The 144,179-nt window shown below is 41.5% G+C and overlaps 1 protein-coding gene and 1 long non-coding RNA gene across 8 annotated transcripts; one reads left to right on the top strand and one right to left on the bottom strand.

The window, feature by feature from the left end:
* Positions 1–26,855: 26,855 nt before the first annotated feature.
* On the bottom strand, positions 26,856–28,453 carry LOC142050002 (uncharacterized). Its single transcript, XR_012657879.1, has 3 exons — positions 28,319–28,453; positions 27,710–27,848; positions 26,856–27,417 (listed from the first exon to the last, which is right to left on the bottom strand). It is a non-coding gene; the product is annotated as an uncharacterized LOC142050002 (long non-coding RNA).
* On the top strand, positions 28,311–86,302 carry PCGF3 (polycomb group ring finger 3). 7 transcript variants are annotated; one of them, XM_075078296.1, is made up of 13 exons: positions 28,399–28,448; positions 36,031–36,086; positions 60,994–61,036; positions 63,866–63,956; positions 64,065–64,149; positions 68,004–68,121; positions 74,299–74,395; positions 78,865–78,920; positions 79,881–79,991; positions 80,452–80,540; positions 81,792–81,929; positions 83,671–83,751; positions 85,597–86,302. In XM_075078296.1, the coding sequence occupies exons 6-13, from the start codon at positions 68,013–68,015 to the stop codon at positions 85,642–85,644; spliced, it is 729 nt and encodes a 242-aa protein (XP_074934397.1). In that variant the 5' UTR covers positions 28,399–28,448; positions 36,031–36,086; positions 60,994–61,036; positions 63,866–63,956; positions 64,065–64,149; positions 68,004–68,012; the 3' UTR covers positions 85,645–86,302. The 7 variants fall into 7 exon arrangements, with proteins under 7 accessions (XP_074934395.1, XP_074934396.1, XP_074934399.1 ...); XM_075078297.1 differs by having other exon boundaries at positions 64,036–64,149; XM_075078294.1 differs by lacking the exons at positions 63,866–63,956; positions 64,065–64,149 and having other exon boundaries at positions 28,311–28,448.
* Positions 86,303–144,179: the final 57,877 nt, after the last annotated feature.

Raw genomic sequence — 144,179 nt, 5'->3', positions numbered from 1 at the left:
AAGTGCCTTAAGTAGTACATTTGTGTCCCAAGTGTCCTGTTTGGTCCCCTCTCTGCACAACAGGGGTCCCAGTGGTGCACTCTGGTAGACTATCACTAAATGGCCGCTCAGGAGTTACTCATATAGATTGCAGATTTTTCCCTTGGCAAAGGGTAGGGTCTTCTAGGAAACTAAGCACAGCACTAAGGAAACTGTGCTTCTTTCCTAAATATTTGCTAGCTCACATTTTCAGTGGAATTAAATATATGCATGACAAGTATAGTCACTGTGCCATTTCTCATCCTTTTAGGCTAGTTTAGGGCCCAGCTGGTTCCTTTTATGCTTAGTAGTCATTTCTGGTCAACAGCTATTTCCGAAACAGAAGAAGAACTGAGACCACTCTTAAACAGTATCATTACTTCTGCACTTCTCTGAAGTTTTCACATGACACTTCCTGCAGCTACTATGTAATAAAAATATTGAATTGCTCATTTGCAATTACACAAACTGACAGCAGAAGGCCAGGAGTAAAGTAAACATGCATGCCTCCATGTGTTGCAGGGTGTGGGTGTGTGAACATACTGTGTGTCCCTGCGGAGAGATTAAGAAGTCCCATGCTGGGGATTTCTGGTAATGCAGAGATAGAGGCAAAATAGAAGAGAGGGAAATGTGCTTGTAGTCCTTTGCACAGACTTGTCTAAAACCCTCTGTCAGCCTATATTTTTCTCATCCAGCCTGTATATTGTAGATGCTCTCTACATCTGTGAAGCAGTATAAGCAGAAGGAATACGATAGTAAAGCTGACTAATGAAAGGCAAAAAAAAGGGGGAGTTGAGAACTTTTCTGTAGTTATTGGCAATCACAAATAGCAACATTCTCTTTGGTGTTTTAAATAATATTTAGGAAGGGAATTCCATTGCATTGTAAATGTTCAGCTGAAAGAGTATGAACGAGTATGCACTCAACCACATGTTAAATCGCACTGAAGAGAAATTGCAGTGACCACAAAACAAGCCTTCCAACCACCAGAAATTGAACTAAGATGACCAGACATGCAGGAGAGGCACAGATAAATCATCCAACCTTGTTTTGTCTTGCAGAAAGAAAGAAAGAAAGGGGAAGTGGAAGCGGAGTGGCGGGAGAGAGAGAGAGAAAGGTAGAATAGGGAGCCACACAGGCATCACCGCTTTCTGGGAATACGAACAATGAAGTATTGTGATATGTACTAATTGTGATCATGTGGTCCTTGCACAGCATCCCTGCAAAGCAGATTTCACAAAGTCCCTTGTGTGCTCTACCTGGACACAAGGTCTATCTCTATCTCGTCTCATCTTCAACTTGGGTGCAGTGTCCCTGGATTTACAGCAGTTGCTTTCTGGGACCATCACGCATCCAATCTTGTTTACAATATGTGAATCTTTACTCCATTCTTTAGCTCCCATATAACACATTTCTTTGTGCAGAGAACAAAGGATAAATCTGGGAGTGTTTTTGAGAAAAAGACTGTCTTTGCTTGTGTCATTAGCACTGTGCCTGCAATACAGCAGCAGCTGCTTGGGTGTTGAGGACAACTCTGATGACTTTGGAATGGGACACCACCATTGTACTGGGGATCAAGCAAAGATGACTCAATGTTGTATTAGTTAGATATCGCTGTGCACCAGCATAGCAAGGAAGAATTAGCAAGAACTGTGAAGATATGGTAATGCTAAAGACCTGACTGCTAATGTTTAAGAGGAAAATGTTTAAAAGCTTACAGTAGGGAAAAAAAAAAAAGAAAAACATAGAAAAAGAAGAAGAAAGGAGGAAGCTAGAAAATCTTTGTGGTTAGAATGACCCAACAACAGAGATTTGGAGCAAAGCCAGGGCAGGGAAGAAGCATGCTGCACCAGCACCTGTTGCTGTCTGTGTCATACCGGTCTCATGCCTTCTTGCTCACTAAAACATCTCTGTAGGTTGCCGCTACAGTAAAACAGATGGCGGTAGGCGAAACTCATCATGCTGCCAGTGTCTCCCTCTGCCTGGCGCTGGCTGGGGGCTCTGCTGGGCATACCTGCAGGAGGCAACCACCTCCACCACAGGCTCAGCGGCTGCAGCAGGCAGAGCAGTGCGGAGGGGTAAGCAACTGCCCTTGGGACATATCTGCGCTTTTCCTTCTCCAGAAGGGAGAGCTGCTCTGCAGGGAGATCTGGATAGGCTGGAAGAGTGGGCCAGCAAGAACCCTAAGAAGTTCAACAAGGACAAGTGTGAGGTCTTGCAGCTGGGAAAACATAATCCAGGAGTGCAGCACAGACTGGGATGCACCTGGCTGGAGAGCAGCTCTGTGGAGAGGGACCTGGGGGTCCTGGTGGACAGGAAGCTCAACATGAGTGAACAGTGTGCTGCTGAGGCCAAGAAGGCCAACAGGATGCTGGGTTGCATCAAAAAGGGCATCGCCAGCAGAGAGAAAGAAGTCATTATCCCACTCTACTCAGCGCTTGTCAGGCCACACCTGGAGTCCTGTGTACAGTTCTGGTCCCTGCTATACAAAAAGGATGTGGACAGGCTGGAAGGGGTCCAGAAAAGGGCCACCAAGATGATCAAAGGACTGGGAAGCTGCCATACAAGGACAGGGTGGGAGAACTGGGTTTGTTCAGCCTTGATAAAAGGGAGGCTTAGAGGGGTCTCATCACCATGTACCAGTGCTTAAGGGGTAGCTACAAAGAAGATGGAGGCTCCTTTTTTACAAGGACAAATGGGAATGGATACAAGTTGCTCTTGGGGAGATTCCGATTGGCCACGAGAGGGAAGTTTTTCACAGTGAGGAGAGTCAACCATTGGAATAATCTCCCCAGGGAAGTGGTTGACTTGGCCGTATCGGACACTTTCAAGATTCAGCTGGACAGGGTGCTGGGCCATCTTGTCTAGACTTCGCTTTTCCTAGAAAGTTTGGACTAGATGATCCCTGAGGTCCCTTCCAACCTGTGATTCTGTAATAATAGGCTAGTCTCTCACTGGTGTTCAGGGTGACAGAGGTGGCTGTTAGCTCCCTGCACTTCTTTCAGCCACTTGCAGTTCTGTTAGGGTAGATGTTGGTTTTCCAGGCTCACATCTGCCAGAGATGACAAGAGGAACCATTTTCCATCTGTCTGTGCAGACACTGGAAACTAAGGTCTCTAGCCCACTACAGGGTTATTGGTGCTGCATCCCCTCTGCAGAGCATGCTGAAAGGTTTGGCTTGTATTTAAAACATGAGCAAAAGCACATTTCAAAATAATGAACCTTTTTGTACAGCAAAGTACCTATCTCCACGAAATTCTCCTTAAAGAGGCTTCTAAAAGATAAGTTACAGGCCTGGCAGCTGAGCAAGCAAGAAATGGAAAGTGGAAAAATGCCTACTGTAAAAATCAGCTCTGTCCTGAGCAAACTGGGAAAAGAGAAACTTTTAGACAATAACACATCTGGTATGACAACATGGTTCATGAAGTCCTTTTTCAGAAAATGCAACAATAGCAAAACATGATCAGGGCTTTGGCCTAGTTGTCAGGCCTACATTTGCCTGACCTAAACATTCACTAATCAAAACCAGCTAATCCCTACTCTGCCCCATTTTCCCCAGTGCTACTCAGATGGGAAATCACTCATTTAAGAGAAATAAAATGTGAATTTTGTCATTGCTTCCTGGTCTCCAAGCTTTTAGGATTCATTTGATTGCCATATTCTTTTCAGAAGACTGGAATTTTACTCCTGTATTTTCAAGGGGTCTTTTTAGTGAAAATTTGACATTCATATACAGTCGTTCAGTACCATGAGAACTAGATCTCATTGCAGGGAGACCTGGGCTGCAATAGAGTATGGAAACCCCAGTCCTCATTTGCAGCAGTCTCTGCATTGTCCAGTATGTTTTCCCTTGTGGGAAAACATACTTATGTTTTCTACCCAGACTCATGCTTAGCATAAAACTAGGCAATATACTGTTGCCCTACCCACATCTCTAAATCACTCTGTGTTCAGAAATTCTGCCTCTTGCTTCTATTAAATCTGAGTCAGTAGCTGAATTATGTTTGTTCAATTTATGTCCAGCAAGAATGTCTTGTTAGGCTAATATTTTTTCAAGTGTCCATTTGAACAGGATTTGCATAAAGGGCAGAATGACAACAAGTTCTTTTTGTTGCAAGAACATTAAAGAACATAATAAATTCTATCAGCTATGTTCAGGTCATTTCTGCATATAATCTGTAATACTGGTCTTTAAAATAACTTTAGAGCAGGAATGTATTTATTCACATTACCAATGTCCTAAAGGGCAATGGAAAATTAACTGAGACTCATGTCAGCTCCTTCTATGCCAAACTGAATGTTCTGCCTCTGAAGTGCAGCTTAATGACATGCCTAAACCTGTCACTTTTTTCCTCTTATGAAGCCAAAGTAAATCAGAGTGAACTTCAGGTATGAGACAGTGGAAAGGAACCCATCCACTCCAGCATCCCTTGAGGACAATTTTAAACAGTGCCGGTGCAGTGTTAAGGAACTACTCTATACACCTTCTTCTGTGTCATTCACACTTTGCTGACTCCTGGAAAAATTAATGTCTTGTGTGCACCAACTTCTGACCCAAGAATTCCCCTCTCAAACCCAGGGGAGAACCAAGGCCACTGCTTTGGATTACCCCAATAGACTCAACTGCCTAAACTTGCGTCTGTGCCACCTCATCCCAATCCTAGGGATCCTCCCCCTTGCATCAGCACCACTGAGCCTGACTGCATCTGCTGACCTGTGTCCAGTCTGGGCTCCCCAGAGCAGGGCAACCATTGACTCCATGGAAAAAGCTCAGCATATGCCACAGACATGAGGATGGTGCTGGAGCACAGCATATCTGGAAAGAGGTGGAGAGAAAGGCCTTTGTTCAACTTTGAGGCAAGAAGGGAAAGGAGGACTCTTTGCGAAGTCTTCAACTTCCTTTGGGTGGGGGAACAGAAATGAAAGAGCCCCCTCGCAGCTCTTGTGCACCCGGCAGAGCACGGGAAGCTGAAAAAGTCCTTGACTAGTGTAAGCACTACTTAGCAACAACTAAAAGATCTGTGCATTATCAACACTGTTTTTAACACAAATCCAAAACATAGCCCCATACTAGCTACTGAGTTAGTAAGTTACTAAGACTAGGACAAAAATTGACTATTCCAGCCGAAACCAGCACAGGCTTCTTTGCCCTGAAGCTGTAGTATTGTTGACACCTGCCCTGACCTCAGGTCACCAAATATATTTCTACTGCTTGTTCTTCATCAAACTATTATCCCTGAGTTTATGCTGATTTCAGAAGTTAGTTGTGTTTTAAAGTGACTTTTAATGTTTTATGTTACAGCCAGGCAAATAAGGTGGGATTCATCCAGGTATAAAGCTTTAAGAAAGCCTTACAGGAGGAAAGGGAATCTGGGGCCTCTATAAGTAAACCTAGATGATGCCGTGGCTACTGGAGAGGCATAAGAAAAGCCGATGGCAGAAACTGTAGCAGCAGCACCAGGTACAAGCAGGTAGAAATGGCTAATAGTCTACTCCAGGGTGGAAAGTAGCACAAGAAGATGTTTGTGAAGGTGTTACTTGAGAAAAAACAACAGCAAGGAAAGGGACAGAGCTGAAATCTAACATGGGTATATGCTTTCATTTTGCCAAAAAAGGGGAATACTATCAGCCTGGCTGGCTTAGAACGTGAAGGTTCTTCAGAGGAAACCAGCACAGAGCTAAAGGATAATATGTTTCCCTTTACAGACAGCTTTTCTACAAAATACTGTGTGGTTTATATCTAGGTATGGACTTTGGAATTATTTTCTATTTCCTGGGTCTTAGTCGTGTCTCCCATGATTCCCCTTGGCTTCCTTATAAACAAAACCTCAATGTGCATGCTGAAAAAAATTAGCTGTGATATCTTCCTAATAAGAAGCTGAAAATACATCCTTTGTATTCCTCTGGTATCCAGCTTCACAAGTGTGCCCATTGTTTCTCCTTGTTTTCTGCTTGTTGCACTAGAAATACTGAAAAAACAGTGTTGTAGTCACAGAGCTGTACTTGGGAATCCAAGAGCCTACGTACCGCAGCTCCAAACTTCTACGTGGCTGGGACAGTCTTTCTGTCTGTATTTTTGTTTTGTTATCTGTTTGAAATATCTTCTTGCTCCTTTTAAAGTGTACTCAGCTTCCCTAAAGATCTGCCTTTCTTCAGGAGTCCTGACTTTGCCATTAACATCTCTTATCACTATAGTCTAAATAAGATGCTGCACTGTTCACCACAGAACTACCCTGAGAGTCTTTCATGCATTTCTCATTATACAGAAACATTTCTCTTTTTTTTTTTTTTTTAAGTCTGAACTGCAGTAACCTAACCCACAAATGTCTTGACATGATCCATTATTAACCACTGCCATTTCTTTGTAGGAGCCTGGCATCTCAGTTTATCCTGTGTTTGCAGTTTGCTCCTTGATACTGAGGCTAACCTGGGAGGAAGGAAGAGAGAAAGGTGGGACAGCACCTTCCTTGCACTCAAGTTCTTGCGCACCCAGGGCTGCAAAAGCCTGTGGAAGTCTTATGCCACTGAAATAATTCTGCAGCCTGCAGATCCTCCCCCATGTGCTTGGAAATGCAGCACAGATGGAGCTGTGCTGTCAGTGGGGATTACATACTGGGGGAGAGTGGCTACGTACAAGAACCCTGTCTGTTTAAACCCACTCACTGGAGGCTCATGGGGTGCGTGGGAGGAAGAGAACATGGGGAAGAGCTGTGACATCCCAGCTCTGGGCGGGGTCTTGTCCCACACAGGGAAGCACAGCTTGAGAGGCTGTCTTCTGACGATGGACAGAGGAGTACCTCTGGAAACCTACAGTGGAACTGGATTTCTTAGAACCTCTAGAAAGGCCATAAGTGGGTCTGAAAAGAAGATTTTTAATGAAGGAAAGACAGTCAGGAAAAGAAGTCAAACCATGCCTGCACAGAGTGAGTTACAGCCCAGGGACCCAAAAAGATCAGATCGGGTCAAATGGAAGTAACTTCTGTCTTTCTGTACTGTTCCCTGCAGAGCTGTTCCTTCACAGCTCCTATTTTCAGGGCACAGTAACTCCTACATGCTGCACCACTTGAAGGCTACACATGCTACCAAATCAGGATGTGCCGAAAATCTTAAGAGAATTTCTTCTCCTCAACAGAGAATCATGCAGTATTTTGTATTCAGGAAATTTTCAGTTTTCAGTGTCTTTCTGGTGTTATACATGGGGCTAATGAGGAGGAAGTACTTCTGAGACCACTTACTCAAGTGTAGGTCTTTTAGCTTTTGCAGAGATTTTATTGCTATACTTTCTTAACTATAGATGAGCATTACCTGTTTTTTCAGATAATATGGTAACTGAGCTGGTATTATTGGCCAAACAGGCTATTTTAATGAACTGCTGGATGTCTGCTCAGTATGCAAATGCTATAATGACACTGAACTCTTGAAAGAGAAAAGCACTCATAGCATGCAACAAATCTTTGAATTACCTAGTGTTACGCATGCCATACTGAATCTTTAAATAAATGGGTGTAGATTAACTATTAGAGATTTATCTTCAGCAATCAAATCAATTTTAACCTGCAGCACTCAACAGGATTCTCTTTGGGCTCCACAGTAGGACCTGTTCCCATCCTCACCCACATCCTACCAAAGTGAAACATCCTCCCGTAGGACCCTGCTGTGGACCCATCTCTAAATGAGGAGGCTAGAACAGCTGTAGTCCTGCGCTGGGATGGTCCCAACACTGTCTCAGTCAATGCAACAATGCATTGAGCAGACTGCCCAATTCCGCAGACTGGAGGTAAATGGGAAGATTTGACTCTCTCTTTCTATATAATGGAAAATTCATTTAAATGTCTTAAGCATAGATTTAAGTACAAAGCTTTGTGTTCAGAAACCTGTTTGGACTGACATTGGTGGCTGAACCTGATTTTACAGAGTGATGGCTAAAGGAGCCATATAATTGATGTTAGCCCTGTTAACTGCTCACCTTCTCCAAAGTCCTTTACTGTCAGCCTGTTTTTCCCCAAGGTTAACAGTGAGGACCAACTCTCCAAAAAGATCAAAACGGTGCTAATAAGCTAGATTTTGAGGTATAAAGAAGGCAGAAAAATGCTAGGGAAAAATTCAGGGTTTCAAAGCAGGTTAGTACAAGGGTTGGTACTTCAGAACTGCTTGCAGTTTTATTCAAGTGACCTAAGCAATTGTCTTTCTTCTCAGAGAAACATGGCACTCTTTCATTCAAGCCAAAAACTTCAGGGAACCTAAAATGGGGTTTCAGAATGGAAGTAGGTTGCTAAGTTAATTTTCCTTCTTATAAAAAAACATTAAAGACTAAAATATTTCAAAATGGATCAAAGGTATCAATTTGAGAAACAAAAACCAGATGCCTGACTTTCAGAGTGAGCATGCAATACTTCTGTACTGCACCTTTTCAAAACACCCCAAATCATCAGTCACTGGTGAATAACTTCATCTTCAGAGTTCACAGAAGGGATAAATATGTTCCTGTCCATGACTGGGGACCTCAGCAGACTAAGATTCATTAATGAGCATGGCGTCTTCCTCAAGGAAAATGACAGGACTTCTGAATTTTATCTGTAGTTTTCATAATATGTGGGTGATTTAGCTGACTCATTAACCCTGAGAGGAGATTGTTAATCAGTGAATGAATGCTATGTATGCCGCAAAGCCATGATTCAGCTTTGCTCCTTTATGGGAATGCCTGATTGAAATAAATTGCATGTCTTACATTAAGCTGTAGTCTTCTTATTTTGATCCTTGTTTTCCTAAGAAACATGGCTTATGTAAACAGTCCCTGTCCTTTTTCTGCCTTCCCTAAATCTCTGATTTCCTTTGTCAATCTCCAAAAAATTAATCAATGAAGTAGTGACCTCAGCCTCTATTTGTCACAAGATTTGTGACGGCAGGTGGTTGGGTCAAGAGATACCACATTACTGTAGCCCTCTTGAGAGAAAGAGTTGCAGTCCTTACTAAACCTGGGTGGAAGAAGGAGTGTGGAAGCCAGGGCTTCACTTCCCATGTTACACCCAGTGAGTGCATGACAGCAGGAGGCAGGTTGTCCTCCTGCACACCTTCATGGCCAGTACAGAAGAGTTTCTAGTTATGCAATTACAGATCTCCAGAGGAATTGCTTGTATTTTTTCCACTCAGACAGCTGATTTATTTCTATTTTCTGTTTTGATGTAAAGAGTTCTTCTACATCTCAGTGTGCAGTTACAGAACAGGACAGATGTTGCAGGTGTGGAGGGAACTAAGAGGAGGCAATTAGAGACTTTACCCAAGTCTTAGGATTCTCCACTATAAACTACTGTTAAAAAGTTATCCTATTCATAAGCCTGGAAGTGTTGCAGGGCTTTGTACACAGAGCTGGACAAAAGCTAGCTGAGTGCCCCAACTTGGCAATTCTTTAACTAAAGCTGTTTAAAAGAAATCTGGAAAAGCTCAACCCAGAAACCCCTGGGCTTTATAGTGACTGGCTTTTAGAAGGCCCACATGCTGAAATGTCCTATCAAAATTGGATGTAAATTCACAGCTTCAGCTGTACCATAGTCCAGTGTACCTTGGTTGGAAAGTAAAAGAGAAAGCAATGCACTAGTTTCAGTTTGGAAATACAACCCAAATCCGACAGCCCAGTGGCTTTAGGTCATGGCACAAAACCTTGAGCCACTGCCACATAACCTCCCAGGCTCAGTCACAGGTGATGTGCCAAACAGAAGGGGGACCATCCTTTACATTTTGCCTACCAATGTTTTCAAGCTGCATGCAAGAAAGAAGTGTGTTTGCAGTACGGATACCTGAAAGCAATAAATAAGGAATCAGCTTTTATGTATAGGTACTACATTTTCTGAAGAACTTAAGAAAAAAACAAATCCAGACCTCATATGCTATCTTCTCCACTCTCTCTTCGTCCCCTTGCTCCCTTCCTATAGACTTTCACAACAGTTTGTATTAACTCTTTCCTCTGCAATATTCTTCTCCTTTAGTGTCAATTTGAGTTTTTTTCCTGCTTAGCTTGCCTAGTGGATCTCAATGTGTACATCTCCCATCCTCCCTTTGCTCTTCTCACACAGCCCATTGCTTTGCTCATGACCATTCCTCCTCACCCCCTGCAGCCATGGGCCCATTAATTTGCTACTCCTCCATGTGTCTGCCTCCTTGCAGTCCATATCATTTGCTCCTTCCTTAGTCTTCTGTGGTTTTGTCCACTTCTTTTCTTCTGACTTGTTCCCCATCAGTGGCTGAGGCTCCCATGCACTCGTGACCTCTCTCCAGCTTTCCTCTCTTCTTTCTAGTTAGCAAGTGCTCTTTATCTCCCCACAGAGCAACCCAGACCCAACCTACATTGTTTTTCAGTTGTATTTGGTTTATGTTACAAGTTTCATAATGGAGGGGCTGTAGGGGTGCCTTTGTGAGGAGAGGCCATGCCTGCTTTGTGCCAGACCCACCACAGAGCACAGCTGAGCCTCTCAGCCAAGGTGGTGGCATCTTGGGGAGGAAGTACTTAAGAAAGGGAAAAAATGCCACAAAGGCAAAGAAGGAAAGGAAAAAAAAAAGTGTGAGAAACAGCCCTGCAGACACCAAGGTCAGTGAAGGAGCAGGGCAAGTTCTTCAGGCACTGGACCAGAGATTCCCCTGCAGCCCATGGAGAAGACCATGGTGGAGCAGGTTGTCCCCTGGCAGCCCAAGGAGGACCCCACGTCGCAGCAGGTGGAGATGCCCTGAAGGAAGCTGCTGCAGCCAATGGAGAGTCCATGCCAGAGTAGGCTCCTGGCTGGAGCTGTGGCCCGTGGAGAGGACCCCATGCAGGAGCAGGTTTTCTAGCAGAAGTTGCAGTCCATGGGGGACCTACACTGGAGCAGTCTGTTCCTGAAGAACTGTACCCTGTGGAGAAGACCCACACTGGAGCAGTTCAGGAAGGACTTTATCCCATGGGAGGAACCCCATGCTAGAGCAGGGGAACAGCGTGTGGAGGGAGGAGTGGCAGAGAGGAACCATTACAGACTGACCACAAACCCCATTCCCCATTCCCCCATGTGTCTGGGGTGAAAGGAGGTAGAGGAGTTGGGAGTGAAAGGAGTAAAGCTGAGCCTGAGAAGAAGGGGTAGGGTGAGGGGAAGGTGTTTTACCTTTGTCTTTGTGTCTCACCATCCTACTCCATTTCTAAATGGCAATAAATTTATATACTTTTCATGAAGTTGAGTCTGTTCCACCTGTGAAAGTAACTACCAAGCAAATTCCCCACCCTTATCTCAACCCACAAGCTTTTCCATCTTCTCACCCTGTCCTGTTAGTTAGGGGGAGTAAGAGAGCAGCTGGGTGGGAGCCTGGCAGCCAGCTGAGGTCAAACCCACACATCACTCTTCACTGGGCATCTTCCCTTGCCCTTTAACTGGACAGTCAGCCCTCTGAAATCCTGGTTTTTTTCTTCATGACAGCTGTCCTCCACACTTACCTCAGCACTCTTCTCTCTTCTCCCCAGCACCTCTGGTACTTCACTCCTTGACTGCTGATTTCCCTGTTGGCTGTGGGACCCCATCACTGTCCCATTCTGACATGGCACTGCAACACTAACCATGTGGGTATGTCCATGCTCAGCCTCTCTCTCAGTGTTAGTCCTCTGCCTTAGCACATCCAGGAACCAGCTGCCTTCTGAAATCTGGTTTGAACTTTACCTTGGTGCCCACTCTCCCTTCTTTGATGTAACAAAATTCCCCTACACTATCCCCACTCACTATAATCCCATGCTCACACATATTGTTTAGATTCCTCCTGCTCCTCTGGGTAGTGGCTGCCTTATTGTGCCCTTAAACACTAACAGCCAAGCACAGAGGAAAAGACATCACAGCAGCTCCTCCTGGCCACTACAGGAAGTGACATCTATTGGCAATCCTGCTTGATGCTTACTGCTCTGTCTGGAGAAAGCAATTATGGGCAAGCTGACACTATTCTGTGAAGACAATCTCATTCTGGTCATGACTGGGCTGGATTACCCCTAGGGAAATGGATGAAAGTGTTAACCACCCTCTGCCTTTCCCACATATGCATTCAGAAGTTGTTTAGCATCGTGAAGGAAAAGGCCTAGATTTACTTCAGCCTCCCAGGCAAAGAGCGATCATAGCATATCCACATTGGAAATAAGGGCAGTAATTCTCCTAGGCAAAATAAAACTTGATTTGCTCATCCCTGAAAATGTGCTTGCTGCTTTGAACTCCTGTCTAGTGAGTACTGCTGTCATCATTTAACTGCAGGCAGAAACTAAGCACCACACAGCCACTCATCCACTCCCCTGCTGGTGGGACAGGGCAGAGAATCAGAAGAGTAAAAGTGAGAAAACTCATGGGTTGAGATAAAACCAGTTTAATAGGTAAAGGAAAAGCCACACATGTAAGCAAAGCAAAACAAGGAATTTATTCACTGCTTCCCATGGGCAGGCAGGTGTTCAGCCATCTCCAGGAGAGCAGGGCTCCATCACAGGTTACAGTTACTTGGGAAGACAAACACCATCACTCCCACTTCCTGCTTCTGGACATGAGCCAACAATGTGTGTGTGCAGCCAGAAGGCCAACCATATCCTGGGCTGCATCAAAAGAAGCGTGGCCAGCAGGTAGCGGGAGGTGACTCTGTCCCTCTACTCTGCTCAGGTGAGACCCCACCTGGAGTGCTGAGTCTAGCTCTGGAGCCCTCAGCACAGGAAGGACATGAACCTGTTGGAGCGGGTCCAGAGGAGGGCCACAAAAATGATCCGAGGGCTGGAGCACCTCTCCTACAAGGACAGGCTGAGAGAGTTGGGGTTGCTCAGCCTGGAGAAGAGAAGGCTTTGGGGAGACCTTATTGCGGCCTTCCAGTACTTAAAGGGGACTATAGGAAAGATGGGGGTACTCTCTTTAGTAAGGCCTGTTGTGAAAGGACAAGGGGTAATGGTTTTAAACAAAAGGAGGGTGGATTTAGACTGGATATAAGGAAAAAAATATTTACTATGAGGGTGGTGAAACACTGGCATAGGTTGCCCAGAGAGGTGGTAGATGCCCCATCCCTGGAAACGTTCCAGGTCAGGCTGGATGGGGCTCTGAGCAACGTGATCTAGCTGAAGATGTCCCTGCTCACTGCAGGGGGGTTGGAGTAGATGACCTCTAAAGGTCCCTTCCAACCTAAACCATTCTATGATTCTATGTTTCTATGATTCTTCTTTCCCCAGCTTTATATGGTGAGCATGATGTCATACAGTATGGAATGTCCCTTTGGTCAGTTGGGATCAGATGTCCTGGCTGTGCCCCCTCCCAGTTTCTTGTGTACCTGGCAGAGCACGGGAAGCTGAAAAAGTCCTTGACTAATGCAAGCACTACTTAGCAACAACTAAAAGATCTGTGCATTAGCAACACTCTTTTTAGCAAAAATCCAAAACATAGCCCCATACTAGCTACTATGAAGAAAATTAACTCTATCCCAGTTGAAACTAGGACAACTACAAACACGTTAGCTTGGCTAGTCCTTTCAGGCTAATGCAGGACTTAAATAAGGCAATGCACCAAGATTGATCTATGCTGGAACGAAACAGTCCGTAAACTAGCTTGCCCTGCTGGCAGGAGGGAGGACTCCTCATAGCACCTTTCCAGGCAAAATGGTGTTGACACCAGAAAAAGTGGCAACTGAGACTCTGTTTTGGAGGAGAGAGGGAAGGCTGATGCGTGATTGGGAAATTGCATCTTATTTGGCAAAGACATCACTGGGAGACCTCTCCTAGTCCATAGGCAATGAAAAGTTTCTGCCACAATCCTCTGTATTTTATTTGGCAGTTTCCAAGCCCTTGATATGTAATAACCTGTGAGCCTTTTCCAAATCTCTGGGCCATATGACTATCTTCCACCTTATTAATCAGACTGAATGTCTGTTCTTAGGCTGAAGTGTCTATGTATGCTTCCAGAACTCCATTTTTCAGATCTGTCACCAGAGACATGGGCCTGTCAGCAGAGCCTGCCAGTGGCTCAGAACTCATTTTACGACATGGTTTCTATTCCCTCCCAACCTTCTTGCTTTGCTAGCAGCTGGTTCTGTTAGAAATCAACCTTCCCCCATGGCTTCTAGCAAAGTCTGTCCCTTTGTGGTCTTATTGATTTGTTATTTTCCCAGAGAAGTCCTCCCAGTGTCAATGGAAACACTGATGCTTGTCTCCATACTCAGTAATAAATTGTCAGGAAGTCTCATGGTTGTGGCAGCTTGTCCAGGTTGCCTATGATGTGCAGTGGATGGTTCTGGCTAAATTTCCTCAGCATCTTGAAGGTTTGGGGAGACATGCATTAGCAGCACCTCTTGCTGATCAGCCCTGGGTCTCTGTACCATTTGAAGAGGCATTTTTTGTTCTCATACATTATCTAAAATCTCACTCGGAGTTTAGGCCTTACATATTATACCCTAGGAAACTAAGGGAAGCCCACCTACAGCCTCCAAAGATAATCCTTTTCTCCTCAAACCCTCTTCTATCTGTGGAACTATGAAGCCTGATCTGGGGTCTTGGAGCACTTAAACTTACAAAAGCAGACCTGTTCTTTCAACCTGAAATGCGTTCATTGAAACACAGCTGTTCTCAAAAGACAATGAGGCTGAAAAACTTCAGCTTGTATTCTGGCCAAGAATATTTCAAAAGCATTTTATATTGAAGCAGATAACTTACCTAGCATCTGACCTGTGAGCTAACATGTCCACTGACAATTGTGGTCCCGTTCAAAAAGACCAGCAAGTACCGACTGCACAACCGCTTTTGAGGCTGAAGCATCCTGAGGAACTGTTGGATACACTACATATTTGTGCAGTGGCAAGCAGAACTTACTGAAGCTCTGGCTGCAACCACAGTATTAGATAAGCCTAAATTTTCCTTGGTTTCAAGTCATTGTGTATGTTATGATGAAAACATAGAGTGGTGTGCAAACCTCCTCCAAAGCAGAATTTAAGCATGAGGAAAATAGGGAAGAGCCAGGAAGAAAGGAAGAGAGAAATGTTTGAAATAAGCTTCTAGAGGAAGAGTGAGTGTGGTGTTGATTTTGAGGTGTGTATTATTTAACAAGGTACTTGGCCTGTTTTATAGTATTGTCTATTTGAGTGTCTATTTGAGGAGTGGATTGTAAGAATACTGTCCATGACTTGGGTGTGAGACCTTATTTTTCCAGTGATGCAGACAGAAAATGTACAACTACTTAATAACTTAAATACAAAACCCACAATGATTTTTTTTGCCTTGGGTAATATATCTCCCTCCAGGGCTGACATGGGCAAGCAGAGAGCATAGATGATTCTGCCTACGGCAAGATTCTGCAAGGGGTGGCAAATATTGAGACATCTGGTTATGGGTGTATGCAGATTAAATGGTGGCCACCCCTGCCTTCCAGCTGTCAAGCCTGCTTCTGCACCAGAGGTGATATCCCCCTTACCAGAGACAGCAAATTTACATGCCCATTTGCTTCTAGTCTTCAGTTCCTAACTACATTGACCTAAACTAGGAAGCTGTTCAGAAAGTGGGCAATGTGTCCTGTTCCCATAGACTGTGAGTATCAAAGTTTAGAACAATTAAAGCGCTTTGTTAGGAGAACAATAATTTTCAAAAACTTTTATATGGTTATGCATAACCTTGAGACAACCTTGTCTCCTAGATACAGACAGAATTTTTTTTTAATGTATTTAAATGTCTGAAGGCAAATAAAAAGTTGGGTACATATAAAAAGTAGGTAAAATGGTACCAGCTTGAAAATCAGACTACTGTACTAAACTGTATTTAATACTTTCAAAATCAACTCTTACTCTCTTTTCATCCTTCACTTTTGTTTAGTTTTCTTGGTGGATTAGGTGGTAGATAACACGGTCAATATATAGTATTTCCTTGTGGCAGTCAGATCTTTTCAGTTTTCCCCTCATAGACAAAGCATTTTCTGACTCACAAAAAAATCGGGAGCCACTTTCTTGTATGTGAAATGTTAAGCTGGTGTGATTTCTACCTCTTGCCTGAGGTCAGAAGGAAAACAATTTCTGATGCTCTGGCCAACCATTCTTCCTCTTAGAAGGGACAATTATTCACTGCAATGTTTTGAAGGCATTGCTGGAATCCTGACTCCTGCTTACCTGCCCACCAACTCTGCAAAATTCCAAAGATGGTCTGACTCTGTAGCCCATATTCTTTTAATCTTGCTTGGTCCTAAAAACTGAAGTACTTTCAAAATGTTGTCTATGATAAAAATGGCATGCTAGAGAGGGATGCTGATTTGACTGGTAGGGTTCAAGGTGAAGGCAACTTATTTGTTCATTTAGTTGTTAGACATAAGAATCCAGAATCCCTCCCTCCCTCTTTCTATAGTTCAGGGGTTCCCAAATTATGTTATACGTCCTGCAGTAATATTGTGCACCAACAGACTGCAGCCTTCTCCCTCATGTTGGCTTAGTAGTACCTCAGAAAAGCTTGGAAACCTTTGATCAGACCAATGAGGTCTCTTCAGACATGCTAAATGAAAGATCAGTCACTCTTCCTCCTCCTCATCTAGCTGAGAGGTGGAGGCACAGAAGAAGTAGTAAAGCCTAATGATAGAGATCTGTGGAAACACTGAGATTTAAATTTGGATGTGTCTCTATTGCTGATCAACTGTTTCTTTCCTTGGAAAAGATTGTCCTTTCCCTGTTGCGTATATGGCAGCAGGGCTCTACTTGACTCAGCAACCAGAGAACCTTAAATACAGGCTCCCAAGCATGACAGCTGTGTCGACTCTGCAAAAAAACAGTGCAGATTTCTCCCTGCTTGTGCTGGGAGAGAAGATTTCCTCTTGTTCCCTTGCCTTCCCTGCCAAGTCACTGGAGCTCAAAAGGTTCTGCCAAGGCTCAAACTCTGCAGGACTTTATGTTGGAAATATGTTCATGGGACCTTGTCCCTCATTACATCTCATTTGGCCCTCTGTTTTCACATATTTTTCTTAAAGAAAAAGGAGGAATACTACACAGTAGCAGATGACGGGGAGGTGGGGGAATGAAGATTTATGACCAGGTTCTGTGGTAATAGAGAGTAGTGCAATTCAAATACTTCCAGTGTTAATATCTACAAGAGATTTGCCTTGACCTGAGTTGTCTAAGACCGCCTTTGGACAATTACCCCACAAATATATTGGCTTCAAGATATCAATATCCCATCCCAAAGAAATAGCTACTTTGGGGACTTACACTAACCATTAAATATTTTTCTTTGTCTCCAGGCTACATCTCTTCCTTCTTCCTGGGTAAAGTAGTATGTATGAACTATTCCATGTAAACACCATAAAAGCAGGGCACTTTGGTTCCCCTGTGAGAAAGGATCACAAAGATCAGCAAGAAATTGACTTACTGAAGCACCTTGTCTTCACTGGGGGAAGGTGGAGTTATTTTTCACTGGGCCACACTAATAAACTGGATGCTAAATTATAAAAAGTGCTTCCTAGGTGTAGGTACAGCTCTTGATAAGTCCAGGTCACTATCAAACTGTTTTAAGATGTCCTGTTTCCCCTTCACATATAAACACCTGAATAATTTCCAGTACTGAGAGTCTCTGCCTAAGGCCGAGTGTTTCATGTACTCCTGAGGAGCTTTGTGGTGGTGTAAGTAGTTCCTGCTCTGAGAAAGGCTGTGAGAATCACCTGTGTGATGCAGACCCAGCTACTGCATGGGATGGCTCAGACTGTATCCTGTGTGTCACTTAGCATGGAAGGTCTCATGCAGAATCCCTGTACCCCTTTGGACACAGTGACAATGGGAAGTCACAGTCCACCCTTTCTAGAGCTGCTCCATTACAGGACACAGTTCCCCATTCCTGCAAGAGCAGCCTATTCTTGCTACAGAGGTCCAGCCATCTGATGTAGCTTATCATAACAGCTCTTTTCATAATGGACTATGAGTATTTCTTCAGAGCGAGGTGGCTGTTTGTTGTGCAGTAGAAATATGCCAGTCTTACAGATAGGTATGATTACAAATCAAACATATTAATTCCTGCGGTCTTGATGGTAGTAAATGAGTCTTCTTGAGCTTTCTTTTCTCCCTCTGTCTTTCCTGATTCCTAGATCAACAGCATGCTTCACCTCAAAGGCTGCAACAGCATCTTGAAGCATTTACCTTCTAGTACATCAGCAGAAACTTCTCTGCTATTGACATTGATCTGACATGCTTTAGCACATTGATCCGACAAGCTTTAGCATATCACCAGGATGTCCCCATATTTTTTTTGCCATAAGAAAGCTGATCCTAAATTTATAAACCTTGTAGTGGTCTTTCCTGACTATGTGCCCAACTCCATGTGGACGAGTTACCAGGTGAGTACACTTACCAGGGAGAATGGTTTCTGACAGTATACTGGACATCGTCCAGATACTTCCAAGACAATTTATAAACCTTTTGTCATACCATTGTGCAAAATGCTATAGGGGAACGTCGCAGAGAAATGGAAAGTTTAGGGGGGAAAGTCCAAAAAGGCTCAGGAAAAGCCTAAAAATTAGTCTTTTAAAGGCCACAGGAATCCCCAGTCATGCTGGAGACCAAAGTATGGGCTCTATGTGTCTTCATATGGAAGGAAGGATGTGCCACTTCAGCTCACAAGAAAACAGGTGATACAGATCTCTAGTTACTGTAGAGAATATTAATTGAAACTTTGGGATAAAGCTCCTGTATTAGTGAGACTATTATAGTAAGCCGCAAAAATGGTTTGTGCTGATTGTTCCAATGTAAGGAAAGAAAATCAGCTGTTTTGATTTTAAAGTTGTGTTTTAAGACTCTACTAAGAAACTTGAAGCAAGTTTGTCTTTAGAAATGGAGAATCACCTAGCACATTAAAAAATGTAACAAGAAGATATAACTGGAATTATATAATCAGAGGATTTCAGAAGGAGAGAAACAAAAAATGTAGATGAAAAGTAGAGGGGCATGTTACACATTTAACAGTGCAGTGATTCACCCTACGGCAAGGGAAATTCCATTGAGACCTGATCACAGGAAATGTGAAGCTAAAATTAGATGCTTGCAAAAGCAAATAGGGAAGCAAGAATCAAACACAGCTACTGTATATGCAGGAAGAGATGGAAAAACTTGACTGGGAGCTGTCATAGACGATCTCTGTGGACTAACAGGTTTGAATTGTTCACTGAAATTACTTTAATCCCAGACGTGAGGGCTATTGTCACCCTACAAAATATAGTTCTATATGATTGCTAAACTGTTCCTGTCTTGAAAATCTGCACAGAAGTGACTGGTGATTATATGAAGTTCACTAAAGGAGAGGTCCTGATGAAGGCCCCTTTTGAAACAGGGCAGTTTCCTGGAGGATGCGCTGGAAGCTAGATTCCCAGAAGCAAAAAATATGGCCCCGACCCCAAGGTAAGATCAAGTGGATTTACAGACATGCTTGTTGTCAGCCTGGCAGATGCTTGTTTGGCCTCCTAGGATAGAGACTACACACCTTCCCTGCATCATCACAGTTGGATGCTGGAAAAATATTCACCCAAATACCTCAAAACTTTCAGCTATCTTTGATGTGTCTTCCTCAAATGCATTTAGACTAAACCCATGCTCCCCTAGTCTTTCCTCTTAGGTCATATTTTCCACACCTGTTTATCCACATCTACTTTCTCTCATTTCTTTCTTTCAGTACGATACTTGACCAGTAGTACCAACAATGCAGAAAAACTACCACTGACTTACACGTCATACCCTTTTTACACCCTGTGAAGTTCATTTTACTTTTATTTTGCATCAGCATAACATGGTATCTCCACCACCAGGACAAAACACTTACCTGTAGCTGTAGTCCTTTCTGTAGCTGAGTGTCCCTTTCCTGGGTCCTGTAAGACCCTGCCATTGACCCACTGCATCAGCTCCACTTATAGGACTATGGGCTCTTCTCACTGGCTAAGGTACTTGACTGGTACTTACTTCCTTTACTGCATGCAGCCAAGGCATTCATTTGCTTTACAGACAGTTCCAGAGACTCATCAGGGCTCCTAAGGGGAGGCCCAGCCTGAAATGCAAACAGGCAGGATCAACAGTCCCATATTAGTCACTTGTGTGGACCTGTTCTCCCTCTCTCCTTCCCTCCTTCCCCCCCTCTTTTGGTGTCTGATGTAATCAAAGGAACTTTGTTGACCGAAAAAATATGTGTTCAGTCACTCAAGAGATTCCCAGATGGCATTATGGCTGATGTTCTGCCTGCTCCTTTATTTGTAGCTGTTAATTACAGCTCAAGAGTGCTGTCTGTGGTGTCCTTTCATCTGTGTGACGCTAGTGAAACATATTATACGACAATCACGTGGCTGTTTGCACTCCACCTGCTCTCTCAGGGGAGACCTGATCAGGATTCCTGGTATTTCATTCCATGAAATGAGTGTTTTAAAGGGGGAAAGTAGATATCTGAATATTCCTCTTATATCTTAACTCATACCCTTCTTAGATAATAAACTCTTGACACCTGACATTTCAGTCAGGTTCCATAGAAATGTTAGTGATCAGTGAACAAGAAGTGACTGGTACTGTACCTGACTGCATAAATATAGAGTGTATATGGCACAGTTTGTGTAGAGGAATATTTGCCTATCACAATATGTATATGGTGGAAACAAATCCAAATCTTAAATCTATATAAAGGTGATATGCTTGAGTTAGAAGAGAAATGGACCTCCTTCTTTTCCTGGATAATCTGAACAAATAAAATCAGTCTGACAGATTTTACCCCAGGAAAAAAAAATGCAAATACTGTAAGTCAGCGAGGCCCTATCATAGGCTGTTTATGGTCAGCAGTGGATGGCCAACATCCAAGTCAGAATGGCTACTTTCTCCCTGTTTGGAGGAACCAGAGCCCGAACTGATCATATAGAGAAAACTACTTGGAGCAGCAGGTGGATCATGAATTACATACTGTCCTATAACTGTGACTTGCAAAACATGTGGAAGGTTGAAGATATGTAAGGGACAGCACAGGAGTAGATAAATGTGAGCGGGGTGGATACATACAGCTGCATCCACTTGGTTAACACAGCTTCTAAGCCTACCAGGTTTAGGCACTGGTCTCGCAGCAACATGTTGGAAAAAGAAGTCAGGAACCTGAAGAGATGTGAGCCAAGTATGCCTTGTGCAAGTGTGCCTTGGCTCATCACATTCTGCGAAGTTTCATTGTGGTATCACTGCCTCTTGCACCTCAGATTCATACTGAAGCTGCAACTCAGACTAAAAGAAAAGAATTCCCAAGGGAAAAAACACCATGTACTACATTCTAATAGCCTGGAGCCTATCAGCTTAAAAAGTCCTTACCCCTGCAATTGAGAAGCAGCACATGCTGGTAGTTTAAGAAGAAATTGTTTGAGCCCTTTTTCCAAGTGTCCGTCACTTCCTGCAGCCTGCTCCTCTTCCCAGTATTTACTTCTGATTTTCCATCTCTGTTTTTGATTTTGTACAGGTTGTCTAGGAGTGTATCTGAAACTGAATTGCTGGAATTTAAGTGGTTATGTTAGTGGTTTCTACATGTGCAGGCAATCAAAAATCTCCCAGTGTTCTGTATATATGTAGTCTGGTATGTTAGCAGCCAAATGATAACTGACGTCATAAAGAACTGCACCAGTCAGGAAGGTAACTTCCTCCTCAGCTTTAATGCAGTAAGTTCAGCTGACAGTCAAAGGGACAACACATCGACTTGCACAATTCACTAGGTTGCTGCTAGCTTCCCTCTTACTGGAGCAAGCTCCAAGTTCTGAGAATGGAGCATCCCAGATGCAGAACTCCTGGGAACTGAGCACGTGGTTTTGTTTTGCTTCTTCCTGATGCCCCTTGCCCCCAGTGTAATTCTCATCACTTAACAGTAAGGATATGGCTGATGCCTTTTGTGTTTAAAGAACAAACCCTTGAAGGGATCTAAGCTGTGTTTATGTAAGTAGTTAGTGGTAACAAATACAAACTTATTTCCTGAGTCACTAAATCCCTCTCTATTTCCACATTTATATCCAATTTCACCTCTGAAGCAGTAAGAGGTCTTCTGGTGAGGAAGAATACATTACCAGAAGTTTCTAATTGCTAGTTAACAGTTGCTGACATGCTCTGCCAAAAACCTTAATCTTTCACTTACCAGTGGGATATCTGTAAGCTTAGAGTTACATTAAGTGGCTGGTATTTGCTAAAACAGCATGTTTCATCTTTTCCAAATGATTGCTGAATCAGTTTGTCTTGTACAGTTGAGTGGATTTGGCTAGAGGGCTTAATGAACCTGATTTATTTGAGTTTGACACTAGAGAGAAGACCAGGGATTTTTTTGCCATGGGAAATGAAGGAATTTGAAAACGAAGCAACAGTGAGGATTGAAGAGCTTGGGTGGGTTGGAATGACTGAGGGTATAGTTAAATACTGGTCTGTTGGGTTTAAATCTCTGAGTTTTACAGTAACATAAAAAATGCTGCAGAACAGAATAGGGATAAAACTGTTTGGCTAGAGGCTGAGACAGCATGCCTTGTCAATTCTATAGCAGGGACAACTGGGAGAAAGATATCAACTCCCCAAAACCCAAAGATTAAAGATTATTGAAAGAAATAGAAGTGTCTTACTGCTTTACAGATGAAGAGGTTGCATAACAGTTACAGAGTTAAAAATTGTTACGGATTATGCTTAAACTAAAGTAAATCTAAGACAAGATGTTAATACTTCAGAATGTGTCTGAATTTGTGGGGCAGTGAACCTCCAAGTAGCCTCTGATTTACAGCTCCCCAGCATAGGATTTGTATTACAGATTATACTTCCCCTGAAACTAGTGTTTCTGGGAGCATGTGGCATCCGAGTCAGAGCTGCATCAACAAACTGCATTTCTGGGTTTGTACATATTAGAGCAAAGCATCTGGATAGTGAAAGCAGATATTGTTAAAGGCATTTTCCTGAGGGAAGACAATGTGTCTGTCTGTCTTGGAAAGAAATGGGAGGTCTATTGGGAGGAAGATAACTGGGAAAGTTGCGGCAAAGAAAGAAAAAAGTCTGCAAGCCCAAATCCTAGGATGCAAAATGAGGGGAAAAGTGGTCACTTAGTCAGAAGACTTACTGGAGGTTATGTCAGTTATGTCACAAGTATTTGCAAAGACAAAGGGGATGGACTGCTTTGTCTACTAAAATCATAGCAAGAAGAGCAAGGTTAGAAACTGGGAAATACTTTCTAACAATCAGAGCAACAAAGCAAGGCTAGGTTGTCAAACCTATTCAAATAGGTTTGACATTCAAATGCCTCAGAGGACAGATATTGTATGTCTTCATGACTCACCTGTCAGAAGCTTACACAGTACAGATACCGTTGATTGTATCCCTTGGTAGATCAGATGACCTTTCTTGGTCCTACCTCATCCTCCTAGCAAATGGTTGAGCAGAGAGGGAGGAAGTGAGCTTCTAAGGCTAGCATTGCTGGCAAAGCACATGAAGGGGACTTAATGGTAGTACCAGAAAGGCTACTTAGCAAACAGTTCTTCATGCTGAGCCATCTGGAGCTGCATGACATGGTGTGGACTGACTACATCAAACATAACTTTCATCTGCTTCAGCGTGATACAGCTGAAGCAACAGATGTTCTTTAATCAGCTTCTCCAGCTGATTGGCCTGTCACCTATAAAGCTGTTTCCACAGGGTATCCTAATTTATGTCTCCTCCTGTAAAGGACCTCTAGGTCTTTGTTCTTAAATGAGAGGATTAATAGACTACATCTCTGAAGCCAAATTTACTTGTGGTAAAAGAGACATTCAGAAGATTCGTTCCCAGTGGTTCCTGAGCAAGAATGAAGTTATCATTCAATCAGTAGGACGTTCATGCAGAACCTACAATGTAAGAATGGCAGTGTTTGATCTTGTCATAGAGGAAGCAAGACAGCCTGCTCCACCTGACCCTCCTTTGAGCAGGGAGGCTGTCCTGGGCAATCCCCAAAGGTCCCTTCCAACCTCATCCATTCTGCAATACTATCATAAAATGCTGTGCACCATCTCTTTGTTGTTAAGAGACTTCTCTGTTTATTAGCAGAAGAATGGAGGCTTATGTGGCTGGAAACACAACAAAGTCAGAAATGCCAGTGGTGTCTTCCCAAGATTTTAAAAATCATTATTCCATTCTACAAATATCATGAATGACTTAATGCTAGAGCAGCACTTGTATATAATTCTGTTATTAAAACACTTGAAGCATAGTCTCATTCTCTAAGCATTTCTCTAAACCCACATGATCTACAAATTTGTGAAATAAATCTGGATATTCTTGCATTATCAGGAACTTGCACCTTGCAACGTTAACTGAAACTTTGAATTAAATGCATATTAATTTTGCAAAAGTTGGTGATGAGGAATGTTTTATACTCTTGATGTAAAGGTTCAGTGTCGGCTAATGCAATACAATGCAGGCCTGTAAAATACATGCATTTGAGGGGAATGTGGTACATGTGTGTGTGCAGATATCCACAAAAGAAGCCTGATAGCTTAAAAGGAAAATGTGTAAAAAGGAGATGTCAAAATATAGGATTTTACAGATATATCTCTAGCTATGTATATGTATACTTATATAAATATATGTATAGTGTGTGGGTTCTGAAGTGATCACTTTGTGCTGCTAATGCCCAAATCTTGTAGATACTTCCCATAAGAACAGTACAGAACAATAAGAACAGAAAGAATAGGTGAAGAATGTAAATTCCAGTGCTGACTGAAGATTTATGACTGGGAAAGACTGAGTGTGAAAGGTTGTGAATAGAAACGCTCCAAATTTTCAGTTGCAACGGGTAAGTATCTGTACTCAGAGTGGCAGTAATTGGTGAGGGACTGTTGGGAGCAAAGAGCAGCCAAGGTGAAAGATGAAGCATGGAAAAAGCAGCCAATAGTTCACTGACACAGTTTAGTCACCTAGATTAGCCTATTCACACATCGTCTAAAAGGCAATGTTGTTTTGAGCAGTTTGAGAAAGTTGCTCTGCTTTCCCATAATGATTCAGCCATTTTAGATACTCTTCTGTTAATCTAAATTTTCCTGGGCAATTTTTACTTCTGTGCTTGACAGTTAATCCCAGAATTACAGAAACATTTAGATGGGAAGGGATATCCAGAGGTCTCTAGTACAACCTCTTCCTTAAAACAGGGCTTTTTCCAGCTTGGCCTTGAAAACCTCCAAAGATGCACAATGCACAGCCTCTCTGGGAAACTTCTTCCAAAGTTTAACTACCTTCATAGTTATCTTCTTTTTTCCTATCACAATCCGCCCTGATTCACCTTATGACCACTGTCTTTCATTCTCCTGCCATTTGCCTCATTACAGAGTCTGGCTCTGCTCGTGGTAGCAGACCCCCTTTTAAGTGTTGAAGGTTGCTATCAGGTCCCCCTGAAGCCATCTCTTCTCTGGGCTGAACTATTCCAGTTCCCTCAGTTTCTCCTTGCAGGACATGTTTTCCAGGCCCTCTGCCATTCTGATGGCCTCTGCTGGACTTGATAAAGTTTACCAGTATCTTTCTCATACTGGTCCACCCAAAACTGGATGCACTATTCCAGATTTGTTCTAACAAGTACAATATAAAAAAGAAAATCACGTCCCCCAATGTACTGGCCGTTTAATACATCCCAAGATGCTATTAATTCTCTTCAGTGCCAGGGTACACTGGTGACTCATGTTTAGCCTATTGTCCCCAAGAATTCACAAAGCATTTTCAACAGACCCACTTTCCAGCTAGTTGGTTACACCCTGGCCTCTATTGCTGCAGGAAGTTAAGTCTGTTCTAGGTGCAGGACTTTGTATTTGTTGAATTTTATTCCCACAGCCTGTTTAGGTCGCTCCTAATGATGGTCCTGTGCATCACATAGACTGCACTCCCAATTTGGTGTTGTACACAGACTTATTTCTGCATGTCCAAGTCACTGACAACTATGTTAAACGTGTCCCAGGGAAAACTGCTGAAGAACTTCATGCTGTCACCACCCTTCAGATAGAATGTGACCCATTAACCAGTACTCTTTCAGACCAACAATCCAGCCAGTATTTCACGCATCCAGTAGTTCATCTATCCAGGACATAATGTCCCAACATGGGGTAAGAATGTTGTGCGAGACTGTATCAAAAGCCTTGCTAAGTCTAAGTACGTAACATGCACCACACTCCTCATAGTCATTACATCATAGAAGACAATCAGGTTCATCCACCCTGATTTACCTTCGGTAAGACGTGTTATTCTCCTTCATGTGTTCAGAAATGGCATGGGTGGACTTGCTCCATGATTGTCTCAGGGATTCTCCTGTCAAAAGGTCTCATATAGAGTTTCTTCCATTAATTGTTTTAGTTAGGAAATACATGCTTCCAGAAGCTAGAGCTTCAACTTACCTGTGCTCATGCTATGCTTTCGTTTGTGTGAGAACTGTGAGGACTAACTCACATAAAGCTGATAGAAATAATCCTTCAAATGCTATTTCTAGTTCTCCCCAAGTCATTCTCTGAACTTCTGTAGTTTGACTGCAGCTCACTGACTGCAATGCTAACAAAAGGTTTCACTTCTCCCCTATTACTGAGTGCTACAGTTCAGACAAGGCACCCGTATCTACTCAGTTATGATCTTAGACGCTCTAGTCACTGGTTAAATTTATAATCCAGAAATATCCATTATAGGCTAACACACTCGGCATTGCCAAAGGCATGAGAACTGATATTAGGATAATGAGTTTGAAAACAGAGCAACCATTGCCTTGGCTCTCTGAGGGTCACAATAATCTTGTCACAAGGGATATATTAAAGTAGATTAATTGAGTAGGCATGGCCATATCATCTTGCTTCAGCTACCATCTTCTAAAAAGTATCTGTAGTAAGAGAAAACCAAAACTCATTGACTCTGGCTTTAATGGTTTTCCCAGTCTACAGTGTTTGGCTCCGGAAACACTAGGAACAAAAAAAGTAAAAATAAAAATAAACAAATTAATTAAATTTTAAAAAGCAGGCATCCAGTTTATCATTTCATGCACATTCTTATAGTTTGTTACTTTTGCTTCTGGCTACTTGAACTCCAATTCCATAAATTGGGCAGGAGGCGCCATTACTTTCTAGAATATATCTCTGTAAGCAAAGGCCCATATAAAATCATTTGTGGTTAAACTGAAAACAGAATTTATATTTATGACAGACAAGGTGCATCCAGTTAACCACACAACCCTTGAAGTTAAATAGAGCAAATCAACAGTGCTGGTATATTTTCTATTAACACAGGCTTAGCTTCTGGATTAACTAGCTCCTAGAGTCAAGCACAGACCCTGAAGTCTTGGTACACAGTGAAGTCTCAGTAGTTTGTTGGATAAAGAAGAAAACATCTTCTAGGGCTGTGGCATGACAGACCGTCCATTTCCAGTTGCATTCCTAGGTAAGGTGGAAGACTGCCTCGTGGCTCATTCTTGGTTGGCAGGGAGGAAAGAAAGATGACAATACACAGGTATGTTAAAGCATTACATTCAAAATATATGCATAATTGGGAACATAAAGCTTGCTCTGGTGTCTTACAGTTTGGACAGGTGAATTTTATAAGCACTTGTCTTTGCAACCTTGCCATTCAACCACTTGGAGTGAAGTTGAACTATCCATGGGCTTTCCAAGCTTTATTCATGGTCCTTGACCTAAGACCTCACACCTTTCAACTTCCAGGAAGCCAAAAATCTTAATTTCAGCAGCTGGAGTGTTTGAGTTACCTGCAGCTTGCCATTAAGTTGTGTGTCTTGCCACCAGAACTCCCAGCTCCTACTGCATTCATCGATTAAAAAGACACCTATATGGTTTTGAAGAAAACCTTGAGACATGAGACAGCTTGGAGCAACGAAGGGCCATACCCTGCCGAAAAGTAAATCACCTTCATTAACCTCGCCCTGTTCACAAGTTCAACTGAATTTTCAAAGCTGGGCACCCCGGGGACCCGGATATCCTCCCTCTGCTCCTCAGGCCAGGCTCCCGGGACGGCCGGAGGCTGCCGCCGAGCGGCACAGGGAACCCCGCGGCCGGACCCCACCCGCTCCCGGCACGCGCCCGCGGCGGGAGAGGAGGGGAGCGCGCGTGGGCCAGCCCCGCTTCTCGGGGGAAGGGGCGGCCGGAGCCGTGCCCGGGTGAGCGCCCCGCGCGCATGCGCCCTGAGCGCGCGGCGCCCCCGCTCGGCTTCGCTCGGGCCGCACTCGGCTATTTCCGCCTCTTTGTTTTAAACTCCGGGCCGAGCCTTTTAATTTTATCCCCCCTCCCCCCCCTTTCTTTTTTAATTTTTTGGCAGGGTCAGGGGAAGAGGGCTGGTGTTTCCCTCTGTCTCGCGTTACCTCGCTCGCATCCTGGGCTTTCTCTCTGTGGTGGCGCCCGGGGAAGGACGGGCCGGGGCGCAGAGGATCGGTGGCGGGGAGGAAAACCCCCCGCCGGCCCCGAGAGGTGGCGGCGCCCCTCCCTCGTCAGGTCAGTCCGGGGCTGTGGCGTGGCGTGGGAGACCCCACCGGTGGTGGGGCCGGGGTCCCGACCTTTCCCCGCCCCGTTGTGGGGGCCGCAGGCCGTGTGAGGCCAGGCGAGGATCTTGGGGGCGGGGCGGGCCTGCAACCGCCCCCCCCGCCTCCGCCGAGGTGTTTGCGGTGGGGGGCTGCGGGGGGCCTCCCGGCACAGCCTGCGCGTGAGGTGGGAGAGGGTGCGGGGCGAGGGTCTTCTCCGCCTCAGGGGGGTGGGGGCCTGCGCAGGAACGGGGCATGTGCCCCCCAGGTGTCCGGCGTTTGCGGGGTGGGGGAACCGTGCTTGAACTTGCCGTGCTGCGGCAAGCACGCTGTATTCTCGCGGGGCGGGGTGGTGGTGTTATTAGGAGAGGCTGGGTTTTGTGTGGGGTTTTCCTCCCCAGACACCCCTCCCGGAGCAGGGACTCTTCTGTGGGCCATGGACCGTCCGTCCTTGTCCTTCTGTCTGGACAGCTCCCCCAGCTCGAGGGGAAGGTGGCTCTTGTCTTCTGGAAAAAGGAAACCCTGACACCCCCCACTCTATCCTTCCTACCCCCGAGCAGAGTTGCCTGTTGCGTGGAAGGGCCTGGGGCAGCTCAGCTGCGGGCGAGGTGGTGCTACCTGTGGGAAGCCGGGGTGGATGGAGCTGTCCCGAGTTGTCCCTGAATGCTTCCTCTCCTTCGGGGGCGGGGCGGGGCGCGTTGCAGGGCTTCAAAACCTCATGGCTTTTGGAGAAAGGGTCGCTTTGGGGGTGGGGTGGCAGTTAGTAGTGGTGGCAACACATTGCCAGTAAGCTAGAGAATAGAGGAGACATGTCCCTTGCATGTATGACCTTAGCTGTGCACGTGAGTGGCTTCAGTGCTGTGTGTCTAAGTGGCATATGGGATTTTAAGTCTTCTGAGAAATAGGAAATGAAGTGGTACTTGTAGATAAAATATAGAACACTTGTGGTTTGAGTTGTTTTAAGTTCTAGGGATATATGCATACACATACATATGTATGTATATATTTGGTATTACAAAATTCTCATTGTTTTCTCAATGGTTTAGTGAGTTGTGCTGTCAAATTTGGTCTTTTAAGTTGGCCTCTCTTAGTCTGAAAGTGTCAGGTGTTCAGAGTGTCCTGTGTGGAAAGTTTAGCATGTCCTGAAGTTAATAAGACTCACAGGAGGTTTGATTATTATTATCGTTTATTAAATACTGGGACATTCTTTTGTTACTTCATGTGTTTGGGTTGTTTTTCTAATTGTTACAAAACTATCACTCGATGCATGCTTTGTGTCAAATCAGATTAGCTGTTTCCTACCTTCTATATGAAATATGTGCCTCTAAGGAGCCAGTTCAAGAAGTTCTGTTCTATTCTCTCTATATGCTCTGGAACGTTCATCTGGAAATATATTGTTAGGTATTTTTCAAAATAATCCTACATATTTGTTTTCCAGAGTTTCACAGAGGAATTAAATTTGTGGATGAAAAGGTTTGAATTAAAAAAAAAATGGAGTTGAAACGTTATGTTTAAGGAGCATCTCATGGATGTATCTTCCATTGTAAATTGGTTTCCTTTATACAGCATGAACAATTAGGCGCGTGTTAAATATGTTTTAACAAGTCTTTTTAGCACTAGATAGTGTGCTTTTAAAAATTATTACTGATTATTGCTGGGTAGGATACTTGTGAATTTTATGTTTGTTCTTTTAGTGGCAGGTCAGATGAGAATCTGAACTATGATACTTATTGTGTCTCATACAGGTGCTCTACAATTCATAAAATTCTTTGGTTGGTGACAAGGTGGATAGAAATAGAAACCTTGTACCCTTCTGGTAGCTTTATTTCTCAATTTAAGTTGTGTTTACGGATATCCTATAATGTGTTTTAAGAGAATACAGAACCTGTGCAGAACTGAAGGTACTTGGTGAGATCATGTAGGAGGTATTAGAAAAGGATCAGGAATTTTTTTTTTTCTCTTCAGAAAACCTCTAGAGTTGCATAGAGGTGCTGCAAGAGAAAACTAAGAAATAAATTTTCAAGCATTTTGTAAATCACTTCTTGAGGAAAATATTTCATTTCTTTATGTGGGCTATGTAGTCAGCCTGATCTTGTCACTCTGTTGTCACCATAGAAAATCAAGACTGAACATTTGTAAATGTTTTATTAAAGTCGACTTAGAGGTTGTAACTATGCTAGCCAAATCCTAATGCCGAGAATGCCAGAAATTAATTACCATGCTATGAAAGACTTCTGCTACTAAGAGACTGCAGCTTCTGGTTGCTGCAGTTGCTCAGCGTAGACTTACTTCTCCTGACTACTTACATGCTTTAGAGGAGGTAATCTCTAAGCTTTATATAGGTATAAATAGGAGATATAGGTAAGCTTTCTTGCCAAGAACCATTCTACATTTGCTTTAATAGCTTCCATTCCCATATGATTGTTTAATCTAGGTGGCCTTTTTAGCTTCTGTCAGGTAGTGATCTCCCAGGACTGAAATAATTCCAGATTGAATTCCTGAACTCTCTGGGAAACTTGTAAGAAGTAGTAGAAATACTTCCACTGAAGTTTTACGCTAGATGCAGCCTACAAAGTATATGTGGACATGATGTTTTGAGAAGCATGCGTGTTCGTAGTGTTTCACTTTTTAGCTACTGTGTTAAGAGATGATACCAGCTTACAAGAAAGTGCAGTGAAATTCTGTATGCTATAAAATAAACATTTTCTCTGTTTTGTTTTGGAACTATTGTCCATTGGTACACATGTGGGAGTAGAATTATTAAATGGAAGCTTGTATTGATGGTGCTTGGAGATGCAATGGATTTAAGACTGTCTGCATCCCTGAGAATTTAGTAGCTTAAACTCTGTTCTCTTTTTGTCATTGCTAGTAAAGATGTTTAATGATGGTTGAAACTACTCCAATTTGCTCAGTTAGGTATACTGTCATGTTTAAAGGAAATGTAGAGAAAATCTGCTCAGGGCAGTTTGACTGGAGTACGTTAAAAGCCAGGCAGAAGCTGTCCATGTCTTTTAGGTTATACAACACTTGTTTTGAAGCTCAATCTTGAAGTGAACTTGTAGTTCTGTATTCCTTGAACCCCCCTTTTAAAAATAAAAGTGTGCTGTATTAGACTGTAAGTTTAGCTAATATGTGGAAGTCATAAATACAACAAAAGGAAAGAGAGAAAGGGGTTATTCTGCATTAAAAACAATCTTTGCTATTGTAGTATGTAACAGTTCCATTGCTAACTGAAGGCACACTGTAAACAGTGGTTTGTTCTGTAATTGCTCTAAAGAGTCAAAAAACTTGCTGCTCTTATCTGAATTAAATTTTCCCAAGTTAATTTTACTGAATAAGTGCATCTATATTTAAATCAACAGACTATGAAAATTAAATATTCATTTTGGTGAGAACTAGTGAGATTGAAAACCTTATTTGCTATTGAAAGTTTGACTGAAGTTTGCTACTGCAGAGGTCTGAAGCCTGGCAATCATATTGCAGAGCCAGCATTGTAGGGAGGAATAAACCAGCAGTGAATTAATCAATTATACTATTTCCCCTTGTTTTCATTGTGTGTGTTTTTTTATCAGAAAAAGTACTTTATACAAGCAACTTCACACTACATGTGAGAAGTTAAGTGTCTTTTTATTCCTTTGTCAAACACAGCACATACTATTCTAAAGTAGGGTTAGTACAATTCATTCAAAAGTAGGGGTAATGGCAAAGTGTGGTGTGCTCAAGTTACTTGTTCTTTGTGCCGAAAGATGACTGCTTTCACAGTTATGACTGCCTCTTTTTCAAATAACAATTATAAGTTGATGGAACCAGTGGGGGAAATTGTTGAGGGGGTCAAGGAGAGAACCAGAGATAATCGGGGGTGGGGGTGGGGGGGGTGGATGTTGGCAGTGCTACAATGCAGTGTAAGATTGTAAGGAAGAAATATGCACGTGTGAAGAAAACCAGGATTTTTGTAGTTTTCCTACTAGTGGAATGACTTATTTAAACTAGCTCTACCATTATTTTCTACCTCCATGCAAGGTGGCAAGAAGGAGATATATTTTCCCTACAGATGTATAATTAGGTTGACGTTAACAAGATAACTACTTTGTATTCTGACCTTGTACTGGCAATCATAGAATCATAAAGCTTGGAAAAGACCTCTAAGATCACCATATCCAACCATCAGCCCAACACTACCATTCCTTCTAAACCATTGTCCCATAGTGCCACATCTACAGGTTTTTTGAACACCTCCAGGAATGGTGACTCCACCACCTTTCTGGGCAGCCTGTTCCAATGCCTGATCACTCTTTCAGTAAAAAAATTTTTCCTAATATCCAATCTAAACCTCCCCTGATGCAACTTGAGGCCATTTCCTCTTGTCCTATTGCTAGTAACTTGGGAGAAGAGACCAACATCCACCTTTCTACAATCTCCTTTCAGGTAGTTGTAGAGAGCAAGGAGGTCTCCCCTCAGCCTTCTCCTCTCCAGGCTACATAACCTCAGCCCCCTCAGCCGCTCCTCATAAGACTTGTTCTCCAGAACCTTCACCAGCTTCATTGCCTTTCTCTGGACATGCTCCAGCAACTGAATGCCCTTCTGTAACGAGGGTCCCAAAACTGCAGAGAGTATTCAAGGTGTGGCCTCACCAGTGCTGAGTACAGGGTACTATCACTGGCCTACTCCTGCTCACCACGCTATTCCTGATAGAAGCCAGGATGCTGTTGGCCTTCTCTGCCACCTGGGCATGCTGCTCGCTCATGTTCAGCCAGCCGTCAACCAGCACCCCCAGGTCCGTTTCTGCTGGGCAGCTTTCCAGCCACCGTTCTCCAAGTGTGGAGCGTTGCATGGGGTTGTTGTGACCAAAGTGCAGGACCCAGCACTTGGCCTTGCTGAACCGCAATACAACTGACCTCGGCCCATCATTCTAGCCTGTCCAGTCCCTCTGTAGACCCTTCCTACCCTCAAGCAGATCAACATTCCCACCCAACTTGGTGTCATCTGTAAACTTACTGTGGGCACATTCAATCCCCTCATCCAGATCATTGATAAAGAGATTAAACAAGACTGGACCCAAAACTGAGCCCTGGGGAGCCCTGCTCATGACCAGCTGCCAATTGGATTTAGCTCTGTTCACCACAACTCTCTGGGCTCGGCCATCCAGCCAGTATTTTACCCAACAAAGAATACACCTGTCTAAGGCATGAGCTGCCAGCTTCTCTAGGAGGATGCTGTGGGAGACGGTGTCAAAGGCTTTACTGAAATCCAGGTAGACAACATCCACAGCCTTTCCCTCAACCACCAGGCAGGTCACCTGGTCATAGAAGGAGGTCAGGTTGGGCAGGCAGGACCTGCCTTTCATGAAGCCGTGCTGGCTGGGCCTGATCCCCTGGTTGTCCTGCACATGCCTGGTGAGCTCACTCAAGATGAACCACTCCATAACCTTCCTTGGTACCGAGGTCAGGCTGATGGGCCTGTAGTTCCCTGGATCCTCCTTCTGGCCCTTCTTGTAGATGGGCATCACACTGGCAATCCTCCAGCCACCTGGGATCTCCCCTGTGTAACCAGGACTGCTGATAAATGATGGAGAGTGGCTTGGTGAGGTCCTCTGCCAGCTCCCTTAGTACTCCCAGGCAGATCTTATCCGGCTCATAGGCTTGTGAGTGTCCAGGAGGCTCAGCAGGTCGTAAAACTGCTTCATCCTGTCTTACAGGGGGTTTATTCTGTGATTCGTCCCTGCCTGCCATCTCCAGGGCCTGAATACCCTGGGGATAACTGGTCTGAGTATTGAAGACTGAGGCAAAGAAGGCATTAAGTACCTCAGCCTTCTCCTCATCCTTGGTGGGAATGTTCCCCCCTCATCCAATAGAATATGGAGATTTTCCATGGCTCTTTTTTTGTTGTTAATGTATTTGTAAAAATGTTTTTTGTTATCCCTTTTAGCAGTGGCCAGATTGAGTTCTAGCTGGGTTTTTGCCTTTCTAATTTTTTCCCTGCATGACCTAACAAGATCCCTGTACTCTTCTTGAGTTCCCTGACCCTTCTTCTAAAAGTGGTAAACTCTTTTTTTCCCAAGTCCTAGCAAAATCTCCCTGTTCAGCCAGGCAGCTCATCTCCCCTGCCGGTTCATCTTACAGCACATGGGAACAGCCTGATCTTGTGCTTTTAGACTTCCCTGAAGAAAGCCCAGCCTTCCTGGACCCCTTTGCCCTTTAGGACTGTCTCCCAAGGGAACCTCCCAACCAGTGCCCTGAACAGGCCAAAGTCTGCCCTCTGGAAGTCCATGGTAGTGGTTTTGCTGAGCCCCCTCCTCACTTTGCCAAGAATTGACTACTCAATCATATCGTGATCACTCAGCCCAAGATAGCCTCCCACCACCCAACCTCCCACCAGTCCTTCTCTGTGAACAACAGGTCAAATGAGGCACCTTCCTTGTGGGTCACTGACCAGCTGTGTCAGGAAGTTATCTTCCACACACTCCAGGAACCTTCTAGACTGTTTCCTCTCTGCAGTGTTGTATTTCCAGCAGATGTCTGGTAGGTTGAAGTCCCCCATGAGAACAAGGGCTAGCTATTGGGAGACTTCTGCTAGCTGCTTGTAGAGTTGAATAACTTAGAACTTCGACTACATTTAAAGGGCTCCTGTTTTGGCAGCAATAAGGATCCTTGATGTTTGAAACTGAGGCCATCCTTATTGTTGGAAACTGAGGATAAAATTGCTTTGTGAAAAGCATAACTTCATTTCGATTTAAGATAGGAGCTTTCTCTATCTGTAGTTTGTGGGTGAGAATGTGCTTTGCAGTATTTGCTTAATTAAGAGAGGCAATTTGTTTTTTGAGGTTGCCAGAATGAGTATCATGCTGTTTGCTGGCTTGCAAATGGCCCTCTTATCAAGTTTTTCAGTTTTAGTCACGGACTTTCTTTTCACTCTCTGCATAACCAGATAGTCAGTGTGTTACTATCTTTAGTCAATTATTATGTAATCATTATGATGTTACTGGATACAATACAAATCTTGTGTGAATTATGTGTGATATTATGCAGGAACGGGTCATCTCTGCTATTGTCTCTTGCAGTGTGCATGCAAACGTTAATATAATGTTTGTGACCATAAATGTCACTTGTTAATGAAAACACGTAAACATTGCCAGTGCAGTGTTTGCTGATTTTTCAGGTAATGTGTTGTGCTTGACGGCTTTTTCTAGTTTGCCATCTGACAGAACAAGCTGAAAGGTACAATACCTGTGGCTAACATGTATTCTTTATTTATAATTGCCTCTAACGTTTCTCCTGTATCTGAATTATTAGTTTGAATACACAGATTGGCATAATCTGTTTGGGTGTTGGTTTTTTGGTTGGGTTTTTTTTTTTCATTAGTGGCATGCTTTGTTCATTCAGAGTGACTTTTCCCCAAATGATTTTGGGCATAGAGACATTTGGAAGTTAGAGTTGTGTCTTGGGGCTAAGGTCAGAATAGACTGGGTTCTTAACTGCTGTGTTTCAGGTGATTGTATTTCATACCATTCCATTGTGATAACTGGCTTTTGTTTATATTTTTTTTCCTAAAATATGAAGTATGTTCTAGACATAAGGACTCCGATCTTGATTTGAAGATTCAAAATAGGCGAGAGGTAAGGGAATTTTTTATGTCCTTGTTTAAGTACTTAATCATGCAAACTACTGAAAATATGTATGCCCCTGTTCTAAATCAAATTATTTATATTTTAAACTCCAACTTTTGTTAAACCTGTATCTGTTAAAGATACTTCTAATATTATTTTCTCACTTTGAGAGTGCTGACACACTGCGATCAAATCAGTCCTCTTAATGCTTGAAATGCTTTTTTTTCCATCTTTGAATTATTCCTTTCTTCGAAGGTGTGAACCCCAAGCCTGTGTACAGTGTTTGTCTGATCAGTTCTGTCTGCACTTATGAAAGCCCCCCAGCTGCAGTGCTGCAGCAAGTGATTCCCTTAGTCTTTTGTGCTTTACCATTATACTAGTTGGACTGTTTTTCAAGCTTTACTGAATATTTTCCAGGTTAAAGCAAGCATAATACCACCCCTTGTTAAATGCTTACTTAGAACTTATTATCCATAAGTGCAAGTTGCTCTTGCTCTGTGCAAAAGTCTGCACTTGCTGAAAGGTTCTTTTGTGTTGATGTGGAAACAGTGTAGTAAAAAAACATGCTCTGTAAGTGAAATCCATGAGGTTTAGGGATAAACATTTACCTTTTTTAGGAATAGTTGCATGGTTTTATTTCATTTGTTGAATGAAATAAGTAACTAACTGACTTTTCCTGTAGCAGTTTCCTAAGATTGATGGTGAACTAGGCTTGCATCTTAAATCAATTTATGCTTTAAGATCATGCTTCTTGTATTGTGTTGCCATAAGTTGCTAATTAATTCGCAGGTTAAAATCTTGGACAAGAAAGTACTTTGATCTATGCTCATTCTGTTCTCAGACAAATTGCGAAGAGATGCCCAATATTTTTGTATTTTTTTTCCTGGAAAATCCATATATGTGTTTCCCTCCCCAACCCTCTTTTCCCAATGTGTTTGGATTTGATAAATTGGCATTACCTTACTCTGAATCTGTACTTTTAAATTCTGAAGTTCAGTGCCACAGTCTACTTCTGTTCCTGCGGTGAAATATCAAATCTAGTCTATTTGAAATACTGTGGTAGTACCTTATTTTACCAAAAATTCAAAAATCAAATTTTCAATCTAACTGTACTGAGCAGGAACAGTTTAATTGAAAGGTGTTTTTGAATAACATTTGTCCTTGTTAATAGTAGCAATATGCTTGGTAGCACCGGAGCAAGTAGTTTATTTGCATAGCAATTTATTAATCTTGGGTTTCTAATCTTGTTCTTCTAATTCTTGACAGGCTAGAATCAGGTGGAAATTCCTCCCAAGGTCAGGTCATTCTGTAACAATTTCAGAAGACACTTGTGTTTATATTCATAAAATGCTTCATTCAAACTTCTTATTTCAGCCACTGTCCACAAGAAAACTAGCCTAGATTTGTATAGGCTTATATCAGAGGTAGCATAAATGGCATCAGGCCAGATAAAAAGGCTTTTGGGTAGCTATTGGAGCTAATTTTCTTCAGTTTACCTTCTTGTATCTCAGATTCTTTCAAGATTTGACAGAAGTTACCAGAAGTAGTCTGCATATATTGATCCCCATGGTATTAAGTGAATCTTGGCACTTGAATGTTTCATTTTATGAATATCTTCAAAATATGTGGGTGTAAAAAGTACTGTATTAGTTGCAGTCATTTTTAATGCAACTTTTTAGGCATAATCTTAGCTGCTACCACCAGAAATTTTTTATCAGGAATGTGTTTGCTCTAATCAATAACAGTTACTCAAATTACGTAAGGTTATCATGCCCAGATTATAATAGCTCATGGGTTCTGTGATTATGATTTTATGACTAAAAATGGCTTCAATTTGGACTAAGTGCTACAGATAAGGAAGAACACTTTTTTTTTTTTGGACCAAAAGGTATTTTACCCTGGCCTTTTCTTGGTTTTGGTTTTTGTTTTTTTTAACTGAATTTACAATGCAATGGGACACAAATAAGTGTAGGACTAACTCCGTATATGAGCTATTCTGGCATCAAATATGTAAATGGATTATAGCCTTCAAATGAGGTATTTCTGGTGCTTTTCTTTGGGAGGGGAAAGCGTGTTCTGTCCAAGTTTCAATTCCTCCCTCTGATGCCCCACCATATGGGTCAAATTACTTGCCTAGTGGAACGTGAGGTAGACTTCCAAAGTCACTGCTCTGTCAGGGCATTTATTCTCCATTCACAAGCATGAGTCAACACTGAATTGAATTTCTGGAGGTGATTAGAAAGTGTTGTGGACATTCGTTTTCTCTTTAGAATGTGGAAATACGGAGTATAAGGGTAAGTGATTCCAGATTCCCCTTCTGTGGCCTCCATTTTTAGGCCTGGCATTACTGTAAGTTATATTCACTGGAGGAATGAAGACAAGGGAAAAATGAACTGCTTTTACTTCTCCCCCAGATTCCTTAGCCACTTACGGCTTCCCATAATAAGTAACCTTTTTTCAAGTTAGTCATCCATTTTCACCATCTGCAGACATTGACAATTTTAGCATGCAAACGGAAAAAAAAAAATTCAGCTCTCTCTCCTTCCAGCTTTAAGCCAAAAACAAAGGAATGAACTTTTTTCCCCTGAAATCACGTTTCCAAATGTTCATAATGTATGAAGACCTTGTACATCCTGAGGCAAAAAGTCTTTCAGATGCCCAGGATTTGCAATGTGGAGATCACCGGCAGGGTTGTTTCTGTCCTTGTCAGCCAAACTTTAATGATACACATTTCTTGTGAGGTATTTTATTAAGTTGTTTTCTAAACAACGGAGGCAGAGTGTCAGTGAAGATGTAATCTATTTAAACAACTACTACATTTTTATTAGTGTTTCTAAGTTATTTTGATTGTCCTTTATGGCATAGTTCAATCTCCAAAAGCAGTTCTTGGTGAACTGCAGAGAGGAACCAAATTCAGTCCTATAGGTAAGTGCCACCAGGCTGTAGTAGTTTAACACCTTGCACGGAAAGACTGTTTCTTCCCTTTTTACTGTACATGTGACACATCCATGTAGCATTTGAAATTTATTGTAGGAAGCAATAAGGGTCTATGAAGGTGGTCTTGCTTTTAAAAGTCATAACACAATCACATAGCAAATGTAGTGTTCATTTATTTACTTTTTTATTCATTGCATGGACCATCAGACCCTGTTTAGGCTGAGCTTTTTCAGAGAATATTTTCTTCCTATAGTCTTTTGAATAATTGTATTAATGTGCAGCTGAAGAGTTTTGTCAGTAACAGACGTATCTCTGCTAATTATCGATTCTGTGATAAATCTGTAAGTTCAGTGGTGTTTTTAATGGTAGATACCTTTTCATGTAGAATGAATAAAAGATTGATATAAAAAGCTTTAGCTTATAGATGACTTACCACTGCTTTCTTTGTAATTTACTGCTTTCTGATCTGCTGCTGTGGATTGGAAAGGTTCTGTGGTATGTCATAGAATCATAGAATCATTATGTCCCTGTGAAATGCTGTTGTGAATGCCTGGCTCCTCACAGCACAAAAGCCATTTAGTGGTTATTTGTCTGCTTTTCTGCTTTCATACTAGTTTTTCACATAGATGTCTCTTTTACACACCAAAATTGATCCATTCTTCTACTGGTTTTATCTTTTGGTAAGTCTATTACTTTGTTTCATATGGATTTTAGTGCTGTCTTTTAATACTTGAAGTTGGAAAGAGCTAACTGCTTAGCTATTGTTTTCTGCTTCAACTTCCTTATTTTCACCAACAGTCTTCCCTTACACATAAAAGCTGATATCCTTGCCTTGTTTGAAGGGATTCTGAGGAGTTTTGTACAAAGGTCTAAATGCAGAGCATGTCTTCAACTCATTTATGGGCTAAAACTGAACTATCCCAGAGGCTGTAGAGTACCGTTACCATGACTGGATAAGGAAGAGAAATTTAACTTTTGTACTGTTCAAAGATGTGTTTTCTAAACTTCTGACTCAGAGTCAGAGGCAGACTTGAGCACATGACAAAATGACTATGTAGGGCTGGAAAGGGAAACTTCTGTTCAGGAAGTAGTTACTTTCTCTTGCTAGCAGGTGCTGAGTAAATTGTAGCAAAGAAAACTGGTAATTGCTTACTTTCTCTGAGATTTGGTTAAGATGTTGGTATTTGGCAGTTAGAGAATATTTTCGTGGCTACTACTTATTAAGGTGTAAATTTTACTGAACTTAAGGGAAATACAGACTATCATTTTGGGATACCTTACTAATGTATGCTGTAAGAGCAGCACTTGAGAATTATGGCTGACAGGCAACTTGGTGGATCTAGCTCTCATTCCACCTGCCTTTTCCTGAACAGTTTACATTTGCTCTTCTGCTACATTGAGCCTATGCTGCATAAAGCTGCCTTCATCAATGGCTTGTGCTAATACTGTTAAAATAAGCACCTGATGTGTAAGGAATTTTTGGTTCAAGGTGGAATGGCCAGTTACAGCCAGTAATTTCTAAAACTGCAGAAACAAGGCAGTCAAAGCCCTTACACAAGTGAAACTAGTCTCATGGTAAGATTATTTTGTTGTGTTAATAATTTAGACCTTTCAGCTCCTGCCTACTGCTGAGCAAATTTTCTCTGTTTTATTTAAAGCAGCAAAAGTCAGGTCACAGGTCACAGCAGTGATCATGTCACAGCAAAGAATTCAGTTTTATAAGTGCTGAATCCTCTCATGCTATTGTTTTCCACTGGATTTTTCTGTCAGGAGTTCTTGTCCCTTAAACTGGTGCCATGCTGCAGCACTAGAAAAGATTGTGATGTTGTAATTGTGTTGCTCTGCTTTTTGTCAGACTTTGATGCAGAGTTTAGAATGATTGAATGATATTCCATATGTCCTATGAGGTTTTCTTGAACTGTGACACATTATTAGATTATGCAGTGAAAAAATGTCGTAACAGTTAAATTTGGAAAATCATTCCTTACTGCAACATGGCCAGTGAAACATCATAAAAACCAACCAACCAAAAACCAAACGAAAACAAAAAAAAACCCCAACCAACCAAAAAACACACCCATCCACCCCACTGCTTACCCCCCCCAAAAAAACCCCAACACCTCAAAACCAAAATCGGCAAAACCAAAATCGGCAAAACCAAAATCGGCAAAACCAAAATATGTTTCACAACTGCAGATATCTCTTCTGTGATGTGTCATGCCTTTCTGGGAGATAATGCATGTTTTCATATAGCTAGGCATTTAACTTCCTCTCTTCCTACATGCATGCAGAACAGTAGATCTAATTATGATGAGGAAATTAAAATAAATAGAATGTGAAGGCTTTAAAGGTGTAACTCCTTCTACAAGCATAAGCTTTCAAACACTGTTACCCTGTTGAGAATGTTGTGAATCTTTTTGAACTGGAAAGTTAGCACATTCTTTAATTATTTGCAGTGGCGTTGGGTTGGAAAAGGATGTTTTTTTCAGTTCTTAAAAGACAAAAACACCTCATCCCCACCACACCAATAAAAACCACTAAAAAAGTATATCTGTGGTCAGTTACAGGTACATGAGAACACTGGCTTCTGCACTCTGACTTGAAAATATAGTAATTGTTTTATGTAAGCACACATAGCAATTTAGGGAAATTTCGAGATATCATGCTTATGTCACTAATGATTTCATTAAGCCTGCCAAAAATGTGAGGTGGAATCTTTCCTTTATGTGGTGTGACCAATCCCCAATAAAAACATCTTAAGACAAGTTCAGAACATACGGCATACAAGAATCATGGCTGATGAAATATAGTTATGCATGTCTTCTGTGTTCTGGTAAAAGATAATTTCAAAATTCTGTGCTGTCTGCTGCTTCTAATGGATAAAGTTATTGCAGTTAATTGCTGAAAAGCTGTAAAGGTAAAATATTAAGATGGCTGGGTTGGAATATCAGTAATTTAGGGCTGCTCTTTATGTTCTTTTTCTGTTTTACTGTGGTAGAGGTGGTATGGTCAGTATGTCAAAGTAACCCAAGAGCTGAAAAAGCTGGAAGTACTGTATTGGAGGAATGTTTTCTGTGTCTATTGCATGAGTGCAGGTTTTCTACCTGTCTTTATAGTAGATTTCATTATAAATGGGAAAGACTAGAAAAACAAAACAAAACAAACCACAGCAAAAAATCAACCAACAACAACAAAAAAAAACCCACCCAAACCACCACACAGTAAACTACATTACATTTCAATGTTTAATTTTCTTTTTCCAGGAGAATAACTTTCCTTTCCTTCCTCCTTTGTACTATTTTTCACTTTCCTTTCTATTACCTGTTTAACGTTGCCATTTCTTTCCTACATACTCTCAACTATTCATTCTTCTACTACAAACATACGTGCTTTTGTCATTCTAATGCCAGTCGTCATTTTAAGTGCTGTTTATATTGAAGCCTATTTCTCTGTTGGTTTGAGTGCAGTTTGCATGGGTACAACAGGAGAAAAGGAGAGTTCTGCTGAGCACGCTTGCTATGTCTCGGTTGCTGTTTTTTCCTTGCCTTTGTAGGGTTGACAAGTGCTTATTCATTGTCCTTGATTCTGCATAGGGCAAATGGCCCTGAGGGTTTTTTTGCACAGCTGTGGAATAGAGGGCCTCACAGTGTCTTGTTAAGTTCACTGAACAAGGGAACAGAAGCAGACAGTTCAGCTACTCTGTTGCTGGTCAATGGAAATGCCTTTTGGGCCCTCAGCACTGAGGCTGGCTGTCCACTTGGTTTCAAGGGAAGTTTATCACATGTAATGGATGATACTTGAATAAAGACTTAACATGAGAAATACGTGTGCTGCACAAGGCCAATAGGGCTGACACTGAATAAGGGTCTGCTAGACTAGGAGACGATGTTGCTTCATGACAAATGCACCCTCCTTAATAAGCCATGATTTATTAATTTTGTTTTAAAAATACTTAAGTTCCTAATATTTTACTTATTCTAAAAATTCTACTCAGCAAAGAAGTGGAAATGAGAATTCTTGTGTCACTGAAAACTTGAAACTTTTGGCTTTAGTCTGTTCAGCCTAGGACTAATATGTTTTAGTAGTTTACTTGACACAGTCCAAGGTAGTTAGTGAACAGCAAGTCCTAATAACAGAAAACTCAGATGTTACTGTGTTGTCTCCAGATATTAGGACTCTTATATTCCTGCTTGTTAAAAAGAATTAAGCCTTTTGCAAGTAAAATGGTGTTGGATTTGATTAGGTTGCCTTGATCTCTACAGTCAGTTTTATCAATGAGAAGTAAAAGTGTACTGATGTGGGTTTTCATCACCTGATGAGGTTTTCTGTACTTCAAAGCATTTGGGCAAGTATATAATTGTATTTTAGTTTAGTTTTGGACTGAGTCAGCTCTTTGAATGGGCTGAGGGTGTGCTCAGGCTGATGTGTTTGTTCAAGGAAAGGAGCACAGTTTCTCTCCCACAAAGAATTGTGGAATAGGAACTGGCCAGAACTGGATTGGCACGGCATGTTGTTGAGTCCTTGGTTAAGCTAGCGGAGCTCAAGATGCAGGTATATAGTAGACTTCACAACTTGTTTTGGCACCCTCAGATTCTTCATGTTACACTGAGCTGGGCAGTGTTGGAAATCCAAAAACTAATGAGGACTTGTCAAGAAAACTGGCTCTGCTTTGCAATGCTATTTGGTATTGCTCAGGCTTTGTCGTAAGTGGTGTCAGTGCAGGTGATCTGAGTACCTCCCTCTCTCCTCTCCTGCTTGAAGTCTTAAAGCAGTGATGAATAGTTGTAACAGGTGCTTCCTATAAAACCTTGAAAATGATCGCAGTAAAAACAGATTCTATTTCATTTGCATTAATATCTAGTTAAAAGAATGTTGTTGTGTGCTTTGTATTGATGCTGTGAAAAGCTGATATCAGGACTCAATAGTCTGAACGACTATTAAGCAGGTATTCTTTATTGCAGTGCTGGACGCACAGGGGATCACTCCTCCTAGTGTGTGTGCTCGCACAGGGTTAGTTGCATAACTTATACAAGCTTTACATACGTATTCATTAGTTCCCCCCAAATGATATACATACTCATTACTTTTCTGAGAACTCATATGCAAATGTCCTTTGTGCATGCCTGTTGGTGTCTCTGAGTGGTCGTCAGGGGTCTCTGGATGAAGGATCTACTCTTCCTCACTGTGTCCACCAGTTAACCTTTGCTTTTGCGTAAACTCAGTTCTGAGATCACGTATATACTGTCCTTGAGGGATGGTCTGTTCTGGTTTAGCGTTTGCTCTGCAGTTCTTTGTTTATGGTTCTGTACATCTGTGTGGTAAATTTTGTATAGGCACTTCTTGTCTTGAAGCCTTTCTGACTCTCCCGAAGTAACAAGTTTTAGTCACAACGGCTTTAACTCTATCAGTATAATAAAGCCAGAGTTCTCTGCTGTTTATCTCACTATACTTTGTATCCTCTAAACATAAAGTGCTTGAAGAATACTGTATGCTGTAAAATTAGCAGTGGTGTCTAAATTTGATACAATGCTTAAAATACATACAATCTCCATTTTTTAAATCAGCTGGATTTATACCAGTGAAAACTCAAAGCTGACTTTCTCTTAAGTTCACAATGTCTAGCAGTGCAAACTCTTTTCTGTTGAACAAAGTGAAATGTTCTTAAAGATAATGAGGGGGAGATTTGTTGGATACTTAAAGTATGCCACAGATGATGAATCCAGCCCTTTGCGGGTATATTGACAAAGAATTACAAGTTATTGGAGTAAACTTCAGAGGTTATGAATATTTTTCTTGCTGGGAGTGATTGACAAGTGTAACTTTATTCCAACTGTTAATGGGTTGATACATTATTGAAATGATTTGTATGTCTCCTTGTTAAGATAAATTAAGCTTTTAATAGTGCATTCTGCTGTATTTTTAACACGGAGAAATCTTGCAGTCTTTGGAAGTAACACAAAGAAGTCTCTGTTGCTTTTGCTCTGTTTTAATACCTGCAAGTCCCAGCTCAGATGGTCCTGATCTTGTATTGCATTCTTGCGTCCCTTCCTCAACGTTTTCCCTTTAACAATTGTATTTGTTTTGATGAGAAAAAAAGAAAATGTTTTCAAATCTGAAGTGTCAAGACTTAAAGGTAAAAATTGAGACAATCAAATACTGGAAGATATGGAGTACTGAACAGTTTTTGGTGGAAAGAAAAAATTTATTCTCTACTGATTGAAATACTGCTATATAATTTAATACTAAACATACAATGTTAACTATCAGGTTTGTTTTCACATTTCCGGTCAACTGAAAGGCTAGGATTTTGTCTGGGGTAAGAAAGTTGTAGTAGCAAGAGTTCAAAGGAGACTAAGTAACTGTGTTACATCATTGCCTCAATTTGTCTGAAAGAGCTGAATGTTAGAACAATAACAGAACTGTGGGCAGAGTACATCTTAAAGCCTTCTTGGGGTTTCAAGAACAAAAAAAATATTTTGCAAGGCTCCTTTTCATTTGAGTTGCATGGTTCATGGGTAGCTAACTTGATGTAAATTACTGTGTATACATTTGAATCTAGAAGGAATATGGAACACCTGCTGACCATTTGCAAGGTATGGGGCAATTCTAGCAACATTTGCTCATCTTCTATCTTAGCAGCACAGAGGCAATTATTGGACAGATCTGTGAATTTGATAGCTTTGATCGCTGAAATTTTTTAACCAAAGGCATGGATATGTAATTTTTCAGGTCTGCTCATATATTTAAGTTTTCTTTGGATTAATTAACCACCAAGTGCTGTGATCTGGCTTTAAACTATATGGTGATGTTAAAAATAAAAGTGATTGCTGCTAAAATGTGCACTCACTTGAATTGTAGCACCTTCCTACTTCTTACCTGCTGGTGGTTTCTGGCTTCTCACTACAGATTTCCATTTTGACAGCTGCTGTTTTACTGGACTGCCACTGTGTCTGGACCAGTAAGTGGGGTCAAGCAACTAAAACCCTGAATTTTTAAAGGTCTTTTGCTAAATGCCAAAAGGAATTGTCCTTGGTTCATAGATCCTTTTATCCATCTTTATCCTCTCTTTCCAAAATAGGCAGTATATGAATGAGAATGGGAGAATTATTGCTTCCGATAGACATCTGTAACCACTTCGAATAAAAGGTATAAAAGTCTTAGCGCTCAGGTTACCATACAGTCACTCACTAGGGAACTTTTCAAGCTCTTGTTGACTTGCATGAAGTCATAGAGCAATCAATGCAAATGTACACCATCAGTTCAAATGACAACTAAAAGTCACTTGTTATTTTGAGTTGCCCATCTGATCTGCAAAGGACATAGTAATGACGATTACGATCTGTTTCAGCTGTGGCTAGGTCCTAAATTACTTGCACATGGATATTAAACATTCAAAAAAGTAGTGCGGGTCCAGATAGTAGAATCTCACTGAGCGTTTGGTTTTAAAGGACTTTGTTCTTCATGAGATTCAAGGCTGGTTTTGACTGACTTGTAATTATTGGAATTCAGGGATCTCTTCATCTTCTTCTGATCCATGTGTACTAAACTGGAACAAAGTGCCCTTTTAATGGCTTGTAGCTTCTGTCTCTAAATTCTCAGCGAGGAGGATTTTAGATCATGTTCTTCCAATGTATGACAAATGTCTCTGTAACATTTTGTCCACACTTAATCTCGGATAGTACTCTGGTTAAGAGTAGTCTTTTCTTCAAAAGCCTCCTGCCTCTAGCAGTGATTTTGATTTCTGATAATAAGCCAGATTTTATTTTAAAAATGTTGTAGTGGCATTCATTAATGAAATGAAGGTCACTCCTGAGATTATACTGTGTGTTTATAGTATTTTTAAAGACTTCAAGAACTTTGACACTTTAAGACCCAGTTTTATCAGTAGTTGTAATCTGTGTTGATTGGAAATGATGCTGTACCCTCAGCACTGAACAAAGGAAGTAGCAGGATGTAAAGAGTAACTTGACTGTAACAAAACTAGTGATTCTTTGTCAGAAATGGAAACTTGGTTTAGTAGGATTAAATCTGGCCAGTCAGGTGTTTTTATCCAGGCTATCTGGCAGAAAATTTTAACTTTTGTTATGTAGATATTCTGCATCCCAGTATTTGTAAGTATGCTCTTAGGACTGTGTCAAGACCCTGCCATGAACAACTCACGATCTGAGTAACTAAGCATGTTTTAATTGGAAGAGGTGTCTGGAATGCACTTTATTTAAAACAGTTTTGAAGTATGTGGCTTCACAGACTGTGGAGCCAAGCTAATAGCTTGCTGCTGCCAAAAAAAGGTTCGGTTTTCACTGTGCAGTGCATCCTCTTGCCTTGACCATTCTCAAGTTCTCCTTTAACCTTCCTATGAATAAGTGAATTTTATCAGTCCATCAGAAGACTCTCCATGGATTTATGAGTCATTACCAAAGCACCCCTAAACCTTGAAACAGCACTACCTTATGGAAGATGATGTTTTAATGAGATTCTATTAAGAGATGCTTTGAACAATATAGTGATGAAATTCTAAAGTTCTGCTAATCAAGACAGCTAGATGGCAGATAAGGAAAAATGTTTTCTACTTCAAAATGGCAACAGATTTTTTTTCTTGCAAGAAAGTTTACTGACCATGTAATCCATAAAAGCTTTTCTGAACAAAAGTTTCATTAACTAAACTTCTTTTAGTTGTCTGCCTTACTAGTCCATATGAAAGAACTTTGTGCATGTAGAGATAAACCACAAATACAGTAGTAAGTCCATCTGATTAAAAAAGACCCATCAAAATAAAAATTAGAGATAGTTGTGTTGATATTTCAGAGCTTCAAGACCATTAAACCACCTTTTCTGATTAGCTTATATTACAAATGCGAAGATTTATTTAGCTTATCTAATATTAAATGAAACACCTGCTTTGGGACAGTGTACTTCCTCATTTTCCCATTTTAGTTCTTCTGTGCTTACGCTGCAGCTGACATTTTCACAATGAAATGGAAATGGCTTACATCACCGTAATATGATTTCAGAGTATTGATAGATAAGTGGAATGCTTGCTGTTACTCCCTATTTGCATACTTCTGTAACTCACAACCAGAGAAAACAACTGTGTGAAAATGGTTTCTGTGGAGAGTAAGGTGCTGGCTGAGCTTAAACGCAAACCTGTAGAGGGGTGCATGTGACAGTCAAGTGAGTTCTAAAAAATCTGCTATCCCATTAACAGATGAATGCAAAAGTTATGATAACTCACTTGTCCTACGATTCTTTCTATTTAATACCTTATTTTTTTTCCTCTGAGGTGGTACTCGGTCTATTGGACTGTGTAAAAGGAGAGCATAAAATTCTTGGTAACAAAATTTCACCCTGACTTCCTCTAAGTTGGCTGTGCTGGTCTTGGCTGAGAAGGGGTTAATTCTCCTCACTGTGGGGGGTCGGGGACCTTTCCAGCTTCCCGCACTCTGCCGCGTGTTGGTGGGGGGGCTGGGAGGGGCGGGGCCATGGCGGGGGCGGCTGACCCCGACTGGCCAATGGCAGGTTCATTCCATACCATGTGACACCATGACCAGTATATGAAGGGGGGCAGTGGCAGTGCGGGAGCGGCGTGGCGTCGGGGGGTGAGCGGCTGCGGCACGTGTGGTTGGCTTTGGTGGTTCGTTCCCCTCCACCTCCCTTCCCCCCTCCCCCCCCGGGGCTTTGCGCTGCTCGTTGTTCTCCTTTACATTGCATTTCTGGTGTTGTTTCTTTTAATTTTAATTATTGAACTGTTCTTACCCACCCCACGAGCGTTACCCTTCTGATTCTCTCCCCCATCTACCGGTGGGGGAGTGAGCAAGCGGCTGTGTGGGACTGAGGTGCCAGCTAAACCGCGACATTGGCTTAATATTATTGTAATAACTGACACTGTAGTTAAGTACCACATCTCTAATTTCAGTGATGACAAGTAGCAGCAGAGCAACCAAAACCAGTGCACTACATCAGATTCTGATAGAGTTTTGACTTTCCGAAACCTTTTTGTCTTGCCCTTTCCATTCTCTCTGCTTTTCTGCTTCTGACTCCTACTCTGCCTTCTACATTGCTTGCCTCAGAGGTTAAAAGGAGGGATTGATTGGGAAGGCTGGCATTGAAGGTGAGAGGATCCTGTTTCCCTTAGCAGCTGATGGTTCAGTACGATGAAACTTAAAATTTTCATGCTGTTGCAGTAGGGCCACCTCATGTGCTTTCAGTCTGCAAGTCTCCAGGGTCACTGCTGCTCATTGCACATCTTTTGCCAAAGACACCTTTCCTCCAAAGATGAAGAACTTCAGTACTGGTTTGGAGTTCTGATCCCAGTGGTTGGAGTCTGGTGCTAATGTCTTAACTATGAAATTTGACTGGCTAGGTGGCTGCCTCCTAGTGAGTGACATAGAAAAAGTCAGTTGACTCTGTCCTGTCTTGAATGATAGAAATTCACAGTACTAAATGTCCCTGTATATTTGTAGCAGTATGTTCATTGCCATTTTAAATGTCCATTCAAGAAACCTAGCAAAGTTTAATCAATGCTTTATTCTTCCTGAGGTTTACAAGCTAGCTTTATAATATTAATACACATGAGAACAATCAAATTTAGGAACTCTGATTGTAGCATGCTGCTTTTGAGATGGCTACTTTATTTGAGGGGAAAAAAACCCCAAGCCACCATATAAACAGAAAAAACCACTACTATCTTAATACCCTTCAATAAAATAATAGAGAAATACTTTCAGCCACTCTTAAAGTACTCTGAGAATTGGATTAACCTTATGTTTTGTACATTTTTTAGCTAGTTAATAAATGCATGGTTTTTGTCATTAATATTTCTTTCTCTAGGATGAGTGCTTTTGGCAATGGTCAGGTTTTTTTTTGTTTGGGTTGGGTTTTTTTTTACATTTTATGTGTTTATATTTTGCTTCCCCCCCTTTTTCTTTAGTAACATAGCAGCAGTCTTTTGGATTAGTTCCAATGGCTTCTGAGTATTGATTTTAAGATAACACATCCTTGTACGATTAAATCTATGTTGAAGCTCAAGGTAGGTCACTGTAACTGCACTTAAGGTAGCTTTTTAAGTTAATACTCCGATTGAAAGAGACCTGAAAATATCTATTAAAAAATTCTCATATAATGTATTTTTATGTTCCTGATCATGTTTTATTTCTGATAAGAGATGCCTGCCATCTGCTGCCACTTGAAAAGCGTCCTATTGCTGAATTATGAGAATGTGATCTATTCCATAATTACACTTGCCAATGTGTCTTGGGTGGATGTAATACATATTTATCCTTTGCCTGTCTCTGAAGAAGAGTTGAGACAGTGGAAAGAGTGGAGGAGGAAGGATATGGGCAATAACACACTGGGGCTGACATTTGTGATGGTAGGTGGGAAGCAATCAAGTAAGTAGGCTAGGTTGCATTTAGTACGTTAACACATTTTCCTTACTTTAAAAATCTGCCATTCTCTTATTTTTCACTCTTATTGCTCCTCTTCTAGACAGAACCTTTTAAAATATCAGGTCCAATTTAGTACTGATGCTTTATGCATGTACATATAAGGCAGTTTTCAATCATCATTGTTTGAAGTCAGGAAAACCTTAGTCTTGCATTTTTCTACTGTGTTTGCTTTCACCTTCAGATCTGAAGAGATCTAATGCCAAAATCTGTCCCCAGCTTAATTCCCATTTGTACACTTTAAATGCGCTTTCATTTTAGTTCCTTATATATACTCCTGCAACAAAAGTCTGTAGTGAGCTTCTACAAGAAAGATTTAAAGGGGTTTCAGGTAGTCTTTACAAGAGGGCATTAGTAATGAAGCACTACAAATGAAAGAGTTGAAGGTATGACATAGTTTGCATTTGTTTATCTGCCATTGGTATACTGAGAAGGAAAAACACATTAATTGTCATCTTCCTGAGTTTGCTGTGACCTTGCTGTATCTGAGGCTCCATCTTAGAGAAACAACAGAAGCCTGCAATAATGTCTGGATCATTTAGTTAACTTTGCTAATGTCTCCACCATTTCCCACTCTATATAGGTAAGTAAACAAGTTTCCTGATTACCTACATTAACTGAAGTGTAAGACCATTACAGATGTTTGGGAACAGTTTTCTGAAGTCCTGCTGGACTTAACTTTTAGATATCTGTATATGTTTTCTTTCCATCATACATTTTTAGCTTAAATAACTCTTTATGCTTTCTCCTTAACTTACAAGTAGCAGTCATACTGCCCTCTCAGACCAGGATGTGGCAGGTGAATATGGGGAAGGCAGAGGAGGTTTTTTTTTTCATTCACACTCGGTGTTGTCCTAATTGTGATAACCCTTCCTACTGCTTGTTCCAGTTTAATGCTGTTTTTTCTTAATGTGTCCAACTAGAATTGAACATTATATCAGGTGTTTCACCAGTAGCTTACAAAATTGCACTGACACCAGACTATGGCTATTGAAATTGAACCATGACACATTCTGGGTTCATATATATCTGATCATGGCTGCAGTAAATATTGCTAATGTTTGAAACTTGTGCTTTCACATGTTTGGATGGAAGGCACTATATATGGGGGATTTTATATTACTAAATCACGGTGACTATGAATTCAGATCTTCTATGAACCTAATAAAACTCAAGATTTACTGAAAATTAAATATAAGTCTCAATGATATCCATCATCTTTGCAGTGAGAACACGCTACTGGGCAGACAAAGGTGTGGATGAATTTTTAAAGTACAGTAAAATATTGCGTATTACAACTCTAGTCTTTTGCCTTTTTACTGACAAACTGGTATTTATAATATTTAGTTGATTTTATTAAAAGAATAACAGTTAATTACTTGATTTTCAACATCTTTTCCTTAATTTAGTGCTTTATAAGCAGGTAAAAAGTTAAAGAAAAGAACTAACTTCCATAATTTGGGTATCTGTATATCTCTTTGGCTGCAGACACTTTGAGAGATCAGTTGTGTGACCATTTTTAGCAAGCAGGTAGCAGTTATTTGACTGTTCAGGACTCTTAACACAGTCAGTTTTAATACAGACTCCAAATCTAAGCAATGTATAAAAAATATTTAAATATAACCTTATGTTAAAATCTCTTAATATTCAGTGAATAGTAAGAATTTCTGCCTTCAAAATCTGACTACTGGAAAACCCATCACTAAAGCAGTCTCTTGGGGAGTAATGTTGAAGATCAAGTTACACTTACTATGTACAGGCAATTTTACTACAGAAGTATTCAGGCAGAGCTTATTTTGGTTGCCAGGTCATTGCAGGGAGGGAGAGAAAAACGATCTCATTCTTTTGTCTAGTTATGGAACCAAGACTAGGGATTTTAAAAAACAAACCAAACCCACAACCAAAACAACCCTTTCAGTTACCAGGTCACATAGTTGGTTTAAAACTGGGATTATGAGCTTTGTGGGTTTTTAAACTTTCTCCAGTATTCTTGTGGGGATAGTAATACTCTTGTATTAATAAAAAATTTTTAGATGTCTGTCTTGAAGGGACTTTTACTTGTCCATAAAATAAGGTGGGGTTTTTTGCTGTTCTTTTTTGCTGGTTCTTCAAAACGGTGCTTAAAATGAATAGACTTAGACTTGGGGAATATTTCTGAGAGAAACATGTCATAGCAGTCTAGAGCTTTACGTCCAGTGCCAGTTGTCCTTCTCTTTTTACCTTCCCTTTTGCTTAGTTGTGTTACTCTGGCTTTGTGAATGTCTTTTGTAGGTAAAGTGCTTTTGATGCCAGAGGCAGTACCTCTGACACAAACCTCTGATAAATGAAGATACTGGGAAGAAATCAATAACTTGCCTGCAGCTTATGAAGTTATACCTTGTAAAGAAAGTTCCTGATTCATCAGGAACAGTGAAATGTCTCAGCACTCCCACCCCATCCATCCCACCCCCCCACCCCCCCCCCCCCAAAAAAAAAAACAAACCCAACCAAAAACAACCAACCCCAAAGTATTGGACTATGTAAAAACAAAGTAGGTATTGATGTTTGCTTGCTCTTGGAAGGCATGGTGAGTTTCTAATCCCCTCATGAAAGGTAAGAATATTCTGATGATGTAACTTTTACATAGGCCTTGTAATATCCTAGTTTTTAATCCTTAGTGAAATAAACTTAAATCTCTGTTTTGAAGTAGCTCTTATGAAGGAACTGAGATTGGGTTGTCATTGACTAGAAACTCAAGTTGTGGACAATGTTATGCTAGTTATAAGAGTCAGGCTGTTGACCTACAGTTAATTGTGGCAGGCAGACAAGTCCCTGAAAGAAACATTGGGGTAATGTGCTGTGTAATTGGAATGGTTAGGAGGTTAAACCTGTTTTTCTAGAGGCAAAGGCAGCTATTATTTTAGATTTAATAGTAAATTAAGGATCTTTAGTCTTAATGTCGTGTTTTAAGATAACAACTTTGAGAGGCTATACTCTTCCTCCATGTTTCCAGTTTCCAATACACAGAGTGAAAAATATGGCTGAGTTAAAGTCTATGGAGGTTCACCCTATGCCTGAGTAGATTTGGTAGACTATTCTGGATTTCAAAGAGGAGGGAAATAATCTTTGGTCTAGCTTTAACTGGATTTAAAAAATGTATATGATGACTTCCAGCCTTGATGACAGTTGTGTTTTTTAATTGGGATAAACTGTAAATATTATGGGGACTTCAAAATATTGATCTAACAAATTTTCCAGTGGATTTCCTTAAGGGATCATCTGCATTATCTTAGACCTGAGCACGTGAAAGTAAAGTTACACCTGGTGGTCCTGCATATGTGTTTCTCTTCATGTCTGAACTGCAGCTGAAGTATGTATCTAATTGTCAGCAGTTTACTCTGGTTTGGCATTCATATGCTCCACAAGCATTGCTGTGAGAGACTAAAAGGGGTAACTATTTCTAAGCATTCAGTAGGATGCCCTATATTGGTAGGTATGGTACAAAGACAATAATACTTGCTCGTTGGCCAGCAGAGAAATAACTTCTCGGAAGAAGAAATGTTCTTGGTGAGGATCCATCCTGTGTTCTGCATACTCTCTTTAAGTATTTTGCTTTTGCAGGGCTGAAGAACAGCTTACATTTACTTTGCTTAGTATATTAGAACTGTAGAATGGTTTGTGTTGGAAGGGACCTTCAAAGATCATCTAGTCCAACCCACCTGCCATGGGCAGAGACATCTTTCACTAGGTTTGGTTGCTCAGAGCCCCTGATCTGGAACACTTTCAGGAATGGGGCATCCACAACTGCTCTTGGCAATCTGTTCCAGTGTCTCACCACTGGTGTCATAAAAACTTTCTTCCTTATATCCATGCTAAAGCTACCATCTTTCAGTTTAAAACTATTGCTCCGTGTCCTGTCACTACAGGCCCTGGTAACAAGTCTCTCTCCATCTTTCTCATAAGTCCCCTTTCAGTTTTGAAAGGCCACAATAAAGTCTCTGCAGAGACATCTCTTCTCCAGGCTCAACAACCCAACTCTCTCAGCCCTTCTTCATAGGAGGGGCATTCCATCCCTCTGGTCATTTTTGTGGCCTTCCTCTGGATCCACCCTAAGAGGCAGATGTCTGTCTTGTAGTGGGGAAAAGAGCTGTACTCTGTGAACGTACACAGTACTCTAGGTGGGGTGTCGTGAGAGTGGAGCAGAGGGGGAGAATCACCTCCTTTGATCTGCTGGCCACACTTCTTTTTATGCAGCCCAGGTTACAATTGGCTTTCTGGGCTGCAAGCGCACGTTGATGGCTCATGTCCAATTTTTCACTTCACCAGTATCACCACGTCCTTCTCCACAGGGCTGCTTTCAATCCATTCATCCCCAGCCTGTATTGTTATCAGGGATTGCCTGACCCAGGTTCAGGACCTTGTGCTTGGCCTTGTTGAACTTCTTGAAGTTCACTCGGGCCCACTCCTCAAATCTTTCGAGGTCCCTTTGGATGGTATCCCTTCCCTCAAGCATATCAACTCAGCTTGGTGTCATCCACAAACTTGCTGAGAGTGCACTCAATCCCACTATGTCAGTGGTGAACATACCAAATAGAACAGGCCCCAGTACAGACTCTTGAGGGACACCACACATTACTGGTTGGAGATTGAGCCATTGACTATAACTCTTTGGATGTGACCATCCAGCCAACTCCTTATCCACCTAACAGTTCATCCATCAAACCCATCTCTCTCTAGTTTAGTTGGAACGTGGTTCTGTGAACATGTTTAGAGAGACCTATTAGATTACATGGTAAAGCTCATCTGCACCCCCACAAAGGAGTGCAAAGAGAAAATGGCAGGGGAGACGGGATACTTGTACCCTGCCTAACTACTTCCAGGCCCATCGCAGGAACCATCAGCTTGTCAAAGGCCCACCTCCACAAGCCCAAAGGAGCACAGAGGCACAATGGCAGGCAGGGAACCCAAATTAAGGACACAGAGGAGGGCACACCCATGTGTAAGTAGTTGGTTTGTTAGTACATGTGTCTGGCCATATCCTGTGTGTGATCATTGCAGTCTGTCTTACCTTCTTCTTGAATTCTTTTCTAACTCCTTCCTGGGTGAGGGGCACTCTGTTCTGTGTGTAAGTGTGTCTGTGGGAGCCTGAGTGCCAGCAACTGCAAGGCAGACCACTGGTCAGAGGGCCTAGGGTGCCAGCAGCTGGAGAGGCTGGCACGAGTGGGCTTCAGTGCCAGCAACATGAGTAGGACCTCAGGTCACCACGAGCTATCATCAGTGGCGCCAGCAACTGGAGCAAGTGAGGGTCTAGGCACTGCAGCTGGAGTGGGACTGCAAGCCAGAGGGACTGTGTGCCAGAGTGCCAGCAGCTGGAGAGACTGGAGTGAGCGAAAGCAAGTGCCAGGCACTGGAGTGGGACCAGGAGTCAGAAGCCTGTGTGTCTATAGTGCCAGCAATTACAGTGAGTGAGTGAGTGAGCGTTAGTGAAGGGCAAGCTAGGCTAGCCTGCATATAGGTGAAGTGGCCGGGTGTGTGTGCCTCTCTAAGGGGGAGACCAGAGGGGGGAGCTGCCTTTTGGGGTGACCAAGTGAGTCTGGCTGGCTGCCAGGGACACTGTAGGATCTGGAGATCTCTAAGGTTGAGACTGCTGGTGAATGTGTGGCCCTAAAGGGCAAGACGATAGGGGATTGGCTACTGGGAGACTGGTGAAGTCCCAGCCATCTCTGTGTATGTGTACCTGTGTGCCTCTGAGGGTGTGAGACTATGGTGGGGTGTGGTGAGGGGGGACTGCTGAGGGAGCAGGAGAGTCCAGCAAGCTCTGTGTGTGCATGTGTACCAGTAACCAGACCCTAAACAGTCTGTACAAGCAACTGGAGTGGGGCAGTGGTGTTGAAGGCATGTATGTCCAGGTGACAGCAATTACGGAGACTGAGATCCAGCGGACAGCTACTGGATAGGCAAAGAGTCTGAGTCAAGCTGCTGTGGGGTCCACCTTGCATGTATGTGTATATATTTTCAGTAGAGAGGGGAGCAAGGTGAGGCAGTTGGTGCTGTTTGTGTTCATGTGTGTACTGTGTGTGTCTGTCTTGGCTGATCTGCTGTCACTGTCTATGGTGTATATATATGTGTTGTCTATGCATGCTCCACGTGTGTGCACGCGCCTACTGGGAATATGTGCTCAGCCTCACTACAAGGTATATCTCTGGGGGCTTGGAGCTGCTGCAGCATTGCCTCTTTTGGGCTGCCAGGTGCAGCCTGATTTTCCCTTAAGTCTCCTTTGTCACCCTGCATTTCACCTCTGCAGTGTTCACCAGTGGAGAAATCAATCATCACTCTTGAATGTTTTCAGAGGAGAAGAACATTTACTATAAGTAGGCTGGAAGGCAAGTGTCTTTCCTTGCAAGTGTTGTAATAGAGTATGGCACTCATTTCTGTAAGTAATATTAAACTATTTAAAATTCTTCTTTGGGATCAATTCATATCAGTTTTTAGTAGTGTTTTAGTGACTTAATAGGCAAATACTCAGAAAAGTGAAAAAAGTAGTGTACTGTTCTTGTTGGCCATCTCTGTTTTCTAAGACAAAGAAAAATTAATACTTTAACTTCCACTGGAACTGCAGAAACGTGACCTGTCAGTTAGTTTGTATGTGATGTAATCTCTGCAGATTGCTCAGCATACCCATGAAATGGGCACAGAACTGAAATGCAGTATTCTACTCAAGAGAATGTAAACTTAGAACAAATCCTTCTGAACAAATGCATCAGGGAGCATGCTGCTCTATTATTCTGAAACCAGCACTGCTCACAGAATACATGTCAAAATAGTATCTACTAGTTCAAATTAACTGTGTGCTGTGTTTGTGCGTAGTAGATCTTTGTTTTAAGAAGACAGAGATAACAAATAGTAAAGGTTTTAAATTTGTTTTTTCTGTTTGGGGGCTCCTCCTTTTTCTTCGTTGAGTTATTAAGAGGGATACCTGCTTTATTGAAGTTAGGACACTGGTGCCATCTGGTGGTGTTAACACATTCCCAGAAATGGGAAAAACGACTTGCGAGGAGTTCCACTGAGTTGTGAGAAATTGCTGGCATGATACTAAAAAGAGTACATGGATACATTTGCTGCCTTAACATATAATTATGCAGATTAAATAAATCATAAAAGACTACATGTGGGCTGTTAATAATAACTTAGCTTGCAAAAGCAAATTTAAATATTTAATGATTTCTTTCTGCTCAACCAAAAGGTTTGTTTCTAGTAGCTTCTTTTATCGAGCAGTGCTTTGCAAACACAACATAAATAATTTTGTTGAAGTTTACAATATTTTAAAACTTAATTTGGAAGAAAATTTTTCTTCTTTTACTGCATTTTGCTAAACCTACACAACCTTCTCGCTGCTAGTATGTTTGAAGTTACTGTTCTCTTTTTTTAAGTGGCTGATACATGAAGTTGGAAAGTAAAAATTCAACAACATAAACTTGGCAACAGTTGAAATAAGCGACCTTGATATCTGAAGCCAAAGCAACCACAAATATTCTGTTTTCTTTATCCTTCTATCTCTTAAAAAAAAGAGGTGTCCTGCATTTTAAATTGTTTAATTGAGGTAATATCTTTATCATTGTCTAGAGTACTTTATAGGCTGTATTGACCTTGTCAGCAATGAAAGTAGGACTTTGGCTACTTCTCCAGTTCCCTTGAAGTAAATTTCTGACTTACAAATACCTTGTCCTGTGATGGAAAGATTTGCAGAAGGGCAAGGTACTTTATATGAAGCTGGTGGGTTTTTTAATTCATTTCACTTAGCCATAATTCTTTTGATCTGTTGCAGATCAGCATGATAGTATTTTAACAAGTTACTGCTAAGTAAATTACCTTATGGAATAGAGGTCTGTCTATTCAGCCATTAACAACTTCCATCTTTCTGTTGCAACTGATTACAGTAACAGGCGCTTCTTATGTTTTAATCCATCTAGTTGAAAGGGCACAAATTCTGTGCTTGTATTTCTTCATAATCTGTGACTTTATGACTATGCAACACTGCCTTCAGTTGCATTGTGCTGAAAGTGTGAATTAGACCTCCTTTTAACCAGGCATTAGTTCTTTAGTTACATGGTCACAATGTCAGGAGCCTTTTTTGCATCCTGTCTTGATGGAAAGAGGTGTTTGCAGGCCTGTTCAGCTAATATAGGTTGTGGAATTAGATGGAAACAGCTGTTAAAATTGACAATATTTAATAGTATTTAAGAATTTAATATTAATAGCTAAATAGTTATTTATTGGACATCTTTAAGGGTAATTAAACTGGCTGGCATAGCAAGGACTGACTCTTTTTCTACAGTTGAATTCAGCTTGATGTAGACCTAGGTTTGTCTACTGGGTTTCATCTGCATGCAGCCACTAACAAAAGTGTGGGGTGCATATGCCAGGCAATCATAAGCATCAGATTTGAAAATATTCTTTACCGTACTAAGTTCTGGGTCTGAGTGAAGTTCCATCGTAATGTCTTGTCCTTATAGCTGTGACTTTAATAACACTATCTTTGTGAACTGAGGTATACTTGCTGCTTCTGTTACTATTGTCTTTTAGCTTTCAGTGCTGTAGGACCTTAGTATCTGTCAGTAATTATTCAACAAAATTACTAGCATCTGCCACATATAACTTTTTTTCTCATGCTCTCTCCACTGTAGACACAACCCTTCTGCTTTTTACTGAAGTAACATTGTTATATTTCAGCAAAAGAAAAATATATGTGCTTTTCATTTTAAAATACAGCAAGGTTGCAATGGTTTGTAAATCCTTCAGGCATTCACTTCAGTTCTGGATTTGTACCTGTGAAGAGTAACTTCCTGTTTTGCTTTACAAAGCTAGGTGGTACAAATGAGAATTACAATTTGATAATCTGTCAAGTTATCAAGAGCAGTCACAGGAGTTGAACAGTCCTTTTAAAAAAAAATCCATTTTGGAATATTAGTACTCACTTCTGACTTGTTAGTGTAAAGGATCAGTAGAGTGATCCACTTGCCCATTCTCCAACAACCGTCTAGATATAAAAATGAACTGAATTTTCCTGTCTTTAGCTTTTATAGTGCATCGTTATCTTTGTGTAGCTAGAACTTGAAGAATGTGGCGGTGATTTAGAACTGATTTGGTTGTTGGCTTTTTGCTTACAAGTTGAGTGCCACTTTTTTCTTCTAGCCTGAACCAAAGTGTTACCTTGTCCTCTTCCAGTAGCAGTGAGGAAGATGCATGACAATTCCTTTTGAAAGATAGTTACTCAGGAGTTTTATGTTGTGGTGTGTTCTTGAAATGGTAATAAGCCCCTGACTCAGTTTCTTTGGAAGCAGTGTCATTGACTGCTCTCTTCTCAAGATTTTGCTGCAGAAATAAATCTGGTTTTTTTTGTTGCAAATGCCTTCTAGAGTTTCTTCTCCTGCCTGTATGAGGGGCTTTCCATCCTTGGTGAGGACTTTTTTTGTGGGTTCCAATAAAAGAGCATCTCATGCAACCTTGCATTGCTTCCAGTTAAGAGTAATTTTCTTCTCTGACTACAGTAAAAGTTCACAGTGAAACTGCTGAGAGATTTTTATTTGCATTGTGCTGAAGTTCTCACTTAAGTGTTACCATTAATATCATGTTGTATCATTGTATTTGTAATCCCCTTAGCAATATAACAGTAAAAACAGTAACTACAGGCTAAGCCTTTGAATTTTTTGGAACAGGAAAGATGGAAGCAGTAGTAGTCTTTACATGTCTCTGTAACATCTGAGTATTTCCTGTGTGAAGCTATATAAAAAATTGCCTTTTTCTGTCAAGCTAATCTATTCAAGTGAGAATATCCTCTGGCTAAAGGTGATGCGAAGGGGGGTTTTTTGGTTGGTTGGTTTTTGTGCGTTTGGGGTTTGTTTTGGTTTGGTTTTGCATGGGTTTTTTTCCCCTGTTGATTTGGGTTTTTTTGTTTGTTTTCAGTTTTTTTAAACAATGTTATTTTGGAAAATATCAAGAGATTCTGGAAATACGAATTATTTCTTTGAAAGTGTTAGTGGAAACTTAAGATACAAAGAACTGATTACTTGCAAATATAGCTTGAAAACTGAGCATAATACTCATCTAGTTGTGGATCTTCAATCAAAAGTCTTTTCTTTTTTAAAGTCTCATCACTGACTAGTCCATAGGTTGTGGTTCAAGGTTTCTACGTATTTCTTTGGTTATTTTCCCTGTCATTTGTGAAGATAATTAATTTCTTTTCATTTCACCATCACATGATGGCAGAACTACTTGGATTTTAGAGTAATTTTCCTTGCCTATGTCTGTCCTTTCAGAGGAAACTGTATAACATCTTTTTTTTCTTTTGTGGGTTTTTTTTAATAGAGGATCTAATTCTGACAGTCATTTCCCCCTTTCTTTTTCTTATTCAGAAGTGCCCCCACCCCACTGTTATCTTAAATTAATATAGATACTTAGATACCTTTAGGTGAATTTAGTGAGCTAAGTATTTCTTTGTGGCAGCTGGATTTTGAGGAATTTCCAATGTTAACTTTCAGACTATTTTTCTGTCTTTTCAGGTCTCTGGATGGCAGACTTTGAAAAGAAATGCTGTTTTAAGAGGTATGCCTCATGTAGGCCAAAATATTCCTGACTAGCGTATATATAAATGATAAGGCTGTCCTTCTAAGGAAGCCCTTTGCTGATCCTCTCTGTAACCTTGCATGAATAATAGTTTTCAGTGCTGAAATCTCTCTGAAAGGTGAAAGCTTGTACAGAGACATTTAGGCTTGTCTTATTGGTGACACAGTTTTAGTAGAGAGATCTGTAATACACTGCTTACCTTTTTGCTTGATCATCTTAACAAAACATGCATTAGTGGATGAAGAATAGCGTGGAACAAACCAGGTGACTATCTGGCACATGTATATCCCCTGCCAACGTGGCCTGAACCTGTGTGTGCTTGTTTTTTAATTGGGACTGTGGTCCAGATACCTGTGAATTGTCTTCACTCAATTCCTCCTGGTGTGATCTAAGACTTGCCAGACAGTGAGAGGGTGACACCATGCCAACAGCATGGTATAAAATAATGTGAGTTGGAACCAAGATGAAGAAATACTAATCTTTGTGCAAGTGATCATTTTTGTGTATTAGTTGGATGTTTGGAACACTTTGTGTGTTTTGGGGCTTCACGTTCCAGCACTTAAGGAGACTTACTACCTCTTCTCTCTCCGTTGTTGGTATGTTGTCTCTGAATAATTTCTTGCTTTACAGCTGTTAGGAAAGCAATCACTTTGAAATTGAACTGGATAGCTCTTCTATTATGTCCCTTTATGAATCTTTCTGTCCTTTCAGGATCCAAAAGTGTTACATTTTAGGAAAGTCGGCTTTGTCTTTCTAAGAGAAAGGCTGGTCTAACACAATCTTTTCAGGGCTCTTTGTTTTAATTTTTTAAACGAGACCGCTTAATTCTTTTTTTAGGCATGATTCAGGTCGCTGAAACTTCAGAAGGTTTCCTATTTCTCAAAAGCAGTACAGTGCTGATTTGTTTTGTTCTGACTCAATAATTCCCAGTGTAAAGTATTAATACTCTTGGGTTAAAAGCGGCTCTTCAGCTATTGAGTGAGATTCTGGTGTTCCTGGTTTTTATGCTGTGTTTACAAAGGTCCTAAAGAAAATTATGCTAAGAATAAGGGAATATATTACTGCTATTTTCAATACACCTGTGGGCAGAAATAAAGTAGATGGTGCTGCAATACTCTTGGAAGTGCGCACTTGTAGGATGAGAGGCATTGCACACAAATTGCAACACAGGACATTCCTATGAGGCAGAAGGAGCACTTTTCACCTGTGAGGGTGATCAGACCCTGGAACAGGTTGCCTAGAGAGGCTGTGGAATCTTCATTCTTGAAGGTGTTTTGAATGCGGCAGGAATAGGCCCATAGCAACTCAATTTAAGTAGGCCTACTTCGAGTGCAAGGTGGGTTAGAGCCGTTGGGAGGTTACTTCCAATCTACATTACCCTATGAATCTGTGTAACCTCCTGAAGGGCCACTTCTTTTGCATTTTACATTTCCTGTAAAAACAGGTGAGGTTCGGGTTGGTGTGTTTTGTTGTGTGTGGGTTTTTTGTTTGTTTTAAAGAAGCATCTGTACTTGAGAAGTGTTTTGTGATTATAGAGCCATAGGATCCTATTCCAGCAACATGGTTTTGATGGAGCAGGATCATGCTTTTGGCTCTAGTGTTCACTTCTTGGCTAGGTAAAGAGTGAGAAATTTCAAGTATTTTATCAAATGTCACTGTTCAGTCAGTGAATTGAGAGTCTTGGAAAGTTATATACAGTTCTTACAGATCATTTGCTGTAGTAGGTTACTATTTAAGTAGGTAACTCTTTGTAGAAGAACTAATGAACCTTTGTGTCCTACAAATATTCCTTGCTTGGCTTTGATTTTCTAAAACCTAAACTGAAATGTGATATTTCTGTTGTCTGCAAACTGCCATAGAGGTTTGATGAGCCTAAGGTTTGCAGTGTTCAACTGTGAAAAGGGGGCTATTAGGTTCTGAAAATGATGTGTACATGACAGATTCTGGTCTGTCCTCTGAAGTTGCCTGATTTTGTATAGGATGATAATGTTTTTTTGAGACTTCTGCATCTCAACTTGGCTGCGATCCTGAGAAAGATTCAGAAGCTCTTGAGCATGCATCTTCTATGCAGTGACAGATTGATTGCATTACAAAATAAGGCAAATTCAAATATTGTTTGAATTTTATTGTTCATTGTAGAAGTTTGCTCTCCATAATAACTCCTCCACAGTCTAGTGCAGTCTAGTCTCTGTAACAAAGAAGTCTCAATTTGGAGATATGTTTTTATTTTGTTTTGATTTTTTTAAATTTTATGCAAGACAACATCCACCTAGGTGCTACTTTGGAAAAGTAAACTTACCATTCCCTACTATTAGTACATCAAGCTGGTGTGTGTGACTTTAACCTCAACATGATCTGCCAGTTTTCTTCTTAAAAGAACCAATTTTAGATGTTGAGCTCATGATAACTTAATTTAGGTTGAAGTCTGTGTGATCATGACTGGATAACGGTTCCCTGAAGTACTCAATGAGCAGCTTGAGAGCAGTCGGAACAGTAAGAAATTCAGCTTGCATGGATAGGTGAAGGTGGTATAATAGTGTAGTAATTTCATAGGATCATAGGATAATTCAGGTTCAAAAAGACATCAGGACATCATGTAATCCAACTCTCAAAGCAGAGTAAATGATGAGGTCAGAGCAGTTTGCTCATTGCTTTTTGCAGTTGTCCGAACATCTCCATGCTCTCAAGCTGCAGGCTTGCTTGGAAATACGTACTCAGAGATGGTTTTGAACTTCTGTTGTTTTCCTTTTTAAGGTTTGGTTACTTGTTTTGGAAGTTTCTGATTTCACTTTTAGCATTCTTTTCAAGATATCACTGTTGGAGAGATGGAAAGAGGAGATTTGTGGAAGATACCACCTAGACTTCAGATTTGGAAAAAACTCACTTTTTCAAAATTAAGGTATTAAAGGAAAACCTGGATTTGCCTAGATAATAGAAGAATAGGTTAAAGCAAGCTGTCTAATCTTGGTGGTTCTCAGTCAAACTTAATCTTTTGGACATTGTGCAGGCTTGCTGTTTAGTTCCAGTTTGTGAGAGATCACTAACATGGATGTCACTTCATTCAGGATTGTTCAGAGAAATTCCAGCAGCTGGTAAACGTTTTTCCTCCTTTCTTTATGTTCCTACATGTTAATTTGGTAAACGTAGCTCTCTGAGAGTGCTACCTAACTAGCACTTCTGAAGGATACTGAGATTTTATCAAGATAGATGTCATCTTGCTTTCATGGGAGCCCAGCAGTTAAAAAAAACTAACTAGGTTTTCCATTGCTTGCTTGATAAATGCAATATTTCAACTGAAATTTCCAAGCTGATGTAAAATCTTGTATTTTTAATGAGTAGATATTTTAATTCATTACTGTACTCATTAGAATAATGGGTAGCATTTATAATAATTAAGGTGGAGTTAAGATGACACAGAAATAAGGCTTGGGGATTTATTTATGATATGCTGGTCAGCATTAGTGTCTTCAGAAATTTTTGTACCTTCTGTTTGCTTCTAATCTTCAGACCTAATCGACATTTTTCCCCTACAGCAGTGTACTTCAGTGTATATATGGTTACTTGAAAAGTATGTTTAGTGTCATTTTTTGGTGGGGTGACAAGAACTTGCCTGTCTTATAAACTTTTGTTTGGCTCTCAGAACATGGGAATGTTGGGAGTCCTTCCCAAGGAAGGTTCAAATAGACTAGTACCCCATCTGAGTTGATAGTTGTTAACATATTCCAGATAGGAACATGGAAGATATCCTTATTAGCCACCTACCCACATGAAGGGTTTCTTCCTAAGTATTGTGAATGGTAGGTTAGCTTCATATTTTGTGGTATGACTCTGCATCCTTTTCAAAAACATTAATAATGATAAAACAGTAGTTGATGGTGAAATTTGCAATTATTACTTACTTTCCTCTGAAGTGATACAGAACAGAGAGGTGGTGAATGTGGAATTACTTTACATTTTTGATTTGTTGCTGTTGTTAATGAATTTAATGTCTTATATGAGGCTGTAACATTGGTCCTTCCATTTCTTCTTTATATATGTCGGTAGTTTTGCTGATTTTTTTTTTTCTTTTTTTTTTTTCCCCCTCTTTCCCTCTGGGAAGCAATTCAGGTTGTCTTCAAAGCCTGAGTCTTTAAATATGTTGTCTAACTGAACTGACATCTTGGTAATGTGCCATTTTGTTGCTAGCTCCTCCCTTCCTTTCTAAATAGATATGAATTGGTCTGGCCTTTTTTTCTCTTTTTTCCTCGCCCGAGTCTCTTTTTTTCTCTTTTTCTCTTTGCTTCTTGCTTCTCATCTCTCTCTCTCTCTTTTCCTTATGTTTTCTGTCTTCTCCTTAATAAGGCCTCCTATTGCTACAGGTTAACTGTTTTGAAAAATGAGAGGCGTTCCAATTTTTTTTTTTTTCCTGAAACTACAGGACACAGGTCTCCATTGCACCAGATGCAGGCTAACATGGAATCTGACACTGACAGCTTGCTTACAGAGCTTAGAAGTTGCATTGCTTATTGGAGTTTCAAGCTTTGTTGAAGCTTTGGTATCTGGGTCTCTGCATATGCAGAGAAGAGCTCATTCTCTTAGTTAGGCAGCTGCAAGATAGCAGTGTGGGCCAGGCCTTCTGGAGAAATCTCCTACTCTAGGTTTTGTCTTGTTTCGAAACGGAGGTGTCTAATGCTCTGGAAGAACCTCTTCCCATTCTCCTGTTTCTACCAACAGTTCCCAGTCTCTGCTCTTCAGATGTCTAATGAGGGGGGTTTGTGTCATTCTTGAAAGGTGTATAAAATTTTCATAAGGCTGATTTGACAGACTTGCTCTGGATATTCTAGAAGTCGTGTATTTTTTCCATGGCCAAAAAGTGTATGATTTTGTTCCTCATTCAGTCAGTGAAGTGTGTATTATCTTTGCTATCCTCTTTTCTGGCACAATGGGCTTTATTACCATTTTGCAGTATTTTTACCTTCTTTGTTGTATGGTTCATTCATTGTTCTCATAATATTATACCCTATCTGAACTTCTTTTTGCAGGTTTTTTTCTAGTGGCAGTGCTTGTCTCTACTGTAGTGGGGAAAAATTGTCATGCTTCTTCTAGAAAATAAATATCTTTGCTTCAGTTTTCACCATAATATCTTTGGCTCTTCTGCTTCATTAGTGCTTGGATTCAGACTGTGGTGATCCTGAACACCTTTTTCTGAATTCTTGCCTAGACAACTAATTAGATTTGTATTGATATTGCCTTTTTAAGTATCCTAGTAGTTAATGTCTCTCTTGCCTGTCATGAGTTGTGTTTTCCAATGAGCTGAATTTCTATTTGGTGGTGGCTTTAAGCCATCTCCTGAACTCTTCTTAAGTAATGATATTGAATAGCTCTTTCCCTGTGCCATACAAATGTACTTAATTTTTGCAGTAGCTTCTTTAACTGGTGACCTTATGCACTAATTTCCAGGGATTTAATATGTGGCTTATCTTCAGTTGGTTAGAAATAAATCTAAAAAATACAATTTAGAAAAGTAATTCAGTTTCCTAGCATAGATTCTGACCTATCTTGTGTACTGCACAACCAAGTTGTGTTTTCATTTTTCTGCAATGGCTAGTCACTAGCTTAACTAAGAAATCTCAAATACCATAAAATAAGTTTGATATTTGTGTAATTTACTTCTTAGCCATGAGAACTGGAAGTCTTCCTAGTCATTTTTGTAGAACACAATGCAGATTTTAACAGATGGGTGCTGGAAATGCTTTTCCATAGGTTATAATGGAACACAAAGTACTCTCTCAGTGATGGTATAGCTCAGATTGTTGTGCAAGTTTGCCATTTGATAGTTGTTTTTGCTTAGTACCACTTCATTAAACATAGAAAAAGAATGTGACAAATTAAATTAAAGATCAGACAACCTTGTTACAATATTTCCATGTGAAATCTGGGGAGCATGTCATCATTCAGAATTTTAAAGGTATTCCAAACTAAGTATTTGTGAGCCAGGGACAGTAAAGTCACTTTAGTGGAAGACTAATTTGGTGACTTCTGCAGTGCAGGAACCAAATGTAATAGGTTGCAAGCCAGTTTAGCCTGCTCTTAAATAATTCTAATGATGTCAACTTACGGTAACAGTACAATTTTCTTTTCAACATATTTTGAAAAATAAAATATAGCTATTTCTAAAAGGTGACAGTTAAGGCATGGGTTTTGTGTGATATTTTCCCTGAAAACAGTTGGAGTTGCTGCAAAAAAAAGTTAAATGAGCTGTTTAATTTCTGGTTTTTCTTCCTTTTAATGGTAGTTATACCATCCCTTCTAGTTCACATTCCTTAGTACAACAAACTGCAGCTCTGCCAGTGAGACTATTCTAGTTTGTAATGTGTTCTTTAATTAACTTCCATTTAAATAAAATGGCATTTCAGAAGGTTTGCTTTTCAGCTGTGTAATTGAGACACAGATTTATACATTATGCTTTAACCATACTGGCACAAGGCAAACCCTTAAAAGTGTGGTTAAACCTACTATGCCAAATTAGACCATGTTATTTTGACTTTTCAGTTATCAAAATGCTCTCCATTCTCAAATTGCTTTGAGGATTTTCTCTCTCCAAATCTCTGAATTTTTCCCCATTGCTAGAGTGAATGTGATGACTTAGATCAGTAGCATAGTAGAGTTTCACCTGAAATCCAAGTCCCTTGGTTGGTAAAGGAACTTATTAATAGCATGCTAGAAAGACTGTTTTCTATTGAAATTTTGACTTGCAAAATAGTGTGGGTTTTACATTGTTTCACTCTGGTGAAGTTCTTTAAAAGTTAGTGCTATCATTGTGCATGCATGCACACACATACACAGAATATGAGAGCCTAAAGCTACATAAACATATCTTTAGGGTTAATTCTAGTTAATCATTTATTCCCAAATGACTTTTACCTGATCGCTACAGCTGTGTTACTTTATGATGTCTTTTCTGCAGACACCAAAGATGCTAACAAGAAAGATTAAGCTTTGGGACATTAATGCCCATATAACCTGTCGTCTGTGCAATGGATACCTGATTGATGCTACCACTGTAACAGAATGCTTACATACTTGTAAGTAGAAGTATAACTAAGTTAAGGAAATTGTTTCTGGTTGTTTTTTTTATTTTTTAACTTGATGTGCAACATGTTTTAATGGTTTTTAGTTGAAATTAAAAAATTTGCTGTGCGTCAGCCAAAATAATGCATGCTTCTCTAGACATTACTTTTTTAATAGATTATTTGCTTTTTTAACAAAGCAAATAAAGAGAACATTAAAGCCGTACTGCACAAACTTGAAGCCATATATAATTAGTGGTAACATATGCATTCAAGAATGCAGTCTGTCTTTCTGCTAAAGGAATGTGGAATGCCTAGTTCTCTCTTCTGTGGCAACTGACATAGCTTATGTTCTCCACCTGCAGCCTTCCACATGTCTCTTGCTGTCCTATTCCTCTGCAGAAAGCAGCCATAGTTTATCAATAAAAAAAATACGTATATTATATTGTACCCTAGAAATAAGCCTTTGTTCCAAAATACTGTGATGAGGTAGTTGTTTCTTGTTATACTACTTTGTGAATTTCTAGTTTCACATCAGTGAAGTATGCCTTAGTACCTTGCAAATCCTTAGGCTTGAAGAAAATTGAAGGTGTAAGTCCATCCCAGCATCTTTGTTGTTGACATCATGGAATATAGGAGTGCTAGAGCTTGCAATATTCTGGTGAAAACCTTGTATATTAGCACAGTTCCAACTGAAGATCTGAAAAGATTCCTTCTGAGAAGGAGCACCCTTATAGTCCAAAGTGGTAATTCCAAAACTATTCTCTCTTGAATCTCTTCTAATCCTCAGTTTCCTTTGCCAAGGTAGGTATCAGCTGAGGAATTAACCTTCAGTCCAGAAGGCCTGCTGTAGTGACATTAAATATCCTCTGTAGTGGCCATATTGATGGCTTTACACCTTACATTACAGGGTTTTACCAAAAGTAGTTTTTCGAGCTGTGTCTGCAGAATCCCTGCAATTTACCAATGCATCCTTGTCACCCAGGAGCTTCCATTTGTCCAGTTTTATCTGTTCAGAGTTTAGAATATAATTGTTTTGTTTATATACACCTGTATTAATCTATTAAATAGTATTTGCCATACAACTTCAAACATCCCATGTTTTAAAATGCTTCTGTCACAGTATTTTACTCTTATTCTGATAAAGTTAATATGTTGTTTGAATAGCTCAATGACCCATAGTCTTAAACTTTAAGGGAATTATTTGGACGTAGTGGCTTCATCTCCACAAAATGAAAGTTTCAGCGGACTTATTCGTTCCCTAAAATGTCTTACAAAGGGGAAATGTAATGCTCATCATTTGTCAGAGATTACGTTTTCCATTGTATTTCATTTAGAAGTTCTGTTCATGAGCTTTAATGAATTTGTTTTTCTTGTCAGGCTTCCATGTCACTTCAGTTATTCTCATGTGCCTTCTGCATCTGTTTCACATCTTAATTTCCATAGTGTTCTTTTTGGAGTGTAGAGATCCTTAAGCTAGACTGCTACTTAGTTTTGCCCCAAATGTTTTACTGCTGCTATTAACAAATTATATACAAAACCAGTATTACAAGTTAACATGGCTGACATAAAAGTGGAGGGTCATTCTTCATTGTTCTTTAAAACCAAAACAAAAACCACAAAAACCCCTCAGCTGACATCATCTCCACCAGTTCTTACGTTTGCTTATGGAGGAAATTTTTAGATTAACCTACAGTGCTTTAGTGCTTGCTTCAAAAACCAGGGAATGCTCCTTGCTGGCTTGTGTTTCTTCTCCCTCCGCCCCCTCCACTCCCACCTCTTGTGGCTTGTCCTCCCTTCTTTTGGCTGTTCGTGTTTTCAGAACACTGCTTCAATGGGTGTCCTGTAGAATTACAGCTTTCCGAGAAGAAGCACACAACCCTGTCTTTTTAAAAAACTTAATACATGTTGGCATTGTTTGTATTCTGTATGTTAATGCCAATAATATGTTACTGGAAAAACATCCTTGCAAAATCTATCATGAAAGTGCCCTGTCTGAGATAGTGAATTCTCTTCTGAATTAACACCACCTTGAAATTTTCTTTCTGTTTCTACTCAGAACTGCACAATTTTCTTATCTTTTTAATTTTTTCTCTAATTTCCTGTCCTTCAGACACTCAGAGACTCTTCACTTCGGTAGTAAATGTAGTCCTTGAGTCCTTTAGTGAGAATCATTTGGAGGACCAAGGCCAGTCCCTTGGAAGGACAGAACATACTTCTTTTGTAAAACGTAATTCAGGGGAAGACAAGCATTTTTTTGCTCTGTTTTCTACTTGTTTCTCTGCAGTATCTTTAGTTTGTTGGGCCTGTAAGTCAGTAGATAAAACTTCATTAGCAGTAACTCAGTGTTAAGTCTTTCCTAGTTTACATCTGTTTCTTGATTAGAATTCTAGGTTAGCAGATATATGAAGGTCTTGTTAAAGTTCTACATTTGTAATTCGAGTTTCATTAGTGTTTACTTATGAAAGCTGTCCTTGTATGTTACGAAAGGGAAAGCCTTTATATTATGAAAGATATTATTTTATGGGTTCATGTGGATGATGAAGGACCAACTGAATTTCTTTATCTACATATAGTAATGAAAAAAGTCAAGAAGAATGAAACTGTTTTTTAAAAAATAAATGAGTGAGGATTAACCTTGCCTCTTCCATTCTGATGAAAGGTCTCCGATATGTTTAAGCGTACTGTAAAAGTAACCAGAAAATGTACAGCTCAGTTCAGGCCTACAGTCAGTGCCCAACTGTCTTGATAAATGGAGATCAGAGACTTTTGAAATCCCAGGTAATGGAAAAACTCTGGTAATACTATTGTTTCAGACCGTAAAATGGTTCCCATATTGGCTGTCCCATACTCCTAGGATTTCCAGTTTCAGGAGAGTTTATTAATCCCAACTTGACCCTGGGGGATGGTAAGGGGGGGAAACAGTCTGTAAGACAGCAGCACCCTCCATAAGCTGTATAGTTGCATTTATTTGGATGCTGTGCTTAGGCTAATAGACCAGACAAAACCTGAGCCGACTTGTGATGAGTTCAGTTTAGGAGGAGTTAGTGTATAGTTATTCCAAACAGGAAGATGTACTGAAATAGAAGGTTGTTTCAGAAGATACCACAGAATGGTTTGGGTTGCAAGGGACATTTAAAGGTCGTCTAGTCCAACCCCCATGCAATGAGCAGGGGCATCTTCAACTACATCACGTTGCTCAGAAACCTTGTACGTTTCCAGGGATGGGGGCATCTACTGCCTTTCTGGGCAACCTGTTCCAGTGTTTCACCACCCTCATCATAAAAAATTTCTTCCTTCTACGTACTCTGAATCTACCCTTTTTTAGCTTAAAACCACTAACCCTTGTCCTGTTAAAAAGTTTCTCCCCATCTTTCTCATAAGCCACCTTCGGTATTGAAAGGCCACAGTAGGGTCACCACAGAGCCTTTTCTCTTCCAGGATAAATAACCCCAACTATCTCAGCCTGTCCTCATAGGAGACGTATTCCATTCCTGTGGTCATTTTTGTGGCCCTTCTCTGGACCTGCTCCATCAGGTCCATATCTTGTGCTGAGGGCTCCAGAGCTGGACTCAGCACTCCAGGTGGGGTCACACCAGAGCAGAGTAGAGGGGCTGAATCACCTCCCTCAACCTGCTGGCCACGCTTCTTTAGATGCAGCCCAGGATACAGTTGGCTTTCTGGCTGTACACACACATTGCTGGCTCATGTCCAGTTTTTCATCCACTGGTAGCCCCAAGTCCCTCTCCACAGGGCTATTCTCAATCCCTTCGTCCTCCAGCCTGTATTGATACCAGGTGTTACCCCAGCCCAGATGCAGGACTTTGCACTTGGCCTTGTTGAACCTCATGAGGTTCATATGGGCCCACCTGTTCAGCTTGTCCAGGTTCCTCTGGATGGCATCCCATCTCTCAGGCATGCCAGCTGCACCACTCAGCTTGGGGTCGTCTGCACACTTGTTGAGGGTGTACTCAGTCCCACTGTATGTGTCATTGATGCAACACTACTGGTCTCAGTACAGATCCCTGAGGGACACTGCTCATCACTTATCTCCATCCAGACGTTGAGCTGTTGACCACTACTCTCTGGATGCAACAATCCATCCAATTCCTCATCTACCAAATAGTCCATCCACCAAATCCGTATCTCTCCAGTTCAGAGAGAAGGATGTTGTGGGGGACCATGTGAGGGGTTCTGCAGAAGTCCAGATAGATGAATCCATAGCTCTTCCCTTGTCCAATGATGTAGTCACTTCACCACAGAAGGCCACTATGTATGTCAGGCAAGGCCTGCGCTTGGTGAAGCCATGCTGGCTGTCTCGAATCACCTCCCTGTCCGCCCTGTGCCTTAGCATATCTTCTAAGAGGATCTGTTCCATGATCTTCCCAGGCACAGAGGTGAGGCTGCCAGGTCAGTAATTCCCAAGGTCCTCCCTTTCTACGCTTTTAAAATGGGTGCAATGTATCCCTTCTTCCAGTCACCAGGGACATCACCTGACTGCCATGACATGACTGTCATGGAGAGTGGTTTGGCAGCTACATCAGCCAATTCCCTCAGGACTCAGGGATCCATCTCGCCAGGTCCCATAGGCATAGTATGTTCAGGTTCCTCAGGTGGCCTTGAACCTGGTTTTCTCTTACAGTGGGAGGGACTTTTGTCCCCCATTTCCTGCCTTGAGGCTCATTCACTGAGGTGTGGGAAGAGAGGGTGCCAGTGAAGACGGAGGCAAAAAAGTTGTTGAGTACCTTAGACTTCTCAACTTGTTGTTACTAGTTTGCCAGTTGTGTTCATCGAGCGGGGTATGCTTTCTTTGACCCTCCTTTTCTGGCTGACATACCTATAGAAGCCCGTCTTATTATTCTTTGCATCCCTTGTCAAGCTCAGCTCCAGCTGTGCTTGGCCTTCCTGACCCCACCCATACACAACCGGGCAGTGTCCCTATGTTCTTCCCAGGATACCTGTCCCTGCTTCCACTGTCAGGTGCTTCTTTCATTGACTTGGTAAGACTGGGGTTTGGCTTCACGTTTACAAATGAATCTACTGCTCTGGCATTCCACTGGAATAGACTGCTGTGCAAGATCTATGCTTTGTGTGCAAAGCTATGAGGCTTGGTCTAACGATAACCTCTACCATCAACCAAACTGTCATCCTAAGTGTGTAAATACAATGCAGAATGCAAACTTACTATGCTTCATTTGCTGTTGCATAACTGTTTCGGTTTAAACAGATGTTAATTTAATTGTCTTATTATCTTGTCTGAGAGGTAGATGGCACTAGAGTTACAGAAATTCTTTCATTTTATGTGATGAGAATGAGTACATTAATATCAAGATTAAATAAACTGCTGCTGTTTAAGAAAAAGGTGATCCCCAACCCCCTCCTTCTCCCCCCCCCCCCTTTTTTTTTTTGAGTTATAGCTTCAAGTGAGTCAGGATATCACGTAGTAGTGTATGTAATGAGTACTGTTTCTCGGGGTAGCTGGGGGAGTATAAATAGTTTATGTTGAATGAGACAGGGATGATTGTGCATATGCATTTGGAAACAGTTCCAAAAGCATGCAGCTTTATAACAAATTACTGCTTTAGCAACTTCTACCAGGATATATTACAAATACTGAAGGTCTGTGCCCAGGTAATATTAATTCTGGTGGAAGTTTAACTGTAGCGTACTTCGTGAAAGTTAGAATTAAAATAGCACCTGTATATCCACACTTTGAAAGTTTTCTGTTCTTTTAAAAAGTATTCAACTTTGGATTTTTTTTTTTTTGTGTTGGTTTCATTGTCACTGTATGCTTTACTTCTGTATGTGGCCATGGTTAAAGCAGATAGGCTTAGTATCTTAATGTTTTACAGTTCCTGCAATATCATCTGTGCAAGCAATGTGATGTTGACCTGCTAGAAATTGCTGCTCTAATACATTCTGGAGTGGGATTGTGTGTTGTATGCTTTATTAGGAAGACTCTGGCTGGGTGCAGATGCCTTAGTTCTAGTGCATCACTTCCCTGTATCAAGAACATTAATGAAAGATATTAGAAACTGTATTCTGCATGATTACCCATCATGCTTACATGATACAAAAAAAGATTTTTGTGTAAATTTCAGTAAGGTGTGTTTCTGTGATGGTATAAAAACAAACTTCTTTTTCATTATGTTTCTTTTATTTGTTTTTAATTATGAATGTCTCTGTTATCAGTCTGTAGAAGCTGCCTAGTGAAATATTTGGAGGAAAACAACACCTGTCCGACCTGTAGAATTGTTATACATCAGAGCCACCCATTACAGTATATTGGGTAAGTATGAAAGCAAGAATGCAACTAGCTACACTCTAGAAGCTAGAGTGTTTCAGCCTCTTCAATATGGCATAGCTTTATCGTAAACTTTCGTACTTCCTTATGAGCACATTAAACATTTGAAAGGAAGGTTGAAGATGATTGAGGAGGTATGGGATCATGAGATCAAACTTTTGTTATGAATTTGCAGCTCCTTGGCATGTTAACTTCTTCCAGACGTAAATGCAAGCAAATTATGGACTTTAATATCTGTGTTAATTTTAATGGGATTAAGTGATTTCTCATTTGGTATGCTTGGGTTGTAAAAGTTACATAAATTAAACATTTGTAGAAATTACACTTTTACAAAATCCTCAAAATAACTAGTTTCAGTTGAACAGTGCTTTTCAGTATCTGACAGAGCAATGAGAGAAATAATTGTCAGTTTTATTGTTCAGTTAGTCTTTCACAGGTCTGTTTAGTTCATAGGAAGAGGTAAAAATATGGCAGCAAAAATATTAGATGAGTGGCTTTAATTTCTCAGATGGAACAATCTTGTCCTTCATTCTATTTTGATCCCTGCACAGAGTGCTCTCACTTTACATCCTAACATTAATGTGGTATTGTTCATAGGTTTCCTTTTCTTTGCTAAGTATTTTCTGGTTTGGTTTTTTTTGTTGTTTTCAGAAAAGACATTCCCTTTCTCTTTCTTCAGTGTTTTCGTTTCATTTTACTGAACTGTGGTAACTTTTGCTGATGAAAATCCATTCTGACAGTGTGTTTGCACTAGCTGTTGCATATGAAGTAGTGTTTTGTGTACCTTTATAGAGAGTTCGCTTTTGTTTGTGGCAGTTTTAAGTGTGCCTTCCTCAGTTCTTGTCACAGTTTTAGCTGGGATAGAATTAATTTTCTTCACTGTAACTTGTTTAGTGCTGTGTTTTGGACTTAGTATGAGAATAATGTTGATAACACACAGATGTTTTAGTTGTTTCTGGGTAGTGCTTATACTAGTCAAGGACTTTTCCAGATTCTTGTGCTCTGCCGGGTGCACAAGAAGCTGGAAAGGGAGGGGCACAGCTAAGAGAGCAGAATCAAACTGGCGAAAAGAATATTCCATATCATGTGATGTCATGCCCAGTATATTAACTGGAGGGAGCCGGCCAGAGTGCGGCAGGCAGCAATTGCAGCTCAGAGAATGGCGTCGTCAGTCGGCGGGTGGTGAGCAGTTGTATCACTTGTTTGGATTTTATTTTTATTTTTTCCTTCTCCCAAGCGTTCATACCTCTCTCTCTCTTGCTCTCTATCATTATTTTCTTTTTCATTATATAACTATTATTGTTATTACTGTTTTATTTTAATTATTAAACTGTTCTTATCTCAACTGGCCAGTTTTCTTACTCTGGCCCTTCTGATTCTCTCCCCCATCCCACGGGGTGGGGGGAGAGAGTGAGCAGCTGTATTGTGTTTAGTTGCTGGCTGGGGCTAAACCATAACAGTCCTTTTTGGCGCCCAACGTGGGGCAACGAAGGGCTTGAGATAATAACAGTTGCTGGTCACAGCATTGATTCATCTGTTCTCAGTATTAGTTTATCCAGTCTACACCATGCTGATTTTGAAGTACGCGTTAAAAATTGCTCTTGGTTTCTGTAGTTTGCTCTGCTCTGCAGTGATTAGAGATGTTTTGCCTGGGAGAGTTGTTATTAAAACACTGGCCTTGAGCATTATCGGTTATCTGGGTTTTGCATGGAAGCCGTTACTGTACACTAGGCACCACTTCATGGAGTCAATCAGCAATTTTACCTCCTCCTCTGAGAGGTTTTTTAATGGAGGAAATACAGAAAGGCACCTTAGCTACCATCTTCTATAGTGCCTCCTCCTTCATTACAACAACTTTTCAGTATCTTGAACATCCTTGGGTAGTTAAGATATATCTGTTGATACTGCTTTGGCAGACCACTTCAGTTCTTTCTAAGGTTAATAAGCAACTTAAGAATATCACCCAGAGATCTGCCCCAAGGCTGGATAGCTATGGGTGGCAGGGTATGTGGGATGGTATGGGCAAATGCCTAAGATCATGGGCACCCCCTGTGGCTTGGGACTTCACCCCGAACAAGTGCAGAATCCTGAAAAATTAGTAGAATATTTGGAGAAAGTCTGTTGTCACCCTGGCAATCCCAGAGATATACAGATCACTGCAATGTGCTGGGGCCTGGCTCATGCCTATCAAGCCCTGTTTAACACTATTCAGTACCCCCAAGGGGAAAAGAAGGCCTCTGGGTCTAAAAAGACAAAGACAAGGAAAGTGAGAGCACTGTGGCGACTCAAACCCCTGTGACAGACACTGCGGCTACTCAACCCCAGTGATAAGTGTTGCAGCTGAATCAGAGGACCAATCTGTGCCAGTATCAGTCTGCCCCTATACACAAGAAAAAAATCTTGGAACAGAAAGTCAACTTGTTTAGAAAGAGATGATGGAAGATCAGGGCCATCACGAGGAGAGGACGGGGAAGAGAAAGAACTCGTACTACCCAATCCCTATCCTTGAGTGAGTTGTGAGATATACGAAAAGATTTTGGCCGTTGTTCAGGTGAGCACATTGTCACCTGGATGCTCCGATGCTGGGATAATGGGGCCAGTAGCCTGGAATTAGAGGGAAAAGAAGCCAAACAATTGGGATCCCTTTCTGGGGAAGGGGGCGTTGACAAAGCAATTGGAAAAGGAACACAAGCCCTCAGCCACTGGAGGTGACCACTGTCCGGTGTGAGAGAAAGGTAGATATTTTACATATCCAGTACAGGCGTCCAGTACACCTGGAATTGACTGCCCCAGGGGTGGAAACACAGCCCTACCATTTGCCAGGGACTGATCCGTACTGTATTAGAACAAGGTGGAGCTCCCAAACACCTACAATACATTGATGACATCATCGTGTGGGGCAACACAACAGAAGAGGTTTTTGAGAAAGGGAAGAAAATAATCCAAATCCTTTTGAAGTCCAGTTTTGCCATAAACCAAAGTAAGGTCAAAGGACCCACACAGGAGATCCAGTTTTTAGGACTAAAATGGCACGATGGACGTCGTCAGATCCCAAATGATGTGATCAACAAAATAGCAGCCATGTCTCCACCAACTAGCAAAAAGGAAACAAGCTTTTTTAGGTGTTGCGGGTTTTTGGAGAATGCATATTCCAAATTACAGTCTGATTGTAAGCCCTCTCTATCAAGTGACCCAGAAGAAGAATGAGGTCAAATGGGGCCCTGAGCAACGACAAGTCTTAGAACAGATTAAACAGGAGATAGTTCACGCAGTAGCTCTTGGGACAGTCTGGGCAGGACAAGGTATAAAAAACGTGCTCTACGCCACAGCTGGGGACAATGGCCCTACCTGGAGCCTCTGGCAAAAAGCACCAGGGGAGACCTGAGGTTGACCCCTAGGGTGGCAAATGCCCTGTGGGGCTGGTTACAGCAATGGAAGCAAAGCAACTGGCAGCGCAGAGGCAAAACCCATCTGGGCTGTCGCATTGTGGCAAGATATTGCTGCCTGGATAGAGAAGCTGGCTGTAAAGGTATGTCATGTGAGTGCTCACGTCCCCAGGAGTCAGGCCACTGAAGAACATCAAAACAACCAGAACATCAAAACAACTTCCTTCCTCCCAAGTGTTCATCTCTGAACTCTTCATTATTTTATTTTTCATTGTATTATTATTATTATTATTATTATTATTATTATTATTGTTATTATTATTGTTATTACTCTTTTATTTTAATTATTAAACTATTCTTATCTCAACCAGCCACTTTTCTTACTCTGGCCCTTCCAATCTCTCCCCAATCCCACAGAGGTGACGGGAGTAAGCGAGTGGCTGTGTGGTATTTAGTTGCTGGCTGGGGCTAAGCCACAACAGTTCTGTAACAACTTCTGAAGCAATGCTTATAGAAGATGAGTCTGATTTTCTCTTCACTTTTACAGAAAACTGTTGATGTTACGTATCTACTTATATTGTTCAAGCTGATCCTGATTCAAGAGCCTGAAAACTAGTCATGCTATCTCTGCATTTGAAGAATAGTGCACACTGATAATATATGATACTCTGATGATACCCTATATGAGTATATGCCGTAGACTATCCTTGATTCTTTTGTAATAAAAAATAGTTTACCTCAAAGTTGTCAAAAAATTTTGAGATTATTATTGACGTACTTGCCTTGATGCAGGAAGCCATGTCCCATTGGCCGTCATCTTCCATGTGTCCAAGACTATTCTTCCTCAGACTTCTGTAGGGTTGCTCTCTTTAGGCTGTACTTCTCCATAATCTCTTTCATGTTACTGTCCTCTCTTGTTTGATGTAAATACTGGTTTGAGAATTTAAATTCTTACTAGATGGATTTAGAGATTTTACATCAATTTAGTAATGGAACTTTTTTAAGATAAATGTTTTGGATCAAGACAGTTGACTTAAACTTTTGATTTTGTTTTCTTTTTCTTGCTAGTCATGACAGAACAATGCAAGATATTGTTTACAAACTTGTGCCAGGCCTCCAGGAAGGTAAGCTGTGGTATGACCTTTTTTAGGCATTGTTTTGCACATATATCTTTAACACTTAAAAAACCAAAAAAGCTTCAGGTGATGAAAATGGGGGGGGGGGGGGGGGGATTGAGGAAAAATACAGTGGAAAACTGTATTTCTTCTTTTGTGTCATTTCTAGTGATTAATTTAGTTTCATACCTGTACTGGCAGCAATTGAGGGATGTGGTGGTGGGAGGAAAGATGGGATATTCAAGAAGCAGTTTTATGTAAAGCAGAATAGTAATTCAGCTTTTAAATGTTGGCACACTGTAACTCTCATTTGTTCTTCTTGAACTGTGTACTTAAATCTGTTGTGCCAGCTTTCTAGAACTCTCAGAGGTAGAATGTAATGCAGAACAGCTTTTAGTTTCAGTGAAGTTTCTGCTACTGTGTGAGCCCTTTCTTGCAGGTAACTTCCAATTTGTGTTTTCATAATCCTCTTTGAGACTGAACCTATTCAACTGAAGAAACACTTTATAGTAACTGCTCAGGAATTTTTTATCTTATTGTGTGTTACAACTTTCACTTAAATAGAGTATTTTAATGGATTTAAACTGCAAAACCAGAACATTCTCAAATATCAATAAGATTAAATAGTTTATTTAAAAATTATTTTCAGCATATTGAAAATCAGAACTGTAAATAAAAATTCAAAAACGATGGTTTGACTGAAATATTTTGGAAGGGATTCAAAATAAGGTATAGTATTTTAAATACTACCCCATTCTAATAAGAATGCTATAATGGTAGCTATACAGATAACTTTAGTATTCTAACTGAAAAATACAGGCATGGCTTGATAGAAGAGCAGTAAATAACTGACAATAGCACTACTTGTTGGCAAGCCTGTTTCACGTAAGAGGGAAGGGATTTGGAATAACTTCATAAATATTGCATTAGAACTTTATTACAGGGATTAATATTTACAATTTTAAACAGCGGAAATGAAAAAGCAAAGGGAGTTTTATCACAAACTGGGCATGGAAGTTCCAGGGGACATCAAAGGGGAGACATGTTCTACAAAACAGCACCTAGATTCCCATCGAAATGGTAAATAGTCCTTTATTTATTCTGTCTTGGGTGGGTGATGGATGACCTGTTGGAGGTATGTGCCTAGTTGGTTTATTACAATCACAATTGTTTTATTACACTGCATAAAACAGTTAGTGTAGGATTGTCGCTTTGTCCCTTATTTGTGCCCAGAATCTTTTTTTTAAAGCTGGTCATATCGTATTACTCTTGGTGAAGGAGTTCCTGTGTAGGCACTGCTGTGGAGGACTCTCTGAAATTACCCAGCTTCTGGGATGCTAGCAGCTGAACTGAAGGTTGTGCTCTGTATATGTATTCATGCGTGGGGCTTTTGGCAGCTAGTGTTGCCTAAGCAGATAAGCACAATTTGTGAAAAACAAAGTTTATTCTATATTGCAGTCCTGAGCTGTGCTGTTTAAATCATATTAGCATTACAAGCTGTTGCTGAGTGTTATACCATATATTTGGTTTCTTATCTAAGGTGAAACTAAAACAGATGAAAATTCAAACAAAGAAACTTCTGAGGAAAAACAGGAAGAAGATAATGACTACCACCGAAGTGACGAACAGGTAAGCTCATTGGGCATGATTCAGTTTTATCTTGTGTTTTAGCTTTAGTGCCTTGGTAAGCTAACAGAGAAGACAATAACTGTTTCACGCTACTTTTTCTGTCCTCTGATACAAACAAGGTGCAGTCTTGCTGAATACTTTTGTGTAAGCATAAGTTTTATCTTTGGGTTTTGGCAGGAATGGAGAATACATTAAAGACATTTGCATTAAGATTTGGTAGTTCTTGACTGTTTATGAGTTTCCGAAGTCTTCATTTGCTTTCAAAACAAATTCAGGTTATTTGGTCACCCTTCTGAAGCAGTGTATCCCAGTTTTCCTGTGATACATTGAGCTGAATGTGCATCAATACTTATGAATAAAACCTTTTGCACTGTTATTAACTTACTATTTATTTTGTTTTAAACTTCTAGTACTAAGACAGTGTTAGCTGTACACCATAAAAACAGTATGACAGCTGGGAAGCTCACCATTAAGTTTTAAACGCAAAGCATGTTTGACAGTGAAATCTCCTTTTGGGATAAACATGCCATCCTTCTTCTGTTTTCCTGTTATGTGTGCCTGGAGTAAATTAAACATGCATTAATTTTCTTTTCAATTATAATGTACAAGAACTTAGAAGGGGATTATACCTAGTACTAGGTCCTCTTAGTGCATAAACTAAATCATCACAAAGACTTAGAATACGTAATGAATAGCTGGATGAGAAGAGAGGCGAGAATTGAAGTATAGAAATTAGAGAGACCTTTTGGGGGGATAATCTCCAGAATTTCAAAAACTTGTTATGTCATTTATGTCCGTTCTTTTTAAACTTTAAATTCTATTTTAAACATGTTAAAATTCTGTTTGGAACTGGATTTAGCAGTTGCTTTAAAAGGAAGAAGCTACATTAGAAGCAATTATTAAAAATTGTCAATGGTATTCTTAGTCTTTATCTTACTCCAGCTTTTGACATAGTGTCCTCTTGAGCTATTGGCAGCCTGTGAATTGACTGGAGCTGCCTTGTTCCAACATCAAAAATTCTTTCTTGAACTTTTTTGTCTAGACCCGTTCTGGTTGCAGTAGTGCTTATCACTAAACTGACAAGATATTAGAAAATGTTTTCTTTAATAGGACTACAGACATTTCAGTTTAAGGAATACTGGTACTGTAATTTTTCACTTTGTTGTATGGATAAAAACTGCATATGGAATACATAGTGAGAACTGCAGAAAATTGTTCCAGACAACCCTGACTGTTTGCCTTTTCCTGAAGGTAAGCATCTGCTTGGAATGCAATAGCAGCAAATTGCGTGGATTGAAACGAAAATGGATTCGCTGCTCAGCACAAGCAACAGTCTTGCATCTAAAGAAGTTCATTGCCAAAAAACTTAACCTTTCTTCTTTTAATGAGGTAATATTTTAATTCTTTTTAAAATTATTTTGCAGTTGTTACAAAAGCCTTATGAAGAGTGTGGGATTGTTCCTCTTCTAGACTGATTTTACTTTCTGAAAACAGAAGCCTACACCATTTCTTTAATTGCATGTTACGTAGCCATTTAGCCATTTTCTTGTCCTTTCTTGGGTCTATACAGGACTTGCCACTTAGTTTGCAGTGCGTCTTTTCATGTCTGTATATAAGTAGTTGACCTAAAAGACTTGGTTATGTGCTTGCACACGTGTTGAAACAGACTCTGGCAATGTGCTTTGTTTGACAGTTTGTAGTCAGGTATACCCCACCCTTTCAGAGATCTCATGCTCAGTGTAGGGGGCAGGCAGTGGCGAACACTTTAACACTACTGAAGCCCAGCCTAAGAGAGAGCAGCACAAATATTTTGTTCCTTTCTATGCTCAGTGAAGCTCAACCCAAAGTTGCTGCCTCCCATGAGCAGAGTGTTATCAGATACATACTTTTGCCTTCCTTTGCAGAGAATACTCGGAATTACAGGAAAAATTTATGGTAAAAGGTACAGAAAGAAAGGCAATTCTTTGCTCTTCTCCTAGTTCAGATTCAAAATTAACAGTAGCAAAAATTGAACGCAGCCTCTGTTTACCATTTCGCTGGGTCATGGTCGTAGTCTCTAGACATCCCAGTTGACTGTCAGCTTGACACCTCCCAGCGCCACATTATGTCACTGATTCACTGAATTTCGTCAAGACCTTTCATTCAAATCAAATCGTCTGCTTTCTAGTTCAACGTATCAGCACCTTTCTGCTCAAACTTCTCAACAATTTGCATCTGTATTACTCTTCCTTCCTAGCTTCTGTACACTTCAAACCAACACACTGTCTTACGGTTGGAGTATGTTGCCAAACTCTACTAGTCTTCCTTAAACAAAACTGTACCTCCTGTCTTGTCCTTAGCTGGCTTGGAAGTGGTTGACTCCTGGCTGCAGCCCAGCAGTAACATGATTACCGTCACTGTTGAAAAGGGGATATTTTTGTTCATGTGTGAGTTTAAGCCCTCCATTCCACTGTGCCAGTCTGATTTAACAATCTGCTTGGCTTTTTAGTAAAGCAATAAACCTTCACGAGTACTGTTTATTCCTTTGCCATCCCTCCCTGCCGTCTTAAAGAGTATGTAGATTGTGGTGTTATCAGTGTACCAGTACCAAGTAAAGGGTACATAGCAGAATAATTTAAGCTTGTGGGCACTTGATTGATAGCTATAGAATATTGCAGGTTTGAGTTATTGCTAATTAGATAAACCATGTAAGTGGACTGCATGTATATTCAGGCCTTTCTGGGTTGTCTGGTAAAGGGTTGTTAATATAAGCCACCTTGGTGGAAATGACTGTTTTCATTCATGTTCATGTTCAGCTATTGTAGTTCAGCTGATTAGTAGTCATATGATCCTCATGTTTTTATGTTTATATCCTCACTGTTTCTAATATCAAGATCTTTCAACACTGAGATAGAAAAGTAAAAATAGCTATTGAGTATCTGCAAAAACCCATAATATAGTATATGAGGGAGGTGGCTGGCAGTCTCTTTTCTTTCCTGTTACTATTTTCGTCAGCAGAGCAACTGCAAGATGGACCATTTCACTGTCTTCAGAGAAAAAAAAATCTCGTCAAACATTTGCAGTAGTATCTGAAATATGTTGTTTCATGTGCTATGTCCCAGTGAATAAACTGTTGTCTTTGCTTTGTCAGCTGGACATATTATGCAATGAAGAGATTCTTGGCAAGGATCACACGCTGAAGTTTGTAGTTGTTACAAGATGGAGATTTAAGGTATGACACAGTGGTCCCAAGTAAATCATGAAATGGCCAGATAAAATGGTTATAAAATAGGTGTCATTTGGAAGTATACTGCAGTAACTGCAAACTCGATAAAAAGATACTTAATAAATATCTAGTACAGCATCCTTAAATACAACATATTAATCTTCTTTCCAAGAAAATGAAAGAAAGAAGAATTAAGTATTAATTGCAAGGGAAAAGACTGTCAAATTGTTATCAAGTCTGGCAAAGGAAGGGGAAGCCACAAGAATGTATTATTTTTGGCTATTTCAGGTGAAACTGGTTTTAATCCATGTAGGTGCGGAAATTGATTGTGATGCACAAAAGACAGTAATTTCCAGCAAATTTCTGTAGCCCAAGAAGGCTGGTTTACTTCTGAAGGAGAGGCAGTAGTTGCAATGCTTGTCTGCCTGCATTAAGGAAACTTCTATCAGTGTTTACTAGGCATAAACAAGACTAGTTAAAAATGTTTGAGTACATCTTTGACCTGCTTATTGTAACTTCTTTAAACAACTTCTTTGAAACTGAAACAGTGGGGCATTCATTCTAAGTATTAATTATCACATTAATAATTGCAGCTCAGGTGAAATGGGTGTAAGAATGAATTGCAAAATTGAACACTTGAGAGACAAGTCACACCTACAGAGTCAGTGTACATATATTTGGGGATGTCTGAACTAGGAGTTAGTACTCATAACAGACAAGCAACACAGTCCGAGCTTACAGTGTACACTGGGGTAGAGCCACTTGATGGCTTTGGATGCATATCTAGAAGAGGTGCAGGTGGGACTAGGGAAGTGTTCTATCTTTGTATAGAAAAATAATTGACTTCCATAAGAGTCACAGGATAGAAGTCAATGGTCAGTCTCTGAAATGCAGAGAGGCTACAAGTGGAATCCTACTGAACTCTGTTTTGTGTGGTGTTCCTGAATGACCTGGAAAGGGATTTGATGCAGTAACAGTATACTGACAACATTGTAGTTATTCATGATAGTGAAGACAGACTTATGACAAAGGATTGATGCAAGCCTTTACAGTTCTGAGTGACAGGTGATCAGTGAGCACATTAAGTTCAATGTAGATGAGGGATACAAAGCAAATGTTAAGGATTTTTGTGGGGAAAAAAGAGAACCAAACAAGAGCATCAAATTGATGTGCAACTGTACAAGTCTACTTTTCAGTCTTGTCATGGAAATCTGTGCAATTGTGAGTCACTTGGAAAAGGGAATTGTACACTGCCTTCTCAAGTGAAAGAGGTGGGGGATGTAAAATGAAACTGAGAGGTGGGAGTTCCAGAACAAACAAGAAGCAGTAATTACTTCAGTGAGACGCAGAACTACTTGGTGCAGGATGTTGTGGATGTTAGAAGCTTACCTATTCATGAAAAAGCAACAGATACATTCACAGAGGAGGAATCAGGTATGAGCTCTTGAACATGCTCTTACACTGCTTTCTAGGCATCTGCATTTCTCCCTTACTGGAAATGGGTTTTCAAAATTAAACAGATGTGGTAGAACTTATCCTAAGGTCATCAGCTCCTGAGACAAAAGGGAAAGAATTCTCCAACTCTTGTTTGAGCTCCACAGATGAAATTGCATCTTGTCTTTGTCTTGGTAAAATTTTGACAGGTCAGGTAGCTACTCTGATAATTCATTGGTAATATATTAAATTTTGTATATATATTTTATATCATTTAGTAATGGTATATGTTATTATACAATAAAAATAATAATTACTACTTTAGTTAAGCTATAGTTTATGAAACAAAAGTTTTGTTTACGGAATAGATTAATTCTGGTTTTGTTTCTTAACTTATCCGATATTTCTATCTTTCAGAAAGCACCTCTACTGCTACATTACAGACCCAAAATGGACTTGCTGTAAGAGAACTTTATTGTCCTTCTGGACAGAGTTTTTTGCAGAGACGATCATCTGGCACCTTGTTAGTGCATCACTAATCCATGACACAAACCAGCCGACTAATTTTGGAAGACTGTAGTGCTTTCATAGCAGACTGTCCTTCTGAATAGTTCTTCTAGCGATGTGTTACCTAGATCTAAGAACAGAAAATATTTATACTTTTTTGTATGGAAGAAAGAAGTCGCAACTCAGCAAGACACTACCAGCACTAAGTTTACAGATACTGAAAACACTTCACAGTTCCATGTAGCTTAGCCTGATTTATCTTAAAGTTATACAGAAGTAAGTTAGAATGTTTTGGAGTGATTTAAAAACATTGCTTTTGACACCAGGTTGCATTTAGTTACTTCTCATGTTCTGAATCTTTAAAAACTATATTTTTGAAAAGTGTTACTGTCTTATATAGTATGCCTGATCGCATTGGCTTTATTCGAGTTGTTCTGTAGAGCATTGAACATAACCGAATGATATAGTGGCTGGTGATAATTTATTATGCTGCATTGAAAATTTCTGAAAACTTTGGAAACCAATAAGTTTGTCAGTTTTGCCCAGTTATTGCTCTCCCTCACTTTGTGTTTTATTAAAGTTTTGATACTCCCCTGTGCATGTTGATTTGCTAAGATTAATGGAAATAATTTCAGTTGATTTTAATGTGTCCAGTATTTTGCAGTGGCATAAATCACACCACATAATGACAAATACTCAAAAGTGCTAGATTTGTGAACTTTTTGAAAAAATAAACATTTCTTACGTAGTTGTGGCTTGCAGAAAACAGTTTTTGATTTAGAGAGAATTTGCCCTCACTAGCTAGGCTCAGTGACAGTACATGGGCTCTTAGACAACTTTTCGGTGATACTGCACAGTTTTCACTTCACTGATGAAAAATTCCTCAGATTGTTATGAGCAGCTTTATATTTTCTTTACCTGTTTTCTTATGAAACCATAGCATTTTCTTCAGTGCAATTCCTAGCTGTCCTGGTGGCAGGGTGGGGAAGAGGCTCAGGCAAGATTATTTTAGCACCTTCTGGCCTTAACTGAGAATTTTGCTTGCATCAACCCTAATGGATGCAACGTAATACACATGCATGTATATGTGTGTGCATACATCTATACACACATGTAACCATATATGTTATAGAATGCACCCTCAATAGCACTTAGCAGGGTTCACTGCACTGTTTATAAGGCTTTTTGAAAGAGTTGGCTTTTTAAAAACAGTAGTTGAAAGTGATTTCTGTAAGCTGTATATGTTATAGCATATATAGTATGATTGTGAGAGCATTTGTCTGGCACAGGTGCCAAGTCACTGAAAACAGGCTACGCCATATTATTGGCAGCTGGAAATAGTAACCTTCTGATTTTTAGAAGTTTTCCAGTCAGCTGAAAATGCTATTTGCTATTCCTATTATTAAACCCTGTTATTTTTTGATAAATTGTCTTTGGATAAGAAAATAAGTTTGCCTCTAACTGCCCTGCTTCCTCTAGCTGTGCTCCTTCTTCTCTTCTGCTAGAAAGTATTACTTGTTCTCGGTAACAGGAAGCTGATATTGCAAGGACTTTATCCAGATATTTTAAATCCTTTTCCTCTTCTTGAGTTTTCAAAGCACCATATTCCTCAGCATGTGTCCATAATTTCCTTCTTTGGAGTCTTCAGTCCTCCTTTCTCAGTTCTGCTGCTGCAGAAGGGATGCTCCAGCTTGGTTTACCTTTGAAAACAGGGTTCCTCACTTTTAGTTCCAGTCACAAATATGAATGGGATGCGAACAGAGAATGAAAGGGAGACTGCTGAACTGGAAATGGAAAGGAGAGCCACGTGAAGACCAAAAAGTGCTGCTGTCCTTGCAGATGAGGGTATAGGATAACTGGATTTGACTGTTTGGGTTAGGCAGAACTCCACTTCCAGGCTCAGTGGCTGGGTTTGTGTGTGCAGTATGTGTGTGCACGTGTATGAGCAATGGAATCAAACCTAGCTCTGTTTGTTTTTTCTTACTGTTTGTGGACTCATATGTATTTTAGCTTTTTTCTGTCTTTAACATTACTTGAACTGACAGAAAAGAACAAATGAGATCATGGGTCTACTATTTTTATAACCTTTTCAAGAAACAGTGAATGCAGGTGGTATGGGATGTGTACACAAACTGACATACTGGGCCTTTCTTGAGCTGTTAATGTGGTTGTTACTGTCCTAGTGTAAATAAGGGACTGGCTCCAAGCCAGTGAAGCACTGAGAATGAACAGAGCTGTGTCCAGCCTCTGTGCACCCTGAGTACACAGGCACTGGCTGTACCTCATGTAGACATAAAATCCAAGCTGACAGACAGCATTCTGGTTAACCACCTTCATCAGGATATACACACACACACACACACACACACACACACACACACACACACAAAAACAAATATATATGTATGTGAGAACTGTCTACCTCAGAATGTGTGTACTGCAGAAACTTTTTGTACGACTAGATTTGATGCAGTGCTGTTAAACTACATTGGGATTTTAGTACTTTCCCGTGTACTTCTGCAACTGAGAAATTAGTTACAAACACGAATTCAGAAGCCTTTCAGATCTATCTCTTGCTGTAACAATCTACAGCAGAGAACATATAAGTTTATAACCATCTTTAGAATCGCTTGAATTTGTTATGGTGCTATCAATATATTGAAAACTCTATTTATACCTGTATGGATACATAAATTCAAGCCAGTATTAATACCTACAGCTGGGGATTTTTGCTCATAATAGTGTGTAACTGCTTTTGCAATGTGTTTGGTCTGAGAAAACCTCACTGGTCAGAAGAAAACAAATACAAAACCTCCCAGTTATTTTTCTAAATCGTGTCACAACATCTTTGCTACAGAAACTCTTTCCCTCAGGAGGGATGTGACTGTGTCTGGACCATATGTTTATTTCCTTTAGCCTTACTAAAAGACTGCAATGCAATTGAATTGAGGTGAGAGGGAGGTCTCCTTTGGGTCAGAGCCTTGTTCCACTTCTGTGAAGCTTAAGAGACAGTTAATTTATATCAAGATTATATGGGGTAAAATAACCCTGATACTGTTCAGAGTTGGACTAAAAGTTGGACTCAGCATAGATATCTGTTTTGCCTAGTGACGTAGTGTTAGTTTATTTTGGCTTTTGTGAAGATGCCGTTTTGTGAAGTAGTTTTCACAGTTGCTTACGCTGGTAAATAATTGCAGTAAAGAAGTATCTTGTTGCATTATCCTCAGCAGCAGTGAGACTGATCAATCACCCAGGCTCAGAGTCTCATGAAATATAGTTTCATTAAGTATAGAGAATTCAGATAGAATATATAATATTGAATTTAAATAAGATTTGGGGGTTTAAATTTTAACTTTATAAAATTATTTATTCTATTTTAAGCCTTCTGTCTTATTTTACCATCAAGTATTTTTGGTTTCGGTGGTCCAGCTTTATTTACGGGCATATAAAATGAAATTGTAAGATGTTTTTACAAGCTTCTTCCTTTTACATTGAGTTTGAGTAGCTTTTATTTCTATGTTTTTATTTTGTATGGATAAAGAGCATTACTCATGCTTTTGTGCAATAGGTTTGAAACATGCATTTATTAGGCATGTGTTTTAAATTGTAAATGTTACATCTACTTACCATTAAATTTAAAAGGAATGTAGATGGCTTTTATCACATGTTGAAATGGGGTTTTATTTGGGGCTATTATTTGGGGGGGTGTTTCTTTGTTTCAGTTTTTATTTTAAGAGTGAAGTGTGGGATTAAAGTTTGTGTAAGTACAAGAACTATCTGTCAGCAATATTTAAAATAAATGATTTTGCAAGAAACCTTAATGTGAAGTGTGGAAGCAATTGGCAAGACTTGCAGCCTATCTGAAAATATTTTGTGCCGTTGTTATGTCTGGTATATTTGTGTACCATCAAACCTGGGAATATTTATTTTTATTAGTTGTGCGATAGTATACACAACACTATCACCTCTGGAGATATGGGACCGTAAAAAATATCAGGCTACAACTATGATGGTGCTATTTTTTTCCAATAGGCTATAAGCCTTCGAAAGCTTATCTGGCTCTTATTGTCTTTATAGCAACTTACTTAGTCCTCGGAGCTTCATTGAGGTTTTTTTTTCTACTGGATGATAAATGTAACCATACAACTACCCTATTTTACAGCATTATCCATCTTACCGTTGAACTAAATATAATAGGAAAAAGCCAACCAGTCTGTACATCAGCGAGATGAATCTTAATAAGTACTTAAAATGCATTTTGAACAGAAGGCTTGACTGTATAGAAAAATCAAGTTTCTGTATTTCCTCAGGTAATGACTTCAATTTGGATGTTTCACTGGAAACGTTAATACAACCTACAGTTCAGTCTGCCTAAAGTAGATAACAGGGAAAAAAATTGTCCCATACACTAGAATCTCTATGTAAGATATAATTATCTATAGCTAAGGTCCTGAGATCTGTTGTTGGAAGTAAAAAGTTGCAGGGAGAACAACACTGAGGAACATGGAACAATGCTTCAGTCTCTGCTTTAATCAAAACTTGCGATCGGTACACACACTTTCTAGGAGCTTGCGTCTTGTGGCAAGTCAACAGGAATGTTTTCATGTGGAGTTATGGTTTATGTACAAATTAAAGCTCTGGTCCTGCTCTTTGGTCCCTGCTTGATCATCCTTTGGGCTTCTTGGAAACCTGTTGGAGCTACAATGACCTGTCCAGATCCTAGTGGTAGGGTAGGAACTAAATGTCCAATTCTATGAACACTTATTTTGGTAACTTTACTAATAACCTGGATGGTTCTACAGAAACCAGCGGGACCATTCATGCGAACAGTTGGGTGTGGCTGAAAGGACCCTGATTTTTGAATACTGATCTTCCTGTATTTCTTTTATTTTTTTATTTGAAACTCAAAGCATTGGTTTAATGGAATCCTGAATTCAAGTGACTTATCTGGACAAAAGGAGAGTTTGTTCTTTCAGTCTGCAACGAGATTATTTTACAGTTAAGGGACAATAAGCCAGTGCAACCACTAAGCCTTTATCCTCATATGTGGCATAATAAAGATTCTGGAACTGTCACAGTGTAAAACCATGTTTTTGGCTTAGCTTCATTTGAAAGTTTACAAATTTTTATGCTTTGTGTTGCTGTGTAATTTTTGTACTATTGGTGGCTAGTTTTGTCTGAATAAGCCTTTTGGGATTATTGCTTAATGTTTTGATTTTATGATAGTGAAGCTTGTATCCAGTGTTTTGCCAATTAATATTATATGCTTGTTAATAAAAGCAGAGAAACTAACTGAATTGCCGTCAGTCTGGAAGTTATTGTCCCATTTTTCCCCAAGAAAATAAGGAACTAACTTTCATAATATCATAGCACTGAACAAACACAGTGTGACTAAAACAATGGTGGTGTGGCATTGTGTTGTCATAATCGGCCCTTTACTCGAATCACAAGCATGGTCCAAAGCATTACTCCATTGCACAGAATGGCAATATGTCTGTGTCAAGTGTCTGGCAAGTAACTGCCCGTTAGGAAGCAAAATTCCTTCAGCTACAAAGAGGAAAAACACAGCTGCCCTGATGCCTTATTTAGAAAGGTGCTTACCTGATGTGTATGTGTTACTTTCAATCTTATCCTTGCCTGGTTATGTTGATGCGCCGGCCGACTGCAACATACTGGAACACAGACATTCCAATTACACGCGTGCCAGATTGAAAAGCATATCCACACACGTTCTGATTATATTTTATTTTAATTTGATGAGCTGCTAGGGTGAAAGGAGGTCTTTTACTTATAGGAAACTTTGATTAATGAACCGCATGTGTTTTGCTTTTGAAAAATTGGTCTGTTGTGGTATTTGGCAAACATTGGTGGTTGCCCTCTTTGTAACTTCAGTAACTTTTTCCTTTCAAGATCCTTGAGATCTATTTTAATACCTGAACAGATCAAAGGTATGGGGGAATTTTTAGGTAAAATTAATTGAAATGCCTAGTTAAGATACTACAGTAAAGCTGCAAAGCAGATGCTACAGTAGTTGAATTTCTAGCAGTGTCTACATGCAGTTATGCAAATCTGAAGCTCGTGAACTGCTCTGTACATACTGAAAGGGCAGGAGGGACTTGTGTTCATGCTGTTGGCTTCTTAGGAACAGCCAACGACTATGGGCTGGTTTGAAGTGAGGGGTTTATTCATACACGTACTACTTCATAGTAGTACTGATAGTACCAATGTATAATTGTCCTGAGGAAATCAGGCATTTGCCATTTACTAGCCTCATTTAAATATCAGCATGAGAGACTTACCGCAGAGGGGTCCCTTGGCCTGTGTATAGTCACTTAGAAGTGAACAAACTTAGCCTTAAGTGAGCAAGCATTACATTTCGTAAATCTTTCATGCTCGTTATTAGTGGTTTTAATACTTCCCTGAACTTTGTACTACTGGTTGCTTCCATCTATCAATGAACTAACCAGTGATGCACCTGGCTCAGCCTGCTTCTTTCCTTCTTGCATTTTCAGCAACTATTACAGGAATATGGAGATGATGTGCTTGAATGGAGGGGTTCTGTTTCATGGGAACGTGATTATAGATTTTCTGACCTCAGTAAATGCTGGAGTAGTTAAGAGATGACAGAAGTTTTCTTCTATGCAAGCAGAACTACATAGTCATTTAGTGCTGTACACAAGTTGTGGTCTCTTCAGTTGGCACATATATCATGATTAAATTGTTCAGATCTGCAGGAGAAGTGACTTGCGTATGTACCTCACTTCAGGAATCATTAAACCACCAGCATCAGCATCTGTTGTGGATGTGACCTTTGAAATGGTTGTGGCAAAAATTCTTTTGTAAGTCACTGTTTTGAATTGTCCCATATAAAATATACTTGTAGAAATTCAGACTCTTCTCTGGCTCTGATTTGGACAGAAAAAAATAACTTTGACATTTTATCTTTTGTTACCATTAGTTTGTGTGAGTTTGAAAAAAATGTCATTTAAAACCAGACTGTGAAAAACCTAAACAACAGAAATACCTGCTGGAACTGAACTAAATCCCCTTGTTACCTGAACATGGTGCTAATGTAATAAATAAGAGTAAAAACGATTCTAGTTTGACTGAAATTCCCAAGTCTCAAAACAAGAAATTCTGCTAATAGTCATGTTGGGTAGTCTTGAAAGCATAAAACTGCCCTTCAGCTAATAGAAGCTAACTACATTTTTTTCCTCAGAGGTAATTCCATGTGAGAAAGCTCTAACTGGTATTTCGTATTTTATATGTAACTGGTATTTTCTTATTCTACTGATTGAGTATTCTGCTATAAAAATCAGTACTTGCAAGTGGAACATCTCTTTATGTGCAATAACTTCCTTGGGGTTTCCTTGAGATTGAAGCAGTCGGAAAAAACAATTTTAATTGAATATGTGAAATTAAGACAGATTAATGCAGCTGTTTAAACCCTGGTGTAGACATAGTCACTCAGGATTAAATTGATCTCAATTCAGTTAGGCTTAATCCAGCACCACAGCTGAATAAGTGTCTGAATATAGGTATAATGCAATGCATCCCTTTATGCACCTTTACATAAAAAGTCCCTGAATATCTTGAACTTCTAACATAGACCTCATTTAGTTTTTTCTTTTCTTGAAATTTTTTTCAAGCTGCTTTTTGATTCACTTTTTCTGTGAGAAATTCAAGCACTGCCCTGGTGTCAGTGGAGAAGAAAGTTTACAAGAGTGTTCTGAGAGAGCAAGACATGAGCCACATTTATCTAAACATGTCTTTCACATGACAATATCCTTGGACTTGTATTGTCACTGTGTAGAGATGGTGTATTGATGGGTTTGAATTAGACATGTCTGTGCTTCGTATGCTGTGTGTAATGACTGTATTTTGTATATCTAAACATATACCGTATTGGAGAAAATATGAACAGAACAAAAATCCAAACAACTGGCTTCAACAGGAACATTGGCTGGGTGGTTTCCATGAGAGGATGCTGCCCTTACCGCCTTGTCTGTTGTTTGCTGCCTATACCTGTAGCATGTAATTGTTCCTACGCGTGCCTGAGGGAAGGGAAGCTTCATTTTCGTTAAAGTCTTTAAGTTTATTTATGTATTTATTCTCTCATTAGATGAAAAGCTCATTGTCCTTTGCCTGAATTTTGACTCCTTCGTTCATGAGAACACAAAGCCTTTGATTCTGGATGCTCTAAGGCTGCACCATGTGAAGTCTCCGTTGCTGTCGTGAAAAATGCTAACTGCTGATGCAGCAAATAACGTCTGTGCTTCTGGGCTGTTCTGCTGGTTCTCAGCAGGCTGCAGAGCAAAGTTTCTGCTTTGTTATATTTTATAATACAATATATTCTCTAAATGCTCTTGTGTTCCCACTTAAGCAATGTATTTTTAACAAGCTGCAATGGATTGTGACAGCATTACTTGAGCTATTGTTTTAAAAGTGTTTTGCTAATTTCTGAGAGTGCCTGGAAAGAGATTGATAGTATAATGGTGAACCTGGATGTCAAGTAGAATGTCTCCTCTGATCCTGTTTCACATTCTCTGGAAAAAATTTCTTTCTGTGCTTCATTTCAGCCTTACAGTCGACAGCTGCAATACCTGAGACCTGATGATTTCAACTGTTTCCTCTGCTCAGCTTTGAGGCTATCTCTGGATTTTATTACAGAAGTAGGCATTGTTTGAAAATGGGAATAATTCCGGTTAGAAACAAAGATACTCAGTAGTGTTTTCTGGATGCTTTACCATTGGCACCTCAACAGATCTTTTGTGTCCTGACTGGAAAGGTTTCTCATTCTGGAGAAATTTTCTCCTCTTTTCTCTCCCTAGAAAACAAGCGGTTTACATATTTTCCATAGCTGACTGGCATCTCAGTATCATGGGTCTGATATCTGGGGGTCCTCTTTCGCAAAGTGTGCTTTCAATGTGCCTTGGGCCTCGTCTTCTTGCTTCCTTGGCTTTGATGGGTTCACTGGCGTGGTGGTGGTGGTGGTGGTGGTGGGTCTTCTTGCTGGATATGAGAAAGCCTCATCAACTTAATTCCTCTTTGCCTCATTGCTTAACCAGATCCATGGTCTGTTTGATGTTGCAGTCTCAGCACATTATTAGAGGTGACCCTCTTGTGGTGGAGCTGTTCTGGTTCCATTGACAGAGAGACCAGCATTTCTGCTGCATGCTGCCAAGTGAATTAATCTGTCTGTCTTTTTCGGGCTTTTCGAATACCTTGGTGCCCCTGTTATCTTCTCCTCCATATTACCTGTTGGAGAAAAATAGAGGACTAGAAATAGGCAAGTAATGCAAATCAACTCCTGGTTACATGGCTGGAGTCAACATGAGGGTTTTGGCTTTTATGACAACAGGATGTTCTTCAACAACATTAGGCTGCTAGGGAGGGATGGACTCCACCTGTCTGGAAGGCGCAGGGGAATATGTGGCAGCAGGCTGGCCAACTTATTGAGGAGGGTTTTAAACTGAGGAACTCAGGGGAAGGGTGACAAACTGGCAATGCTAATGCCATCACACACAGTGGGGGAATAAGACAGGACAACCTGAGCAGTGATAAAGGTGCCGTAGTGGCCTTATGTGATGGCAACCAGGAGACCAACAACCTCAAGGGTTTGCATAGATGTGGTGGGTCCTCGTACACCCCTCCAGGGTAACCCGTATGCTCAAGCACCTTTCTGAAATGCCTGTACATCAATGCACACAGCAAGGGGAATAAACAGGAGGAACTAGAGGTCTGTGTGTGGTCACAGGGCCGTGACCTCATTGCAATCACAGAGACGTGGTGGGATAGCTCACATGACTGGAATGTGGTCATGGATGGCTGCAGGCTTGTCAGGAAAGACAGGCCAGCAAGGCGAGGTGGGGGAGTTGCTCTTTATGTGAGGGAGCAACTGGAATGTATTGAGCTCTGCCTTGGAGTGGAAGGAGAACAAGTTGAGAGCTTGTGGGTAAAAATTAAGGGACAGCCAAATATGGGTGACACTGTTGTGGGTGTTTGCTACAGGCCACCTGATCAAGAAGAGGAAGTTGACAAAGCCTTCTACAGACAGCTGGAAGTAGCCTCGCAGTCACAGGCCCTGGCCCTCATGGGGGACTTCAACCAACCTGATATTTGCTGGAAAAGCAACACAACCGTCCATGCATGATCCAGAAGGTTCCTGCAGAGCATAGAAAACAACTTTTTGATGCAGGTGGTGAAGGAGCCAACAAGGCGAGATGTGCTGCTGGATCTTATCCTAACAAACAAGGAAGGGCTGGTTGAGGATGTGAGGGTCGAGGCTAGCCTTGGCTGCAGTGACCATGAGATGGTGGAGTTCAGGATATTGCAAGGTAGAAGCAGGGCAACAAGTAGGATTACAACCTTGGACTTCAAGAGGGCCAACTTTGGCCTCTTCAAAGACCTGCTAGGAGGAATCCCATGGGCTAGGGCTCTGGAAGGCAGGGGTGTCCAAGAGAGCTGGTCAGTATTCAAGGACCACTTTCTCTGAGCTCAAGATCAGTGCATCCCCAGGAGGAAGAGGACAGGCAGAGGAGCCAGGAGACCTGCATAGATGAGCAAAGAGCTTCTAGAGAACCTCAAATGGAAGAGGGAGGTTCACAGTACATGGGAAAAGGGACTGGCCACTTGGGAGGAATATAGGAATGTTGTCAGGGTACGCAGAGATGCAATGAGAAGGCCAAGGCCCACTGGGAATGAAATCTGGCAAGGCATGTCAAAGATAACAAGAAAGGCTTCTTTAAATAAATCAGCAGTAAAAGGAAGACTGGGGATACAGTGGGCCCACTGCTGAACAACAAAGGGGCCCTGGCAACGCAGGATGCAGAGAAGGCGGAGTTACTGGATGCCTTCTTTGCTTCAGTCTTTACTGCTCAGGCTGGCCCTCAGGCATCTCAGTCCCCAGAAGAGAGAGGAAAAGTCTGGAGAAAGGAAGGCTTAAGATCGGTTGAGAAGGATTGGGTCAGAGATCACCTAGGCAAACTGGATCCATGCAAATCCATGGGCCGCGATGGGATGCATCCATGAGTGCTGAGGAAGTTGGCAGATGCTCTTGCTGAACCACTCTCCATGATCTTTGAAAGGTTGTGGAGGACAGGAGAGGTGCCCAAGGACTGGAGGAAAGGAAATGTCCCTCCAGTCTTCAAAACGGGCATGAAGGAGGACCTGGGAAACTCTAGGGCAGTCAGCCTCACCCCCATGCCTGGAAAGGTGATGGAGCAGTTCATCCTGGAGGTCATCTCCAGGCATGCAGAGGACAAGAAGGTTATAACAGAATCACAGAATCACAGGTTGGAAGGGACCTCAGGGATCATCTACTCCAACCTTTCTGGGAAGAGCACAGTCTAGACAAGATAGCCCAGACCCTGTCCAGATGACTCTTGAAGGTGTCCAACATGGCTGAGTCAAGTACTTCCCTGGGGAGATTATTCCAATGGTTGACTGTCCTCACTCTGAAAAATTTCCCTCTTGTGTCCAATCAGAATCTCCTGAAGAGCAACTTGTGTCCATTCCCCCTTGTCCTCCTTGTGACTCCTTGTAAAAGGGAGTCTCCATCTTCTTTGTAGCTACCCCTTAAGCACTGGTACATGGTGATGAGATCCCCTCTAAGCCTCCTTTTCTCAAGGCGGAACAAACCCAGTTCTTCCAGTGTATCCTCGTATGGCAGCTTCCCAGTCATTTGGTCATCTTGGTGGCCTTTCTCTGGACCCCTCCCAGACTGTCCACATCCTTTTTGTATAGCGGGGACCAGAACTGTACACAGTACTCCAGGTGTGGCCTGACAAGCGCTGAGTAGAGTGGGATAATGACTTCTTTCTCTCTGCTGGCAATGCCCTTTTTGATGCAACCCAGCACCCTGTTGGCCTTCTTGGCCTCAGCAGCACACTGTTCACTCATGTTGAGCTTCCTGTCCACCAGGACCCCCAGGTCCCTCTCCACAGAGCTGCTCTCCAGCCAGGTGCATCCCAGTCTGTGCTGCACTCCTGGATTATGTTTTCCCAGCTGCAAGACCTCACACTTGTCCTTGTTGAACTTCTTAAGGTTCTTGCTGGCCCACTCTTCCAGCCTATCCAGATCTCCCTGCAGAGCAGCTCTCCCTTCTGGAGTGTCTACTTCCCCACTCAACTTGGTGTCCTCTGCAAACTTCATCAGGCTACACTTGATCCCATTATCCAGATCACTTATGAAGATGTTTAGTAACACTGGGCCCAATATCGATCCCTGGGGGACCCCACTAGTGACAGGTTGCCACTTGGAAAAGGAGCTATTTATCATCACCGTTTGGGTGCAGCCTGTCAGCCAATTCCCCACCCACTGCACAGACCACTTGTCTAGGCCATAACGCATCAATTTTTCCAGGAGGAGGCTGTGGGGGACTGTATCAAAGGCCTTGGAGAAGTCCAGGTAGACAATGTCCACTGACTGTCCCACGTCAACCAGGCGAGTCTCTTTGTCACAGAAGGCCACCAGGTTTGTCAAGCACGATCTGCCTTTAATGAAGCCATGTTGGCTTTTCCCAGTCCCGTGCTTCATTTGACTTGTGATGGCCCCCAGGAGGATTCATTCCATAACTTTCCCAGGGATTGAAGTAAGGCTGATGGACCTATAGTTACCCGGGTCCTCCCTCAAGCCCTTCTTGTAGATAGGGGTAACATTTGCCTTCCTCCAGTCCTCTGGGACATCCCCCATTCTGCATGACTTCTCGAAGATTATGGAGAGTGGCCTTGCAATGACATCAGCCATCTCTCTCAACACCCTCGGGTGGATGCCATCAGGGCCCATCGATTTGTAGGGGTCGAACTCCTGTAGTAATTCATGTACTAACTCTTCCTTCACTGATGGTGGGTCGGTGTTTGGTTCAATTTGCAATTTTGTTCCCAAAGCCTGGGACCCAACAGTGCTGGTAAAGATGGAGGTGAAGAAGGTGTTGAGGACCTCTGCCTTTTCTGCATCATTTGTGATTGACTCTCCTTTTCCGTTTAACAGTGGGCCTATGTTTTCCTTCTTTTTCTGCTTAAGGTTGACATGTCTGAAGAAACCTTTCTTTTTATTTTTTATGTCTACAGCCAGTTTCAATTCAAATTGGGCTTTTGCTTTTCTAACTGCGTCTCTGCACACTCTGGCTATTCCCTTGTAGATAATCCTCCACTTCTCCATTTCTGGTGTGCTTCCCTTTTGGATTTGAGTAGACCCAGGAGGTCATGATTGAGCCATGGGGGCCTTTTGCTCCACTTACTTCCCTTTCCTTTGTAGGGGATAAATTGGCTTTGTGCTTCCAATAGAGAGTTCTTGAAGAATTCCCAGCACTCACTAGCTCCTTTGTCTTCCATGGAAGCTTCCCATTGAATCCCTCCCAAATGAGCCCTGAGTGCACTGAAGTTTGCTCTTCTAAAATCCAGAATCCTTGTCTTAGAGGTGACCTTCAGCACACTCAGCAGGATCCCGAACTCCACAATATTGTGGTCACTGCAGCCAAGGCTGTCACTAACCGAGATATTACAAAGCAGGCTTTCTCGGTTTGTGTATAGGAATTCCAGCAGCGCCTCCTTCCTGGTTGGCACATCTAACATTTGTATCAGGAAACACTCCTCTCTACATTCCAGGAACTTGGTGGATGACATGTGAGCTGCCGTATTGTTCTTCCGGCAGATGTCTGGGTAGTTGAAGTCACCCATCAGGACCAGGTTCTGTTGGCCAGAAGCTTGCTTTAGTGCCCAAAATATCGCTTCATCAGCTCCGTCATCGTGGTTAGGAGGTCGGTAGCAGATGACCACTGTGAGGTCCTGCTTGGAGATTACCCCTTTGACTTTAACCCAGAGGCATTAGATAGAGCAGTCACAATCACCATAGTTTATTTCAATACATTTGAGGTTTTTCTTGATGTAGAGTGCAACTCCTCCACCTCTTCTACCTTACCCGTCCTTACGAAAGAGCCTGTAACCGTCCATTGCAATCCCCCAGTCATTTGAGTTGTCCCACCATGTTTCAGTTACTCCTATGATGTCATAATCTTCTGAGTGGGCACAGAGCTCCAGTTCCTATCGTTTGTTACCTAGACTGCATGCATTTGTATACATACGCTTGAGGTGTTTACTCTTCTGTTTCACCTCTTGGGAGACAGCTAATGAACTTTCATCACCACACTGCTTGGCCTGACTTACTCCCCCTTTGGACGTGCTGGTGTGAGTGTTTTCACAACAGATCCCACCCCCCCAGTCCTTCAGTTTAAATCCCGCCTCACCAAATTAGCCAGCCTACTGCTGAAGATTCCCTTACCCCTTTTAGACAGATGGATTCCATCCCTCCCTAGCATGTTGTCATCATTGAAGAACACCCCATTGTCATAAAAGCCAAACCCCTCATGGTGGCACCAGCCACGTAGCCAGGAGTTGATATACATTATGCGCCTGTTTCTGGCTGCCCCCTTCCCTTGAACTGGCAAAATGGAAGAGAAGATCACCTGGGTACCAATGTTTTTCACTTGCTCCTCCAGGGCTCGAAAGTCTTCCTTGATTTTACCCAGGTTACAGCTGTCAGTGTCATTCATGCCTACGTGAAGTAGTAATAGTGGATAGTAGTCTGTTTTCCTGATGAGCTGTGGCACCCTCTCAGCGACATCTCAGACCTTGGCTCCTAGAAGGCCACATACCTCTTGTGACTCCCTGTCAGGTCGGCAGATGGGTGCCTCAGTACCCTTCAGCTGAGAGTCATCCACCACGAACACTCGTAGTTTCTTTTTACGATGTCCACTGTATGTTGCTGGTAGTTTCCCCTTGCAGGGGACTTTGCAGACCTTGCTCATGGGTGTTGTCAGTCGTTAAGGCTTCATATCTATTTCTGATTGTGATGGTGGAGGGGGCAGGCTGATGCGGAGTCCTGCTTCTGTGAGTCACCAGGGTCCATAGTGCCTCACTCTCGGCGGTGTCTGCCACAGGAACATGATTCTGAAGCTACCTGCCCATCTCTGCCCCAGCTCCTCTAATACTGCGCAGCCGCTCAACCGTTCCCTGCGGCTCTGCCACCTGACGTAACAGGTCATCGACCTGTGCACACCTCGTGCAGGTACTTACCTTTTCCTCAGGAGGGGGGTTTGGGCGTTTGCTGCAACCCGCTGCCTGTGCTGGTGTTTCCTTTTGTACCAGACCCGTCTGGCTGGATGCATCTGACATCGCAGGGGCTTTTGCTGAACGATCAGTGATTTTAGCTCTGAGGCGAGTGCCCACCATTTCACCCGAGACCAAAGCACTTGCCTGAGCTGTAGACCTACAGGTGGGCTGCGGCATCCCTCCTGCTCACCCTGACTGCATGAAGTGACATGCCACGCCCTTCTGACGCGCCATGCCCTTCTGATGCGCCGCGCTCCGGGCCGCTCGCGCTCCCTAAGGGCCGTTTAAATCTCCCGCCGTTGCCTCTGGCGACGCCCCAGGCCGCGTCAGCTGCGCGTCAGCCTCGCTCGCGAGAGCCGCCGGCTCCGGGCGGGTCCCTCTGCTCACCCCCGGGCTTCTCGGGTTCGAGGAACCGCCTGCCTGCCCCGGCCTAGCGCTGAGCCACGGGACTTGCCCCGCCGCCGCCGCCGCGCTCCTCGCCAACTGAGGAGTGGTAGGGTTAGAGGTTGAGACCAGCAAGTTCCTCTGTAAGACAAAACCAAGTGTGTGCCAGAGCTCTTGATGCTGTTTTGGGGTGAAAAAAAGCTGTACCAACTGCTACTCCAGTGCTCCCCCTATTGGGCATGGTGATGTAATTTTGCAAATACAGATCCACACTCTCTCTTGGTGGTTATGATTCACAGGATGGCATTTTGGGGAGAGAATATGAGAGGTGGCTGCAGAGCAGGCCTGGCTGGAGATCTGTCATGATTATACGACCATACAAGTGCAAGGAAGGAGACAGGGTGAAAGGAAAAGGAGCTAATTATGTGGTTGAATGAATGACTCTGAAATAACTAATGAGGCTAACAAATTAGGTGACCATGGGTCCTGCAACATGTTTTGCACATGCGCTTGATCTGTGTTACAGTTGGTAACTGTATCTGGAAATCTCTTGCTGGTATGCTTTCAGTAGTGTCTTTGGAACAATAAGAGCTGTGGTTTGCCCTGGAACTGGCATGGTCTGAAGGCAGGCACACCTGTGACCAAAGTCTTTCCATGTTGAGGAAAACAGGTTGCAACTGTTAGCAAAACTTCTTTGTGTTCCTGGCTTACCACTGAACTTGAGCACATACCGGAGCATTAACTGGGAAGAGGGCAGGCTCTTTTAAATTTTGTCATGCTAGGTAAAACGGCAGAGCCAAGGAAGCGACAGCAGCTGCTGGAAAAGATGAGGTTGGCTGCTCAATGCTTAACAGTGCCTTGGTTAAGTTAAACCAGAACTGCACAAGCCAGACATTCACATGGGCATGCTTAGAAAAAAAAAATTGGGAAATGAGAGAACTTCTGTATGAAGCATACCTGATGGTGCAGATGACAATTCAGCTTTCTGCTTCATGCTAGGAGCCAGAGGCACTTGGCATGGTGGCACTTGGCATGGTGGCTCTTTGCCTGGGAATTGCTAGTGCCCTGCTGTGTCAGGGAAGCCCAACCGCGCAGAGGGATGTGAGATGCAGAAGCATCTTAAGGGGTGCAGGGGTACAGTTTAATCTGTTTCGATGACTGTCCCAGAGAAACTAAAGACCTTCCTAGCACAGGTGCCAGCTGTCATGCAGCACCAGGTGACAGCAGGATCAGGCATCCAAGTGTGTGTCTTTGCTTCAACTGCTGCCTGCCTTCAAGGCAAAGAGCAGTCCTGATCACACTGGAGTGCAACCTGGAGGCTTTTGCAGGCAAGCAGCACCCCCACTCAATTTACCCAAGGACAGTGGGCAATAAGCATCTTGCTACTAAACAAATGCTGAATGAAACTGTCATGTGGGATTCTGAGTAGCTGTGGAACAGAGCATGACCCACGCAACTGCCTGTTATAAGGGGTGGGGTATTTGGGAAGAAGAGGCAGTGTGATGCAGGAAAGCTAGTCATGATCAGCTTTGTTTGTACAAATTTTATATGTAGGCACTGATGACATTAAAAATTAGGTACAGTTGTCTGGTTTTTGTGACTGGAATTGGGAGCAGAGGCTGCTATTATTACTAAAAAATTATCATCCACAATTCATGGAAAAAGGGAGGAACTGTGTGTAGACTAACGTGCTGTGTGCCTGAAGAATACATTACCATGGCTGTGGATCTGAAAGGACAGCCACTGTTACATATCTAATAATAGATTAATTTGAAGGCAGTTTGTTATTTGTTAAAGAAAAACCAGAATTCTACAGGAGATCCTGAAGGCCATGAGGAAGGAGGAGCTGACTGGGAAACATTGAAGGCTGTGCTTGGACAACATAAGAAGCACAGATTCACAGGGTACTTGGGGTGACTGAGAGGTCTATGCATTGTATGTGTGCAAAGTAATTAGCTAACTGGAAAAGGGCACAATGGAAGAGAGATAATAGTAGGGAAATGCCTGTTGCAGTACATGAGGAGTTCACTGGATGCTCTGGATTTTGTCTTGAATATCTCTTAATTTTGCCTTGCATGTTGCTGGGTGCTGAGCATGGGTCACTACAAATGTCCTCATGACCCAAGTGCCCTGATGAAGAAGCTAGTGCAAGAAGTCCAGTATTGAGTCATGTAGCTGTGAGGGTGTCAGATCCTCAGTAAGAAACTCTGAGGTAGAAAATCACAGCTGCTGGGGAAGAAGCTGTGTCCTGGGGTGTTCCAGGATCATTGAAGCACCTCTGCGGTGATGAAAGAACCAGCAGGAGAGGCAGGCACTAGAAGTAACAAGAAGGGCATCCAAAAATGCGGAAAACATATAACTTGATGGATGGCCACTGTCCAGATGGCATCAGGGCAGAGAAGCCATATCTTTCAGAGAGGGGGCATGCCAGACCAACAAAGTGACCTCTAAGGTGCAGTCAGTAACTGAAAAGTTAACAGTGCATCTATCCATCTACCCTCTGACAGATCTGTTTTATCAAAGATGCATGCAACTATTCTACACTTACCACTGATCCAGAGTCACTGTCAGCTAGATCCCACACATCTGCTGGAAGGGACTCATGGGAGTCTTTGGAGGACAGGGCTGCCGGATTTGAACATGAAAGCAGACCCAGCTCCTCCATTCAGAGTGCTCATAGGTTTATACCATGTACAGGCTCCTTGCTCCTCCACCAGTCGTCTTTGGTCTTGGACTCCAGAAACGGCTCTGCTTATTTTAGCACTGGATTTTCCTGCCTTAGCTGCAATTTTTCTTTCTTTATCTTTCAAAGAATACTTTGGTTGGCTTTCCCTTATCTCCTTCTGTTTCTCGTTAGGGAATCTTCTATCACACGATGGCTCCTCCTTTCCAAGTTTTTTTTTTTTTGTCTGGTTCGTTCAGGGTATATCAATGCTAACAGGACAGTGTTGTACTGCTCAGCTGACTAAAAAACTACTACCCTAGGAACAAGCAGTTGGGCCAAGGCATGGTGGATCTGTACTCTGAACTGCAGCACAGAAGCAGTTAGAAATTCCCTTGTAACTACAAGGTCTAGACATCTGCAGAGGAGTGGATGAGGTAGGCAGTAGCTGCAGAAAATCTGATGCGTACTAGTAGGAGTTAATTTTGTCACATGTACTCTGGGTTGTATGCTAATATATCTTTTTCACCATAAGAATTGTTATTCAGGAAGCTTCTTGGTTTTGTCCTCCACATTGCTAAAGCCCAGCTTCTTGCTCACTGGGCATGAAAGCTGAGCTGTATGAACTATTAGACCTTCCTTGAGGCTCATGCATCTGGGTTTCTATACCAAAACTCTGCTCCTTGCAAGCTAGTGATCAGTTTGCAGCTTGTTTTAGAACAGCAAAACATATCCATGCTATGTAGCAAAACAAATAGATGCTGAACAGCACTCCTCACAAAAGTGTTCTGTTTTCAGTGTTCCTTCCATGTAGCACAGCCAGATTTCAGGCTCAGAGAATTTTGATGAATACTCTCAGCTTCTTCTCTCTGTCAATATTAGAGGAAAGCTCTCTTTAGCTGCGGTTTTTTAACTTTCTCATCCAGCCCTACTGTTGAGTTTAGTCACTGTTTACCCTCATCTTTCTTAATCTGTCCCTAAATCGATCGGTGCGGTCCAGTGTACAAAGCTGTACACAATTCCCAGAGCTCAGTTCTAAATGGAAGATGTTGTGCTCTGAAACCAAGTGAGTTGTATGTGTCTGACAGAGCAGAAAGTGGATGAAATCACAGATTTTAGTTTATTTTGTTAATCAAAGATTAGATTGATGGTATTTGTTTTAGGGATCTAGGGAAGATCAAAGTTTTGAGAAACACAGGGTCTTCTATTCAGAAGCCAAAGATGAAACAAAAGCTCAGAACTGGCACCAGTAACAAAATGTGTAGACTGCATGAGCTTCTCTGTGTCTGCATGTGTGGGGGCCTCCAAACTTCACATATAGTCATTCAGAGGAAAAATTTAATTGGTACAAGGTGGATCCCTCCAGCAGCAGGACTCAGACCCCCAGTCTGTCCAGTAGCTGGCCTCTGGACCCCAGTCTCCCCTGTTGCTGTCATTTGGACATACATGCCTTCGAGGCCACAGCTCTAATCCAGTTGCTGGTACAGACCATCACACACAGAGCTGGCCAGGACTCCCTGGTCCCATAGATGTCCCCCTGTGCTCTCACTCATAGATATATGCAGGCACTCTCACACTCAGAGCTGGCCCTTGCAGACCCACTCAACCCCTTGTTCCAAGCCACATCACCTATTCATCATCTTGTCTGGCTTGACCTTAACTAGAGCTCACACAGTTGCACGGCCACACTGCTGCAGTTGCTGGTACCCTGGGCCCTCCAACCCATGGTCTAACTTGCAGTTGCTGGCACTCAGGCCCCCACGGACACGCTTGCACGCAGAACAGAGCGCCCCTTCCCCAGGAAGGAGTTAGAATGGAATTTAAGAAGAAGGAAAGAGAGACTGCAGCAATCAGACACAGGGCATTGTTAGACGTGTGTCCTGACGAGCCAGATATTTACACAAACTGACCCTTTTAATCCCCATACCCCTCTTTTCCCCCATGTTTTTGCCTTCCCAAATCACCAAAGACCCTCACTTTTCTTGCCTTTGGTTCTTCCCCTAAGAATCCCATAATAAGGCCTGTGCAATCCAGAACTGATATTCCTCTGCATCCCTTGATATGTCCCATACCCCTAGGGAAAAACCCCTCAGACACCTGATCTGGAGAGCTGCTCCCAATGGCTCATCATGGTGGGTATCACACCTGGACATGGGATGATTCTCCAGGGACAGCTGGGGGAAAGGGTGGACAAGGCTCCTCAGGACTACTTAATTTGCCTGCCATTGTGCCCCTGTGCTCCTCTGGGCTTGTGGACATGGGCCTTTTGTGGGCTGGTGTCTCCTATGGTTGGCTTGGGAGCAGCCTAGCAGAGTACTCTTTGCTCTGCCCCCGAAATGCCTTTCTGTGCTCCTTTGTGGGTGTGCAGATGAGATAAAGCTATGAGCACATAACCTAACACCTATGTGTTAGGTGAAGTGACATGGAAGGACTGAAGCATGAGGTCCAACCCATTTGGCAGTGTCAGGGTCATGCCAGCCTTGGGTCATGTGCATCTGGCTGCATCTTCCTGACACAACAGAATGCTGGTGTAGTATGAGATGGGCTGCAACAGCAGGTCTCACAGATGATATGCAACCATGGCAAAGTAGCATGGGCCCCACAGACTGCTTGTTTGTCCCACTAGGCCTAGCTAAGACAATGACATCTTGCTCAAGCCTTCCTGGGACCACTTTGATATTGTTACCTCACACATATAGGTATTATTCTTAGATGAAATGGAATAGCGCAGCAGTTAGTAGTAGTTAAGAAAGAATCATAGTCAGGAATAGCGACTAACACCTAAAAATTTTAACAAGATAATAAATAATGCTTAGGTGAGACAAGAGGCTATTAACAATGAATGCCCCATTGACAAGAACCTCCTAAAAAAATACAAAACAGTAGAACTTTGAGGACTAAGAGTGGAAACATCCTGCTACAAAGAAGGGTGTGAAGATACGGGAAGGCCACAAATCAGTCAGCAGTGATAAAAGGGAACATCTTGGCCCAGAAAGCACTGAAGCATGGAAGGTGGGGGAAATGTAATTCTGACAGGGGGAGATTGCAACCACGGACTGAGTTGAGGGACGAATGGACTACACACCCCATGCTCATCCTGAGCACGCACAGTGAATTAAAATCACACTGTACCTTTAAACTTAAGTGGAGAAGATATAGATCAATGGAAGAAGTGGGTGCCCAGCCAGGTCAATGATAATGGATTAGATAGGCATGGTGTGTTAACTTTCATGTATAAATGTCAAAAAGTAGTTATGGTAGGTGTGCATTCTAGGAGGAGACATCCCCCAGGCACCTGGAGCTGAATAAAGTAATGCCCGCTCTTTAATACACTCGGTGTTAAGGAGTTCTATTCCCAGTTTTCAGTGATAATTTGGCACCCCAGATGGGACTCCGCTTCTGACGCACAACAAATCCATGGGATTGAGAGGACTCTGGTGCCACCAGAGGGTTTTCAGGGAGATCCTGCAATCCCCTGGTCTGGTGAGTTCAGGGCAAGACCCCTGGGATTTGTTAAGGCATTACTGAGGGTAAACCCATCTGTAAACTGGGAGAGAAATCTCTCCCCAGGTTGGTTTATAAAGGGAAATAGAGGAGTTCCCAGGTATGGGAAGGCTTATTTGCACATTACTACTGGGACGCCTGGAGTCCCAGCCAAGGGTCCGGGTTCGAGTCCCAGTGTGGGGTTTGAGTCTCAGCAACGTAAAGGAATTAAGTGCTTGCTGGCTAACTGCCTCATGTATCAGCCAAAGGTCTGCCACATGGGAAGGTATATTTAATTAGAAATTGTATTTATAATTTGGTTTTAAGTACTGGTGCTTGTAATATTGGTTTTGGACCATTATTAAGAGAAAAAAAAATTTGCAAATTATGTTTTCTGGTCGTGGGTTTGAATCCCACTGGAACTAACAGTCTGTTTAAGTGGTAGCTTGGAAATTATGGTCTGTTTATTAGAACTATTGTTTTGTTTAAGTGGAAACTGGAATTAAGTTTTATTTAAGTAGAAATTATAGTTAAGGTCTGTTTGAGAAAAAATTGGAACTAAGATGGAGGAATTTTAAAGAAATCGCCTTTAGGGTGTTTATTGAAGCATTGGAAGGAAGTGGAGCATGATCCCCTCAAAAGGAAGTTCATTGAATATGGTAATCACTGGGGGCCGATGTATACTTTGGAAAATAAAGAGAAGTGGCCCAAGAATGGAACTTTAAAGTATAACGGCCTATTGCAATTAATATTCTTTTGCTTGTGTGGAAGGAAACGGGATGAAGTGCCTTATGTTGATTTGTTCTTTATATTTCAAAATCACCCAGAATGGCAGAAAGATTGCTTTTTTAGTGCCAAATGATCCTATGGCTTTAGCTTTAGAAAAGGATCAGGGGAGAAATCCTGAGAGCTGCTTTCAGCATGTAGTATTGGGAAATATTGCATCAAATACGACAGACCAGAGGAGGAGGAGGTAGAGTTATTGGTGGGCCCAGGGCAAAGGAGACCAGACTTGCTATGGCAAGAAAGGAGCAGAGGGGGAGCAGATGAGTTAAGTTCAGAAGCAGAAAGGGATTTTAGTCCCGTTGCAGGGAGAACTAGAAGGGGAATGGGACACCGTGATCTGCAAAAGGGGGAGGTTCTCCAAGCCCCTCTCCAGCAAGCAGCTGGGAATGACAGGCTGGTTGCTGTCAAGGTTCCATTTTCAGTGACAGATTTAAGATCTTGGAAAAAGTTAGCTAGGATATACAAGGAGGACCCAGAAAAAAGTAGCAAAAATATTTGAAACTATAGTTAGAACCCAAGATCCAGATTGGAATGATATACAGGTAGTATCGGACACTTGGTTAACTTTGGATGAGAGAACTATGGTCTTGGCTAAGGGAAAGGAGGAGGCTGAAAGGATACATGCCCAAAGTGCCCAGCCGGGAACTGTGAGTGATCATTTTCCACCTATGGATCCCTGATCCAAAACTCAAAGAAAATTATTGACTAGATAGTAAAGGTTGTTGATGTTTGGAATAAAGCATGCTATCCCTAAAGCTATCAATTTTTCTAAACTATATCAGGTGATACAAGGGAAGGAAGACTCTCCCTATGAGTTCTATGAGTGATTAATGTCAGTGGCTAGGAGATATACAAATTTGGACCCAGAGAAAGAGGGAGATGCTTTGCAGTTGGTAACTTTATTTGTAGAACAGTCTGCACCAGACATTTGACAGAAACTTCAGAGACTGAAGGGGGAAGATTCTAGGAATCTTAGTAAGTTGCTGGAAATGGAGTGAAAGTGTATAATACCTGAGAGGCTGTACAAAGAAGTCAAAAAAGGGAGTTGATTGCTGCATTGACTGGGCACGGATCACAGGGAATAGGGCATAAAGGCTGCGGCCAGGGAGGTGTGAGAAGGATTGGATTCCAGTGCCAACCTCTGCATAAATGTCAATGTGTATTTGTAAAGAAAGGGGACACCAGAAAGAGGAATGTCCGCAGGGAAATAGAGTTGGTAGAGCAATTCCTGAACAGACTGCTAAGCTATTAGCTCTAGATGAAGCCTGAAAGGGAGCAGGAGGCTCATTGCCAGCTAAGCCTCTGTTTACCCTGACAGTGGGGAATGAAAAGTGGATTTCCTAGTAGGCATCAGAGCAGCATATTCCATTTTAGATACCTATAAAGGGGTTTTTAGTCAAAACACTGTGAATGTAGTTGGTGCCACAGGGAAGGAGGAAAATCAACCATTTTTCCAACCCCTGAAATTCAAAATAGGTAAAAAGCGGTGGACACATAAGTTTTTATATACGCCAGAGTGCCCAATGCCTGTACTAGGCAGGGATGTACTAAGCAAATTGGAGGCTCAAATAACTTTTGATAATGGACAAATACAGGTACATATTCCAGAGAGTAAACCTCTGGAGGCCCAGATTTTTATGTTACAGCAGCTTAAGGTGGAGAATGAAATTCCAGTAGAGGTGGAAAATGCAGTCATGCCATTAGTCTGGGCCACCAATATTCCAGGGAGATCAAAAGCAGTGGAATCAGTAAGGATACAACCGAAACCTGATGCCCGACTGGTAAGGAAGAAACAATATTCTTTAAAATTAGAAGGGGTTTTGATGGGCTTTTAAAATTTCAGTCAATTGATTATCCTGGCTCTTATGTTCTGGAGTCCCTTTTGGTATGTTTACCTGCCTGAAGATACAACCACCAGGATGCTTCCCTCTGCCACGTCTTTTGCTGTTTTATCTTCTAATCTGTTACCTATATTGACTGAAGTATGCCCAAATTGATGGAATTTACAATGCATGATGACTACTTGTCTCAGTAACTGAACAATTTCCAGTAGTTTCTTGATAATGTATCCATATTTGATTGGAGATCCTTGTGTTGATAGTAATCCTTTTTCTTTCCATATTGGTCCGTGGGCACGTACTACTCCAAATGCATACTTGGAGTCTGTCCAGATGTTTACCCTTTTTCCTTTTGATAGTTCTAATGCTCGTTGTAGTGCTACTTGTTCCGCCTGTTGGGCTAACAAATTTATGGGTAAAGTCTGAGCTTCCACAACCTTAGTTTTGATATCCTGAAGCAAATGAAATTTTTGGAATTTTCTGCTAAGCCATGACAATGAACTATGTGAGCTTGGCAAAACAGAATTTGTCAGCCAGAGATGAGAACTGAGAGATAGGGAAGCACTTGTTTCATGCCTTTATCCTTGAGGACAGCTGAAAGACTGATCAAAGCAAACATCCTGAGAATGGGGTGATAAAGTGGATAGTCAAGGAGAACAAAAAATTAAGATGTTGATAAAGAACTAAGACAAAGTGCCCATTAGGGGAACTATCATCATTGTAATATTAAAAATCAGGCCTATAAGTCAGGAACTGCCCCCCTAATAAGTCCCTTACTGTCTAAGAATGCGTGGTAAATTAAAAGTGAGCTGTACATTTACATCAAAGGGAGAAAGAAATTAACCACTTTTTAGCTGAGGTGTGTGAATCCTAGCTGCAACTGACACATTTAACTGTGTAAATGCCTCATAGTTTCTCGGCTATGTCAAAATATTTCCTGTGAAATACTTTGGCAGAGCACCTGACTGCTTTTGAGGTCCTGGAGCACTTTAAAGAAATCTCTTTGCTGTCGTCTAGATGCAGTCCTTCATGCAAGAAAAGCCTTGGAGAGAAAATTGTGAATAATGCTTGATAATCAGAAGGCTGTGTACAGGACATTGGGAAATAGAACGCAACTGCTTAAAGGACCTCACAGCTGATATTAACTGTCTGATATGGGGATAAGGGGTGTTGTTTCTCAGTTTGCCTGGCACTTCCTTATCTGGTGCCCTTCTGTGGCATTCAAGTTTAGGGTATTAATGGCTTTTTTGCTTATGTTTAAGGGGCCATGGGAAAGAATGCACTCAAGGACATAATCTTCACAAATGTGATCGGCACATTCTGGATGGATGCAAAAAACTCAGCAGCAGATGCCCCTTGTGACAAAGATAACAGGAACTAAGGACATCTCCACCTATAGCACCAGTCAAAACCAAAACATCTTGCAACACACTGTGAAAGAATATGTCTAACTGTTCAGGGAAATCTAATGCCTATTTAAATAACTGAGCAATATAAGCTATGTCTGTTGTGACTTGCAGTATGCACGCTAGGAGGAATTATCCCCACGCATCCAACACTGTAATAAAGAATGCCTGTTTCTTAATACTACTTTGGTGTTAACGGAGTTTTATTCCCCATTTTGATGACACTTTCTGTATAAACTAAATACAACCTGTTTGCGAGCTAAAAGACGGTTGGTCCTTTACACCAAAATATATTTTCAGAGATAACCCTTCTTCAAAAAGTACTCACTTCACATTTCTTCTGTACTCACCCTCACCTGGGCTCTTTTCTCCGATGTTTGGCTATCTGCCCAGGATGGATGTGGAGAGGACTGCTCTGGTCCACTACAGAACTTCATTTTACTTCAGCCTTAAAGAAAAATTCAGAAAGTGAATAGACTTAAAAAGCCATATTTCTTTCAAAGTTTTAAGAGCTCCATCGTGTCTGCCCTACAGTGGCCCATTGCCTGGCCCACTGCTAAGTTCTGGGCTGTCCCTTGGCTCAGCTGCAGCAGCTTTCTGAGGCCTTCTCATTTCACTGTGGAAAAATACTGTCCTTGAAGTGGCATTTTGTATGTGTTGTAACCAGACAGAGTCACTCCCAGCAGACGCTGGAAGACATAGACACAGGACCTGTTGTGCTCTTTTACACAGGTGTCACACACTGGGGCAAAGCTCCAATTTCCAGCATAGCAGGACGTTGCTGATACAGCTCGGTGAGCAGGGTGAAGCCCAGGCTGCAGCTGCAGATTTGCATAGGTGATAATCTCTCCACCACTAGGTGAGAAGGTGTCTTCTGAGGGACAGGGAATGTTGTTCTTTAGAACATGTGCCCAGACCTGTCCACCTGTCTGGAGCAATACTTCCACATGTTTCTGACTGAAGTTTTCACTTCAGATAAGAAGTGAAAACAGAGAGTGTTTTAAAGTAGAGGTTTCGGTGTCACACCAGAGTTTAGCTTGCCTGTCATGCAGAGGGCATGACCACTGTTAACCACTTAAGTTTGAGGGCCAAATGGCTATTGAATTCATGTTCTAAATCTCTATTTCAGATCCTTTGCCTATTTCAACTTTTGTGTTTCATGTGTAGTAAATCAGAGATTTAAAAATATAGGAATATTTTGAAGGCTTTTTGTATGCTATTGCATACAAAGTAGTATTTAAACAGGTTGAGGCAACAGCTCTAGGAGAGCAGGGAAATATGGGTGGTTGACACCTAGGATTTTTGGATTTAGAGTCCACAATTTTCTCCAGAGAAATATTTTGTTGAACAATTTCCAATATGCTATTAGGTTAACACAGGAAAGACAACTCAGTAGAAAGAAAGAGACAAGGAAAATATCCTTTTACTGGGCTGCATCACATGAGAAGCATAGCAGTGGTTTAGCCAAGGTGCCTGGATCAGAGCTGTGTTTTAGCAGGTTTAATCCAAATTTACATGCATGTGAACTTTCTTGATGCTTTTTGCAAACTTTGATGTTGCTTCTGCTCTAATATCTGTCCCACTTTACTGGAGATGTGTTAAACTCTCATGAATAAAAGAATGCATGTTTTCCCTTCTGCTATTCCTCTACTTATTCCTCTGCTAAAGAGGTATTCCCACAATGAGTAATACAAATCTCACTTAGACACCCAGACTGACTGACAAGAGTGTTTTCCAGACTGACTTCCCTATCTGGTTTTCTTTCAGATCATAAAAACTTTACATTCACTACCCACCATGCCCGCAGTCCTTGCCAGTAGAATGTCACCTACATTCTTCCAGCTTTGCCTATCCATTTATACCTTTGCAGGCAGCGATACCTAAGATCCTGTAGAAATGCATATGGCACTAGGACTGGTGGAGTTCGCAGTGCTTGCACTGAAAGTGATATTTACTGCATGTGTTTGTTTTCCTGGTAGTGCTTATCTGCAACAACATCTCCCATCAGTGAGACCTAGGGAAACACTGATGGAGAGACATAGTGAAAGGTTTCTTTCCAGGAAAAAAAAAAGTTTTTCAATGTCTTTGGGTAAATCATCGTCTTTTACCTTGTTAAACAGCTATTTGGAAAACTTGTAACTACAACAATCAATTGTTTGGAGGAAAGACTATTTAATGCTAGCTAGTCTGTCATAGGTGGAAATAAATTTAATCTACAGACTCCTGAGGAATTAAAAAAAAAAGTTGCATACCAATCAACATGGACTGAATCTTGTCTTGCTGCCACAGATGTCTTTCTTATGGCTAAAGTCATACACTCCAATAAAATGATTCCAAATTGGTCCTCACCAGAGGACCATGACTGGCACAACCTGAGGTGAATGGCTCAAGCAGAGCTGATGACTTGGGTGGGCCAAATGGCTGCTTGTCTGGTTTTGGCCCACATGGCTATTGTATCAAATCACTTTGGATATCTGTTCATATCACAAATGCCAGTGATACTGTCTGAGACTCCCTTAGCTTTCTGACACCTTCCTCCTCACTTGTAAGTATCTGAGGTAAGGGTTTCTGTGCTCCTCAGCTCTGTACCTTGCAGGTCTCCAGCAGGAGGACTGTTCCTCAAAATAGAAAAAAAAAAGACAGTGTTTTAATTCTTGGGAAAAAAAAAAAAAAAAGAAAAAATCTTGAATGCTCCGTGGGTGGTGGCAAATCCTTGCTAGAAGGATATATGGTGAAGTAAGGTAAAACAGGTGCATCATATACTGTGGTGACTTAATTCTCTATACTGTGGTGGTGCTCACCTCCACAGGAAAAGCAATACTCTCTGGAAAGCCTCTAGAGATGATAGTTGATAAATGCTTTGCACACATTCCTCTCCTCATGTGTTGAGCTTTTCTGGGGACGGAATCTATTTCTCTAGGGCAAGAATAATGGATTTTAGTTGGCAAAGTAAGTACATGCTGAGCTGCCCACAGGCTTTGAGAGCACTAACAGCAGTGCAGCATCTACCTGATGGCTTTTCAAAGCAACAGACTTTTTAGACAGCCTGTAATTGGTGTCACAGTCAGGGGTAGACTGTGTTGTGTGGCAGGAGGGAAGGTTGTCATTTATAGAGCACTCAAACTAATGGCTGTTTTTATGCTATATCTTCTCCTGTTTTCCATTCTGGGGCTGTCTCTACTAATACTCTCAAAAGCCAATTTTCTTGACCTAATTGTGGATTCAAGGGAAGGCGCCCTAGTCCAGGGACTTCAACAAAACCCGGGTGCAGTTTAATGTGATGTTTCATGTTTTCCCTTCAGCCTGGTCAGTTTTGCATTATTCTTACTATTTTGTAAAACTCCCTTATCCAGCCGTTCTATTTTTGTGCAGCCTGTGGACATGAAGGTAGTTCAATGGGCTTGACTCACTGATTACAGTATTGGACATAATGAATGGGGCTGATCTCAGAACAAGCAGAGCTCTCATAATCTGTTCCTTGGCAGTAAGCATGGAGGTAGTTATGTGAAGCTGAGCTTTTGCAACTGATTGTGGATCTGAGACAGGTTAGTTCTGGAGCTCTGGATCATTCTGGAGCTCCTTCCAGGCTTTCTGCAATATAACTTAAAGCTGAAAAATATGCAGTCTTTACAGGATGATGTCTTTTAAATGCTTTGTGCCTGAAGGAACCAGGAGTGTATGCAGAATGTTGCGTGCTGACATAATGAAATATTTCAAGGGTACCTCAGATGGCTGGGCTGATTATAAATGGTACTGGAGGAAGCTGCATGAAAGTGACATAAACTGCTTTTAACAATCTCAGCAGGGAGATATTTTTAATACCCACCGACTTGATTACCACCATCTATCTTACATTTGGAGGAAGACAGAGCTGATGTTCTTCAAATATTTTTAGTACCCTAAGAAGAATGCATGCAAGTGATTAAATAATCACAGTGTCCCCTCATATTCAAACATTTCTTTTTACACCCTGCACTGACCGTCACCTGCAGTAGGGAGACTTTGGAGGACTGCAGGGTTCTGTGAGATTTCACAGCTAATATCTGGAGTAAATTAAGTGTTGGTCCTAGGAAACATTTAATTTAGATGTCTGCAATGCACTCAGCTATGGCAAGCTAGCAGCCATTACTGTGTACTTAATAGTAGTGAATTTTATTTAACTTTCTGGAAGAATATTTGAAGTGATAAGAAGATAGTAGAAGGGTGTAAAATTCAGGAAACTAATCTAGTAATGCATTAACTTTGTAATGAGTAGAGATTCTCCCATCTGTCCTGGGGATCTAGCTGGGGATGTTTGAACCATGCTGTAGCTTGGTGGCTGTTTTGCAGGTTTAGTCACAAAGAATAGATGGAGGACTTGTGGCTGGCTGTGGTGCTACCAAAACAGTTACTGAAATTTTCCTCAGGATATGAACAAACAAATATGAGACTATCAGATTTTCTCCTGGCTCAAGCATCCCCACTTTCAGACCTAGGACTCTAGCCCATTACCGTAGTGCAGTCTGGGTTTCTGCACCAATTCCTGCCTGGGACAACATGTCTAGTCGACATTGCAGCTTTTCTTATAAATCACTCATTGACAAAGTGCAGTGCTTCAGTTAAATCGGGAAGTGGCACTGTTTCAAAACAATGAGAAGTCAATTCCGCTGTGCAGCACTAGTAAAGGCAAATTCACAGAGGGAAAAAAATCTGATGGGACAATGGGATGGAGTGTATGTCCTAATCATTAAGGCTGCAAGTTATCTTTATGTATCACTACATGAAATCTGAAGCATAATGCTCGGGGCGGGGGGGTGTCACTTCTGTTCAAGATTTAGCAAAAGGTATATAATGACAGAAAGGAAGAATCAGTGGTTTGTTCCACTTCTTGCTCTTCAGAACCTCTCCCTGAGCACAGACTATTCAGAAAGTTCCTTCCTGCCATGTCTTTCAAAGGCTTTCCCTGTTTCAGGAGCCACAACACAGAGGTGGCGGATGAACATCCTAGGTTTTTCTCTTGAGGCCTCACACCTTCCAGAAAGCTTTTCATCTTTGCAAAAGTTTCACAACTGTCAGGAACACGCAAGAGGGACTGACAGCTGCAAAGTTAAAGATCTGTCTCATGTTTTAGACAGCAATCTGATGGTACTGTTCCTTACTATTTTTTGTGAGACGCAGCCGGCACTCCAAAATATGCAACACATCAGACACTGACTTACTTTGTCTCTGAGAGAGAGAGAAGGCTCTTCTTCAGCTCCAGGGCGTGTTTACTTCACAGCTTCCCCTTTTGTGGGCAACTGAGATGAGCCTTAGCTTTCCCCAGACTGATCAAACACCAACCAGTCATCTCCATAGTCAGCTCTGTCCACTGCCTGTTCGATCTCTCGCAGCAGGTTGATGGTAAAGAGCCAAACATGCCTGCTAGAGGGAAGGCACCAGTATGTTGGCCATAAGACAAATTCTGAACTATATCATCACCTGCTGTATCTCTTCGTGACTCCAAGGCCACTTACAGCAGCACTTTTTTGAAGTAACCAAAGTTTGCCGAACTGCAGAAGGAACTGTCTTGTTTTTCCTTGTCTTTTACACAAGTATGCTCTAGGCAATACTGTCCTTTCATAAGCTGACTCACATGTGGCTACTTTAGTTTTTCAGCAGAAAACAGGCCTTTGACTTGAGAGTCTGTGCAGTTGCCCAGCAACTTGGTGCCATCAGCAGCCAATGTCATTGTGCAGACAGCTCCAGGGTCTGGGGAGCAGGTAGGTGCAGGCAGATGGAAGGCTGAGTAAAACTCCTCCTCTCTCATTACAGATTCTTCATTCCATCAGACTGACTTTGTTTTTCAGACTGTGGCTTGCATAGAGTTAAGGTGCTTTAGTCAGAGTCTCTAACAGAAGTAACCCAGGAGTTGTGTATTTTGCACTGGCATTGCTGATATATTTTCCCCATGTCCCTGTGCATTCTGGTTAGCATTTCTGTCTGGGAGTGTCGAGGTTGACAGTTAAACCAGTCCTAATGACTCTGATGTATCATTGGCATGAGCATCTTTTCTGATCTTGGTTTCTAGGCCATTTCTTTCATTAAAATCTGCTGCAGTATTGTCATGGAGGTTTATTGTCATATCAGGTTATTGGAGCAAAAAAATTCATGATAGAGTTCTTTTAGAAAGGCACCTGAAACTGATAGCACACCACCCAAACAGTTTCAGTGTTACTATTTCTTCTGCATTCCCTGACATGCCAATATTAACTGCTACTGAGAATTTCTTAGCTGAGCTGTAGTAGTAAACATGTTCTTTTTTTGGCAGCCTATAGCTCTTTTTAAAATTAAGACAGAGCAAATGATAGAAGCATTTCTGAGTAATATATGAAGTCTTCAAAAAAATGAATGCAGACCAGACCCTTAAAGTCAAACAGCAGTAACTTAATCTTGGTGGATAATTTAAAAAGCCACTATTATAAATACTTGGAAAATGTCTATTCTGTGTAATGCTACCAAATGTACTAAAATATATGTTAATTTAATACAGAATAAAGTTTATTAATCTATATTTAACTCATTTTCCTGCAAGCTTTTTGTGTATTTACCTTTTTTGAGAGTGCAAGTCCTTCTCTCATTGTTTTATTAATGCAGGGAATGTCATTGCACTTTTCCCAGCTATCTTTACTTTGCATGGTCTGTTTCCAGAAGTCAGGTCAAAGAAGTGCATTACATGTGCCCCAGGAGAGCCAGATTCTACCTTGAAATTCATGCTAAAATGAGTTTCTGCAAGTTGTCTAATAAGAGCGTTCTTTTTATTAAAATTTTAACCTATTGAGAACAAGGAAGTCATTCAAGTGATTTTGTACAGGACAAAGTACCGTTATATATATATTTTTTTATTTATCTATGTTTTATTACTGTTATATGCCTTAGAAAAATTGAGTATCAGAAAGGATAATTTTTCATGTACTGCCAAGCTTTAGAAAAAGGTGGAAATATATGCTTTTAAAGAAAAGATACAGTAGACTTTGAACAAAACCATAATCTTCATAGACTTCCTTTTTCTGAATCCACAGAAGCTTAGTCACACATGGGAAGCAAACTGTGCCCCTTTGTGCTGGTACAGAATGAAACCCTTCCGAGGTCTGCAGGGTGGGGGACAAAGGGTCAGACACTGTGCTAATCTGTGACTGGCTTTAAATTTCACTATCCCTGCCACAGATTTCATCACAGTCCAAAAGAAGAGTTCATCCAAAATAACCTGGAATGATCCTTGGTATGCAAGCCTGACAGCTGGATCTGCAAGCTGCAAGATCCCTCTTGCAAGCATTTTTATTAGTCACCAGCAGCTCTGTTTTTCATGTATAAGGCTCCTTAGAAAACGGAAATGACTGCCTGGAACTGGGCAAGAAGAGGGTTACAGAAGGCTACTTGGAAAACATGACAGCCATATCAACAGTAAAGAACTTTAGTAAGCAAAACCAAGCAAAGATTTTTCCCTCCCTGACGATGCCCCTAATGCAGCAGTCTGATCCTCAGATTTGTTGCAAAATGTGTGTGCAGGGAAGCTTTTGGGTGAGGACAAATAACATTTCACTAACTCTGCAAAGGGGGGCTTCAGATGATACCTAATCTTTTGGCCTGTGGATGTTTGTGATTCTTCTCTCTAGTAAGTGAATTTTGCTTGTCATCATGCTGATTAAGTCTGCTTGAATGTGCTTCTTTCCCATCTCCGGAAGGTAAAAAGTCTGAGATGCAGGAAAGAAAACTGTCCTTGTTCAGCTATGTTGTGGTTTAGCCCAGCAAGCAGCTAAACACTGCGCAGCCATTCGCTCACTGCCTCGCAGAGTGGGATGGGGAGAAGATTGGAAAGAAGGTAAAGTTAATTCTTTGATATACAAACAGTTTAACAGGAGACCAAAGGAAGGGAAAATAATAATGATAGAAGAAAATAAAAAACAAGTGATGCGCAGTGCAATTGCTCACCAAGTGGTGAATGATGCCCAGGTTAGCCCAAGCAGCGGCAGCGCCCCCAGCCAAGTCCCCCCAGTGAGCATGACATCATATGGTATCGAATATGCCTTTGGCCATTTTGGGTCAGCTGTGCTGGCAGCATCATGTACATGTCCAGCCTCCTTGCTGGCAGGCAGTGTGACAAGCTGAAAAGTCCTTGGCTTAGTGTAAGCACTGCTCGGCAACAATGAAACAACCATTATTCTCAATATAAATCCAGAATGCAGCACTATACCAGCTACTAAAAAGAAAATTAAGTATATTGCAGCTGAAACCAGGACAAGCTAAAAGAACTATTCCTCGTGATAATATATGCTGGGATTTGTCCATCATTACTAACACAAGTTAGGGCACCTGAAAATAGAAATAAGATGGAGACAATGCTAAAGAGCTGCTTACAGCAGCCACTTCTTATTTAAGCATGTCTCTGGCACAAACTGAATCCATCCAAGCTGAAGACTGAAACTTCTAGTGGAAACAGGTACATAGCAAGAGGGAAGACACTTTGATTTGTCGTCAGACTACAGCTAGAAATTTCTCATAAGGCATGTTACCTGTGCACTTTGAAGTTAAATGTGATGCTCATCTACAAGAAGGACCAGAAGGAGGATCCAGGAAACTACAGGCCAGTCAGCCCTATCTATCAGGGAAGATTATGCAGCAGTATATCTTGAGCGTGCTCACCAGGACAAATAGGGAATCAGTCCAAGCCAGCATGGCTTCATGAAAGGCAGGTCCTGCCTGCCCAACCTGATCTCCTTCTATGACCAGGTGACCCACTTCATGGATGTTGTCTACCTGGATTTCAGTAAAGCCTTTGCACTGTCCCCCACAGCATCCTCTTAGAGAAGCTGGCAGCGCATGCCTTAGACAGGTGTATTCTTTGTTGGGTAAAATACTGGCTGGATGGCCGAGCCCAGAGAGTTGTGGTGAACAGAGCTAAATCTAGTTGGCTGCCAGTCACGAGTGGGGTTCCCCAGGGCTCATTTTTGGGGCCAGTCTTGTTTAATAACTTTATCAATGAACTGGATGAGGGGATTCAGTGCACCCTCAGTAGGTCTGCAGATGACACCAAGTTGGGCAGCAATGTTGATCTGCTTGATGGTAGGAAGGTCCTGCAGAGGGACCTGGACAGGCTGGATCAATGGGCTGAGATCAGTTATATTGGGGTTTAATAAAACCAAGTGCCTGGTCCTGCACTTTGGTCGCAACAACCACATGCAACACTACAGGCTTGGGGAGGAGTGGCTGGAGAGCTGCCTGGCCAAAAAGGACTTAGGGGTGCTGGTTGACAGCCACCTGAACATGAGCCAGCAGCGTGCCCAGGTGGCCAAGAAGGCCAATGGCATCCTGGCTTGTATCAGGAATAGTGTGGCCAGCAGGAGTAGGGGAGTGATTGTTGCCCTGTACTTGGCACTGGTGAGGCCACACCTTGAATGCTGTGTTCAGTTTTGGACCACTCAGTACAAGAGGGACATTGAGCTGCTGGAGCGTGTCCAGAGAAGGGCAACGAAGCTGGTGAAGGGTCTGGAGAACAAGTCTTATGAGGAGCGGCTGAGGGAACTGGGGTTGTTTAGTCTAGAGATGAGGAGGCTGAGGGGAGACCTTATTGCTCTCTACAACTACCTGAAAGGAGGTTGTAGTAAGGTGGGTGTTGGTCTCTTCTCCCAAGTTACTAGCAATAGGACAAGAGTAAATGGCCTCAAGCTGAATCAGCGGAGGTGTAGACTGGATATTAGGAAAATTGGTTTTACTGAAAGAGTGATCAGGCATTGGAACAGGCTGCCCAGATAGGTGGTGGAGTCACCATCCCTGGAGGTGTTCAAAAAGCCTGTAGACTTTGTACTTTGGGACATGGTTTAGGACTAATAGTAGTGTTGGGTCGGTGGTTGGACTTTGATGATCTCAGAAGTCTTTTTCAAGGTTAATGCTTCTATGATTCGGTGCTTCTGTAAATGGAATTGAGCACTTTTTTTCTTTAGAGGAAATAGTACATTAATTACAGGCCTTGGAAAATGGCATAGCTTACGATGTTGCCAAACCCACTGAACAGCTCTGTTTCTAGTAGACTAGTACATTTTGCCAGAATGCATTCTTGGCAAGATTACAATTATATTGTTTTAAAATATGTCCTCCTTTTGACATTATTGATTTTGGCAGGTGCTATTATTCTGGCATGCTAGGCTTTATAATTATAATCCATAATTAGATAGGTTTACACATGGCCTGGATAACATGCTGAAAAAAATGACATCACTGTTACCAAACCTATTTAACCCTGAAAACTCCTCCTTCTCCAGGTATTAGCTCTACTTCCTTGATGTTCTCTAGTCCCTTCTCTAAGATACTGTGCTATGCTGGTGCATATGAATAAATGGAATTTGACAAGTCAGAGAAGCAAGTTATAATCTATAGTTAGACTTCAATTACATAGTTTTATACTTATCTAACTACAAGTCTATAGTTTTAGTGAGTTATCATTTGAACTTGTGCTTACCCACCACTTAAAACAGTTTCAAATTCAGCCTCAGAAACTAATAAGAATAGAGAGAACCATTTTGAGCTTTTTAACTAGCTGTTCAACACTTTATCATCGTTTCAGTGTTGACATAATAGAAAAACAATAACATTGTCTCCAGGTCATAAAGGCTTCAAAAGTTCTGAAATGTAATGGTATGAATTCCCCCAACTCCAAAGATCTTATGGAGGTGACATAATTTTCTGGCCAGTTTTCAGCAGCGTTAGTCCTATAGTAACAAAGGCATTTTGCCTTTAGGTGACTGAAAAAGAGCTGTAACTACATGATAAATCTTTCCTCTCTATATTCATTAAATGACCAGTGTACATGCACAGGTATATTAAGACTCTCCCACAAGAGTCTTACTTAGGGCTCAACACAAAAATTTTCTAGGTACCAGGGAGTTTTTCCTCTGTAGATTCGGTTTTCTCTGGAGATGTTGGATGGGTAGTGGTGTTGCTATGATGAATTCAGAATCACAACATTTCTGTGAAGCATTTGCTCTTTTGCAGCTCCCAAGTATCTGAGAATTAATAAGCTAAATTTCAGTTCTTCACAGGCACCTCTGTGATGTTAGCGAGGTTCACAGTTCCCATTACTCCTCCGCATGAGAAGACCCTATGTCATATTGAAAACATATGTAGCAATGCATTTGATTTGGCACGCCTCCTCATCTCCCTTGTTTTAAGAACTGTATTGTGCTGTGCACTACAGCTCACAACTCTGTGAGCTGGTTTCAGTCAGCAGACATGTAATTCAGCGTGGCCTTAATGCTCTTCTTTTTGCAGTGCTTACATGAGCAATATAGAGCAGCCTCTGCATGTTGTTTTGGCACAAAGATAAGGCATATGCTGCAGAGGTGAAAAGAGATAATAAAGAAAAACTGCTGTGGTTTATACATCAGCAAGTGGAGTTGTAAATTGTGAGGACAGGATTATGAAAGTCTTTCAAATAAACACCATCTAATACTTAGGAAAAAATTATTTTACCATCTTCCAGGCTTTAATCAAATGGAAACTTAGAACCTTTGAAACCATACGAGGCAAGTCAACCGAAAAGAAAATACCTGTATCTACACAATAGTGTTATAGAGTAGGAGTCTACCAATGGAGAAAGATTCTTCTCTTTTTGGCCATCCTGTGTGTAATCCAACATGGAAAATGTAGTTGGAGAGTTTGTAGGGGGAAAAAATCTTTACAGCTCTACAAGTATCAACTGGAAATATGCATATACTTCACAAAGCTTTCTGAAATTTATATAAACCATGTGAAAGAATTTGTAAAAAGGGCTTTCAGCCTACTTTGTTGTAGATGGAAAAACAAAAACTGACAGATGTTATGGAGCAAGTTTCAGTAAAGCAGTAGGAAAGCCTTCCTCATAACCTTCATTTTGTCTAGATGCCAGGAACTAAAGTCTCTCCTAAAGTGTCTGAAAACTGTGAAGCAGGAATTCTCATATTCTGCCATGAGATAAACTACCCACAGGAATTATGCTTTCTAGTAACAAAATCTTCTGGCTTTCTGCTGACAGAACTTTGAAAAGGACAGAAACAAAATGCTGTCTACTGATGTGACTGCAACAGGCTTGAAGTATCTTGCTCAAAAGCTCATCTTGCTTGATTACAAGTGAGGAGAAAAAAGTATTTGCAAAATTAAGCAAGGTGCTTATTGCCTTAAAACAGTGCTTTTCTAGCAAATGGGCAATAAATGTTCCACTTGGCCACACCAAAGGTTCCATTGTGCAACTGGTAGAGGAAAATGGACAACCTTAAGATGGACAAAGACAGAGACTTTTTTCGGGACCTTTAGGACTCATTCATCTCGGGAAGCTAGTGGCAGTTTTTGGGAGCATGGCTGGAGAAATAGATGTCCCTCTGCTAGAAAAAGAGTGTTTGCAAACACTTTTCTTCAGTTGGTGCCCTCTGTTACAAGATGACATAGCTGATTTTTTTTCTGTTCTGGTAGCACACCAGTGGAACTCGGCATCTTAGGGTACTCGCAGCAAGAAAAGGGATGCTGCTTCTCTTCAGGGTTTACCTCTTTTGGGATTGCATTATGGCTTTCAATACTGCTTTCCCTGGGAGCTGCTCTTGAGAGGGTTGCTTCCCATGCTGGTTGCCTGTGAGGACTTTGTGGGAACTTTTGGAGAGGACGGAGAGCAATGGGTAGCTTTGGTCAAGCAGCTGTTTCCTATTTAGTGTGTTAGAAGAAACGTGCATCTTAGCAGCCAGAATTTCCTGCGCTGCCAAAAACTTGTGCTCATAAATGCTCTAATTAAAGAGTGCAAAGCAGCAAATGACTAGAATGAAATGACTTTGTGAAAGAGCCGAGTCTGTGAAAGTTGCTATTCTTCCAACCAAAAGGACTTTGGTAACCACAGTCCAAATGTGATGGTTGTTTTTTTCTTTGTGTTCTTTCTTTCAAACCATGCTTGGTAAGTGCTTCACAGCCAAAAGAGTTTCTTACCTACGTAACAGTAAGTGACTCTTCATGCAGTTTGTGGGTTTGAAGAGAACAGAAAGCCAAAGGATGTTAAGATTTAAAGGAGTTATGCGTATTAAATTTCGATACAACCTGAAGTTTAGCTTTCTAATGCCAGAATCTCATGCAAAATCTAGAAGTGCCTGTTGCACAGTAAAGTAAGAAGGATCAGTTTTCTTATGAAAAATGTTTTTTAGTATAGAGACTGAGGAAGCAAAAAATAGAAACTTCTTGTGTCAGTGATATTATCCTGGAATCAAGCTAAATTTCAGTTGCAACTGAAAACCTGCTCTTTTTTTCATTCTAATGACCTGCCATCAGTGACATCAGTGGTGCAAAAAAGTGCTCGAGTGGGTTTTGTGTAAAGCAGGTATCTTTATATGGTGTTTTTTGTGAAATATTTTCCCCTTCCCTATGTCACAAAGCGATGTTCCAACATTTCTGTGTTTTCTGTGCAATTTTCTATGGAATGATGTTAAGTTTTAGGCTGGCCTGCATGCTATGGGGCTTTTGCACGTTACAGCAACCTGCAATGATTTTAGGAATATATAGAAATCATGTCATGTGGTAAGGGAGGAGGGCTTCTGAATGACAGGGCTACAAGCGGTCTGTGGTGAGGGACAAGGGGATAAAATAATACCAGAGGCAAAATTAGAGGGCTGAGGTCCATCTGCTTCTTCCTCAAGAACTAGTGTCCTGCAGGGTTTTTTTTCCTGTTTTGTGGGAATTTTCACTGGCTTATTTTTTTCCCTTCTGGCTCAGAACAAAAGGTTAAAATATTTTTTAAATCGAGAAAGTGATAAACCTCCTGTTTCCTTAAAAATCTTTATGGAAACCATTAGCAGAAATTGAGCTTTCAGTACAGGGTGAAGGCTGATGACTTTTTTAGGGTCCCTTTTTAGGATCCTCCTCTGTGATCCGTTGTTCATTCCAACCCTTGTGTATTGCTGGCTGATCCCATTAGAGTAGTTCTTTAGTACATACTGTTTGGCTAGTTGATGCAATTGCCCATTAATCTGCTGTTGGTCTTTGCTGAGCCTTGCAGCAATGCTTTCATCAGGGTCTTAGGAGATGCCTCCTCACCCTCATTACTGCAGTGATTTCTTTTTACTTTTTCCCTGAATTTTATGTTTTGGATGACCCTGCATTGTGCAGTGTGCTGGTGGGGGAAGGTACTATGTCCTTTTCCAACAACTTCTCTCATCATGTCTTCCTGGGGACACACAACCTCACTTTTTAATTTGTCTCTTTTTTTTTTTATTTTTTATTTTTTATTTTTTTTTTTTTTGAGGTTCCTTTTTTGTAGAGTTTCCTCTTTACCAGGACTCTCAAAGGTGTTGAGACTGCAATAAGTTGCACAGGTGAGGTTCCCCTCAGTGTTCAGTTTTCCATCTGACAGTCCCTTACTGAGTGGAGTTGAGCCTACACATCTGCTCTTCACATGACAAAGAGGCATCTTGTTCAGGAAGCTCAGTGAAAACATTCCACTACTGTTAGCAGAGGATCAAGATAATAGTTTTCCTGTGCATTGCCACCTCATGTGAGCAGCTGGCTTTGATTTATGAAGCTGTGAGGTAGGAGTTACATTCACTTATGTGATCCCATTTTGCACATCCATACTTTTGGGTCAGCTAACACTGGTGAAGCAATTTCTGCTTTCTCTCCCTCTTAGTTTAACTCCCTTACAACTTACCCAATGACAAAATTCTTCGGTAGCAAGTGGCCCTTCCTAACCCCAAATTACATGTTGTCCTCTCACCTTATTTTTAATTACTTACTTTTATTTATTGTTATTTTAACTGTAAGATATATTCTGAGAGAAGAGAGAACCTGTAAACATCTGGTCTATATTTCATAATAAATAATTAATTAAAGGCCTCTAATGGGTTGTACAGAGATTTCCTCAGGAAATTTGTGTGTCATTGTGGTAATGCTTTCTTCAGGGCCTCCAGGATTTTAAGGTGTTAGGGACAGGTCACCACCTATGTAAAGTTGTCCCATTCCAATCCTCCTGAAGTTCTGGAGTTAGGTATTTGGTAGAGAATATATTTATACTTACACTTATGACTGAAGACTTTTCTGGCACTCCAGCTGTTCACACTTTATATGGGAATAGGGTGAGGAACACATGATTTTCTTAATCCATTTGGTATCTACTTGGTAAGGGATTCTTCTTATGTCTTTCAATTTTTCTTCTAAGGAATATTTGAAAAAATATTGTACTTCCCCAAATAGTCATCTTTGATTCCTAGAAAGAATAGGAATGGTGTTCTGCCTGCTTTCCCTTAAGTGGTTTATGAAACTCAATAGTCTCAGTCAGTTCCTTCTATATGAGACTTGCTATTACCAAAATCAAAGGCTGCAACATTTTATAGAGAGCCAGGGAATATTTCAGCAAGTTAGAGTACTCTGGTGTGCACAATTATAGTGTTTGTTGGTTATTGCAGTATTTACTAATACAGACAGTATGCTTTAATGCTGATGTGAGTCTTTCAGTACTATCTCATTTTTAAACTGCTGTTCACTTTTTATGCAATCAGTTTTATATTGCAGCAAAATTTAAGTCACTGCTTGCGCTCATAACTTTACAGTCCCTGAGATGAAGCCCCAGAATTTTCAAATAGAATGTAACAAAGCACACAAGAATAAACATTGCTGTTGCAACTAAACTGGTTGTGGAGATAACATCTTCAGGATACGTACTACCCATTCAAGGACAGAAATTTAGCAACTGAAGGGATAAAAAGTAACAGATATTAATTGCTCTGAGTAGTCCAGTCAAAGCAATATCCAGGTATTAGTGCTTGAGTCATGGTGTCGGTCACAAGTGATTCCGTTGTAAAAATGGCAGTATTTCCTATTCTGAAAGAAAATCCAGGCAGTCTGGAAAAAGCTAAGGTCTTTTCGTGTTCCTCCAGTTCAGTCTCGTGATTTTGTGTGCCAGGGTTAGACAGCATTTGGTGTCTGTAGGTCAGAGGTGGAACTCAGCTTGAATTCTTTGGATTCCAAACTCCGGAGTTTGGATATAAGTACAGATTTTTTTGAAGTGAATTGGCATTTTCTAAAAACCACAATTATGAAAAAAGAACTGCTGGCAATTTTCAGTTCTTGCATCAGTAAAGTGAGTGAAGATGACAGTCTGGCTCTATAATGTAAGAAGATCTTCTAAGAAGTCAAATCTTTGACTAAAGATGGCTATAGTATGGTATGCTAAAGCTGCCTGGGTTTATAGTAAAAGTCTGGGCTGTCTGCAATAGGACTTCAGTGCAGGAGAAAAATCCAAATACATCTCATTGATCAATTTAGAGGACCTTGGTAATATGTGAGTTTGTGGTGTATATAAATACACCAAATGAGACACTGATTCTAAGGAACATTTCACTATTGTGCTGTGAGAAGACTAAAACTCTCCTGTACAAAAACTAATTTTGCAAAAGAAAGTTAGGAAAAAAGAATTCTTCTTCTCTGACTTTTGCTGCACAGAAAGGAATTTAAAAATAGGTTCCTCAGCTACAGTGAATGACAAAACTATCTGCATCCCTTTAACCCTGCTTCCACCAACTCTTCAGTTCATCTGAGAACAAATGCTCCTGTCACTGCTGAGTACTCTCTGGTGGGCTTTTGTTGCCCTCGGGCCAGACTGGCATGCTCCTAGAGATGGTGCAGACATCCTAAAGGAGTTCTGCTCATACATAAATAAGTTGAACTTTCTGATGTGAATCTCACAGCTATTATTGATTTCCTTTCATCTGAAAGCACAGTGGAGTATAAAAAAACCCTATTGCTTTTGGCTTTGCTCTTCATTGGTCTTTTATTATGCGTGAAGGCAAAGTTCCTTTTTCAAAGACACTAGAAGAAAAACTTTTCATTAATGAAGCAGCCTCAGGACTGTGAAACCTTTTTTTGTGTCTCTTTTCTGAAGACTTTTTTCAAATTTTGAAGCAGTGAAAACAACTGGAATATTTGGTTTTTTAAGCTCAATCTTTCATACTGCATTTTCTGAATTTTGGTCCATGGCACATAGGAGAAATAAAAAATAAACATTATGTAATGTTTTAGTGATAGTTAACGATTTAGAATTGATTTGTGAAGAAATTGTATACCTTTTATGGAAGCAGGATTAAAAAACAATCATGATCACATTTCTTCTCTCAGTACACCTGAAGTGAATCACAGAAAATTTCAGCACAAAATGAGATGGATAAATCTGAAAATATAAAAATCCAATCCAGCCAGCCTGTGCTAGAACCAGTTGAAATACTACACTGCACAACCACAAAGCAGACTGCTCAGCTTCCATCTATAACCATGCTTTCAAAGTTTTGAAAATCTAAGTAGCCTCTTAATGCGATTTATGCCCAAGATTCCAAAAATAGAAAGGTTGCTAGTAAGTGGGTAACTGCCTGAAAGTAGTGTGGTGCCAAAGAGGTCAAATTTGACATTGTAAATACTCAGCCCTTTGAGGACTTTGAATCTTTTCAAGCCTAGTAAGCCTAGGTGTATAACGGAACATTTCTAATGGAAGGTTTCTAAGGGAAGGTCCATGGCATTAAGAATGAATGCAGCTGATTTGTTGATAGAAGGTTCTGTAGAGATTCTTTCAAGCTGCCGCTCTCAGCAATTTTGTGATATCTTGCAGGAGGGAGATACAGACTCAAATAAAACTGCCTCAGCAGAACTTCTTCAACATTTTAGTGAACATGAAACTTCACTCAATCCATGCCAATGGCAAACCAAATCCTACACCAAAGTAATTTCACTGCTTAAGTTGGCAGGAATTCTACCTCTCTCGAGGAGCCAAACTTCTCTCAGTAAGGATATCTCTTCTTTTGACACAGGCTTTCTACTCTCTTTCAAGTCCAGGAAGACTGAACAGGATAACTTTGACCCTTCTGAGGAAGTATGACATCTGCAAGTGTTTCAGGCTTTGATATTATGTAAAATGTGCGGTATTTATGGTGGTAAATATTTTTTAAATAGTTGATGTGACATTTATAGAAATTTAGCAGAAATGATTTTGTTCCAATTTTTACGCTGTTAAACGGATGGGGAATGCAATTATTATAAAGGGCATTTACTATTTTTAAATGCCAAAATTTACACTTTTACACCAGTAAAAGCCCTCCTTATAGTTCATGATATTGTACTTTTTCTGTAAAGTGCTAAAACTTAATTCTTCTGTGCAGACTTTGCTGTTGTTCTGTGCATGCACAGATGGTGAAGATAAGCTGTGCTTGTTTTGTCCGGAGTGGCAGGAAGCACTCCAAAATGCTAACAAATTTTAGAGGTATGCTCATTAAAACTTGGATTTGTCTCCTGTGGAGATATGTGACATTTTCACATATTTTTCACTCTTATTTTCACTCTGTTGCAGCCTATGAAAATACTTTTGAGGCAAGTTTTTCATAGTTTTCATCAGCCTGCCTGATGTAAGCTGAAAGCCCCAGAACCACTACCTCCCAGACAGTTAGCTGGAAAAATACTCTGGAAGACTGGCATGTTCCCTTTAGCTCCTGAAAGCGAGTTTTTCATGGGGAGACTTTGCCATTAGTGTCAGAAGGAAAGACCATTACACACTCAAATTAGACAGCATTGCCAGGGTCTTTGACAGAGATTTGAGTTTAACTGGTCCCATTATTGTGACTAGCTACAACACTGATTGATCAGGTGACAGGATACTCAGTGAGGGTGCAGAGTACCAGTTCCCAAAGAATTTAAGGGCTGTTATACCTCAAAGAGGGTTTTACAGAGTGATCTATGTTTCCCTCTTCCTATGGGGCCCAGACACCTTTTACCATGGCAGCAGGGAGTGGGGAAGACTGGCATTTCTTGGACTCTTCTCACTACCATTTTGTTTTAGATATTGGTGGTCCAGCAAAGTGTGTAAATGCTGAGATTTTTACAACTCTTCCTTTCAGGGTGACAGACACAGATTGTCACTTAAAATATCTGGATGGTGTTCCTATTTTCTATGGCCAGACACTGATTTGGAAGAAATTGTTCCTAGCTGTCCCATAGCTTCTGGTATTTTTTCAGATGTGGCACCTGGAGTGCAAACTTCTGAAAGAAACAGTCCATGTTTTCCAGCCTCTCCCAAATGCTGTCCGATCTGGAAGGAAGCAGAGTCTATGTCGGCAGCAACGAGACTTTCTAAGCAATGTTATCAATGCTGCACCTTTTGTTGTACAATCTTGTATTAGGACTACCTGTGCTATATATTTTGTTTCTGAAGGAAGGATTTCTACACATATCCATGCTTTTGTTTATTTATACAAATTACAGTATTTGCAAGTTAATAGCTCTGGGTTTTATAAAAGAGCATAAAGGACCGTGCTAATTCTGAGCTTGTCCCTTTCTCTTTCTATATGCATTTTGAAATTCTGTAATTGCATCAAATTAATTTTTTTGCAACTTTGTAAAATGAAATTATGAATTAAGATGAAATGAGCAGAAAAAATCTAGCTCTGCGTGAATACAGAGCTGTTTATAGCAAAATGTTTTGACTTTCATTTGTTGTCAATTAGCCTGAAACAGTTTGCTAGTGTACCAAGATGTCTTTGGTCTCCTCTGCATCTGCTCTTTGAGATGGTTCTTCAACATGTGTTAGGGAAGAAAGTTAATTTTTGGGAACATTACACTTTGTGCTGTCATCAATAGTTCCAAGAGGGTTTTTAAGAAGACAATATATGTTTTTTTTTGAAAGATATAAGAACTTACTTGCCTTTGGAAGCAGAGGAAAGACATTTCTTAAATGCAAAGGAATAACTAGCAAGAGAAATAGGTCTTATCATATCAGGTCTCCAAGAGGAGGAGAGTAAGTCTCTGAAGGGAAGAGAAACTCTGCTGCAAAGCCCTGTACAGCAACCAGGGAAATGATTTTTGATTTTCAAACTGAAATTAATCTCTTAGAATGAATTAAACATCCCTGCCAGGACCAACATTCTGGATAGCTTTGTTATTTCATTGCACATTGCCTGATGCCTGTTTTATTGCTTTTAAGCTCATGTCTTTAAGAGCGCAATGGCTTTGAAAGCAGATTGAACAAAAATGCTAGCACTAGAGTCCTTTGCTCCCATGTACTAATGTATTGTTCTTTTGCCAAGTGTCATGTTTATTGTGATACCTGTTGCAGCTGCTAATAACACAGTTTTTCTATAACTTTTCCTTGTCCTGTCTTCATTACCATCCTTTGTCAAGAGGATGCCTTCATCCTTTGTCTTCATCATCATCCAAATCACCATCCTTTGCCAAGAGAAGGAGGGCGGCATATTACCATTTGTCTTTACAAAGTGGTTTCTGAATATGCTATTCTCTTGTAGCTGGTTGTGTCAGAAAGAACCACAGTCATTGAAAAGTTTAGGAGAAGGAAATAGCACCTCTTTTTTCTCTATTCTGGTGACAGTTTTCATTAAGGACATTTCCCTTTTTACCTGAATCATGATCTAAACAAAAATACTGAGGAGAGCCACATTTAGTTCTAACCTGCGCTTTTTCCCTAGGTACTTCAGATGGAAAATGTACTTAATGAATACTGTCCACTACATCTGGAGTGAAGAGCTCTGTATTTTGGCTGCCAAAGTGACTGAAGATTTCCTAGTTGCTCAGCTAAAAGTGTCTGTCACCGTCCTCATAAATTAGTTGACAACAACTGCTGATTCCTAGGACATTTCTACCTGAAATTGCAAATCATAATCTTAAATAGTCATGGGAAAATGGAAGGAAGCTCTTTTTGCAAAGGAGACATTTTTCTCTGGATCAGATGGCTTCAGCTATATTGCTGAGCTTTTTTAAGGTCGGCTGGTTTGCTACTTTCTCTTGGGAGGATGGGATGCTAGAAATGCTAAGCTAGAGGTAGATCTCAAGCTGTTAGTCCTCAAGCTTAGAATCTACTGTATTTTTACTAGTCTGGTCATGGGTTTTCTCTTTTCCCTCCAGCACCCTCACTCTGACTGACAGAGCCAATGTAGGTGTATGCACTTCCTCAATCTTGTGGATGTCCTGAAGCCCTCACCACATCTTCTGTGGCACGGTTTGGTTTTTATTTTTTTGTCCAGGTGTGTAACACTTAATAGCGTGTAGGATAAAGCTGTATAGCGGTAGCCAAGATACACCTGAAGCAGTGTGTTCTGTAATCCCAATCCAGGAGTCTCTCTTGCCTGAGGTAACTATCTTTTCCAGTAACTTAGGAGGTAGAAGTCAATTTACAGCACTCCATCCTTTTCTGAGCTACCATCGTAAGGAGAAAAGGATCCTTATCAGACGGTTGTGGTGGTTTTTTTCGCGTGGTCTTTCAAAGGAGAACTATGCCTCTTGAAAAGATCATCTACTAAGATGTGCTGACCAGTAAAAAGAAAAAAAGTAAGAACCCCTAATTGTCAGAAACATGTCTTTTCCTTCTAAATAAAGATGACTATGTCTCAGAAGTCCTCATGTGGCTGTCACCCAAAGAATGTGGGGAGTTTCTTGGACAATGCCAGCCTCTGCTGCTGGGGCCTGTCCCAAGCCTGCTCTGTTTCAGCAGGACCATTCTATTTGCTATGGCTGTAGATTATCAAATTCCAGTAATTTCTGTCTATAGATTTTCCTTACACCTGCTAGTCTGTGGAGTAAAATATCTCTAACATGAAATACATCATTTAACGGAAGTTTCTTGCAAAGTCTCATTATGTAGAAGCTGACTGCTTTTTCAAGTGATAAAAAAATTGTTTTGGCATCCTGTAAGTACTGTTTTAGTTTTGTTTTCACACCCTTATCTCACCAGGAGGCACAAAACAACGCAGCTGGACGACACAAACACTGCAGGGTAGGTGGCATATGAGGGTGGCTGAGAGTAGTACTCTCTGCTCTAGGGTAAGAAATCAGTCTCAGGTAAGAAATTACATTTTGTAAGGTGAGTACTTCTTGCAGAAGCTTGCACATAAAAGAGGCCTGAGCCTCTCCCTCCTTGGAGGCTGTTTTTTTCTTAGATAACCACCACAGTGAGAATTTCCCCTTTTCCTTTTTCTTTTGATCATACCTTTCTGATGAGAGCTCTTCAAATCGTGAAGAAGATAACAACTCTTCCAGCTCTTTCCACCTACATTTTTTCAATTCCTTTGTCCTTCTCATCTCCTACAGATGTAACAAATGATTACTCACCAGTATTGCCTGAGATGTACAGTTATTCTTTAGTGATGCAAGACAGAATTTCATCTTGAGTAAAAGGAAGTGGCAGGAATATCATGTCCTGATAATTGTTTTCATGATCTTTCTCACACTATATTCTATGAAATTGTACTACGAAGATGAGTATTCTTAGTTGTGCTCTAGAATAACATGAAAGCCCCAGTGTACATATTGGCTTTATTTGCCCTACAGGGTATCTGTTATGTCCCTTACACCATATGGCATTTGCAATATAATGAGAAAGCAAGAACAGTCCAATAAGTCTAGAGGGATTAAAAATTAATCCTGGCACACAATTAAGACAGGAATATGCAAAAGAACACCATTGCTGTTTAGTCCAGTTGTGATCCACTTTTCTTTAATACAAAAATATTCCTACATCCATATATATGGATTGAATATGCTTCTCTGTTAATCAAATCTGAATGCCAGGCTGGTAATATTCTTCATCGCTGGGTGAAAAGAGTAGGGTGTATTAGTAGCAAACTCTGTATGTATTGCTATGTTGGACGCTGCTTCTGGCATGTTGCACTGTACTCGGAGAACTGTTGGACCCTATCTTTTCTTCTCCAGCTATGAAGCCATTCTTTTCTGAAGATTGCAGTGAAGGAACCTATGTAGATCTTTAAAAAAAAGACGTTTTGCTAGAGGAAACAAGGTGCCCTGTTCTGAATAGCCAATACATCAGTGAAGAAAACTCTGCTTCCCCTAACACCTCACAACCTTGCACATGGGTGTAGCACATTCTCATCAATAGTGTTTTCTCTAAAAGAAAGAATACTGAGAGTCACCTTATAATGGGTTATTAATTTTATTTATAAAAACAGGGTTTTACATAGAATGATATATTGCTGTTTTTGAATAGTTACCTCAACAGAAAATTCTCATTATTGATGTAAGTAGTATGATATGAGGTAAAGCAGGGAGCATTGCCTGCTGCTAGTTGTTCTTAAGCTTCTGTTGCTTCTCTAACAGTTTGATGTTCAATGTTTCCTCAATGTCAAACTCAGTGTGCTGCACCAACACTTTCAAAGGCCTTTGACTTTGTTTCTGCAGGAAAAAACCATGACACAGTGAGAGTTTCACTTTTTGCACATCTACATTTAAGGTAAAAAACAAAATGTAGATACAAAGGTTGATATGTAGTCCTTCCTACACACAGATGTACATATATATTTCTATGCAGGGAGATGGTGAAAGAACTGCCTGAATATAACAGCAGTTTTTCATATGATACAAGTTCTGGAACTCAGGTTATGTTTCAAGTATGCAGATATAGTCAAGTATATAGCCCTGGAGATATTTCAAAACACAAAGAGTTACATTTTTTCTTTGCCCCCTGTGCTGGGATGCTTTCAGTTCTCATAGAATTTGGCACTCCCCAGCCACGTCCTGTGAGGGCCAGGCTACACTGCTGGAATGGCTCCATCATTTTTAAAATTCTCTCCTTTTTTTATCACTTTGCCTTGATTTAACTGTGATTTAGTTTGTGTTAGGAAAAACTATCCTCTTTGAAGTCCTTGTCAGCATCATAGACCTGTGCAGCAACTGGATTTCCTTACAGAATGCACAGCATGATTCATTGTCATGTCAACATTTATTTAGCTATTGTTTATTCTAGCAAAGTAATCTCCAGCAATTTCTATCCGTGTGGTCATCACTGCTAGAGACAGAGCATAATATGTAAATATACAGTTTGTATATTTTTAAGTTTATCACAGACAGACAGAAGGTATCATCAGACAAACAAAGAACCATGGAAGGAGGGACAGACTATGTGGGAAGTCTCTGCCATTAAACAGACAAAATGATTTATATGTCAGATTTGTCCACAGACGTGGACTGCCTGCTTTGTGTATTACTCAGATAGCATTACTTCATGCCATACCATGACTGACTGTAATGGTGTAAGATGTAACATGGAAGGTAAGTAACAACACACTCCACAAATGTCATGTGAGATGTGAGATGATGTATATGTAAGCCATTGAGATTTATACATGGATTCAGGAATGACAGCATTTACCTATATTTTTTTCTTGAAGGACCAATTAAATGGACAAATTGGTGCCAAAGAACGACACCATCTCATGGCATGAGTTCAAACACCCTCAGGGGAAACTTTGATGATATCCTAAAACTTTGGAGAAAAATTTCAATTGCCTTCTGTTGTTCCTACAGCGCATGAAGATTGCTGTCTTGCTACTACTCTGGGTGACTGTGTAGCAAAAGGTATGTGAAGGGTAACTTTTCCTATGACTCTATAATCACTGTACTTCTCATGTAAACATACTGTCATCAAGGTTTTCACCAAGGACAAAATCTTTTCTATTCTCTGCTTAGAAATAGCTAGCATTGTAACGCAAAAAGCAGGGCAAAACAAAAGTTGTGGTTGTGGGGGAATTTTATTTTGGCTGTTGAGTTCTTTGCAGCTGAGGGTGTGATGTCCCTTGCAGCACTTCGGTGTTTAATGGCTTTTGGGAGAAGGCCATGTTCGAGAAATTTGTAACAATGTAGGAAGATGGCACTGTTCTCCTTAGCTGTGCACTAAGGGCTCATGATCTACCGTTGACAAAGTGAGCACTATGACCTCATGTAGAGTATCAGCATAATGTCTCTTTGCCAGTGTCTATCTATTTGTTTTTTGGGAAGACTTCTCAGGGTTGGAGGACGACTAGCAGAATAAAAAACCTCCTTTTTCCGCTAGGCTGACTCTGAGTTTTCTTTGCTTGTGACTCTAGTAGAGGTGCGGTGCAAAGTTGCAACCTTCTATGCCCTAGTGGGTAGTGAGGAAATCCTAGGAATTAGGTTGAGGGAGGTTCACAGAGTTAGTAAGAAGCCCATTGGCATTCTGCTTTTGCTGTTTTTGTCTTCCCCCAGGCAGCAGCACAAAATGGCAGGTCAAGGAACATTTCACAATGTGTTTTGGATCCGTGTAGACAGGACTTCCTGTAACTAAACATGGGAGACATGGAGGCAAGATGGAGAACCTACGCTATCTCTCAGCATTTTCAAAGTCAGAATGAGTAGGGACATTTTTATTCTCAGAGCTTTTGCAAAACTCTGACAGCACATTCCACTGATCACTCTTTCTGACAGTGCTACAGTAACAAACCTAGGTGAGCATGTAATGTGCTTAGAGTTGAAGTTCACTATATGTTAAAAAGAAGAATACAGCAAGGAGAGGGAAAAGGGGGTATGAGAAGAAGCAAATCACACAAGGGAGGCTAATCACAGAAGCTGCTGAGCAGCCCTGAGCCAATGTAGCACAGTGGAACAGGAAAATCGGTCTGTTTTGCTCTGACCATATGATTTGCTCTGACCTCGTGATTCTGTGAGGCAAATGAAGTATAAATGAGAGAAGTGGCTGGAGAGCAGCCCTGCAGAAAGAGATCTGTGGGTGCTGGTTGACACTAAGCTCAATATGGGTCATCAGTGTGCCCTGGCAGCCAAAAGGGCAAAACGCATCCTGGGAGTCATCAAGTACAGCATAACCAGCCAGTCAAAAGAGGAGATTATCCCACTGTACTTAGCGTTAGTGCAACCTCACCTTGAATACTGTATGTGGTTCTGGGCCCCAGAATTTAAGGATGCTGTTAAGGCACCCTAGTGTGTCCAGAGGTGGGCAACAAAGCTGGTGAAAGGGCTGGAAGGCATGTCCTGTGAAGAGTGGCTGAAGACACAGGGTTTGTCTAGTTCGGAGAAAAGCAGGCTGAGGGGCGACCTCATTGCTCTCTACAGCTTCCCAAGGAGGGGAAGTGGAGAGGGAGGTGCTGATCTCTTCTTCCTGGGATCCAGTGATGGGCACATAGGAATTGTTCAAAGTTGCATCAGGGAAGGTTCAGACTTGACATTAGAAAACACTTCTTCACGAAGAGGGTGGTCCATCAATGGAACAGGCTTCCTAGAGCGGTGATTGATGCTCCAAGCCTGTCAGTGTTGAAGAGGCATTTGGACAATGTCCTTAATAGCATGCTTTAACTTTTGGTCAGCCCTGAAGTGCTGAGGCAGTTGGACTAGACGATTGCTGTAGGTCCCTTCCAGCTGAACTCTGTTCTATTCTTTTCTGTTCTGTTCTATTCATTGCTATTGCTCCATGTGAGCAATAGCCTCTCAGAGCCTCCAAACTGGGAATGACACTTTTCCTTCCCCACATACATACTGCTTTGAATGACTATGTAGCAAAACCCTGTTAGAGAAAGAGGAAACCACAGCTTTTCACTATATACTGAACCTCAGATCCAGAACTGCAACAGTGTACTGGCACAGGGGCTCTTCCTTGCTCTCTACAGCAGGCTGAACCAGAAGCAAGGAGACAGTAAAAGTAGTCTCTTCTGGCAGGCAGAGCTCTCTGCTGTCCAGGGCTGTGCTCTCCAACACTCGCTTGCCATTCAATGCTGAGCAGGGTTCAGGGATAGTGATTTAGGACCAGTTCTGTAAAGGGATTACCCTTGGTATTTGGCACTGAAGAACTGTACATACTGGCGTTCTTTAGGTTGTGTTTGCTCTGGGCACAGCTTTGTACAGCAATAAACACTCAGTGGCATGGGCACAAGCTTAGAACCTGACTGTGTTGAGGACCTCCACAGCTACACCTTAGGAGAAGCTGTTGGTGCCAACCCAGTGCAGAGCCTTCCCAATTCTTGGTAAAGGAGTGACAAGAAAGATGTGTTTCCAGGGAACCACATGCTTCTTTACTACTAAAATTCCCTAGAAAAGGAAGACGCTGGCACAAGGACATCAGTAATGTGTATTTCTAAAAATAAAAGCAATGTATTAATCCACAGCTTTATCTAGTTTTGTCCAGTAGGTCAATTACAATATCACCGGTTTGGTAAGCCGTGTGGAAAGCTGCCATAAAGACACAAACAAAAGGGTGAAGGCAATACCCATTGACCTTAAGATCACTGTAGATCCTCTCAAGTGCCATTGTAAAGCAAATCCAAAAAGTCACATCAGTAAAACCAGAAGGCATTAATCGCCTCCTGCTGGCTCAGCTCCAGGTTTTTTACCCACTGTAGGTTTGTGTTCTACTTCTTTGCATATTTTTGATGTAAACATGGTGAGGATTATTGTCAGTTGTGAACAACCTTATGATCAGAAATTTGCTTCCCTTTCTCCACTGAGTCTAGCTCAGAGACATCCTGTCATTTCCCTTGCATTTGGGATTTCACTCTGCAAGACACTGTAATGCGGCCCACTTCTCAGTTCTAAGCACAGCCTGGATAATCTGTAAGTTGCAAGGTGAAAGACAAATAAATAGCCCAAACGAAGGGCTGATGGAGCAGCTGAAAGGCTGTTGCTTCTCCATACAAACATTTCCAAAAGTCGTAACGAGGAAATTTTACCTTGACTGATTCCTACAATTTAATTGCCTCCTTTGAAGCTGAGTCGCTTGCTTTGACAGCCCGTTTAGTTTTAGTCGCTACTTCTGCGTACAGCCAGCCAAACTCACAATGCTGATGAAGTACAAAAGTCAGGACAAAGGAGGACATCCACTTGCCTGCGGTGCACCAGATGGGCAGTCTTGCTTCTTCATAAGATTATTTAAAACCAAGTTACAACACGTAGCAGGCTCTCCAGTTCACAGAATCACAGAATCATAGAACAGTTTGGGTTGGCAGAGACCTTTAAAGATCACCTAACTCCAACCCTTCTGCCATGGGCAGAGGCACCTTTCACTAGAGCAGGCTGCTCAAAGCTCCATCCAACCTGGCCTTGAACACTGCCAGGGCTGGCGCATTCACAACGTCTCTGGGCAACCAGTGCCTCTCCACCCTCATGGTAAAACATTTCTTCCTTTTGCCTAATCTAAACCTGTTTCGGTTTAAAACCATTGCCCCTTACATGTCTGGACCAACAGTTCTCTCAAATATTTCCACCTTTCTTCTTAGGTGGGTTTGGCACTGAACTGCTATAGCCTGAACACTACAGAGTTTTGTGTGCTTTAACTGCTCCTTCTTCTCCTTCCCCCAGTGTAACACCCTGTGAATAGGCTCTGTACCGCCTGCAGAAGGCAGAGCTGCATCCAGGGACCTCTGTGCAGAATGACCCAGCCGTAGTGCAACATGAGGTACCTTGTTCTGCTGAAGAGCAAGGGTTGGGGAGAAGAGTGGAAGGTGCTGGAATGTCTGTGTCTGTGACACACCAATGAATGTGTGCATGCAGACAGACAGCCCTGACCTACACCAACAAAACAGAAACACGAAAAATGGTAGAAACGAGAAACACCAAAAAGGAGAGTGCTAGTTTAAAGAAGCTGCTGAACAGTGATGAGGGTTATGAAGACAACCACACCACAAGCATCAAGTAAAGGTATGAAGTCAGCAAGCCCAGGACCACTGTGGAATGAGTCAGCATGGGAGACTGCTTATTTGGAATGGGATGAAGATGTTAAAAAGAAGAATACAGCAAGGAGAGGGAAAAGGGGAAATGAGGAGGAGCAAATCATGTAGGGGAGGCTAATCATGGAAGCGGCTGAGCAGTCCTGAGCCAGTTGGGCACAGCAAAACAGGAAAATAGGTCTGTTTTGCTCTGACCATACGTGTGTCTGACTTGCTTCTGTGCTCAGAGATCTGAGCTGAGGAGACCCTGAGATGCTTTCCTAAAACTGGGGCACACAGAAGGCACTTCCTAAAGCTGTGAAGTTCAGCTCAGTAGGGATAAATGGTGACCTGAAAGTAAACTTTCCATTTCGTTTTCCCCAACTGACAATACCACATGCGGAAACTTCATTTGCGTGACTCGACAAGGTTTAGAGTTTAGAACCATTGCTCCTTGTCCTGTCACTACAGGTCCTAGTAATGTCTCTCTCCCTCTTTCTTATAAGCTCGCTTTTATACATTGAAAGGCCACAATAAGGTCTCCCCTGAGCCTTTTCTTCTCCAGGCTGAGCAATCCCAACTCTCTCAGCCCTTCTTCATGGGAGAGGTAGTCCATCCCTCTAATCGGTTTTAGGGCCCTCCTCTGGTTCGGCTCGAAAAGGCCCATGTCTTTCTTGTACTGGGGGACACAGAGATGGACACAGAACTCCAGGTGGGGTCTCACAAGAGCAGAGCAGAGGGGGAGAATCACCTCCCTTGATCTGCTGGCCATGCTTCTTTTCATGCAGCCCAGGTTACAATTGGCTTTCTGGGCTGCAAGCACACATTGCTGGCTCATATCTAATTTCTCATCTACCAAAATCCCCAAGTCTCTCCCCACAGGGCTGCTCTCAATCCGTTCATCCCCCAGCCTGTATTGACAGTGGGGATTGCCCCCACGTGCAGGACCTTGCGCTTGGACTTGTTGAACTTCACGAGGTTCTGTGGGCCCAATCCTCAAGCCTGTCATGGTCCCTCTTGATGGCATCCCTTCCCTCAAGCCTCTCAACTGCACCACTCAGCTTGGTGTCATCCACAAAATCGCTAAGAGTGCACTTCAGCCTACTCTCTGCCTATGATGTTAATAAATATATTGAACAGGGCAGACCCGAGGAGGGACCCCACTTGTTACTGATCATCATTTGGACATTGAGCTGCTGACTGCAACTCTCTGGATGTGGTCACCCAGCCAATTCCTTATGCATATGCTAATCTGTCCATCAAACCCATACCTCTCCAATTTAGAGGCAAGAGTGTTGTGGGGGACACTACCAAAGGTCTTTCAGAAGTCCAGGTAGATGACATCTGTAGCTCCTCCCTTGTCCACTGATGCAGTCAGTCCACTGTAGAAGGCCACTAGATTAGTCAGGAACAATTCGCCCATGGTGAAGCCATGTTGGCTGTTACGCAGTAGTACCACAGCAAGAGTAACTATGCACTCTGGACAAAGCCCTTATGCTGCTACTTGCAGCAACGCCTCAGAATGGGAAGAAAATGCCAGGTCTGGGGGGTCAGATCCAGAGCAAGAGAAACACCAAATTCATTACCATAGGACTGCAGACTAGCAAGACGGTTGTTTGAACCTTTAGATGCAAAAAGCAACAACCCCCAAATTACATATTCAGACCAATGTCCAAATGGATCACAGTGCATTTGTACCCACATCAGTATCTCAAGGGAAGGAATTCCTTTGCAATGGGACATGCTGAGCAATCCCAACACTGCTAATGAGGTGGAAGAAAAAGGATTTTTCCTACTCCAAGAGAGACACCCTGCTCCATTTCTCCAGCCAAGACTCCCAAAGCGTGCTTGACTTCTACTACAGCTTTGGAAGAGGCTAAATCTCTTTCCTCCCAACATCATCATAGACTTTTAAGTTGCTGAATGCTGTCCATGGTGTAAATCTGCAGCACCTACCCTCCCACAGAGGCTGGGGGATGTTTCCTCTTGGTGGCATGCATCCATGGCTTATTTGAACACTTAAATTATTCTGCCAGAACACGGAGTTGTCAAAAAGCTATGCTTTCAGCTACTCCCAGACAACTGATTTCACCCTTTTTGATCTGGGCTTCCTCACCTGTTCCTTTTCCTGTCATTCCACATCCCCGGACAGAAGGCCAAGTGTTTAACCAGCAGCCTAGGGTGACGCACATTTTAGGGACAACCACTGTGAAATGTGAAGGCTTACTTGTGCATGAAGATGGCAGGCCTGGTCCTTGAGTATTTACAGCTTGGGGATGTTAGAAACAGGCCCATACCTGGCCACAAACCCAAATCTTCAAGGCCTTCCTTTACCAAGAGTAGAACTATGTAGTGACAGGGTAAGTGTCCCCTAAGACAAGCCAAAGTGAGCACAAACGTGGTTACAGGCCAGGGCACATGTTCTCCCTGGGATAACCACAGCCTCTAACACTGCACCATCAAATGACGCTACCTGAACTGCTGTCGTCCCCCCCCCACCCCTGAGCTGCCTGCCAATTCTGACTCCTGCACTGTTGCAGGAGAACAGTGCTCAAATCACACGCCTTAAAACCAGCCAGAACCAAAGCTGTTTACTGGTTTCTCAATCACATGCAATTAGCTGTCACTCAGCTTGTACTTCTAGTCTCCTAAGAGGTCTTGGGCTGCAACCAGGGAGGACAGTTGGGCAGGTCCTACCTTAATTTGGGTCCCAGAGCTGTCCCAGAGGGGAACAGTGCTCAAGACAGAGCAGAAAAGGAAAACGCAGCTGCAATTGCTCCGTGCAGCAGGAAAAGAACAGCCTTGTCACCATCCTGACCCAGCATTAGGTACCCCCAAGCCACAGTGAGAGAGAAAAACACAGCCCTGGAGTATTATTCCCCTTCCAGGTTTAGGGCCACAACTTCACTCTGTGCTCCAGGCACGTCTGCCTCTGCTCCTGAAGACGAGAGTCTTGAGATATTGCCTACTCATGGGGGATGGCAAAGGTCTTCCACGTGTTAAGAGGAGCTGCAAATACAGGCTCCTGGGCTCACGCCAGGCATGCAGGTGATGAGCCTTGGGGTCTGCTGGGAGAGGTGAGCGGCAGAGACAGGCAGCTCGGCGAGGGCAGGGAGGGTGCAAAGGGCTGCTGGGGACAGAGTCAAGCCCTGAGCCTCTGCCCATGTAGGGGGCATTCCTTCCCATCCCCTGCCCCACAGCAATTGGGCTTTTCTCTGCCGGCAGGGCTGGGGCACGTGGGTGCCGCAGAGTCCTGGTGTGGTCTCTGGAAGTAGGCAGGCTGGGAGCTGCGTGGTGGCCCTGGACCAAATCCCCAGCACCGGGATGCTGAGCTGCAGGTGCTCCCTCAGCCGACGGGGGAGACAGTTTGGCACAACCCCAACAGCACCATGCCTTGCCTTTGGTTTTGGAAGGCCAGGGCTCCTCTGGCTTTGGTGAGACACACAGAGGCCTCCTGGCCCCTGAGAGCCTGGGACTCAGCAGGAGATTTCATTTCAGACCTGAGGCCTTACCAGGAGGAAGCAATCCCCGCAGCAGCTCTGAGAGCGCTGGCCAGCCTTGGGCCTGGGACCCTGCTGCCAAGCCCAGGCTGGGGCACAGGGGGCATTTTGTAGCTGAAGCCAGAGCCCAGATGCATGCCTGGCAGCAGGACAGACTTTCTGTGTACCATCATGAGGCATTTGGTGCTTGCAAGCATGAGGGTTTTTTATTTGAAATTAAATGACCTTCCCCTCCTGTTTGCCACCCACCACACTGAAACTGGTATTTGCTACACTGTGGTTATGCAGCAACCATCCTTCCTACCCCCTGCACTCTACTGTTGTAAGGTGTTCCTCCTGTTGTTGTGGGCAACGGTCTTAACACTTCATCTGGAAGAGCCTGTGGTTCTTCACACTGCCCCATCTGCATACAGCCTTAGCTACATGAATGGTGCCTCTTGCTTTTAATAGCTTTCCTTACCTTGTGAATAAGAGCCATTGTTCTGTTCCCATGCTTTGAGTCTTTTATCCCATATGTCTTTGCACCCTGCTTCCAGCACGGAGTTGTCCACTCCTCATGACAGGGCTAGAAACCACTTTTATTCTCCTAGAGCTGTGAAGCCCCATTTTGAAACTGATACATGGAAAGGCAGGCTGAAGCGGTGGTTGGTCCTGTGAGGATGGCAAATCCACCTATGCTACTTTTCCCTGCAGGCAGGAGTCCTGATGCTATATTTTCTGACTTTAAGCTTGCAAATGCAGTCAGCTGGGACTGTGGGGCTTTGCAGTCCAGCTGCTTTCTGTGCTCCTCAGCCCTTAATCGTGTTCCGAACTTGGGCTACCGATGAATCCTTGGAAATGCCTGGTTTGCTTCATTCCTCAGCC

Source organism: Phalacrocorax aristotelis, chromosome Z, assembly GCF_949628215.1.
Source record: "Phalacrocorax aristotelis chromosome Z, bGulAri2.1, whole genome shotgun sequence".
Taxonomy (NCBI): domain Eukaryota; kingdom Metazoa; phylum Chordata; class Aves; order Suliformes; family Phalacrocoracidae; genus Phalacrocorax; species Phalacrocorax aristotelis.
This window is presented reverse-complemented; position numbering and strand designations above follow the sequence as displayed.

Bases quoted from the DNA above. Each gene is read 5' to 3' on its own strand.
- PCGF3 (XM_075078293.1), top strand. From the start codon at position 67,989: ATGTCTTTTCTGCAGACACCAAAGATGCTAACAAGAAAGATTAAGCTT. The intron at 78,921-79,880 runs GTAAGCTGTGGT...AATTTTAAACAG, and splicing joins TGTGCCAGGCCTCCAGGAAG to CGGAAATGAAAAAGCAAAGG. The intron at 81,930-83,670 runs GTAATATTTTAA...TTGCTTTGTCAG, and splicing joins ACCTTTCTTCTTTTAATGAG to CTGGACATATTATGCAATGA.